At 38.8% G+C, this 129,595-nt stretch overlaps 1 protein-coding gene across 4 annotated transcripts; it reads right to left on the bottom strand.

The window, feature by feature from the left end:
- Positions 1-22,421: 22,421 nt before the first annotated feature.
- Positions 22,422-115,640, bottom strand: SLC22A15 (solute carrier family 22 member 15). Of its 4 annotated transcripts, none has more exons than XR_010152673.1 (12): positions 115,438-115,632; positions 99,915-100,127; positions 72,500-72,632; positions 71,331-71,495; positions 64,925-65,054; positions 60,323-60,538; positions 56,575-56,715; positions 54,532-54,617; positions 29,039-29,159; positions 27,409-27,485; positions 25,214-25,402; positions 22,422-24,903 (listed from the first exon to the last, which is right to left on the bottom strand). XR_010152673.1 is itself a non-coding variant. In XM_001148217.6 (12 exons), exons 1-12 carry the CDS (start codon positions 115,522-115,524, stop codon positions 24,814-24,816), a joined length of 1,644 nt encoding a protein of 547 aa, XP_001148217.1. In that variant the 5' UTR covers positions 115,525-115,640; the 3' UTR covers positions 22,422-24,813. The 4 variants fall into 4 exon arrangements, 2 of the variants coding, with proteins under 2 accessions (XP_001148217.1, XP_009426874.1); XM_001148217.6 differs by having other exon boundaries at positions 27,413-27,485; positions 115,438-115,640; XR_010152677.1 differs by lacking the exon at positions 27,409-27,485 and having other exon boundaries at positions 115,438-115,633.
- Between the last annotated feature and the right edge of the window lie 13,955 nt (positions 115,641-129,595).

Genomic DNA, 129,595 nt, shown 5'->3' with positions numbered 1-129,595 from the left:
ACAAAATAACCTGGATGGCAGGACTTAAGTCCCAGATCTTTCTGCTTCTGGGAAGTTTCTTTCAGTAGAAGCACAGTTGCAGTGCTGGGTTTAACAGGGAAAGCCTGAAAGTCTACCCCAAACACTTAGGCAGCCCTGGTGCTCATTAAGGATCTTGGAGAAGGAAACTTCTTTTCCCCCTCATCCACCACTGCAGACACAGCTGGGGCTTTTCCCAGAGAAGACTGGTGTGTGCACCTAGAGGCAGCCTTTCTGGAATACTTCAGAGTAACTGCATCCCCACAGGAGGAGTATCCTCCAAGTACAGGTTTACATGAGAGGTAGAGTCACAATTCTTCTCTACTTGAAACATCAACATTCCTGCATATGCAAAAAGGTGTCTGTCTGATCTGAATAGTTGAAACACTGGGTCAGGTGTGTGTCTGGGTGTGGGATGGTGTTCCTGCTGGCCTAGTAGGGGAGCTGAGGTAGATCCAGTCCTTCCTTATGATAAGACTTCAGTTTGTTTCACTGAGAGCTCCCCCAGCTATCTCTGTCAAGGCTGGGACCTCTGCCCACCATTGAATTTACCCACCTGCTTTAACTACAGCTAGCTTTTATCCATGGACACCTCCCCTATTGGCATAAACTGAACCGTTCAACCCAGTAAGTAAAACACTGGGAAAAAAATAAATAAATAAGAAAGTACACACCACAGGGGAATGAGATAAGCTTCAAGTGACCTCTGCCATTCCAGTGTGATAGGAGATAGTGAACTTGCTCACACACTGATCACATCGCTACTACAATCAGCATCTGAGGAAGACTCTACATAACCAAGGAACAAAGACTCTCTGTAGCCAAGGAACTCATACAGAGTCTTCACCCCAAAAGCACCAAGAGCTGATTTAGGCTATAATAAACTATAAGCATTAAAGTTACATCCTTAAGGGGAAAAAAGAAATTTTAAAAAAGTCAAATCAAAATTAAACTCAAAAATAATTATTAGAAATAGCCTACCTAAATGAGAAGGAACCAGAAAAATAATTCTAGTAATATGACATAACACGGTACTATAACACCCCCAAAAGATCACACTAGCCCTCTAGCAATGGATCTAAACCAAGATGAAATCTTTGAAATATCAGATAAATAATTCAAAAAATTGATTATTAAGCTACTCAAGGAGATACCAGAGAAATGTGAAAACCAACATAAAGAAATTTAAAAAACAATTCAGGATATGAATGAAAAATTTCTAAAGCGATAGATATCATAAAAAATAGTCAGAACTTCTGGAAATGAAAGATGCACTTAGGGAATTACAAAATGCAGTGGAACATTTCAACAATAGACTAGAACAAGTAGAAGAAAGAATTTCAGAGCTCGAAGATAAGGCTTTCAAATTAATCCAACTAGACAAAAAAAAAAAAAAAAGAAAGAAAAGAAAAAAGAATCAACATAAATGAACAGTCTCCAAAAAATATGGGATTATGTAAAAACACTTAAACCTAAGAATAATTGGTGTTCCTGAGGGAGAAGAGAAAGCAAAAAAGTTTGGAAAACTTATTTGAGGGAGTAACTGAGGAAAACTTCCCTGGCCTTGCTAGAGATTTAGATATCCAAATACAAGTAGTTCAAGGAACTTCTAGGAGATTCACTGTAAAAGATCATTACAAAGACATATAGTCATCAGGCTATCTAAACTCAACATGAAGGAAAGAATTCTAAGATCAATGAGACAAAAGCATTAGGTAACCTATAAAGGGAAACCCATCAGGCTAACAGCATACTTCTCGGCAGAAACCTTTCAAGGCAGAAGAGATTGAGGTCCTATCTTTGACCACCTTAAATAGAATAACTCAGCCAACAATTTTGCATCCAGCAAAACTAAGTTTCATAAACGAAGGCAAAATGAAGTCATTTTCAGATAAACAAATGCTAAGGGAATTTGTTACTACCTGACCAGCCCTATAAAGAAATGATAAAAGGAGTTCTAAATCTTGGAGCAAAAGCTTGATATGCACAAAAGTAGAACCTCTTGAAAACATAACATTCACAGGGCCTATAAAACAATAACATAATGCAAAAAGAAAAAAAACCAAAGTAGGTAACAACTAACATGATGAATTGAATAGTACCTTATGTCTCAATATTAATATTGAACATAAATGGCCTAAATACTTCACTTAAAAGATACAGATTGACAGAATGGATAAAGAATCACAAACCAAATATCTGCTGTCTTCAAGAGACTTATCTAACATGTAAGGATGCCTATGAACTCAAGGTAAAGGTGTGGAAAATGATATCCCATGCAAATGGAAACTAAAAGTGAGGAAGAGTAGCTATTCTTATATCAAATAAAATAGACTTTAAAGCAACAACAGTAAAAAGAAAAGAAGGTCATTATATAATGATAAAAGGATCAATCCAGCAAGAAGATAGTACAATCCTAAATATATATGCACCCAACCCTTGAGCTCCCAGATTCATAAACCAATTACTAATAGACCTAATAAATGAGTTAGATAGCAACAAAATAATAGAGGGGGACTTCTATACTCCACTGGCAAGCATTAGACAGATCATTGAGACAGAAAGTCAACAAAGAAACGATGGGCTTAGACTACATGCTAGGACAAATAGACCTAAGATATTTCCAGAACATTCTGCCCAAGAACTACAGAATATACACTCTTCTCACCAGCACATGAGACATTCTCCAAGATAGGCCACAAGTCTCAATAAATTTTTAAAAATTGAAATCATATCAAGTGTCTTCTCAGAACACAGTGGAATAAAACTAGAAGTGAACTCTAAAAGGAAACCCCAAAACTATACAAATACATGAAAATTAAATGATTTGCTCCTGAATGATGTTTAGATTAACAATGAAATCAAGATGGAAATGAAAACATTCTTTGAAATGAATGATAATAGTGACACAAGTTATCAAAACCTCTGGACTACAGCAAAAGTAGTGCTAACAGGAAAGTTTATAGTGCTAAATGCCAACATAAAAAAGTCTGAAAGATCAAAAATTGACAATCTAATGTCACACCTCAAGGAACTAGAGAAATAAGAACAAACTGAACCCAAAGCTAGCAGAAGAAAAGAAATAGCAAAGAGCAGAGCAGAACTAAATGAAATTGAAACACAAAATACAAGAGATCAATGAAACAAAAAGTGGTTCTTCGAAAAGATGAACAAAATTGATAGAACATTAGCTAGATTAACCAAGAAGAGTGAAGGTTCAAATAAGCTCAATTAGAAATGAAACTGGATTACAACTGACACCACAGAAACACAAAAGATCATCTGAGAGCACTATGAACCCCTCTATGCACACAAACTAGAAAACCCAGAGGAAATGGATTCATTCCTGAAAACATACAATTCTCTTAGATTAAATCAGGAAAAAATAGAAACCCCAAACAGACAACAAGCAGTGAGATTAAATTAGTAATAATAAAAAAATTTTCCAACTAAAAAAAAAAAGAAAAAAAAAGTCCAGACTAAATAGATTTATAGCTGAATTCTACTAGACATTCAAAGAAGAATTGGTACCAATCCTATTTAAATTACCCCTAAAGACTAAGAAAGAGGGAACCCTCCCTAAATCATTCTATGAAGCCAGTATCATGCTGATACCAAAACCAGGAAGTTACGTAACAACAACAACAACAGCCAAAAAAACTACAGACCAATTCCTGATGAACATAGATGCAAAAATTCTCAACCAAATACTAGCTAACCAAATCCAACAACACGTTAAAAAAGATAATACACCATGATTAAGTGGGTTTCATACCAAGGATGCAGGAATGGTTTCATCCCAGGGATGGTTTAACATACACAAGTCAATAAATGTGATACATCACATAAACAGAAATAAAAACAAAAACCATATGATCATCTCAAAGGATGCAGAAAAAGCATTCAATAAAATCCAGCATCCCTTTATTATAAAAAGTCTCAACACACTAGGCATAGAAGGGACTCAAATTAATAAAAGCCATGTATGACAAACCCACAGCCCACATCATACTGAGTGGGGAAAAGTTGAAAGCATTCCCTGTGAGAACTGGAACAAGATGAGGATGCCCACTTTCACCCCTTCTATCCAACATAGTACTGGAAGTCCTAGCCAGAATAATCAGGCAAGAGAAAGAAAGGGCATCCATAATGGAAAAGAGGAAGTCAAATTTTTACTGTTCACTGATGATATGATTATATGCCTGGAAACCCCTAAAGACTCCACCAAAGACTTCTAGATTTGATAAATGAATTCAGTAAAGTTTTAGGTTACAAAATCAAGGTACACAAATCAGTAACACTGCTATACACCAACAAAAACCAAGCTGAGAATCAAATAAAAAACTTAATCCCTTTTACAACAGCTGCAAAATAAAATAAAATGTCTAGGAATATATTTAACCAAAGAGGTGGAAGACCGCAACAAGGAGAACTACAAAACACCACTGAAAGAAATCATAGATGACACAAACAAATGAAAACACATCCCATACTCATGGATTGGAAGAATCAATATTGTGAAAATGACCATACTGCCGAAAGCAATCTACAGATTCAATGCAATTCCCATCAAAATACTCACATTGTTTTCACAGAACTAGAAAAAAAATCCTAAAATTCATATGGAGCCAAAAAAGAGCTCAAGTAGCCAAAAAGAATCCTAAGCAAAACAAACAAAAAAAAACACACACAAAACAAAACAAAACAAATAAACATCTGGAGGCATCACATTGCTGGACTTCAAGTTATACCACAAGGCTATAGTTACCAAAACAGCATAGCACTGGTATAAAAGTAGGCACACAGACCACTGGAACAGAATAGAGAACGCACAAAGAAAGCCAAATACTTACAACCAACTAATCTTCAGCAAAGCATACAAAAACATAAATTGGGGAAGGAACACACTACTTAATACATGGTGCTGGGAAAACTGGCTAGCTGCCTGCTGAAGAATGAAACTAGATTTCTATCTCACCCTATACAAAAATCGACTTAAGATGGATCAAAAATTTTAAGACCTGAAATCATGAAAAGTCTAGAAGATAACCTTGGAAAAAGTCTTCTGGCCAATGGCCTAGGCAAAGATTCATGACTAACACCCCAAAAGAAAATGGAACAAAAATAAAAATAAATAAATGGTACCTGATTAAACTAAAAAGTTTCTGCATAGCAAAAGAAATAATCATCAGAGTAAACAGACAACCCACAAAATGGGAGAAAATATTTACAAACTATGCATCCAACAAAGGACTATTATCCAGAATCTATAAAAAACTCAAATCATCAAGAAAAAAAAAATAACCCATTTGCAAGTGTGCAAATGACATGAATAGACATTTATCAAGAGAAGATACACAAATGGGGAAGAAAAATGTGAAAAAAAAAAAGCTCAACATCACTAATCACCAGAGAAATGCAAAATAAAACTGCAATGAGATACCACCTTACTCCTGCAAGAATAGCCATTATTAAAAAGTCAAAAAACAACAGATGTTGGTGTGGATGTGGGTGAAAGGAGAATGCTTACACACTGCTGGTAGGAATGTAAATTTGTATAACCTCTATGAAAAGCAGTATGAAGATTCCATAAAGAACTAAAAGTAGATCTACCATTCAATCCAGCAATTGCACTAGATCCACTCAAAGGAAAAGAAGTCACATGCACATGTATGTTTATTGCAGCACAATTCACAATTGCAAAGATAGGGAACCAACTTAAGTGCACCAACACCAATGAGGGGATGAAGAAAATGTAGTATAGGCCAGGCGCGGTGGCTCACACCTTTAAACAGAGCACTTTGGAAGGCTGAGGTGGGCAGATCACGAGGTCAGGAGATCGAGATCATCCTGGCTAACATGGTGAAACCCCATCTCTACTAAAAATACAAAAAATTAGCTGGGCATGGTGGCACACACTGTAGTCCCAGCTACTTGAGAGGCTGAGGCAGGAGAATGGTGTGAACCCAGGAGGTGGAGGTTGCAGTAAGCCAAGAACACACCACTGCACTCCAGCCTGGGTGACAGAGCAAGGCTCCATCTAAAAAAAAAAAAAAAAGCAAACAAACAAAAAAACCCGAAAATGTATTACATATACACCACGGAATACTACTCTGCCATAAAAAGGGGCAAATAATGTCTTTTGCAGCAATTTGGATGGAGCTGGAGGCCATTATTCTAAGTGAAGTAACTCAGGAATGGAAAACCAAATACCATATGTTCTCACTTACAAGTGGGAGCTAAGCTATGAATACACAAAGACATACAGTCAGGAGTCTGTATGTCTGAAATAATGGACTTTGGAGACTCAGAAGGGGGACAGTGGGATAGGGGTGTGGGATTTAAAAACTCCATACCAGAGTACAATGTACACTACTCTGGTGACAGGTGTACTAAAATTTCATAATTCATCACTATATAATTCATCCATGTAACCAAAAACCACTTGTACCCCAAAAGCTATTGGAGTGAAAAAAAAAAACAACTAAGAAAAGAACAAAACCAGCCAGGTGCAACGGCTCATGCCTGTAATCCCTGCACTTTGGGAGGCCAAGGTGGTAGGATTGCTTGAGGCCAGGAGATCAAGACAGGACTGCACAAGCAAGAGACCATGTCTACAAAAAAATTTAAAAAAAATAGCTGGGTATGGTGGTACATGCTTATAGTCTCAGCTACTCAGGAGGCTGAGGCAGAGAGATCATTTAAGCCCAGGAGTTCGAGGCTGCAGTGAGCTATGATTGCACCACTGCATCCCAGCCTAGATGACAAAAATTCATATGATCCACTCAGTAGATGTTTCTGTTTTCTATTCACATTGGACCAAAGGTGCCATACTATCCTTATGTCACAAATGGCAAGTGAATACAAATTGGAAGACTGAGAGCCAGTTATCTATAATCATAAAGTGAAGATGGGATATGTTTTACAGTAAGTAGATATGGGTTCTGCCAAAACCCATTAATATTCCCTAATTTGGAAAGAGAGGGTAGGATCCAGCCAGAGGAGAGGCATTTCACCTCTCTCAATTCACAGTTCATAGTTGGTGGCCACTAGCCTCAGAAGTTGTTGCACTGGAAATTCCTAGATGAGAGAAAGCCCAGACAGACAGTGATCCTTCTAGAACTGGGGAGAATAAATTAGTAAGAACCTAAATGTAGTCACATCAACCATTGGTATGGCAGCCAGGCCAAATAGAAAATTATGTTCTGCAAACCAGAGCCTGGTTCAGAAGCTTCTTCAAGCCTGAAGGAGATGAAGTTCCTCTGCTGACACAGCCTGCAGCCTCAGCCCTGCACCCACTCCCTTCAAGTCCTGGGACATTGAATTAGTCAGGTAAACTTTTATCAACAATCTACCAAAGTTAAAATCCAGGGAATAAGATTCTAGTATTCCAGGTGAGGGGTTTCAACAAGAATCCAACAAATTTTCTTGGAAGCATTAGGGTTGGATTTGTCATTTTGGTTCACAAATCAGTTAACAATTAACATGAAATTATGAAAATATTATATACCCTAAAAACATGGTGGAAAAAACCTCATTCAAAAGGTGGAGCATGAGGGTACTTATGAAAGATTCACTCTAAGATTTAGGCAGCTTCCACTTCATGGTGTATATCAAAGTCAAGAAAACATGGAACTGATTAAATAAAAGGTGAATGATAACGTTCTATCTAAGGCAACAAAGAGAAACTTGGCTGAACTGAACTAAAGGAGTGTAAGGAAAGTAAAAATAATCAAAATGAATTTAAAGCAGAATTAAAAACAGAAGAAGAATCTATATTACTAAAATCATGTGGAAGACACACTTGAGAAATCTCTGCTAATGTAAAAGAAAAGAACAAAAATATTACATTTATGAGATGATGAATATGAAGAACATCAGATGGAGACCTAGCAGAGAAAATTGTTGCAACAAACAGAGCAGAATCAATACTTATTTAAATAAGTAACAGAAGAAAGCTTTTTTCAGTGAAAAAAGACCTGAATCCACTGAATGATGACTTACATGTTCCATACAACATAAATGAAGAGACAATATTAGTTAGACATGTCCAAGCAATTCTTTAACATTCAAATGATAAGCAAAGAATTTTACAAATATGTAGGGTGGAGAAAAATAAATAACCTAAAAAAGAACAAAAATTGGGCTGGCCTCAGTCTTCTCTATGGCAATAAATGATAGCCTACAATTAAGCAAGTTGACAACATTTTAGGAAAAAATGGTCTTTTGCATTTGTGAAGACAGCAAAAATATTATCAGCTATAAGAATTCAGAAAGCATATAACTACATACCCATCCTCCAAATTTTACTCAAATTCATGATGGGACAACTGGATTTCCACATGTAAAAGAATGAAGTTGGACCCCTACACCATCTACAAAAATTAATTCAAAATGAAAGAATGACTTAAATATATGTTCTAACACCACAGAACTCTTAGCAGAAAACATAGGGGCAAAGCTTCATGACACTGGATTTGGCAATGATTTCTTGGATATGACATCAAAAGCACAGGCAACAAAAGTCAAAATAGATAAACCAGACTACATCAAAATTAAAAACTTGTGCATCAAAAGACGTTATCAAGAAAGTAAAAAGACAATCTACAGAATGGGAGAAAACATTTGCAAATCATATAACTGATAGGGCATTAAAATACAAAATATATAAAGAACTCTACAACTCGCCAATTAAAAAATGGGGAAAGGACTTGAATAGACATGTTTCTAAAGAAGATCTATAAATAGGCAATAAGCATATGAAAAGATGCTCAACATCACTAATCATTAGGGAAATGCAAATCAAAACCACAATGAGATATCACTTCACACCTGTTAGGATGGCTATAATTAAAAAATTGGAAACTAACAACTGTTGGGGAAGATGTGGGAAAATTTGAACACTTGTGCACTACTAGGAGGAATGTAAAATGGTGGTGCCACTGTGGAAACTGGTATGGCAATTCCTCAAAAATATTTAAACATAATTATCATATGATCCAGCAATTCCACCTAGATATCTGTACACCCATGTTTATAGCAGCATTATTCACAATATCCAAAAGGTGGGAGTGACCATGTCTGTTGAAGATGATTGAAGAAATAAAATGTGATATATACATATAATGAAACATTATGTAGCCTTAAAAAGGAAGGAAATTCTAACATATGCTATAATATGAGTGAAACTTGAAAGACATTATACAAGTGAAATCAGCCAGTCACAAAAGGACAAATATTGTATGATTTCACTTACATTAGGTATTTAGAGTAGTCAAATTCAGAGTCAGAACATAGAATGGTGGTTCCCAAGAGCTGTGGGGAGGGAGAGTGGGGATTTAGTGTTAAACAGGCATAGAGGCCAGGCGCAGTGGCTCATGCCTGTCATCCCAGCACTTTAGGAGGCCGAGGTGGGCAGATCACGAGGTCATGAGATCAAGACCATCCTGGCCAACATGGTGAAACCCTGTCTCTACTAAAAATACAAAGAATTAGCTGGGCCTGGTGGCGCACACCTGTAGTTCCAGCTACTCGGGAGGCTGAAGCAGGAGAATCACTTGAACCCAGGAGGTGGAGGTTGCAGTGAGCTGAGATCATGCCACTGCACTCCAGCCTGGTGACAGAGCGAGACTCCATCTAAAAAAAATAAAATAAAAATAAATAAATAGGCATAGAATTTCAGTTTTGGAGAATGAAAAAAGTTCTGAAGATGGATGGTGGTGATGGTTGCACGACAGTGTGAATGTATCTAATGCCACAGAATTGTATACTTGAAAATGGTTAAAATGATCAATTTTGTTATGTGTATTTTATCACAATAAAAAATCCCACAATCCATACAGAAACAGAAAGCACATAATATGGCAAGGAACATACAAGCCAGAAAACATAAGAGGACAGAGGCCCAAAATATCAATCATAACAATAAAGGCCAATGGGTTAAACCCCATTATAGACTTTAAGATGGAACAAGATTATTACAATTTTCTGCTATCTATAATAAAGATTATGAGGTATATTAGTCAAGCCAAAATTGTTATATACCATTACTAACATTAAGAATAATCATATTAAGCATAAATTACTAGAAGTACTAAAAGAAGTTGGCAAGAATACAATGGTCAGAGGAAGTTTTAATACATCCCTTTCAGTCCTTGACAGATCAAGTAGGCAAAAAATTATTAAACTAGAGACATGGACAATGGTATCAAGTGCTAATAAGTAATGTGGAAAAACCACAGCAAAGAGAATCTTATTCTTTAAAAAAAAAATGTACTTGCCACATCCTTTGGCCAGAGAGCAAAACAATTTTTAAAAATGATGATTATATATAAAATAATACCAACTACTTGAAAAATTTTAAAGTTAATTGAAAAACAACAACAAAGACACTCAAAGACATTTTGGCTGATCTAATCAGGTAAAAAGAAAATAACAAAATACAAAATAGGAATCAAAAAGATATAGTCACAGATAGAGAGCTATTACTCTGCTAAACCTTATGTCAATCTATTTAAAATCAGAATAAAGTGAATGATATCACAGAAGAAAGTTAATTAGGAAAATTGACTCAAAAGAAATAAGAATATTTTAAGGGAAACCACTATAGAAGAAATTATAAAATTGTTAAAGCATTGCCTCTTTAGAAGATTCTGGGCTCATTTGACTGGTGATTCTTTTAAGCTCCCAGGGAATACAGTTCCCATGTATGTATATATATATTTTTTAGAGCACCAGAGAAACACAGAAAATACTCCTGGGTGGCTCACGCCTGGAATCCCAGCACTTCGGAAGGCCAGGGCAGGCGGGTTGCTTGAGCCCAGCAGTTCAAGACCAGCCTGGGCAACATGAGGAAACCTCATCTCTATAAGATATACAAAAATTAGCTGGGTGTGGTGGTGTGTGCCTGTGTACCTAGCTGCTTGGCAGGCTGAGGTAGAAGGATCACCTGAGTTCAGAGAGTTTGAGGTTGCAGTAAGCTATCAGAGGGAAACCCTGAGAAAGAAAGAGAGAAAGAGAGAGCGAAAGAAAGAAGGAAGGAAAGAAGGAAGGAAAGACAGAGAGAGAGAAAAAAAAAAGAAAGAAGAAAGAAAGAAAGAAAGAAAAAGAAAGAAAGGAAAGAAAGAAAGAAAGGGAAAGAGAAAGAAAGGAAGGACGGAAGGAAAACAAAAGGGAAGAGAAGAGAAGAAAAGAAAAAGTAAAAGGAAAGGAAGGAGGAAAGGAAGGAAGGAAAGAAGAAAGGAAGGAAGGAAGGAAGGAAAAGAAAATACTCCTGGGCTCATATGGCCAGATTTCACAATGAAAACATTTGTCATTTTTGCTGTTGATCTTTTTTTTAAGTAAAACATAAAATGCTACTCATAAAGTTGAAGTCTCCTTATTGCCTCATTTCCTTCCAACCACTCCCCTTCTCCTGCCTAAACAATCATGGCCATCCCTGGATCCTTAAGGTTCTGAGATAAAGATGGCATTTTTAATTGGTGGGGACAAGATAAATGATGAAGCAAATGGTGGAAAGGAAAATGCTCTGCTGGTAGGAAAAAAGTAAAGCCAGGCCCCTATGTCATTCCACACACCAAAATAAATTCCATGTAAATTAAGAAGTTAAATATAAAAACAAATCATAAAAGAAACCAGAAGTAAGTGAACGTTTATCTCCACTTGTGTACATGAGGAACTTATGTTGAAGGTACTGAAAACGTTAGCTAAGTAAAAACTTTACACTTCAAGATTAGAAAACATAATTTTGTAACAGGATGAGGCAGAGAATCTGAAAAGGCAATTCACAAAAGAAGAAATACAAATGGCTAACAAGCATAAAACTATTACATCTCTAGTTACCAAAAACATGCAAATGAAGCCCTAATAATGAGATATTCCTTTCATTCAACCCTCTCACCCCCCATATTTTGATGATTTGGCAAAGATAAGGAAAAGGACACTGTGGGGAACCTGGTCCTATATATTAGCAATGACAGTCTAAACTGATATGAATATTTTCATTAAAATTGTCAAAATCATGCTCATTGACCCCATGAATCTGTATCTTAAAATTTAACTGAAGGAAACATGGGAAGTACGCTAACTCCCTGTATGCCTGATTTACAAGAGGGATAATTGGACACAAACTAAATATCCAATAAGTAAACATTGGGTAAATACATTATTATACAGCCATATAATACAAGGCTTTGCAGCCTTTAAAATAATAAGGAAAAATAATAATATCAGGAAAATATTTGTGACATATCAACAAATGGGAAAAAAGCAGGTCACAAAACATTACCCACAGATGGTGAAAAGGTTAGGCGTGGTTATCGCGGGGTGGCAGAATTGCATTTAAGTTTTCTTTTCCAAGTTAGTCTTTCTTGTATTGTCTTTTTTTTTTTTTTACAACTGATGCAGTATTATTTTTATAATAAGAAATAAATAATATACAAAATAAAGCTCAATATTCAGAGTAGATAGCGTTAAATTTGCTCAGGGAGAATATATAAAGTAGAAAGGAAAGAGGGCAAAGGATAGAATCTTTATGTGAACAACTAGGTAGAACTGAGTCTGGTAAAATTTATTTGTCCTTAAAACAATGAGACTCTCCCATCCACCTAAAGGGTGGTGTATATAATGTGCAATTCAATTTGCTTTCTGTTCATTCACCTAAGTCTTCCTTAGGTTTCCATAATTTAAACACAAATGTCACTCTGGACAGATCGCACTCTTTCCCTGAAGGCACCCTTAGCCAGAATCCTCAGGATCCTTCTCTCCCTAGATAATGGTGCAGCCAGCGCTCCTGGTTTCTCTCCTAGGTTCCCTTGTAGAGCTCTAGATGGAATACACAGACAGACAGACAGACAGACAGACACACACACACACACACACACACACACAAACACACACGAGTTACCTTTCTCCCATACTCACCCCTCCAAAACGATTCCAAAAACAGAAGAGAGAAGGTCTTTCGTTTAGGGTCAGAAAGTTGTTTTTTCATGTAGTCCCTCCAATTCCTCCCACAAGGAGGCTATGGCCTCCTCCCCAATTTTGCTCGAGGTATTCTTCAGAAAAGTGGGAGGAGAAGGCAGATTACAGGCATTCCTCTATAGGAAGTGAAAGATTGAAAGATCTTCAAGGACAATAACAAGAGAAATAATCTTACAAAAGTCACATTTCTTCAGTTATATTATTAGTTGGCAAATGAAGTGGATCAAGTGAAAATGTTTTCTTGAAACATTTCATGTCGATTTCATTTTTTGGAAAAAGTATAGCAATATGAGATGTCCCTTAAAAAAACAACACTTCAAAAATGTTTTTTTAAAAATAAAAGGGACCTCTCTCATTGCTATTTACAAATACATAAATGCTACGCTTCTTCCAAATACATAAATGTGCATTAAATTCTTATTTTAAAATCTTTGACAGTTCCTAAGGGGTATAATTTATTGAAGCCCTATTACATAGCAGTTGGCATTTTACATACATGTCACTTAGTAATCATCACAGCAGTTATAATAAAGATGGTATTATTAACATTTCATGTTACATATGAGGAAAATGAGAATGTTTCTGATTCTAAAATTAATTTACATGATATTATGAAAACTTCAGAGAGTACTTACAATATATTTGGGGAATATTTTGAACTATTTCAAAGCTAAAAGTTATTAAGCATCAAATAAATTTAATGAGGAAAATGCAGAAGAAAAATTGATGGTGATTGGGAAGCCCTGTTTGTTTACTCTGGGCTTTGAAACGTGGCTGATCTGATAATGGGCCTACTGTGCGTCAGGTAAGAGGATATGTATATGCATCCCTTTCCTGACAGCAGCAAGCCTACTCTCAGGTAACAGGTTTTAGCTAGTGACATAATTAAAGCATGGGGTGAAGAATAATTTAGAAGTTGTGACTTGGATTTCCATGAAACTCTAGCAGAAATCCCAGCCTGAGATATCATTTCTTAAGAAATTCTTCCTTAAAAGAAATTATTTTCTGTTACTAGCTAGTTTCCAAAACTTGGATATCTGAGGTTCCCTCTAATTTCACTAAGGCTTTTACCTTTGAGATACTTCAAACCCCTCCCCCAATCCCTCCTACTTCCTATTCCCTATATCCTATTCAGGTCAGACTCTGGAAAGGCTCAGGCTTGAGGAACCCAGCTCACTGATCTTCGACAGCACCAAGCCTACTATGGTGCCTGAGACACAGGAGGCCCTCAGTGAATATTTCTTGAATGTACTTGGCAGAATGTCAGGGTAATAGTTTCCCCAAAGCAAATAAAGTGATCTCAAATGGCACCCTAGAGATACGGAGAAGAATTTTGCCATCTTCTCTATGAGATCTTAACTGGATTCAGCCCATTAATGAATCTTGACAAACTTCTCAATTCATATTATTGACTGGCAAATATATTCCTCCACTAATTCTGGAGAAAAAAATCTCAAATGTTTATAAAATACAGGGAGAATCCTTAACTAATTAGAATCCTTCTTTAAAAGGCCTTCGTCCAGAAGGAGCCTAATCAAAATGTCTAAGCCTTGGCTTCATACGGATTCCACCAGTGTCTGTTCTCAACTTGCATTCTTGTCCTGAAAACTAGGGAGGGGTTGGAACAATTTCTAATTATCTTTGAAAAATAAGTGACACTATTTCTCTTGAATTAACTCTTTCACAGGAAGCAGGGCAGAAGGGGCAGATAAGTGCTAGGCTTTAACACATGAAAGATAGGGTCTAGACCTAGCACTGCCACTTACTGTGACCTTGAGAAAGTTATGTAATGTCTCTTAGCTTCATTGTTCTCATCAATAAAGTAGGGATTATAAAACCACCTAATAGAGTTGTGAGAATTAAATGACATAATAACCATGGAATGCATTTAACATGATGACTTGGTGCATGTACTCAATGGATGGTAGTGATGACCATCATGTCATCATCACCACCATTAAACAGAGCCTGAGGAAAAATAAGACATGTTATTTATTTTATTTTTTTAACTTTTTTTTTAAGAAAGAGTCTCACTCTGTCGCCCAAGCTAGAGTGCAGTGACACAATCTCGGCTCACAGCAACCTCCACCTCCCGGGTTCAGGTGACGTCCGGCTAATTTTTGTATTTTTAGTAGAGAGAGGGTTTCAACACATTGGCCAGGCTGGTCTCAAACTTCTGATCTCAAGTGATCTGCCCATCTCGGCCTCTCAAAGTGCTAGGATTACAGGCATGAGCCATTTCTCTCTTTTAATCCAGCACCTAGAATACTTACCAAAATATCTAATGAATAAATGTGATTTTTCCCTGAAATAATATCTTGAATACTAGAAAGTAGTTGAAGAAATCTTTTGTACACATCTACCTAAGGATAAACTTGAAGCTATTTGGGGAGGTTTGAAATGCTTGAAAGGAAACTGAAGATATACAAAGTCTAGGTTAGCACTCTGTTTCTCATTGGTGTGATTTTATGACGCCTTTGCTAACCAATTTTATTAGTGATTTTATTCCTCTACTTAATTCACTCTAATATTCCACATAACCAAAATAACACTAACTTTACTCTTTGGTGAAATTTCTTTTCCAAAATTCTTTGCTGCTGCTCTGGGTCTTCAATCTTGGCAATTCTTCTCCTTATCATCTAAATCCTTATCAAGGCCTTCCCTCTCCTGGTGGACTGGATTGGGAAAATCATAAATTCTTTCATGATGACATTAGTGAATCAATAACTAAGGAATTCAACAGCCCAGTGGCGTCCGAAGGCATTTTCTGGTCTTGAAGATGTTTTTGAACCTACTTAACAATAAATACCTTTTTCGAGGATGTGGCAGGATGAATACATAAATACAACCAGCCTGTCAAACTTTCCCCTTAGGCTTTACTCTCTGTTGTTTTCAGCTATTTATTCGTTCCTCTAGCAAAGCATTCCTCTGACAAAGATGACCTATATTTAGTCAACATATGAGAGCCATCTTCTGAGTTATCTAGCAAACAGAAAAACCTAAACATTGATCAAACACCTAATGATTTTTTTCTTAATGTGTTTGATGATCCTCAAATGCCCAGAACCAAATAGATATCATTTCTCAACCTTTTATATGGTGTTTCCATTAGATGAATTATTTTAAAAGACCTGACTATTACAATATTGATGACTATGTCAAAAATTCATCCAAAGAATACCATCATAGACTGCCTCTCTGTTGAGACAGGGAGATATCTCAATTTTTAAAAATCACCAAATTCATTCATTCTACAAATCAGTAGGCTGAATGGAACTATGGTAATAAGTCTATAGGTACATGGACAAGATTATTATTTAATAATTAATCTTTCTTTGCCTACCTCCTTTCTCAAGGTAGACATCATTAACCCTATAAAAAAGGGATCAGTTCTCTCTTGAATGTATTCTCATCCTAACTACAACTTTAAACAAAATTGTGAGATTAGATAATGAGAAGGTTAAGGTGAAATGAAGGTTTTTCTAGTATCTATAAGCAGCTTTCTCAGACATAAATCATCAAAAGTCCTTTTCTCAAATTGATTTTGGGGAAGAGTATCCCTTTTGAGTACATTACTGAATAGACTAGTTAAACTAATCGTGATTGCCTTGTGTCTGGGCACCCACTCATTCAGAAATGTAGTGACTACTGTGTCCCAGATACCATGCTAGTTTTTAGGGTTACTAAGATGAATAAGATAAGGTCCTTGCTTGCCTTTGAGTTCAAACTAACAATAGAGCTCATATGAAAGAGTGGTGAATATCTGAATGCCCATGATACATTGGGCCCAGAGCTATGGGTTGGAAAAAAGAAAGACATGTACCCTGTTTTTGTAGAGCTTGTGGCCTAGTAGGGAAGACATCATCATTTATTAAATGACACAATAAGACTTTAATGGAAGGCTGAGGGCAATGGCTCATATCGGTAATCTCAGTACTTTGGGAGGCTGAGGCTGTCACATCACTTGAGCTCAGGAGTTCAAGACCAGCCTGGGCAACATGGCAAAACCTCATCTCTACAAAAAAATTAGCCCTGCATGGTGGCGCATGCCTTTAGTCCCAGCTGCTTGGGAGGTTGAGGCAGGAGGATCACTGGAGCCTGGGAGGCAGAGGTTGCAGTGAGCCAGGATTGTGCCACTGTACTCCAGCCTGGGCAACAGAGCGAGACCCTGTCTCAAAACAAACCAAACAAAGAGTTTAATGGAAAAGTATAGGTTGATTACAGAGAACATAACAAAAGTATAAGTAATAACAGAACTGATTAACTGATTTTGATAACTGCTAAAACACTGTTAAGATACAGCAACAAATGAAACTCAAAAACACTTATGAGTTTTAAATTATTTTGTAAGCAGTGTATTCTTTCAAACAACAAGTGACAAAATGCCTCAGTGGGAGACCTCAGGCTTAAATAGTTAGAAAAGATCAACAATAAATGCAGATTTGGGGCTGTTACCCATGATTTCCGTCTAGCTTCTCCAGGTGATGACTGAATTATTCATTAAATTAATAACATACACTGATGACTCCACTAGGTCTTGTCTACCTAGGATCTTTTGACACACACTTTAAGACACCTGTGACAGGCTGAATAATGTTCCTCCCCAAAGCTATCCATATTTAAATCCCCAGAACCTGTGGATGTTACCTTTTATTGCAAAAAAAGAATCCAGAAACCAGCTCTGCTGACATCTTCATTCAAGCCCCTTAGGACTCATTTCGTAGTCTGACTTTCAGAGCTGTCATAAAATAAATTCATCTTGTCCAAAGCCACTAAGTTTGTGGTAATTTGTTATAGCATCAATAGAAAACCAATGCAAGACCCCATTACTTACGAAAACTGAGAAGGCCTTTGGGAGTATTCTTTAAAGAAAAGTTGGTTTGATTGGCATTTCCTAACCACTGGTCTTTTTGGCTGTCATTCTTCCTCTAAAAGCAAAATACTCTTCATCTTCTTGCTCTTCCTTTGTTATAGTACCCACTCAGAGGAAACTATCATGGAAAAATTAATTACAACAAATAATTTGGAAAGAATATTATTTGAAAGTAAATTGCTGCTCTTTGCCAATATTCTTCCCTGTCAACTTCGGAATTAAGTTTTCCAATCTAACTATGTTGCATCAGAGACAGGCATATTATAGCTATTACAATTTATTTCAGGTCACTGTTTTGCTATTTTATATTATCAAGGAAATGGGGGGGGGGTTGTGTGTAAGTGTGAGGCCTTAAGGCATCTGCTGATCATAGTTGATCTTTGTTTTCCTCAAAAAGAATCACGAGTGTGGTGAGATGTAGTATTTGATGTAGTCCTCAGGTCATTCAGTACCCACTGAAAGCATCAGAGGGCAAAGGGAGTTGTTTGGCAAATCACACCCTAGTTGTAGACAGTGTAAGGCATGTTGTAGTCCTTCTTCTTTTACACTGATATGGTGACATGCATCTATAAAAGTGACTCCAGGAAGCAAATTAATCTGTTGTATTATCATCACCAAGAACTGCTTAGCTTGAACACTTCTAAAGCTGTAATCATCTGATGTGACAGATATTCAACAATTTTTAAGGGTTTCCCAGTGGTGAGTGAATATCTTCTGTTTGCCTCTGCCTCTCTGGATCCACTCCTCCTGTGGTGCCGTGCTCCACAAGGCTGACCTTTACAGACTCTATTAATGGCTTCCTTTTGCATAATGCTTTATCTTCCATGGTTTCTAGAAACTCTGCACACATACTGGTAAATCACTCATTAATTAAAGTCCTCCAAGTTGACTGTGTGCTTTTACATTCATGCACAATCATTTTATTCCATTTCTTAAAGTTATATTTTGAAGCAAAGCAACTCTATCAATCAATTCTGTTCAAAATCAATTGTTCTGCAGGGTCTAGATTGAAGTTCTTTTAATACTAATTTAGCTACATCTGCCCTTCATATTTTTCAATAAATATGTAATCTTTTCTAAGCTTTATAAGACAGCTCTAGAGTCTTGGCTGAAAAGTTGTCTAAATGTTTCCACAAATGCAAAGCTCTTTTTCAAGAGAAATTGAGACTTGCAGGTGGGCAAGTTTATAGACTTTCTCCACAGGGAAGAGGGATAATTCTTCATCTGGGAGGAATAAGAGTGAGATTTCTATATTTTTGTAACAGAATATCAATAGTCTTGACTTTAAAGTATGACATGAAAGCATTTAAATCCCTTTAATTAGCAAGTACTCCAATCATTCACTGGAAAATTTAAACATGAAAGGACTTTGATCCAATAAAAATTTGCCAACATTTTGTTCAACATTATTGAGATCCAACTACCTAAATCATAGAACTATGTTTTTACTTCATCCTATGCATATGAAATTATATACACACATTTCCCTACTGAAGGTATTTACCTCCTTTGTTTTATTACAACTAACAATGCTGCAATGAACATTCTGTAAAAATCTCTTGTAGACATGTATATCAGGCAAGTACCAAGGCAAATATTAAGGGTAGTATGTTTCACTTTTTCCAACTGCATGTTTTGATCCATTCAAAACTGTGAAATCATTTTTGTGTGTCTTCACTAGTATTCCTTATGAAATGAAATAAAACAGAAAATATAATGCAGTACATATATTAAGGGAAGGTATTGTTTTATAACACCATTTCAATTATATATAGGCACACACACACATGTGGGTATGTATGTAGGTGTGTACTGTGTGTCACAGTATAAAACATTTTCTTTACAGTGGGTTATAGTAAAATTTTCTGAAAACACTCTTCCATGATACATACATAGAAGCAGAATTTCTGAATCCTAGACTATGTACATTTTCAGCCTTACTTGCTAATGACAACCTAGTTGATGAATAAATTTATGCTTCTATCAGGATGTCACTAAATTCCTTTTTCTTCATAGCTTTAACATTTGATATTCTCTTATTTTCCCAATCTAATGGATTTTTAAAGATATCTTCATGTGGTTTCAGTTTGCATTTCCCTGATCCTGTAGTGAGGTTGAGCATCTTTTCATCTGTGAATCGTGAATTGCCTAATCACAGTTTTTGTAAACTTTATTACTTTTATCTCTGATTTGCAGTAACTCTTTATATAGTCTGGATATTAATCCTTATTGCTTATAAATGTTGCCCTAATCTATTGCTTTCTTTTTTTTTTTTTAAGTTGGAGTCTTGCTTTGTTGCCCAGGCTATAGTGCAGCAGTGGGATCTTGGCTCACTGCAACCTCCGCCTCCCGGGTTGAAGCGATTCTCTGGTCACAGCCTCTTGAGTAGCTGGGATTACAGGTACATGCCACCACACCTGGCTAACTTTTTTTTTGTATTTTTAGTAGAGATGGGGTTTCACCATGTTGGCCAGGCTGGTCTCAAACTCCTGACCTCAGGTGATTTGCCCACGTTGGTCTCCCAAAGTGCTGGGATTACAGGCATGAGCCACTGTACCCAGGCTGCTTTCCTTTTAACTTTGTAGCATGTTCAGTCATACAGAAACAAGTTTTAAATTTAGATCAAGTCAAATATATCAATTAAAAAATAATTTATGATTTTCAGTTCTTGTCTGATAAATCTATCCATCCTCCAAGGTCATAAGAATATTCTATAATTTTCAAATAGTTTTAAAGTTTTGCTGTTTTTCATTGAGGCCTTCAATCTATTTGGAATTTATTTTTATTATGGGGAGAAGATTTAGTATCAATAATTGTTCACTTTTTCCTCTAATGTGTCATGCTATCTTTAACAAATCTGTTATGTTCTATTGATCTATTTGTCTACTGCTGACCAATAATACAGCTTCATAAGTTTTTATATCTAGAAAGTCAAGTCCCTTCTGTTTGTTCTTCTTTATCAGAATTGTCTTGAATATTTTTGGATCTTTGCTTTTCCATTTGAATACCAGAAGTATTATTCCAGGTTTATTAAAAAATCTTGTTAAGATTTTAATCAGTATTGCCCAACTGACAACATCTCTGGCTGATACTGCCTCAGAGAAACCAAATGGCTCCAGCACTGCGAATCTGAGCAGAAAAAAGCACACTCATCAAAAGTATGGCCTCCACCTTGCTTCTACCTTCCAAGCTCCATTTGTATCTGATTGAAGGAAACCAAACTGCACCTGGCTGCAAGGGGTAAACTTATCTGCAAGAAATTCAGAAAATATACATTTTAGCTTTAAAGCTTCTGTAGTATAAGAAGATAGAGTAGAGCAGTGGATTTCAAACTATGGGTTGCAACCTATTAGCGAGTCACGATATCCATTTATTGAGTTATAAATGGCATTTTAAAAAGTGAAATAGAACATAAGTTATCAGTATGCCTAGCAAGATTAAGTATTATTGCATAAAATATATACATTTTTATGATTCATAGATATTTTATATATACATATATATTTGTAGGTGGGGAAGTATGACACGATGAATATGTAAAATGCATTTCTTACTGTGGGTTATGATAAAAAAAAAAAAAAGGCTGAAGGCCAAGGTACCAGGAAGGTGAAGAGATGCTGTGTGCCAGTTTACCATATCTACTATAGTATCTCTTATTTTATTAAGGAAGCATCCTTTTATTCCTACTCTGCTAATAGCTTTTATTTTGAATGGATGTTGAATTTCGTCAAATAATGTTTATTTTTCTATTGAGGTAATCATAAGCTCTTTCTCCTTTGATGTACTACATTGATGGATTTTCCACAATGCATTGTCTTTGCATATTCCTCATTCTAAAAGTATTTTGATAGTTAGCTTTTGTGTCCATCAGTCTACAACTTTCCTACAACCCCTGTCCCACATATTACTTAACTTTACTAGCAGGTTCTGCATTTGCCCAACTTGTCAAAGCTACTACTGTAGATTTTGAGACATTCTGGGAGAACAAAAAAAAGGCCTATGTTTTATGATTCTTTATTACATTCACAAGAAGCCAATATATCTGCATTTTATTTAGTTTAAAAATGTAATCATTTATAGATATTTTTCCAATTTAAGAACCAATGATAAAGAATTTGTATGGAGAAGTCCTAATGTGAAGCTGGTTTTTAATTCTGATACAGTAGTGACAATTATTTCCATATGTATTTGTTATGAATATAAATCACCTACTAAAAGTATCTTCATCAATTTGCCCACCATAAAAATATCTGTCTGATTTATGGTTACCTAAACAGTGTCTCAGAAACTCATTTTCTTCATTTATTTGCTTCATTTTGTTTATTTGCTCATTTTTAAATACTAAAGAATATCTGCATTGCTTGAAAGTTGCCAAATAACAAGTATTGGTTTTACTGGGCTGTGGTTGTAACTCACAAAATCAGAAAATTTCAGCATGGTTTCTTTCAAAATATTTGTGAGGTGTAAGTATTTTGGACAAGCTGCTAATGAGAACTTTCACCCTGGAAACTCTGGGGTTTCTTATATATATTACATTTATTTTTCTTGCTTTATTTTAGGAAAAAAAAATTTTAATTTTGAATAGAATTAAAAAAACAGGATATTTACAAACCATCCGCACAACCAAAATACATTACCTGTCAATGAAAAGTTTTCCAATAATTTAATCAATGCAAATATACACATATACACATTCTCTACATCAATAGTATTCAACAGTTTTTATCAAAAGGAGGAAATTTTGATTTTATAAAGGCAGTGGAAATAAAAAACAGTAATTATTAAGTTTTGCTCAAGGACCATCTAGAAAGAAAATTTAGTGACACATCTGAAATAAGCAACTGATGGCCAGCCTAGCCTTATTAAGTAACACGTATTCAAATTGTAGATCTCCCCCTCCTATCTTCCACCCCATAGCTAAGAAAGGAAACACAGGGATAGAACGAATTGAACTCTATTAGCCAGAGGCAATCAAACCCAGTGTAAATAGAGAGATGGACTCCCAATTGGTCTTCAAATGGAACAAAGTCATAACACTGGTTTTCTTTCGATGTTGGACGTATGGGTGATATGTTTCTAAATTTATAGTTTCCAAATTTTCTGTAATGAGATATATTACTCTTATAATACAAAGAAAACTCCAACTAATCAAAAATTATATATATGTTAGTTCACTGTTTTAAATGCCCAACCACCATTTAAGAATAACTTTTAAGTGTCTTTGTAAGTTCTTCCTCTCTTCCTATTCTGATGTTGAGAAGGGGTCTATTTTCCAGAGAAAGTTAAGCAGGATTTGACAATTTGGGAGTTTGGGTCAGATTTGCTTGGAGTTTGTAAAAATTATACTGGGAGGAGTTCCACAATCTCCCTGATGGCTAGAAACAGTAATATTTACTAGGTTCTTACTGTGTCTAGGCCAATGTTCTGGGCACAGCAGGGAAAAATAAACAGTAGTAGAGATGGCCTCTGTTTATGAAGAGCCCAACTAATAATCAAGGGCATAAAAGACATAAAAATAACAATTACAAAGGTACATACTGATACAGTGGAAACCAGAAGTCAGTGTGCAAGAAAACATGACAGTATTTGGAGCCAATTGGGGTGATGCTTCCAGCACTTCCAGAAGCAGCCACAGTGACGTCTTCTATTTACCTCTAATTCAATTTCTTTTTCTCCAAGAGGTTAGTAGAAATGGAAATTCTGAAAACACAGAAATTTTCCTCACTGGGAAAGTGACCTAAATCAATGCTGCCTAAGCTTGTTGACTCCAGGTTTATATTCCTATTTGAGATAGTATTCAAGTTTCATGAGAAAACATGTTTTCAAGACATGATTTTAGGAAATCAAATATAAGATTCACTTGAAAGTTGGTAGCACTTAATGAAAAACCAAGGTTTCCCATGAAATTACTGAACCTTCCATTTTGATTAAACAGGTTGGGGCTGATCTAGGACAAGAAGTTCTTAAATATTGTCCAAATCCCTCATGGCACAATGCTGAAAGCAAAACAAACAAAAATTTATCAAAGATAATTTTATTTTCTCTCTTATTAAAAACTGCACCTTTTTTTTCCTCCAGGTGCTCAACATGTCACTGTTTAACTGCCCTCTACTTAAAGCTTTCTCATTTACTATGCATGATTTTGGAGTACTAGAATCTCAGATGGAAATTTTTCTGGACGTGCATATTAGTGGGAAAGGAAGAAATCACACAATATAGTATCCAAGGGAGCTGACAGGCAGCCAGAGCTACACCCCTGACTCTGAGTAAACCGCTTTGGTACATCTGGCTTTTCCTAATGAATCATCTGTGGGACTCAAGGCACCAGCAGCCCAAGTCAATCAGCAGGCTGGGAACCAAGCTGAGGACTCATATTTCATCAGCTAAGAAAAAGCTGGAGGGTCTCGGGACACACAGATGACCTCTGGGTGCTTTTCCCTGGACACAAAATGAAAATGCTGATGTTAACCTGTACCAGAAGATTCCTGAGGAGCAATTGATAGGGGCAAATGTCCAACATGGTATAAGGATTAAATCTTAATAATAGCTTATCTTACCCCACCAAAATGGTGAGAAATTTTACATATCTGCCTTTATTTAGATCATGATGAAGGAAAAGCGACATGATGAAATCTCTAGAAACAAATGAGCCTACCACTTTGGAATGTGGGTTTGGGCTGTTCTGCCAGATGTTATGATTCTGAGTAGAACTTAAATTCTAAACAAATTAACAACTATTCTCTCAATGCAGTGATGTTGTCTTTCATGAAATCTCTTCTCCAACTTCTGTGCCTAAAAACATCAGTCCATGCCAGGTACCATCTATGTACGTTCAAGCCAAGCCTCTATTTTTACAACTCTCTTAGGAGTCATGGAAGAACCTGCCTTAGCCAGAGGCATAAAAGACGATCCTTTGCTTCTTAGGGGGAATCTGGGGCTCTTCACTTGATCATCTGAGTCTCTTCATCTGCATCATAAAATTCTTCCTCTTCCTCACTCTCACTCCCTAAAGAGCTCTCCTTGTCCACACACTGAAACAGGAAAGAAGAAAAGGGCAGTGAAATGATGTTATGACATTTCTGAAATGGAAACTACCATCTAGCTATTCAACTGACAAATGTATTTATATGACATTCATTCCCCCAAGAAATAGCCCCTAAAATATTCTAGGAAAGCTAATGAATCATCGATCATCCTTATTTCTCTGAAAATCAGCTGCTGTTAGATCCCACTTTTGTTTTCCAGCAGTTTTACTCAGTTCTATTTAATTTAACGCAAACCTTCTTTTTTTCATTAACTGCCACTATCCAAGCGGTATAATAATTAAGAAAAATATCACACCTGTGGGGGGTCCAAAGCCTGTAAAGATAATGCTTCTTCTCCCAGCCTGCGATACGAATACACCTGAAGGTCGGAGAATGTTTCTAGCAGCGGACTGTTAAGGGTCTCCGGCAATAACAAACTCAGGAGGCCGGAGGTCAGACCGGTGGCTCCGAAGACAATGAATGGTAAAGACCATTGCACATATTTCTGCAGAGGTGGGGAGTGGAATGAAAATAAACCAGAGAATTAGTTTCCTTAGCATGTAATACAAGCAGTCTCATGACTGAAAAACTGTCATGTTTACCACCCAGTTCATGACCTCGCACTAGACAACACTATAAGCCACTTCTTTCCACATAAAGAATTATCCTGGGAAATCAGAGAATGATTCCTCAGGCATGTAGAGATGGGAGTGAGTAAATAAAAGGACAGCACTAGTCTGTAGATTAGAAGCAGCAATTTCATGTCCGGGGTGGGTACTGTAGGAGAAGAGGCCAGGCTGCCTCTGAGCAGGCAGGCCTATATGGCCAGAGTTGATAGGACATCTCATAGTTCAGCTTCCATTCCAGGTGAGCACACTTTGCACAGAGGCATCCCAAAATACTTGCTGATGATGAACTTTAAAGTTCTTAATCCTGGAATTGGCCAAACCATCCTATATACCTTAAGACCATAACTGAGAGTTCCAGGGATTAAAGGTGTAAAAACTCTTTTAAAAAACCAACCCTACGACATACATATGGCTTATAAACTTCTAAACTGAACATGGTTAAGGGCTGGTGATACAAGCAATTGTTTCAGAGATCCAAAACATATTCTCAGGAAAACGGAAACATTTCGTCACAAAGAGGTTCAAAAAAAACATGAAAAACAGTTGCTTCCAGGGTGTTTCTCTGGGGCTTTTCTGAGCTGATCAACATTCTAGAATTCCTGCTAAGCTTTATGATCTTCTGGTTTAGGCTTCCAAATTTCGTGGGTAGGTCCACTACTAATTAGGATTTCCCCTCAGGCAATTTTTTCCTGATTTTTCAAAGTGAAGAGATGATGGAGAAGGAGGTGGAAAAGGGAGAAGGGGGAGGAGAAGGGAGAGATGGAGAGAACCGAGCAGAAGACAGGGATGAGGAGGAAGAGGGAGGAGGAGAATCTCTCATCTCTAGCCATCTACACGCAAACATATGTCCAGCACTGTGGGCCTGTTGTTGAAACAAGGGGAACACACACTTTCCCTTCTTCTAACCTTGTAGGAAGCAACAGAGACACAGTGTTGGGTATTATAATGTTGTAGGATAGCTATCCAAAGTCAGATATCTCTAACAGTACCTATATTTTGCAGAATAAAACACAAACCTACATGACTCCTTCAGGAGAAGGGTCTTGTGACCTAAAATTAATCATGAGACATGGAGAGAGATACTCTGAGAAGGGAAATGTACTGCACCTCAGAAAATGAAAAGGTTATAATGGCATTTCAGAGACCTGCCTAAGTAATGAACAGTTGTCTATAGAACAGGTCCACAAGTCCCACATCAAATCTAGTTGCTTTCAAAAAGTCCTGGCTGGGGAAAGTCACAAATCAAACCAAGGAGAGACTTGCATAGGGGTCCCCTGGGTTCTTTCACAGAATCTGAGCATTTTAAGATGAAGGATTTTAGGGCTGTCATTTAATCTGGTTCCCTTTCTTTGACTATAAAAGTTAGAAAGTTTCAAAAAAAAAATATTAAGAGACACAGTGAGAGACGTATTTCTCCTCTGTTATTTTCCAGGAGGTGTGTTCTTGGGGGAACGTATTTAACCTCTTTCTGTAGCATGTCTCATATTTAATACAGGGGTAACAACAATGCCTTCCTTTTATGGTTACTATGAGGACTGCATGTGATGATATGTAGAAAGTGCTTGGCATAGAGCCCAGCACACAGCAGAAGTGTCATACATACTTATTAGTTGACTAACTTTTTCATGGGGACAGGAATGGGGCACACTGGCATTAGCAGACCCTCCAACAAATCCAGATGAACAAAAAATCAGACCCACTGGAGGCAAATGAATCCTCGATAAGAGTCCATCTGCCCTGATGGAGTACTATCTAAAAGGGACAAGGTTCACATTTGTGTCAGCTGATCTTAAATGACATCTGTTCATCACCTCTTTCTACTCAAAAGCATAAGCATTTCCAAAGCAGAGAATCAAGAAAAACAAAACTAGAAGGTACAAACCAACCAGTGAGGGGATGAAGGGAGCAATAATCCCACCAACTCGGGAGAACATGGAACAAGTTCCAAGCCCAACATTCCTGAAAAGCATAAGTAAAAATACATCAGTAAGTTCTAGCGGAGGAATTAAGAGACCCTTGGGGGGCAGCAGTGGGCCTTGAATAACATGTCCTGAAGTGGAAGCACAGGATCCTAGAGAACAGTGGGTTCTAGAGCTGCCTACTAGACGTTCCTGAGATGCTAGGAATGTTCTATAATTACCCAGTCCAATGTGGAAGCCACTAGACACACGCACTACTGAGTGCTTGAAATGCAGCCAGGAAGGATGAAGAACTGAATGTTTAATTTATTTAATTTTAATTAATTTACACTTAAATAGCTACATGAAGCCAGTAACTACCATATTGGACAGTGGATCCACAAAGGATGATATAGAAATGAGCATTTGAATATTTTTAAGTTAAAAGTTCTCATGGATTTTCATGCCTTAGATCTCCTACAGACTGCCAGGGTTTTATGATCTGAAAAGGCTGCTCATTTATTTAAACTCAACTAACTAATTAACAATTAACGGGTCAATCATATAAATAGAAATTGACTAAGTGTGTACTGTCAGGAAACCAAGAACACCTTTATGGGGAGTGCAGGCATAAAAAAGATAGGAAGGAGAGAGGGAGGGAGGGAGAGAGAATGATAATTAATGGTTTTGGGTAGAGGGATACAGCACTCTGTAATCCCAGCTGAAAAGTTCATACCCACATTTGCTCTCAAAATTGTCCCAGAGTGGACAAAATCATCATCCTAGTTTTATAGCCAGTAGCCAGGTAAAGTAGGTTATAGGACCAACTAGGAAATTACTAGCCAATTGCAGACACTCTGCTCTCTTACTAGGAAAAATAATTTTAAATTAACAGGCAGAAAGAACCATGAAGCTTCTTGCATGGATAAGGGAAGGAGAAGGATTGTTTGGAATGATCCTCTAAAAGACTGAGAAAGAGCTGGCTGAGGGAATACCTGCCCAGGCCACAGAAGCAGTTCTGCAAAGCCTCAGCTGCACCCCCATCCTTCAAATTTGGGTGTGTTTCTTGCTTTCAGACTTATTTTATGAAGGGAAATTTAGGCTGGATATTTATTCTTTTCAATATAAACACATCCTATTCATTAAGAACCCAGCTTTAACAATTGCTGTTTAACTCTGATATTCACTTATTACTATATGAAATTATCTTCTAAAAATGTGTGTATTTTGTGTTAAAATGTAGGCTCTGTGAGAATAGGGAGCTTGTCCCCTTGTCTTTGATGTGTGATGCAGTATGGGTGACTGAATAAATAAAATTCACCAAAATAATAATAGCATCTGTGCACTGTTTGGGTGACAGAATATGCCTAGCATAGAGTACTTCTCTTACAACTTACACTAAGGAATTCAGTCCACCATAAAGTGACATTTTCCTAGCAGAGCAGGCAGAGAGCAGTCTGCCAAGGCAAGCTCTCAGCCTAAACTGCTTGCTGAATTATTGCTGCCCCAAACTAACTCCAGAAGCAGATGAAATGAGTACCACACCTCTGTTGGTGCAAGAATGGATGACAAAGTGTAGAATGTGTGAAGAATGAGGCTGTGTGAGACACGTACCTGATGACTGTAGGGTAAAGCTCAGAGGTGTAGATATAAACAATGTTAAAGGCAGCACTGATGGTCAGCTTCCCCAGCAAGGACAAGGAATGGCTGTTCACCACTGCAAACACACCTGTGTCTGAGGAGGACAAGGGCAATGCCTGTGAGACCCACAGTTGAAACAATTCCTCTAAATGGCACATTTCATTTTGATGGAGCAGGTGGCATTCATGTTGATCTCAAAGACCAAAGAGATAGTGTAACCAAATACACATTCAGAAGGTTTAGTAATCACACAACACATGCATCTATTTTCTCAGTGTTTTGGCTCTACCCTTGAAAACTTACATAGTGGTGTCATTAAGTGTGATAAATTTTCACTCACTCCTGAATGACAGAGTACCCTGAAAACTTCTGTACTGTCATAAAGTAAGCTTCATGGAAATTATAAGTTTCATCTTCCAAGGGTGTAACTTGACTCTCCTTTCTTCCCTCTTACTCACATAATCAATGACATAAAACAGTGGTCTGCACAACAAGCCCTGATAAGTACATGAGACAGAGGTAAGCTCCAGAAAAGCTCTTATATGCAGTTTGCATTCTCTGGTGTTTCATTGAGAAGGTAAGGAACAATGCCATTCAATTACTATCAGAAGATCAAAGACATTAATGTTCTTTCTTTCTTTTTTTTGAGACAGAGTCTTGCTCTTGTCTCCCAGGCTGGAGTGCCACGGCGTGATCTCAGCTCACTGCAACCTCTGCCTCCTGGGCTCAAGCGATTCTCCTGCCTCAGTCTCCCGAGTAGCTGGAATTACAGGCACCCACCATTACGCCCAGCTAATTTTTGTATTTTTGGTAGAGACAGTGTTTCCCCATGTTGGCCAGGCTGGTCTTGACCTCCTGACCTCAGGTGATCCACCTGCCTCAGCCTTCCAAAGTGCTGAGATTACAGGTGTGAGCCACCACGCCCAGCCGATGTTCTTTAAATAACAAGAATCTAAATATGAAATTACTTTTACTCCTCAACTTCTCACTTGAATTACTAATCAATAGTAATATTTTAGTTTCTTAATGTAATGCTTTTATTTAAAATGCAAAAAATATATTTTATGTCAGTTCATTTCTTTACCAAAAATGCTAACAATTATCTTATTTTTTTTTCCTTTATTAACATTATACTTTCTGGGATTCTACAATTTAATGATTTTTTTTTTAGAAAAGTTTAACCTCTCCCCTTCAATAATCATTTGCCTCTACCTTCAAAATAACAATTTACTTCTTATGAGGCAAAAAAGTTCTCACTGACTCTGTTGTACTTCTGCCATTCCCTATCAAACATCCCAGTGAATGACCACCACTCCATTTCCTCCAATGCACCTGTCCTGGCAACTTACTACAATCTGGCTTCCATACCATCCTCTCCTGAAATTCCTACTCTTGAAGGTCAGCAGCAATGTCCTCATCACCAAATGTAATTGCCTCTCATTCTCCTTGACATTTCTGCCAAAGAGAACACTCTCGTTCCTTCCTTTGGAATGTATGGCTCACAGAAACCACTCTTCCCCTAAGCAGCTCAAATGAAATATGCTCTCTTTCCTTCAACCTCCACTGCCCCTACTTTCCAATCCATTCAACTGGCGTGCCTCAGACACTGCCTTGTGGCTGCTTACTTTTCCATCTTGCCTGTCCAAATTGGGATTTCGAGTTCTCTCAGACCCAGGTTGGTAACTTCCTTGTATTCGTGTTCCTCAATGCACCTCCCATAGCACTATGTACACTGGTGCTCACTAAATATCTGCTGAACTAATAAGTGGAAGGACTACAAGAGGGATTAATTTAGTGAATAGAACCTGTGTTCATGCTCTCTCAACTTGAAAGGAGGGAGGCATAGACATGCCCCAGTCCAAAAAATAAGTTTCACCTTCCCTGCTTAACTATAAAATAAATCATCTTCTTTAAAGAGTGTGTCTTGAACAGAGTAGTCCAGACTCTGCCAGACTCCACCTTCTGGAGCTGCTTTCTCAAACTCTTCTGCCAGGCTATTTGGAAGACGATGTTAGCTCTTCTAAGTCCTGGATATATATTTTTAAGCCACAAGGTGCTTCTGATAAAGAATCATGTCTTTCAGCATTTACCCTGAGATATGTTTCTCAACTTTTGAGATCTAACAACATTTTCACTTAAACCAATAATGAGGGCAAATTAAATTCATCCATTATTTTCCAGGAAACAGAATGAGTTGGGAAAAGGTATTGGGAGGCATTGAACCAAACAGAAATACGCACATTTGCTTGATTGCAAATGATCTCTGGGACTGTTTTCAACCCATACAGAATGGTATCTTTCAGAACTGTATGGAGGCACTATACATCTTTAACAACAGGCTAAAGAACTGCCATCCTTGAAATCTGGATTCCAAGGGTGTGTCACAGAAAGTATATCTTCTTAATACCCACAAGATCCAAAGCTAGATGAAGTTTTCCATGATAGGGTCAGGATAGCTCCAGCTGTAGCCCATTTGGGAAGCCTGGCTCCAGCTACATGTCCACAGAATGTGTGCATTAGTCCAATACCCCATCTGATGCTTAAAACTTCTCTCGTATGTGCCTGACAATGGGGTCTGCAGTTGCCACTTAAACCAGGGTAATTCACTTTTTCCTCAAGAAAGCCCATGTCCATTTCAGACAGTTTTGGTTATGAGAAAATTATTTCTTTTTCTTTCTGGGACTCCTGCCTGTGGGGCTGCTGGGCTGTTTGTCCTGGCAAATACTCAGGAAGGCTTTGCAGCCATTAGACTGGTTCCCTGGATTCTTTATCTGAAAATCAGATATTATTGGCTGTTACCAATGAATGTCCAAAGTGATGGTCTAGAAAAAAGAGCGATTTAAAAGACATACGGAAAACTAAACTATCTTTTTAAAAAAGGAAATCTCAAAAAACACTTGTATACTTCAAATACTAACTCAAGGAGGTTATACATTTATTCCAATGATGCAACTACTACAGACATCATTTTCAGAACTATTTTTCTGGAAGGTTTTCCAGATACCATTTGGGATCACCAGCAAAAAACGTCTTAGTATGATATAGTCACATTTCACTGACCCAAAATGGCAAAAAATTCAACTTTCACATCCACTTCATTCACTGTGTGATTACAAGAAAATTGTTCATTTTGATTGTTCACATGTTAAAAATCTTTAAGACAGGTACAGGTCCTCTGCTCTGATACATAAATGGGGTAAGAATCACAATGCATTTTGCTTCCCTCTGGCTTTTTATAAAAAGCATATACACACAAACTTCTGTCACAATAGTTTCACCTTTTCTAGGATTTCACAATAATATAATACTGTTTGTAGACTTTTGTGTATGGTTTCTTTCACTCAGCACAGTAGGACATAGTTCATTCCTTTTTTGTTGTTGACTAATATTCCATTATATTGATATACCACAATTTGTTTATCCATTCATCAGTTGAAGGGCATTTGAGTTCCATCCAGTTTGGGGCTATTATTAATAAATCCACTATGAACATTTGCATCAAAGTCTTTGTGTGGATCTAGGTTTCCACTTCTCATGAGTAAAGCTGGGTCATATAGTAAGTGTATATTTCACTTTAAAATAAGCTGCTAAACATTTTCCAGAGTGTCTATACCATTTTATATTTTTACTAGCAATGTATATGAGTTACAGTTCCTCTTTATCACCAACACTTGCGGTCTCTGTAATTTTTGTCATTTTAATCAGTGTCCTGTGGCATCCCACTGTGGTTTCATTTTTATTTTTATTTTAGTTTCCATAATTTATTGAGGTACAGGTGGTATTTGGTTACGAGTAAATTCTTTAGTGGTGATTTATGAGATTTTGCTGCACCCATCACCCGAGCAGTATACAGTGCACCCTATTTGTAGTCTTTTATTCCTTGCCCTGCTTCCCTCCAAGTCCCCGAAGTCCACTGTATCATTCTTATGCTTTTGTGTCCTCATAGCTTAGCTCCCACATATCAGTGAGAACATACGATGTTTGGTTTTCCATTCCAAGTTACTTCACTTAGAATAATAGTCTCCAATCTCATCCAGGTCGCTGCAAATGCCATTAATTAATTCCTTTTTATGGCTGAGTAGTATTCCATCGTATATATACCACGGTGTCTTTATCCACTCGTTGACTGATAAGCATTTGAGTTGGTTCCACGATTTTGCAATTGGGATTTCTGCTGCTATAAACATGCATGTGCAAGTATCTTTTTTGAATAATGACTTCTTTTCCTCTGGGTAGATACCCAGTAGTGGGATTGCTGGATCAAATGGTAGTTTTACTTTTAATTCTTTAAGGAATCTTCACATGGTTTTCCATAGTGGCTGTACTAGTTTACACTCCCACCAGCAGTGTGGAAGTGTTCCCTGATCACCCACATCCATGCCAACATCTACTGTTTTTTGATTTTTTGATTATGGCCAGTCTTGCAGGAGTAAGATGGTATCGCATTGTGGCTTTGATTTGCATTTCCCTGATCATTAGTGATGTTGAGCATTTTTTCATGTTTTTTGGACATCTGTATATCTTCTTTTGAGAATTGTCTATTCATGTTCTTCACCCACTTTTTGATGGGATTGTTTGTTTTTCCTTACTGATTTGTTTGAGTTTGTTGTAGATTCTGAATATTAGTTCTTTGTCAGATGTACAGATTGTGAAGATTTTCTCCCACTCTGTGGGTTGTCTGTTTACTCTGCTGACTGTGCCTTTTGCTATGTAGAAGCTCTTTAGTTTAATTAAGTCCCAACTATTTTTTTTTATGTATTAGTCTGTTTTCTTTTTTTTCAGTATTATGATTATTATTATTATTATTATACTTTCAGATTTAGGGTACATGTGCACAATGTGCAGGTTAGTTACATATGTATACATGTGCCATGTTGGTGTGCTGCACCCATTAACTCATCATTTAGCATTGGGTATATCTCCTAATGCTATCCTTCTCCCCTCCCGCCACCCCACAACAGTCCCCAGAGTGTGATGTTCCCCTTCCTGTGTCCATGTGTTCTCATTGTTCAATTCCCACCTATGAGTGAGGACATGCGATGTTTGGTTTTTTGTCCTTGCGATAGTTTACTGAGAATGATGATTTCCAATTTCATCCACGTCCCTACAAAGGACATGAACTCATCATTTTTTATGGCTGCATAGTATTCCATGGTGTATATGTGCCACATTTTCTTAATCCAGTCTATCGTTGTTGGACATTTGGGTTGGTTCCAAGTCTTTGCTATTGTGAATAGTGCCGCAGTAAACATATGTGTGCATGTGTCTTTATAGCAGCATGATTTATAGTCCTTTGGGTATATACCCAGTAATGGGATGGCTGGGTCAAATGGTATTTCTAGTTCTAGATCCCTGAGGAATCGCCACGCTGACTTCCACAATGGTTGAACTAGTTTACAGTCCCACCAACAGTGTAAAAGTGTTCCTATTTCTCCACATCCTCTCCAGCACCTGTTGTTTCCTGACCTTTTAATGATTGCCATTCTAACTGGTATGAGATGGTATCTCATTGTGGTTTTGATTTGCATTTCTCTGATGGCCAGTGATGATGAGCATTTTTTCATGTGTCTTTTGGCTGCATAAATGTCTTCTTTTGAGAAGTGTCTGTTCATATCCTTTGCCCACTTTTTGATGGGGTTTTTTTTTTCTTGTAAATTTGTTTTGAGTTCATTGTAGATTCTGGATATTAGCCCTTTGTCAGATGAGTAGGTTGTGAAAATTTTCTCCCATTTTGTAGGTTGCCTGTTCACTCTGATGGTAGTTTCTTTTGCTGTGCAGAAACTCTTTAGTTTAATTACATCCCATTTGTCAATTTTGGCTTTTGTTGCCATTGCTTTTGGTGTTTTAGACATGAAGTCCTTGCCCATGCCTATGTCCTGAATGGTAATACCTAGGTTTTCTTCTAGGGTTTTTATGGTTTTAGGTCTAATGTTTAAGTCTTTAATCCACCTTGAATTGATTTTTGCATAAGGTGTAAGGAAGGGATCCAGTTTCAGCTTTCTACATATGGCTAGCCAGTTTTCCCAGCACTATTTATTAAATAGGGAATCCTTTCCCCATTGCCTGTTTTTCTCAGATAGTTGTAGAAATGCAGCGTTATTTCTGAGGGCTGTGTTCTGTTCCATTGATCTATATCTCTGTTTTGGTACCAGTACCATGCTGTTTTGGTTATTGTAGCCTTGTAGTATAGTTTGAAGTCAGGTAGTGTGATGCCTCCAGCTTTGTTCTTTTGGCCTAGGATTGACTTGGTGATCCGGGCTCTTTTTTGGTTCCATGTGAACTTTAAAGTAGTTTTTTTCCAATTCTGTGAAGAAAGTCATTGGTAGCTTGATGGGGATGGCATTGAATCTATAAATTACCTTGGGCAGTATGGCCATTTTCACGATATTGATTCTTCCTACCCATGAGCATGGAAGGTTCTTCCATTTGTTTGTATCCTTTTTTATTTCCTTGAGCAGTGGTTTGTAGTTCTCCTTGAAGAGGTCCTTCACGTCCCTTGAAAGTTGGATTCCTAAGTATTTTATTCTCTTTGAAGCAATTGTGAATGGCAGTTCACTCATGATTTGGCTCTCTGATTGTGTGTTATTGGTGTATAAGAATGCTTGTGATTTTTGTACTTTGATTTTGTATCCTGAGACTTTGCTGAAGTTGTTTATCAGCTTAAGGAGATTTTGGGCTGAGACAGTGGGGTTTTCTAGATATACAATCATGTCATCTGCAAACAGGGACAATTTGACTGCCTCTTTTCCTAATTGAATACTCTTTATTTCCTTCTCCTGCCTAATTGCCCTGGCCAGAACTTCCAACACTATGTTGAATAGGAGTGGTGAGAGAGGGCATCCCTGTCTTGTGCCAGTTTTCAAAGGGAATGCTTCCAGTTTTTGCCCATTCAGTATGATATTGCCTGTGGGTTTGTCATAGATAGCTCTTATTATTTTGAGATATGTCTCATCAATACCTAATTTATTGAGAGTTTTTAGCATGACAGGTTGTTGAATTTTGTCAAAGGCCTTTTCTGCATCTATTGAGATAATCATGTGGTTTTTGTCTTTGGTTCTGTTTATATGCTGGATTACATTTATTGATTTGCATATATTGAACCAGCCTTGCATCCCAGGGATGAAGCCCACTTGATCATGGTGGATAAGCTTTTTGCTGTGCTGCTGGATTTGGTTTGCCAGTATTTTATTGAGGATTTTTGCATCAATGTTCATCAAGGATATTGGTCTAAAATTCTCTTTTTTGGTTGTGTCTCTGCCCGGCTTTGGTATCAGGATCATGCTGGCCTCATAAAATGAGTTAAGGAGGATTCCCTCTTTTTCTATTGATTGGAATAGTTTCAGAAGGAATGGTACCAGTTCCTCCTTGTACCTCTGGTAGAATTCGGCTGTGAATCCATCTGGTCCGGGACTCTTTTTGGTTGGTAAGCTATTGATTATTGCCACAGTTTCAGAGCCTGTTACTGGTCTATTCAGAGATTCAACTTCTTCCTGGTTTAGTCTTGGGAGGGTGTATGTGTAGAGGAATTTATCCATTTCTTCTAGATTTTCTAGTTTATTTGCGTAGAGGTGTTTGTAGTATTCTCTGATGGTAGTTTGTATTTCTGTGGGATCGGTGGTGATATCCCTTTTATCATTTTTTATTGCGTCTATTTGATTCTTCTCTCTTTTTTTCTTTATTAGTCTTGCTAGCGGTCTATCAATTTTGTTGATCCTTTCAAAAAACCAGCTCCTGGATTCATTAATTTTTTGAAGGGTTTTTTGTGTCTCTATTTCCTTCAGTTCTGCTCTGATTTTAGTTATTTCTTGCCTTCTGCTAGCTTTTGAATGTGTTTGCTCTTGCTTTTCTAGTTCTTTTAATTGTGATGTTAGGGTGTCAATTTTGGATCTTTCCTGCTTTCTCTCTTGGGCATTTAGTGCTATAAATTTCCCTCTACACACTACTTTGAATGTGTCCCAGAGATTCTGGTATGTTGTGTCTTTGTTCTCGTTGGTTTCAAAGAACATCTTTATTTCTGCCTTCATTTCATTATGTACCCAGTAGTCATTCGGGAGCAGGTTGCTCAGTTTCCATGTAGTTGAGTGGTTTTGAGTGAGTTTCTTAATCCTGAGTTCTAGTTTGATTGCACTGTGGTCTGAGACACAGTTTGTTATAATTTCTGTTCTTTTACATTTGCTGAGGAGAGCTTTATTTCCAACTATGTGGTCAATTTTGGAATAGGTGTGGTGTGGTGCTGAAAAAAATGTATATTCTGTTGATTTGGGGTGGAGAGTTCTGTAGATGTCTATTAGGTCTGCTTGGTGCAGAGCTGAGTTCAATTCCTGGGTATCCTTGTTAACTTTCTGTCTCGTTGATCTGTCTAATGTTGACAGTGGGGTGTTAAAGTCTCCCATTATTATTGTGTGGGAGTCTAAGTCTCTTTGTAGGTCACTCAGGACTTGCTTTATGAATCTGGGTGCTCCTGTATTGGATGCATATATACTTAGGATAGTTAGCTCTTCTTGTTGAATTGATCCCTTTACCATTATGTAATGGCCTTGTCTCTTTTGACCTTGTTGGTTTAAAGTCTGTTTTATCAGAGACTAGGATTGCAACCCCTGCCTTTTTTTGTTTTCCATTGGCTTGGTAGACCTTCCTCCATCCTTTTATTTTGAGCCTATGTGTGTCTCTGCATGTGAGATGGGCTTCCTGAATACAGCACACTGATGGGTCTTGACTCTTTATCCAATTTGCCAGTCTGTGTCTTTTAATTGGAGCATTTAGTCCATTTACATTTAAAGTTAATATTGTTATGTGTGAATTTGATCCTGTCATTATGATGTTAGCTGGTTATTTTGCTCATTAGTTGATGCAGTTTCTTCCTAGTCTCGATGGTCTTTACATTTTGGCATGATTTTGCAGTGGCTGGTACCGGTTGTTTCTTTCCATGTTTAGTGCTTCCTTCAGGAGCTCTTTTAGGGCAGGCCTGGTGGTGACAAAATCTCTCAGCATTTGCTTGTCTGTAAAGGATTTTATTTCTCCTTCACTTATGAAGCTTAGTTTGGCTGGATATGAAATTCTGGGTTGAAAATTCTTTTCTTTAAGAATGTTGAATATTCACCCCCACTCTCTTCTGGCTTGTAGAGTTTCTGCCAAGAGATCCGCTGTTAGTCTGATGGGCTTCCCTTTGTGGGTAACCCAACCTTTCTCTCTGGCTGCCCTTAACATTTTTTCCTTCATTTCAACTTTGGTGAATCTGACAATTACATGTCTTGGAGTTGCTCTTCTCGAGGAGTATTTTAGTGGCGTTCTCTGTATTTCCTGAATCTGAATGTTGGCCTGCCTTGCTAGATTGGGGAAGTTCTCCTGGATAATATCCTGCAGAGTGTTTTCCAACTTGGTTCCATTCTCCCTGTCACTTTTAGGTACACCAATTGGACATAGATTTGGTCTTTTCACATAGTCCCATATTTCTTGGAAGCTTTGTTCGTTTCTTTTTATTCTTTTTTCTCTAAACTTCCCTTCTCGCTTCATTTCATTCATTTCATCTTCCATCACTGATACCCTTTCTTCCAGTTGATCACATTGGCTCCTGAGGCTTCTGCATTCTTCACGTAGTTCTCGAGCCTTGGCTTTCAGCTCCATCAGCTCCTTTAAGCACTTCTCTGTATTGGTTATTCTAGTTATACATTCGTCTAAATCTTTTTCAAAGTTTTCAACTTCTTTGCCTTTGGTTTGAATTTCCTCCTGTAGCTCAGAGTAGTTTGATCGTCTGAAGCCTTCTCTCAACTCTTCAAAGTCATTCTCCGTCCAGCTTTGTTCTGTTGCTGGTGAGGAACTGCGTTCCTTTGGAGGAGGAAAGGTGCTCTGCTTTTTAGAGTTTCCAGTTTTTCTGCTCTGTTTTTTCCCCATCTTTGTGGTTTTATCTACTTTTGGTCTTTGATGATGGTGATGTACAGATGGGTTTTTGGTGTGGATGTCCTTTCTGTTTGTTAGTTTTCCTTCTAACAGACAGGACCCTCAGCTGCAGGTCTGTTGGAGTTTGCTAGAGGTCCACTCCAGACCCTGTTTGCCTGGGTATCAGCAGTGGTGTCTGCAGAACAGTGGATTATCGTGAACCGCGAATGCTGCTGTCTGATCATTCCTCTGGAAGTTTTGTCTCAGAGGAGTAGCCTGCCGGGTGAGGTGTCAGTCTGCCCCCACTGGGGGGTGCCGCCCAATTAGGCTGCTCGGGGGTCAGGGGTCAGGGACCCACTTGAGGAGGTAGTCTGCTTGTTCTCAGATCTCCAGCTGTGTGCTGAGAGAACCACTGCTCTCTTCAAAGCTCTCTTCAAAATGACAGGGACATTTAAGTTTGCAGAGGTTGCTGCTGTCTTTTCGTTTGTCTGTGCCCTGCCCCCTAGAGGTGGAGCCTACAGAGGCAGGCAGGCCTCCTTGAGCTGTGGTGGGCTCCACCCAGTTCAAGCTTCCCGGCTGCTTTGTTTACCTAAGCAAGCCTGGGCAATGGCGGGCGCCTCTCCCGCAGCCTTGCTGCTGCCTTGCAGTTGAATCTCAGACTGCTGTGCTAGCAATCAGTGAGACTCCGTGGGCGTAGGACCCTCCGAGCCAGGTGCAGGATATAATCTCCTGGTTTCCTAAGCCCGTCAGAAAAGCGCAGTATTCGGGTGGGAGTGACCCGATTTTCCAGGTACCATCTGTCACCCCTTTCCTTGACCAGGAAAGGGAACTCCCTGACCCCTTGCACTTCCCAAGTGAGGCAATGCCTAGCCCTGCTTTGGCTTGCGCACGGTGCACTGCACCCACTGTCCTGCGCCCACTGTCTGGCACTCCCTAGTGAGATAAACCCGGTACCTCAGATGGAAATGCAGAAATCACCCGTCTTCTGCTTCGCTCACGCTGGGAGCTGTAGACCAGAGCTGTTCCTATTCGGCCATCTTGGCTCCTCCTTCTTAGTCTGTTTTCATGCTGCTGATAAAGACATACCCAGGACTGTAAACAAAGCTACTGTTTGATCCCAGAAAACTCCGAGTTAAATCACAAATCTGCTGTTTTTCTGCAGTCTGCGAAGAGGATGTATCACCACGGCGTGGACCTCGAGCAGCTGCTGGACATGTCCTACGAGCAGCTGATACAGCTGTACAGTCAGTCCCAACTATTTATCTTTGTTTTTATTGCATTTGTTTTTGAGTTCTTGGTCATGAAATCCTTGCCTAAGCCAATATCTAGAAGGGTTTTTCCAAGGTTATCTTCTAGTATTTTTATAGTTTCCAGTCTTAGATTTAAGTCCTTAATCCATCTTGAGTTGATTTTTGTATAGGTGAGAAATGAGTATCCAATTTCATTCTCCTACATGTGGCTAGCCAATTATCCCAGCACCATATGTTGAAAAGGGTGTCCTTTCCCCACTTTATGTTTTTGTTTGCTTTCTTGAAAATCAGTTGGCTGTAAGTATTTGGATTTATTTCTGAGTTCTCTATTCTGTTCCATTGGTCTATATGCCTATTTTTATACCACTATCATGCTGTTTTGTGACTATGGCCCTATAGTATAGTTTGAAATCAGGTAGTGAGATGCCTCCAGATTTGTTCTTTTTGCTTAGTCTTGCTTTGGCTATGTGGGCTCTTTTTTGGTTCCATATGAATTTTAGAATTGTTTTTTCTAATTCTGTGAGGAATGGTGGTGGTATTTTAATGAGGATTGCATTGAATTTGTAGATTGTTTTTGGCAATTTTCACAATATTGATTCTACCCATCCATGAACATGGAATGTTTTTCTATTTATTTGTGTAATCTATGATTTCTTTCAGCAGTGTTTTGTAGTTTTCCTTGTAGAGGTTTTTCAACTCCTTGGTTAGGTATATTTCTAAGTATTTTATTTTTTGGCAGCTACCATAAAGGGGTTGAGTTCTTGATTTGATTTTCTGCTTGGCTGCCATTGGTGTATAGAAAAGCTACTGATTTCTGTACATTAATCTTGTATCCAGAAACTTTGCTGAATTCTTTTATCAGTTCTAGGAGCTTTCTGGAGGAGTCTTTAGGATTTCTGAGGTAAACAATCATATCATCAGCAAACGGTGACAGTTTGACTTCCTCTTTACTGATTTGGATGCCCTTTATTTCTTTCTCTTGTCTGATTGCTCTGGTTAGGACCTCCAGTACTATGTCGAAGAGGAGTGGTGAGAGTGGTCATTCTTGTCTTGTTCCAGTTCTCAGAGGGAATGCTTTCAAGTTTTCAGTATTATGTTGGCTGTGGATTTGTCATAGATGGCTTTTGTTACATTGAGGTATGTCCCTCGTATGCCAAGTTATAATCATAAAGGGATGCTGGGTTTTGTCTAATGCTTTTTCTGCATCTATTGAGATGATCACGTGATTTTTGTTTTTAATTCTGTTTATATGGTGTATCACATTGACTTGCATGTGTTAAATCATCCCTGCTTCCCTGGTATGAAACCCACTTGATCATGGTGGATTATCTTTTTGATATGTTGTTGGATTTGGTTAGCTGGTATTTTGTTAAGGATTTTAGCAACTATGTTCATCAAGGATATCAGTCTGTAGTTTTCTTTTTTGGTTATGTCCTTTCCTGGTTTTGGTATTAGGGTGATGCTGGCTTCACAGAATGAGTTAGGGAAGGTTCCTTCTTTCTCTGTCTCGTGGAATAGTGTCAAAAGGATTGGTACCAGTTCGTTAAATGTCTGGTAGAATTCTGCTGTAAATCTGTCTGGTCCTGGACTTTTTTTTGTTGGTAATTTTTAAATTACCATTTCAATCTCGTTGCTTGTTATTGGTCTGTTCAGGGTATCTAATTATTCCTTATTTAAACTAGGAGGGTTTTATTTTTCCATGAACTTATCCATCTCTTCCTAGGTTTTCTAGTTTATGTGTGTGAAGCTGTTCACAGTCGCCTTGAATGATCTTTTGTATTTCAGTGGTGTCAGTTGTAATGTCTCCTGTATCATTTCTTAATGAGGTTATTTGGATTTTCTCTCTTTTCTTGGTTAATCTTGCTAATGATCTATCAATTATACTTATCTTTTCAAATAACTGGCTTTTTGTTTCATTTATCTTTCATATTTGTTTGTTTGTTTGTTTCATTTAGTTCTGCTCTGATCTTGGTTATTTCCTTTCTTCTGCTGGGTTTGGGTTTGGTTTGTTCTTGTTTCTCTAGTTCCTTGAGGTGTGACCGTAGAATGTCACTTTGTACTCTTTCAGTCTTTTTGATGTAGGTGTTTAGGGGTATGAACTTTCCTCTTAGCACTGCCTTTGCTGTATCACAGAGGTTTTGATAGGTTGTGTCATTACTGTCGTTCAGTTCGAAGAATTTTTTAATTTCCATCTTGATTTTGTTTTTGACCTGATGCTCATTCAGGAGCAGGTTATTTAATTTCCATGTATTTGTGTGGGTTTGAAGGTTCCTTTTGGAGTTGATTTCCAGTTTTATTCTACTGTGGTCTAAGAGAGTGCTTGATATAATTTCAAATTTCTTAAATTTATTGAGGCTCGTTTTAGGGCTTATCATATGGTCTATCTTGGAGAAAGTTCCATGTGCTGTTGAATAGAATGTGTATTCTGTGGTTGTTGCATGAAATGTTCTGTATATATCTGTTAAGTCCATTTGTTCCAAGGTATAGTTTAAATCCATTATTTCTTTGTTGATTTTGTCTTGATGACCTGTCTAGTGCTGTCAGTGGAGTACTGAAAGTCCTCCATTATTATTATGTTGCTGTCTATCTCATTTCCTAGATCTATTAGTAATTGTTTTATAAATTTGAGAGCTCTAGTGTTAGGTGCATATATGTTTAGGATTGTGATATTTTCCTGTTGGACAAGGGCTTTTGCCGTTATATAATGTCCCTCTTTGTCTCTTTTAACCACTGTTGCTTTAGTTTGTTTTGTCTGATATAAGAATAGCTACCCTGCTCACTTTTTGTGTCCATTTGCATGAAATGCCTTTTTCCACCCCTTTACCTTAAGTTTATGTGAGTCCTTAATGTGTTAGGTGAGTCTCCTAAGGCAGCAGATAGTTGCTTGGTGAGTTCTTATCCATTTTGCAGTTCTGTATCTTTTAAGTGGAGCAGTTAGGCCATTTACATTCAATGTTAGTATTGAGACATGAGGTACCCTTGCGTTCATTGTGCTATTTTTTGCCTGTCTACCTTGGGTTTTTGGTTGTTTTGGCTTTTTAACTTGTATTTTGTTTTATAGGTCCTGAGTGATTTATGCTTTAAAGAGTTTCTGTTTTGATGTGTTTCCAGGATTTGTTTCAAGATTTAGAGCTCCTTTTAGCAGTTCTTGTAGTGGTAGTTTGGTAGTGGCGAATTCTCTCAGCATTTATTTGTCTAAAAAAGACTATCTTTCCTTCATATTTGATGCTTAATTTCACTGGACACAAAATTCTTGGCTGATAATTGTTCTGTTTGAGGAGGCTGAAGACAGGGCCCCAACCCCTTCTAGCTTGTAGCGTTTCTGCTGAGAAATCTGCCGTTAATCTGAGAAGTTTTCCTTTATGGGTTACCTGCTGCTTCTGTCTCACAGTTTCTTAAGATTGTTTCCTTTGTCTTAACTTTAGATAACCTGATGACAATGGGCCTAGGTGATGATCTTTTTGTGATGAACTTCCCAGGTATTCTTTGTACTTCTTGTATTTGGATGTCTAGGTCTCTAGCAAGGCCAGGGAAGTTTTCCTTGATTAATCCCCCAAATATGTTTTCCAAACTTTCAGATTTCTCTTCTTCCTCAGGAACACCAATTATTCTTTGGTTTGGTCATTTAACATAACCCCAGACTTCTTGGAGGCTTTGTTCATATTTTCTTATTCTTTTTTCTTTGTCTTTGTTGGATTGGGTTAATTCAAAAACCTTGTCTTAGAGCTTGGAATTTCTTTCTTCTGCTTGTTCAATTCTATAGCTGAGACTTTCCCGAGCATTTTGCATTTCTATAAGTGTGTCCAATGTTTCCTGAAGTTTTCACTGTTTTTTATTTAAGCTATCTATTTCCTTGAATATTTCTCCCTTCACTTCTTGTATCATTTTTTGGAGCTCCTTGCACTGGGCTTTGCCTTTTCCTGGTGCCTCAATTTAATAACTAACCTTTTATCTGTCAGAGGGAAGGTCTAGGCTGAAGGCTGCTGTTCAGATTCTTTTGTCTCATGGGGTATTCCTTTGATGTAGTACTCTCCCCCTTTTCCTATGGATGTGGCTTCCTGTGAACCAAACTGCAGTGATTGTTGTCTCTCTTCTGGGTCTAGCCACCCAGCGAGTCTACCTGGCTCCGGGCTGGAACTGGGGGTTGTCTGTATAGAGTCCAGTGATGTGAACTGTCTATGGGTCTCTCAGCCGTGGATAACAGTGCCTGTTCTGGTGGAGGTGCCAGGAGGGTGCAATGGACTCCGTGAGGGTTCTTAGCTTTTGTGGGGATTTTTGTTTGTTTGTTTTTTGAGACGGAGTCTCGCTCTGTCGCCCAGGCTGGAGTGCAGTGGCACGATCTTGGTTCATGGCAATCTCCGCCTCCTGGGTTCAAGCAATTCTTCTGCCTCAGTCTCCCGAGTAGCTGGGACTACAGCTGCGTGCCACTATGCCTGGCTAATTTTTATATTTTTAGGAGAGACGGTGTTTCACCATCTTGGCCAGGCTGGTCTCGAACTCCTGACCTTGTGATCTGCCCGCCTCAGCCTCCCATAGTGCTGGGATTACAGGTGTAAGCCACTGTGCGCGGCCAGTTTTTTGTGATTTAATGCTCTATTTTTGTGCTAGTTGGCTTCCTGCTGGGAGGTGGCACCTATCCAGAGAGCACCAGCTATGGTAGTATGGAGAGGAACCAGCAGTGGGTGGGGCCCTAGAACTCCCAAGATTTTATGTCTTTTGCCTTCAGCTACCAGGGTGGGGAGGGAAGGCTGTCAGGTGGGGGCAGGGCTAGGCCACCCTCCCAAGGGATCCCTGTGGTGCCAGGCAGGAATGGCCTCCTTAGGGAACCAGCGAGCTCCCAGGGCCTTCCCTGCTGCTTCCTCCACCCCTGTATTTTGCTGGCTGTCTTAATTGACTCAGCTCCAGGTAAGGTGGGAAACTTCTCCTGCAGTTTCTCCAGTGGGGGTATGTGTTCAGGAGAGGAGGATCTCCCTTTCCCACTTCCGAAATTGGGGCACTCAGTATTTGGAATGTCTCCGGGTCCTGCAGGAGCAGTCAGCTTCCTTCAGAGGGACTGTGGGTCCTCTCGGGATTGCTGGTTTGTTCTTGCTGTCAATCTGGAGCTAAAGTTCATGATGCGAGCCTCCACACAGTGCTCTGTTCATCTGAGTCAGAGCAGCAATCTACTCCTGCTTTCTGTCCGCCATGATGATCCTGATATTGTGGTTTCAATTTCCATTTCCCTAATGTCTGATGATGTTGAACAACTTTCCCCATATTTATTTGCCATTTTTATATCTGTTTGGAAAAGCATCCATTCAAATCTTTTGCCTATTTTTTCTTTATTATTAGAGTCCTTTCTATATTCTGGATACAAGTCTTTTATCAGATACATGTTTTACAGATATTTTCTCCCAGTTTGTGTCTTACTTTTCATTTCTGTAATAGAGTCTTTTAAAAAGCAAAAGTTTTTAACTTTATGAAGTCTAGGTCATGAATTTTTTTTCTTTTTGTGCTTTTGGTGTCCTAGTTAAGAAATATTTGCCTAACTCAAAGTCACTAAGATTTTTCTCCTATGTTCTCTTCTAGTAGTTGTACAACACAGTTTTAGCATTTACATTTCAGTTAAACAACCATTTCAAGTTTATTACTGCATATAATGTGATTTACAGGTTGAAGTTATATTTTTTGTATATGGAGATCCAATTATTTCAGCACTGTTTTTTAAAAAGGTTATGTTTTCCTCATTGAATTAACATGTCATTTTCATCAAAAATTAATTGACCATGAGCACTTTTCTGTATGTATATTATGACTGAGTAAAATATTTTTAAAAGGTGAATGAAACCTCAGCTCTGTCAAAAAAAATCAATTGACCATATATGTGGTTCTATTTCATACTCAATTCTGTTCCATTATCTATAGAGACATTCCTATGCCAATATTGTACTGTCTTGATTAATGTAACTTCATTATAAGTCTTTTTTTTTTTTTTTTTTTTGAGATGGAGTCTCACTCTGTAGCCCAGGCTGGAGTGCAGTAGCATGATCTTGGCTCACTGCAACCTCTACCCCCCGAGTTCAAGCAATTCTCCTGCCTCAGCCTCCGGAGTAGCTGGGATTACAGAGGTGCACCACCACGCCCAGCTAATTTTTGTGTTTTTAGTAGAGACGGGGTTTCACCATGTTGGCCAAGCTGGTCTCGAACTCCTGACCTCAGGAGACCCACCCACCTCAGCCTCCCAAAGTGCTGGGATTACATGCATGAGCCACCATGCCCAGCCTATTGTAAGTCTTATAATCAGGTAAGTTAAGTTCTTCAACTTTGTTTTTCCTTGATAAAATTATTTTGGATAGTCCAGATCCTTTGAATTTCCATAAAAATTTTAGTATTGGCCAGGAGCGGTGGCTCACACCTGTAATCCCAGCACTTTGGGAGGCCGAGGTGGGCAGATCACCTGAGATCAGGAGTTCGAGACCAGCCTGACCAACATGGTGAAACTCCGTCTCTACTAAAACAATACAAAAAATTAGCTGGGCGTGATGGCGGGTGCCTGTAATCCCAGCTACTTGGGAGGCTGAGGCAGGAGAATCCCTTGAACCCTGGAGACAGAAGTTGCAGTGAGCCGAGATCGCGCTACTGCACTCCAGCCTGGGTGTGACAGAGCAAGATTCCGTCTCAAAAAAAAAAAAAGTTTTAGTATTAACTTGTTAATTTCTATCACCAAAAGAAGACTGATGGAAATTTTACTGATATCACACTGAATGAAGATAAATCAGTTTGGGGAGTGCTGATATCTTAATATCTTCTGGTCCATAAGCATGGTAATCTATTTATTTATTATTATTACTATTACCAATTTACTTAGTTCATCTTCTTTAATTTTTCTCATCAGCATTTTAAAGTTTTTTGTAGTCATATACATATTTCATAAAATTTATCCCTAAATTTTTCATATTTTTTATTTTATTATAAATGGCATGGGTTTATTTCAGTTTTAACTGTTTGTTGCTAATATGTAGAAAGAAAATTGTTTATCACATGACTCTGCTAAGCTCATCTACTAATTCTTATAGATTTCTTTTTTGTATATTCCTTAGGACTTTCTATGAAGGTGATCATGATGTAGTCTGGTGAATAAAGACAGTTTTACTTCTGTTCCAATTTAAATCCCTTTAATTTCTTTTTATTGCTTTATTATATTCACTAGTACTTTTTGTACAATGTTCCATAGAAATGGTAAGAATGGACATCCTGGCCTTTTTCCTGACCTTAGAATATAAGTATTCAGTCTTTCACCAGTAAATGTGATGTTTACTATAGGTTTTCCCTTAATACTCTTTATCAAGTTAAGAAAATTCCTGACCTCGTGATCCGCCTGCCTCGGCCTCCCAAAGTGCTAGGATTACAGGCGTAAGCCAAAGCACCTGGCCACTAATTGGCTTTTAAATGTTAAACCAACCTTGCATTTGTGGGATAAAACTTGCTTAGTCATTATGTATTGCCTTTTTTATGCAGTGCTGGACTCAATTTGCTAATATTTTGTTTAAGATTTTTACATCTATATTAGTAAGAGAGATTGATCTGTAGTTTTCTCTTCTTATAATGCCTTTATTTTGTTTGGTTTAGGTACCAAAGTAATTGCTGGCCCTTAGAGGCTAAGCTGGGAGAATTATTCTCTCCTCTTTATTTTCTGGAAAAGTGTGTACAATTGATGCTATTTCTTTTGCATTTCACAGAATTTACCAGTAAAGCCATCTGGGCCTAGAATTCTCTTTGTGGGAATGTTTTTAACTACAAATTCAATTTTTTTAGTAGATATGGTGCTATTCAGGTTATCTATATGTTTTTAAGTAAGCTTTGGTAGTTTATAATCTTTCAAGAAATTTGCCCATTTTACCTAAGTTGAATTTATTGACATAAAAATGTTCATAATATTCCCTTATTAATGCCTATAGGTTCTATAGTGATGTCCCCTCTTTCATTCCACATATTGGTAATGTGTGTCTTCTTTCTTTTCTCTTTATTATCTTGGTTAGAGGTTTAATAATTGTATTGGTCTTAAGGATTTTTCTCCATTGTTTGTTTTCATTCCATTGATTTTTTTGCTTTTATATTTATTATTTTCTTCCTGTGCTTGCATTGTGCTTAATTAGCTCCTTTTTTAAAATTTGTTATCTACTTTCTTAAGTTGGAAGCTTAGATCATTAATTTGAAAACTTTCTTTTTTTCTGATACTTAAAAGAATTATATAAATTTCCCTCTAAGCATTACTTTATTTGCTTCCCATAAACTATGATACAGTATACTTTATATTTTTTTGAGACACAGTCTCACTCTGTCACCCAGGGTAGAGTGCAGTGGTGCAATCTCGGCTCACTGCAACCTCCACCTCCCGGGTTCAAGGGATTCTCCTGCCTCAGCCTCCCAAATAGCTGGGATTACAGGTGCACACCACCATGACTGGCTAATATTTTTGTATTTTTATTAGAGACAGGGTTTCACCATGTTGGCCAGGCTGATCTTGAACTCCTGACCTCAAGTGATCCACCCACCTCGGCCTCCCAAAGTGCTGGGATTACAGGCATGAGCCACTGTGCCGGGCTGATACGGTACATTTTACTGTTCAATTGAAAATATTTTCCAGTTTTCCTTGTGATTTTTTTCTTCAATCCACATGTTTTTAGAAGGATGTTGTTCCACATCCATATATTTGAGGATCTTCCAGATATCTTTCTGTTGGTGATTTTTAGTTTAATTCTACTCTGGTCAACTAACTTGTTTTTGTAAATTTTCAATTCTTCTAAACTTATTGAAACTTGTTTTATGGCCTAGAATATGGTCTCTCTTGGCAAATGTTCTGTGTGCACTTCAAATGGAATACATATTCTATTGGTTTAGGGTAGAGTGACCTATAAATCAGGTCCTATTGGTTGTTCAAGTCTATATTTTCTGTTTACCTTTTTATCAATCATTGAGAAAGTGATACTGAAGTATTGTGTTTCTTGGATTTGTCTATTTCGCCTTTCAATTCTATATGTTTTTGCTTTGTGTACTATAAATTTATTACAAGTATACACAAACACAGTTAGGACTGCTCTATCCTCTTGATGAACTGACCACTTTCTTATTATGTGTTTATAGTTTTTATCAAATTTGCAAAGTATTTGAGCATTTCTGCAAATACTTTTTCTTTATCCCCTCCTTCTAAGACTAATATTACACTTATGTAGGTCACTTGATATTGTCCCACAACTCACTGATGTTTTGTTAGTTTTTTATTCAATTTTTTTGTTTCATGTTGTATAGTTTTTCTATGTCTTTAACTGATCTTTTCTTCTGTTTAGTGTTTAACCTGTTGCTAATCTCATCTACTGTATTTTTTTCGTATATTATATGTTTCATCTCTAGATGAAAGTGTCTTTTTCTTTCCTTTGGCCTCTCTGCTTGTATTCTGCTTGTATTCTTAAGCACATGGAGTACATTTATAATAGCTGTTTTAATATTCTTGTCTCTTAATTCTATCATCTGTGCATTTTTGGTTTTGTTTCTATTGATTTTTCTTCTACTTGTGGGAGGTATTTTCCTGCTTATTTGAATGCCTGGTGATTTTGAGTGGAGGCTACACACTCAATGTGTTTTTTTTTTGTTGTTGATGTTATTTTTTGGGGTGCTGGACTTTATTGTTCCTTTAAGTCTTGTTGGTCTTTGTTCCGTGATGCAGTTAAGTTACTTGGAATCAACTGATCTTTCTGAGTTTTGTTTTTAAGCACTTTTATGGCAAAACAAACAAACAAACAAACAAAAAACCAGGGTTTTCCTAAAATGACTTTGACCTAGGATGTCTCTATCCAATGCTCTGCAACTGGCTGAAGAGAACACAAACCATTCATGGATTCAACAATCCAAGGATTGTTCTGCCTGCCACTTTCTGGTGGTCTCCCCCTGGCCTCAGTAGTTTCTTCAAATGCATGCTCAAATCAAAGACTAGGAGGTTTCTTCTGCAGACCTCTGGAGTTCTCCCTCTGTGTATCTTACTACTCTCCAGTATTTTGCTCAACAAATTCCAGACATCTTGGCTTCCCCAAGCTTCAATTTCTGTTTCTTCAATTTAGTAAGAATGCTATGATTTGTTGGGCTTCCCTTCCCTGCACTGTGGTTTGGCAACCATGTGCTAGGGCATTTTCAGAGCCTACTTTGTTTATTTTCTCCTCTCAGGGATCATTGCCTGTCCTATGCAGTCTGTTGTCCAATGTCTGAAAATCAATATTTCTTATATGTATATATTTTGTCTGGTTCTATTGTTGTTTAAAGCAAGTCAGCTGGTCTTCATCACTATCATGGCCTGAGCTTAAAGTTCCCATAGCATTTTGTTGTCAATTCTCATATAGTACTGATTTTTATTATTATTTTTGAATCCCTAATTACTCTCATTAGATTGTAAATTCTTTGAGACCAGGAACTAGATTTTGTTTATGAATAGTACCTTTTGTATCATAGACACTAGAGAAGTCAAATAAAGAAATGTGCAGACCAACATTAGGAAAAGAAATGAGATACGAAGGTTCCACTAGGGCTGAATCTAAGGACACTCCCTCACTAAGAACCGTGTTTATCATGCCATGATCTCCTACTGTTCAGATTCTCTGGCAGGACCACAACTGCCATAATCCTCATCAATGAGAGCCCAATGCCACTCTGATAACCCAGGTTCTTCAACACTGGCCAATTCCTATCAGGCCTGCACACTAAAGAGTTAAGAACTGGCTTTAATCAGGCAGCATTAATCCTCTGACTTCAGCTTCATTATTTACAACGAATACTTTGGTTCTAAAACTCTTATCTGGCCAGGCATGATGGTCATGCCTATAATCCCAGCACTTTGGAGGCCAAGGCAGGAGAATCACTTGAGACCAGGAGTTCCAGACCACCCTACAAAAATAATTTTCTTTTTAATTTAAAAATTAGCCTGGCATGGCTGGCACATGCCTGTAGTCCCAGCTACTCAGGAGACTGAGGTGGTAAGACTGCTTGAGCCCAAGAGGTCAAGGCTGCAGTGAGCTATGACCACACCATTGCAGTCCAGCCTGGGAAACAGAGTGAGACCCTGTCTCAAAACAAACCATACAAAAAAATCTCTCTAAGAGTTTGAGAAAACAGCATTCCCAAAAGAGGACTGACTTTAGAGTTGGAAAGAATCTGAATCCCGGATGTGCTACTTACTTGCTATGCAACCTTGGACGTGTTGCTTGACCAATCTGAGCTTTTGCTTCCTTATAAAATGGGGATAATATATAATACCTTCTGCATATAAAGAGAATCCAGCACTTGATTAACACTTAATAAATGGTAGCAAGTGTTCTAAGGTTAATTAGAATCCTCCACGCAAGCACAGAGTTCAGGTAAAATGTCTGATTACTAATCTGGGAAAAACATTAGTGGCCACCTGCTAATATTACTCCCAGAGGAGAACATTTACTTCAATGCCAACCAGCATGCAAATATATACTGGGCAGGACACTTCTGTCTAACAATTATAAACCAAAGGCTGAGGAATGCCAAACAATCTATTTTCTGGCTTACTGGCTATCTCTTCTAGAGATACATTGTCACAGTCTCCACGAATGCTTCTGACACAGAGAACCACAATCAAATACAGGTGCTAAAAAATAATGGTGGGTAGAGGGTCACCTGAGTTGGCAGAAAGGCAAGACTGAAGGCATGTTTGGTAAGGAAAAGTGAGGGCAAAGGAACACAAAATGCAAACAGAAAATGAGTAATCTCCAAACTAACACAAGATGCTACAGAATTTTTCAAACAGCTAGGTCATTTTCTTTATATGTACTTATTAGAACTTTTATAAATGTAGCCTAAAGCTTTGAAAAACTTGAGATTAAAAAAAGTCAACAAAATATTTTAAAGAGTAAATACAAAAGGTTTAAAGAAAGTTTAAAGAACAATTACTATTTATCTGAAAGAAGAGAAAATTCAGGCATAGCTGGAAGACTTTGCAAGCATAGAAAGGATTATACAAAAAAGGTGACCATATATTCTCTCTCTAGTGATGAATTAAATGAAAGACAATGGCTCAATGGTAGTGGAAGAGGATAATTTTAATAGTAATGGTTATTAATTATAGAAATTATTTATTAAAGTTAAATAGTAGAAATATTAAAAATAGAAATAATTTCCCTGGAAATCTTTTTTTTTTAATTGAGACAGAATTTTGCTCTTGTCACCCAGGCTGGAATACAATGGCACCATCTAGGCTCACTGCAACCTCCAGCTCCTGGGTTCAAGCAATTCTCCTGCCTCAGCCTCCCTAGTAGCTAGGATTACAGGCACCCGCCACCATGCCCAACTAATTTTTGTATTTTTAGTAGAGATGGGGTTTCACCATGTTGGCCAGGCTGGTCTCGAACTCCTGACCTCAGGTGATCCGCCCGCCTCAGCCTCCAAAGTGCTGGGATTACAGGTGTGAGCCACCATGCCCAGCTAAGAAATCGTTAAAAATAGACAATACATCCACATTTTCTAAGTATAACAGAGGTAACATGCTCCTGAGGCACATTCGTGGAGTGCCAAAGATACTCTGCTATGCTGTTTCTTATTCAGTGTCCATAAAGGGGCACAATCAACAAAGGTCCAAGCTGCTCTCTTAAAACAGATTGTAATTAAATAGAGTGGTACTTGCTGGTCTGGAGGGGAGACCATACATCTGCCTTCACCATGGATTTTTGTCTTGTTATTTATAAGAAGAGATCATTTCAAGAAAGGGCCACATGTAGAGTCCTAGGGGATAGGTTACCTGGAGTGTGCAAATAAGTGGGAGGGAAGGAAAGATATTAATTGGCCTGGCTTATGAAGGTGTGATAGGTTACAGGTGTGTTTATAGGACTAGTGACAAGTTTTTCTCTATGAGGCAATAAACAGAAAGCTGGACTATTATTGCAGCTTAAAAAAAAAACGAAACTGAATTCTCAAGGTACCTGTGCAAAACAAAATCTGCTGAATATAAAACTACAACGATTTGAAGTCCGTCACAGTCTTACCAGAAGACAAACAAAACTGAGCACCTAGTTCTACAAGTCTATGGCAGGGCAATAGCTGGGGAGTTCCTCCTCTACTTAGCATTAGCAGGGGCACCCATTTGCTTAGAGAATAGAAAATGGGCAAATTTATTCAGTTCTCTAGTTTCCATGATTCTATGAAAATCACTTTAAAGCTGTTCTAAGTATTGGGTAAACTCTAAGTAGTGAGCAAATTACACTCGAGGCTCAAGGTATAGAACTCAGGGGGCAATCAACAGCAAAGTAGATATACTGGAGGGTTATAAAACAGGGAGAATACACGGCCTTGGGGTCTTTAATGAGACACGCAGAAATGAACCACAAGAAGCAATTTACCAAAGGAGTATTTAATACCTGATATACTCTGACAAAAAATGAATTCTTCATGCATTTCCAGTAGTTATCAAAACTTTACGTCAAATCGTCTCACAATGATTGCCTACTGGAGTGCAAGCTCCATAACAGAACCCTATCAAAATCCAAAAGCCCCTAAGACAGGGCTCTTGTTATATCACATGCTCCAGCATCAGAGAGTTGTTGTGACTCACTCCTCCTTCTAGAAAATCACGGCCAAAAACACAGTTCCCAAGGCAATCACTGGCATACCTCAGGTGTGCTAGTGAAAAAAGAGATTGAAAACCAGCAATAGCTACAGAATGTCTACACAGGGGCAGTAATCAGGTTATATTAGAATGCTAAAGGGATCCTTCTTGAAGCTGTGTTTGCATAGAAAAGCTACACATATATAAAAATATCAGTTTCCTAACTAGGTGTTTTCACATTTATATAAGACTAAGAGACTATCCATTGTCACCAACAGTGAATACCATCCCCATTATTCTTGTTGTTGGAGTTCCTTGAGAGTCATGGTGGAGATGTTGAGGGGTACCAAAGCCACCTTTGAGAACCAGTGGCTCTGCTCTGCAATCTTGTGGTTGGCTGTAATGACGAGTGCAATTTGCAACCTTGGATGAAGTTTCTTTCTGTGAAGAACTAATCAGTCCTCCTCATCATCAAATAAACAACTCTAACATCACCAATACTACATCTCAGTCACCCCAGATGGTAGCTTAATAGCCTGAAAGAATTAATAGTGCACCTCTACACACATTATTCACCCAGAGAATAGCTGAAGCAAAGGAAAGAATCTGGCCCATTATATCCCACACAATTGCTAAACAATATGCAATCACAGAAATGAAGCATGCCATATGGTCATCTCTCCACTATATTATGATTCATTGTAATAAAAGTACTGTTCAAAACCCTTGTAGAAATTTGAAAGGCATACCTTTCTTTTCTGGAAGAAACATTACAATAAGACAAGCCAGTCCTCCTAGGCACAGAAATGCTGATAATGTTCGCTTCCGACCAAACCTAAACAATAGAAAGAAATTACACAGTTCTCTTAAGAACCTTATAAATTCATCTGTTTCTTCCCAACCTTCTTATTTAAAAATCTTCAGTTTCACTATATATGTTCATCTCCTCTTAAGGCTAAGTGGCAAATGTGACTGATAGGAAACTGACTAGGACTCAAAATAAATAACCACTATAAAACAAAGGGAAAGTTGCTGGATGGCAGGATTAAGTGATTTGTGTGAGAAAAGGGCATAGTATCATTCTATCTATTTCCATAAGTCCTAAGTTTCAGACACTGTTTTAAATGTTTACCATCTATTATCTTATTTAATCCTAATAAAAGTCCTGTAGGCATGTACTATTATATTCTCCATCTTTTAGAGAATGAAACTGAAACAAGGAGAATATTCTAACAGCTCCCTTTATTTTCTGGTTACCTTTTCTGGTTTCATGCAGTTTAAAGTTTTGGCATTTTTTTTAAGTCTCTCTCTCTTAAAAATACACACAGAAAAAAATTTATCAGTGGGTTAGAAATAAGTGAAATGCTATTTCATACTTTGTTGAGAGAAGCAATTTTCAAATAAAAGCCTTAGACTTGGAAGAAAGATATTAACATTAGAAAGTCTCCCTTACAACATGCTAGGTACTTTTACTAGGAACCTCAATAATTTCGATAATTTTGCCAGTGAATTTTACAATCCCTGGTTTGGGGATAAGTACGAAGGGAGGCTTAGTGAAGAAACTTGTCAAAGTCATAAAACGAACACATGGCAAAGACTAGATCTGAATTCAGGGCTGCCTGGTCACAAAGGTAGCATTCCTTCCCTCTGCTTCAGACTTCAATCCTAACTCTGGGTGGCGCTAAGAAGGTCTTGAGTGTTCTTTTCCAGGTCATTTTGCTTAATTTAACAGTCAATATGGAAGGCCTTTCAAGTAACACACACCATGCTAGGCAAGCACCAGGGATACAAAGACACATAAGATACCCCCATGGACGGCTTCCTTATAACACTTTTAAGTGGCCCCAGAGGTATGCACAGGGTGCTAGAGCAGCACAGAGGAGAGGCATCTGGCACAACTGGGGGTGCTGGGAAAGATTTCTGAATACAATACCTGATCCAGCTCTTGGATCATGATGAGAGTAAGCTGTAGCCTCTACCACAGGGATCAGCAGAGGCAACTGGGAACACTCCCTGGGAGACAAGCCTTCAATTTAACAGAATCCAAACCTGCCCTTCAAAACACTCTAGACTAAAACCTCATGACAAGGGCATTAAGCACAACACCAAAGGAATTCTGAGTTTGGCTGGAATGATGATTTCTGGAGAAAAAGAAATGGCATAATCCAACTGATTCCCAGCTCATACAGAATGGGATTTTTAGGTGGCCTGGTCAGGCACTAAGTAACAGAAGCAATCTCAAAAACTGAGGAAAGGGTGCTCTATAAAATAATGTTTAAAATCTATCTCAAAACTGTGCCCACTGAGTAGCAAAAGAAGGTTTTATCTTCTGCCTCCTCAACAAAGTAAGATGGGCCACAGAAGACAAGAAAAGTCTTTCTAGTTCCTTCAATTATTTGTCTTCTTGTAAGAACTTCTAAATATTTATTGCTAATTGGGTTTATAGAGTTTCATCTACACAGAACTAATAATCTCATCTCTGGCGACTAACAAATTACATACAGACTACTCACAAACCCTCTGATGGTAATATTCAATACTATCTTGGATTTCGATATTCAATATTGAATTTAAATCTATATAAAAACTCGTAAACATGAAACTCAAGAAATCCTGCACTAAGAAATGAATTCTAACTGTTTTTAGATGGAAAGAAACTCTAATCACCACAGAGCAATCAGCTGATACTGCATACAAAGACAACACCATATAGATACGCATGTGTATCAGAGGGCATATGTGTGTGTGTGCATTCTCTATGGTGCACTTCATATTCATCCACACTTACTCACCATTTTTGGTTAATCAAGTAGATACAGAGAGGGTAAGATGGAATCTCTATGAGGCCAGACAGGGCCAGGTTGGCATAAATACTTCCACCTAGATCACCCGCACTCAGAGTTAGGCCATAATACACCAAGCTGCACACAAACCTGCAATTGGGAGTCAAAGGATCAGGAGGTAAAAGACAAGAAGGACAACAGAAAAGTACATAAGAATTTGCCAGAGGAGATTCAAATATTCGTTCAATATAATTGCTTGATCTGCTGCAAGCAATAAGCTTGTCTCTCCTACTAATTTTTCTATTTTAATCTAAATTTCAACACTAGGAAAAAACAAAAAAATTATGGGGGTTTGGAAATAATTTGAGCTATGTCTATATGTTTTATAAATCAAATGGATGGCCAGCCCCTTAAAGAGGAAAGACATTGCATGTGCTTTCAGCAAGCATTTCTGCAATTAATAGAACACAATGACCCTATTCTTTATTTAAGGCAACAATTTATGGAACACTTGTTATAGATAGTTGTAATATTATTGAAATGATTCTAGAAAAGAACTCCCATGGAGAAAGCCAACAGAAGATGGCCTTAAGAACATGAGCTGAGAAGTGACTGGATCTTCAGTGGGTCACCTGCAGGCCCAAAATGACTGGCACTCCAATCCCCAATGATCCAGACACTTCCCATTGCAGGTTTTAACCCCATCCTGCATTCAGCAGGTGCACATGATACAGACTCCCAGAACAGGAAAGAAAAATTAAAGGTCACAGCAAAGGCAGGATCTTCTAGGAGGAACAACCGAGGAAGGGTCACTTAAAAAGCCATTAATTTATTTATGTACACCGTTCCTGAAACAAACAGGGAGCTCCTCTTGGGTGGCAGGCATAGTGCTAGGCACCAAGCCTCTCTCCTACAATCCAGGAACTAAAGAGCTGAGGAAGCCAAGTGCCAACCTAAAGATCCAAATCAGGGCTTCCTCAAACACAGTAATGGTGGTAGTAGGAACTTCTATGCCTAGGAAACTGCATTATTAAAATAAAACAAAACAAAATAGAATAGAATGAACAAAAATAAAACCCTGAAACTGGGCTTTACAAAAATATGAATATGTTTGGTAAACCACAAATTTCTATACAAGCAGTAAAACACCGAAGCTTTGTTAAGTTCATCAGGTTTTATGCTTTTGCAACGCAGTTTGATCAGTGTTTATTAAGGGGACATTCTCATTTGCTTCCCTTTAGTTTTCCTTACAGAAAGTCTAATGAGCTGTGGCTATAATGAGATCAGTCAGGAAAGGGAAAGTTTTATTTCCATCTCTGCTTAATCTCAGAAGTGGGCCAAGTACCCCAGGCCGTAGTAATGTAAGAAGAGAGAGATGTAAAGAGGAGGGACCCTCAAGCTGGAGTGGTTAGTAGTCCAGCCCTCCCTAGCAAATGAGCCAGAAGTATTATGCATGATTTCTTACTGAGATGAAGTGTTATTCATATACCAAGGACAACGGGCAGGATTGTAGCCAGGACATCACATGTAAGGATGCAAGGTGACACTGCATTGTCTGTTCTCACTGTCTCCCAGGTATCTTGCATGAAAGCAGAAGGCAAAATAAATTTAAATGCATGCAGTTTTCTAAAACGTTTTTAAAACCCCTTACACCTGCAGAAACAGCATTTACATAATGCTGTTTCCCAGTTGGTTTTCTGTGTCTGTTCTGCATTTACAATAGAAATTCCAGCCACACACACACACATACACACACACACACACACACACACACACACACAGAGAGACACCCCTATTTAAATCAAGCTGTGACAGTATCAAGTCAGGGCAAGAATAGACAAGCCAGTTCAGGACAATAGTGGAATTTAGTTCCCAGCTGGTGGTGAGAGAGAACGGTGAGAGCATGAAGCATGGAAGGCCCATTGTCCCCAGGGCTGGGCCTCTGCTCTGCAAGTTGCCTTCATCATAGAGTTGGTCATTGGGATCCATAATTACAGCTATTAAAATCATTTCAATCCTCTTTATGTCCCCCAAACAAAATCTAAAATGCTTGCATAATATTTAACAGTATATTTAGAGCATCAAATAACTATTTAAAAAGGCACTATTGTGGAAAATAACCAAAGGAACAGATGTTTAACACAGAGGTATAATTTGAATCCCCAGTTAAGGCTTTCTTGAATGACAGATCCACAGAGAAGATTTTAGAATTTTATAGCATCTTCAAAAAGAACGGCAATATGTGGAGTGACTGTCTCTATTATCACATGTTTTAACATTCTCAGCCTCAGGGAAGAAGTTTATTTGGCTGTGTAAGAAATAAAATGAACAGGGACAGTCTCCCTGGCCCTAAGTCTAGGGTTTGTTTGTTTGTTTATCCATTGAAGGCCAGAACCCAGAAGTTAATATACATGGGGAAAAAAATAAAAATAGTGAATAATCTGCAACAAGTAGGTGGTTCCTCCAAGGCAGAGGTTGACTGACTGTCTATGTGATACGCAAATGTAAAGTTTTATGGAGCCCTAAGTACCTGAACATACTTTGTAAGTATTTGCTTTTGAATAGGTAGAACCTCAAATTAGCAGCTCCTATGTTGTGTTGTCAGGTTTGGCTTTCAACGGTTTTCTTAATCTCCATGCCTCCAAGCCTCAACATTTATTATGCATCTGTGATATTCCTAGTGCTGTGATGGTTCTGTGGGGGAAAGCAGCAGTTGGTTAACATGGCCCCCAACCACACAGGTGGCAGCCACTGCTTGGGTAGAAAAAGAGTAGATGATATAGAAAAATATCTTTGCAGCTTCTTATTCTAAAGCTACTATTCTTTGTAGCTTTATACATAAGATCACTTTCATATAAAATCACTTTCCTTTATCCCTGCATGAAATGTAGGGCTCCATGCAGGCTTCATGGCAAATACATATAAGCCACGGCACAACTGTCCTTTAGGCTAGTAGGTATGATTTTGCCCAGATAACACTTATGGCACATTAGCAGTATGTACAATATCAAAACACATGTGCAATCCAAAATTGTATGCACCCATCCATTTCTCCTCTTTCTACAACTTCATTCTTTAAATGAAACCATCTTGAACCGCTGAATGCAACTTACACTCACGCTGAGAGCATTTTGAAAGGCAGGTGGGAATAAGCTAAATAACCAGAAAAATCAGGTTCAGCAAGTGCTCATCAGTTCAATCACTGATTTACATATGTGGCTTAGGGTTCATCACTTCAAACTCCTGGGGTCCATCTGTACAAGGGATCATATTTAGCCCACCTCAGTGAGTTAGTGAGTGGGAGTGCCACAGAAAATGCAGCATGGAGCACCGCAATCAGAATGTGCTAGCAAACTGCTTGATGCCAGTGCCAAAGGTAAGTATTTTTAAAGTCCTATTTAAAAACTCATCTATTTCTACCATGCTTATTTGCTTTCTTTCCTTTTTTGCAGGGGAAGGGGCAGGAAGGCTTAAATATTTATGATAAATACCTCAAAAGCAAAGATGTGCTTCTGATGTCTACTTACTCAAGCTCAGTGGACCTGCCCATCAGGCACTATCATCTGCTACTTGAGAAAGACGGGGCTGCGCAAGCAGAAAACCAGGCGCTAAGGATCAGGAGACTTGCTGTTGAGAAAACAACCTCAAGCTAACAAAAGAGGTAAAATTCCCTGTACCCTGAAGAAGGAGCAGGATATCAAGAGAACCTCGAGCAACCTTGGTTAAAGAGCAACAGAACACGCCTTAGTATAATTACCAGATGAACATCAGGATCAAAGTGTGTCCTAACAGGACCCGGTAACGAAACAGATCCAGGAAACTTCCAGTCTCCCTGCAGCTCCTGTTGGCTGGGTGTGTTAGTGAGAACGTGCACTTGAGTTTGCGGTTCCTCTTGGCAATGAGGTACAGCGCCTCTTCAGCCTCACTCAGTCGACCCTGGGAGTATAACCAACGAGGTGATTCAGGAATGAATCTGAAAGAGATGTCATTAAAGCCTGTATATTCATATAGGTACACGTGCACAGGAAGGAGACAAATCACCTACTCAGTACGTGGATTCCTGCACCACAAATGGGATTCCATGTTAGACTTAAAGTTTGACTCTCCCAATAACATATGAAAGGGTTACTTTCAACAGCATGCTAACATTAAATGGTAGTCTACTTTATCACTGAAAACCAAGAACATGCTTTACAATTGCAGTTTAAAAAGCAAACAGTATGCATTTATTTTTAAATAAATTTCAATATTTGAATTTTAATATGTTAAATATTAACATATTATTCAGTCTATAGGACTGAATAATGAAAATTCTTCATAAAGCACAGGTCAAAGATATGGCTCTAAATCCTAGCCAAGTGTTGTTTGAAAATACTGTAGAGACAATGGGTTTTTTTAAGTTCTAAAAAAGCCTCACAAAGAAGATAGAAATCTTTATTATCTCATCAGGAAAAAAAAATTTAAACTGAAATATTTTTAACATAGTGACATGTAGGAGGTAGAGATTATCTTAAGACTACACATAAAGATGAAACCAAGTTTACCAAAGCTACTTTTGAGTGTTTACTGCTTCAAAATACTCAAATCACCTGACACACTGGCTTTAATATGTCCTGAGGATATTTCCTGATCCCCCAAGACCTTAAAGAATAGAAGTTATTTCCTGACCAACTTCTAGTTACAAAACAACAGTTATTTTCTAATGTAACTACAAAGTGTTGGACAATTATATTGCCATTGATATATTCAAAGAGTTTCAAAACTTAAATATTATGTATCTTTTTGCCTCTTCCCCATTTTGCCTACACTTTCAGAGGACTTTCCAAAGACAAAACCAAGGCAGGAATATGGAAGCCTTGTTTACAAGACACAAATCAAGGCTGTTTTTTTTTTTAATCTAATTTGACATTATCTGCCTAAAATGAAACTTAGATGAATAAAACTGGCTATTTACGGTGCTTTACAGAATTCACTGTGCCTTCTAATAAGGATAGTGAATTAGGAACAAACACTACAGGATTTGGAAACTTAATGGACAGCCAGTCTGTCAACAGCCATTTATTGAGCATTTCAATTTTGTACAGAGTAATGTAATGGTGTTGAAAGGAAAGATGCTGGAAACCAAAAGGCAGGAGTTTTCCCAGGAGCTTTGCTACTGAGGAAAGGAATATTCACGCACAATATTTGACTATCAGCAAAAGCAGGAACAAAGGCCATCTATAACATCCTGAAAAATCCTTCCATTTACTTCTTCATTGCCATTTGATTATTATTACGGACAAACAAATAAATAATCAAGTAAAACATTGTTCTGTTGAAGTTAGGTCTGCAGGTTATGAGTAGGATTTATTGGCCCTATCCATAGGGGCATATAGGAGCTATTATGTAAAACCACTTGATTATGTCTAAATGAAAGAGGACTACTGTGATAAATATTGAGAGAAAATATATGATAATAAAAATTAATTATTTTGGGGAGGATTGGGAGGAATAAAAAAGAAACAACAGAAAATACGTCAAAATATTCACAGTCATTATCTTTGGGTTATATGTCATTTTCTCCTACCCTTAGCCTCTCTGTGTTTTCAAAATTGTTTATAAGCAATAAAAATTACTTTTAAAACTTTATAAATCATTTTAAAGCTGGTATTTGAGAGACACGAAGGCTTTAGAAATTCGGCTCTGAGTTAATAAAACTATTTCTACCTGGCAAAGGGTTTATCTTGATCATGAAAACTTACGGTCTTATATTTCTTTGCATTTTGAGAGGCCAATAAGCTTGCTTCTAAAGAGGGTCACCTAGTTGCCAGTGGACAGATTTGGAAACAGAGTTCCAACACACGCAGATTATACGTACAAAACAGTAAGACACGTTTTTAAAAGAAAGAGCAGGCCTTTGAACATGCCGTCCTCTACATAGCAGCAGGGTCATCTGTGCCGTGGGCTCCTTTGAAAGCTAAAATGCTAATTTAACAATGTTGCCCAACTCAAAACCGCTCCATGAATATCATTAAAGGTGGCAAATCTTTGTAAATTAAGGGGACCCTGGTTTTCAGAAAAAAAGTAAATCTACTGAAATTGAAGTATTGTGAAAATAAGGAATTTTTAAGCTAGGTAAAAATGTTTCTGGTAAACAAATAAGGTATATAATGTGGCTTCTTATGTTGCTGATTACAAATTCTGAAGGTGATTCCAAATGTTTTTGTGCCAACATTTGTGCAATGTCCAAGGATCTACTGTGTGGAAACCCCTGGCTTTGGTACTGGGGAAAATGTTATCATGGAGCAAAGAGCCTGCTACTGTTGGAGAGCTCTCAGTTTAGAAAGAGAGAACATGGCTCCATTATGAGGCAGAAACATAAGGGCCACTCAAAGGGTATGGGTGAATGCCGTGGAATTCAAAAAAGAAAGACAATGACTTGTAGCTGAAGCTATGATCAGGAAAAGATGGGGTGGACGGCATTTGAGAAAATCAGGACAGTGGTGTACTTATCAAATAAGAAGATCTGGGCAGAAGATTGTTGAAAAAGCAGACACAGCACTGAGTAGCAGCATGGAGCAGAAAAGCATAAGGAACAAGTAGTGCAGTGTGCCTGAACATAGGATGGGAAATTAGGAAAGATAAATGGAGGCTGACTGTGGGAAGCCTTACATTCCAGGCTTAGTGGAGTAAGTAAATATTTAAATCTCATGAGTTCTTTTCTCTCTGCTTTCTATTTTTCACGACCTGAACTCACTTCCCAGTGAGGAGATGTTTCCACCTAGCACTAAACAGTAACTAGTTCAGACTATATATTAAAAAAAAAAAAAAAAAAAAAAAAAAAAAAAAAAAAAGCAGAACAGCTCAGATCATCCAGTGAAGTGGTGCTACTATTAAAGGGGAGATGAGAGCCAGATAAGATGGAGAAGTAGGAAATTTACGAAACGTTTTAAAAGAAAATTTATTTATTCATCAATATTTACACAAATGTTTGTTAATTCTAAGTACTATAGTAGGCACCCATTTATTACTTTCAAAAATTGACAATATACAAGTTAATAAAATCATATTAGTTTCCTCTTCTAATAAAATTATCTCACTCAAATTCATATAACTAAAAATACATTTAATAAATTTTATTTTTAAAATATAGGCTACTTCTACTCTATTCATTTTTGCACTTAACATTCTCTTGCTTTCAAAAATGTATGAAAAATTTCAGTTTAGTCCCCACCAAATCTCAATTTAGACCCCGGATAAAGAGTAAATAAATTAAAGAGCTGTCAGAATTAAAACACTACTACAGGTCTCCTTCACTTTATGGCATAGATGAAGGCAGGAAATACTGGCTGAAAATTTTGTTTATGTCAAAGATTTTGATGACTACCATCAGAGATCTGATATCTCAGGGAAGAAAAGCCTTTCATATACCACTTAAAAAATTCTGCCAGGCGCGGTGGCTCACGCCTGTAATCCCAGCACTTTGGGAGGCTGAGGTGGGCAGATCACCTGAGGTCAGAAGTTCGAGACCAGCCTGACCAACATGGAGAAACCCCGTCTCTACTAAAAATACAAAATCAGCCGGGCGTGGTGGCGCATGCCTGTAATCCCACCTACTTGGGAGGCTGAGGCAGGAGAATCACTTGAACCCAGGAGGCAGAGGTTGCAGAGAGCCGAGATCACACCATTGCACTCCAGCCTGGGCAACAAGGGCGAAACTCTGTCTCAAAAAAAAAAACAAACAAAAAAACAAAAAAAACTTCTGGGGAAATGGGCTTACTAAGTTGGTGGCCTGCCTTGTAACATCTGTGTGTCTTAGAGGGCCATGGTATGACACCCTTGGGCAGTCATTTATAGAGTCTTTCCCTGACCAGGGAATCATCCTGCCACTGCTATGAGGCCCTGCACTCTAAGGATTTCTCCTATATCTAAGACTCTTCCAGAGTCAATGTTTAGAGGCCCTGAAATGACACTAATCTGTAGGATGAACAGTTGTCACTACATATCCAATATGAATACACTGTTCTACAAAATCATACCTCAGTCACACACCTAGCACATAATGTGATCCAGTCTGAAGACCTTTAAGGTTGAGGTATTAGGTTAAAAAAGCAATTGGTTGCCTATGCCAACAACGTGAAGGTTACAATGCAGTGTATTGAGAGGTTACTTTAAACAAGGGATACCTGCATTCTGAATTAATTAAGCATCTCTCTTCCCAGGAGCTGCCAAGAATTGGAGCACTTGCAGAATTTAGTTCTTCACCAAAGTCAGTGCAGGCAAGCTCCTGAAAGGGAATAATGCTGCTCATTGACCCACATCCTCTTAAGACATTGCTTTGGCTTTTTAAATTAAAACTCTAAGAGGAAAAACTACTTACAAAGATAAGAGAAAGACCACCGTTCCCTGCAGGTTAACCAGAATGGCTAGGGTCCTCCAGGAGCGGATGAAGTATCCTAACAGGGCATATTGGGCAATGCCAACTGCAAAGAAGAGGCCGCCAATCGATCCTAATTCAGGGAAAAGAGAACTGTCACTGGAGAAAGCACCATCTGCAGCACCATTTCCAACCCCAAGTTACAGAGCCAATTTCTTCCTGGTGAGATGTCAGCCCTATGCTGGCAACTATAAGAGGCACACCAGAAAAGAAAAAAAATCTACACTAAGTTGAACATCAGAGAATGAAAGTATCATAGAGGCCAGAAAATTAGTGGAAATAAAGGGAAGATAGACAAAAAATACAAACTATATGGGGATATATAAATTTTAAGAATTTGTCTAAATGCTTTCTGCATTGCCTGTTGTACTGACATTTGCCTGAACCTCTGGCTGAGGCTTGGAAATATTTTTGCCATATGGGTAATACGCTTTTTAGGTCATGAGGTTATTGCAATACCAGAAACTTAATCTTTATCACACAGGCTGCCCTTGAAGTTTCTTTCTTTTCTTTTCTTTCCTTCCTTCCCTTTTTTTTTTTGAGACAGAATCTCGCTCTGTCGCCCAGGCTGGAGTGCAGTGGCAAGATCTTGGCTCACTACAACCTCCACCTCCCAGGCTCCCGGGTTCAAGCAATTCTCTGCCTCAGCCTCCCAAGTAGCTGGGATTACAGGCGCCCGCCACCATGCCTGGCTAATTTTTTTTTTGTATTTTTATTAGAGATGGGGTTTTGCCATCTTGGCCAGGCTAGCCTTTAACTCCTGACCTTGTGATCCACCTGCCTCAGCCTCCCGAAGTGCTGGGATTACAGGCGTGAGCCACCTTGCCCGGCCGAAGTTTCTTAAATCACAACTCACTCTCCCAATTCTCCCTACTGCCTTCTCTACTTAATGTATTACTATATGGTACATGACATTTTGTATTTATTTGTTTCCTGTCTTTCCCAAGTAGAAAATAAGCTCCCTTAAGCATGGATTTTTGTCAGCACGATGATGGAAAAATATCAACCATGGAATTGTAAAGAACCTTACGCTTTTTGAAATAAATATTGAGATGGGTATTAAACCCACAGGCTTGCCCAATATTCTTGCAAATTCTATACCTCTGACACACTTTCTATAACTGCCACTACTGCTATTAGTGGTAGTAATAGCTATTATTTATTAAGCATAATGGTTTCACATACATTGTCCTATGAAGTAAGTACCATTATCAACCATATACTGAAGTGGAAAATAGCTCAGAGCGGTTAAATGAAGCTGCCTAAGGACACAGAACTGTAAGTAGCAGGGCCAGGACTTGTGCCCAGGTTCTGTACCATTCCTCTCTTCTATCTCCCCTCTATGGAAAGGCAATTTCTGTGGGCATTCCACAGTGACAAAACTTTGTTGATCTTGTTACAAAAATAATAATCTTGTAACACATGTGTTTTCTTTGATTCCTATCCATTGCTTATTACTTTATAACAAATAAGTGATGGCTTGTATACTGTTTGACCTAGTGAGGAAAGGGAGAGCTAGAAAGGAAAGCTGATGTGACAGCATGTTCAGAATATGTGGTCCAATGAGTAGTGGGATGAGGACAGTGTGAGTTTCCTGGAAATTTAAGACAGTCAATAGCTACTACAGGTTCACTGCTGTAGATCAAACAGCACCTGGCTTCCAAGAATAAGACTTCTTGTCTATCATTGCTCAGAATAGTCCTGAGCACTCAGTATCCCTTGACAACAATGTAGGCAAAACCAAGAAAGCCCAGAGGAGGGATGGTTTCAGAGGAACCAAGTTCAGATCCTAGTTCTGCTACATACTACTCTGACCTTGGGCAAATCACTAAATGTCCCCGAGCCTCAGTTTTCTTATTGGTGAAACAGAAATAACAGTGCCTACCTCAAAGGGCAGTTTTCATTAGTTTCAGATGAAATAATGCATGTTATACAAATGTTGGATATTGTCCTAATGTAATCTGGATTTAGCCCTTCTATTTATTAACCTCAAAAAAAAAAAAAGCCATCTGAAAGCCTCCTGTTGAATCTATCACAGAATATTTGCTACCTGGTTCTCCTTCCTAATTCCAAGAATGTCCCACCCACTGTTGGAGAACTGACTTCCCTGACTTCATCTCTGTGGTTCAAATGGGGCCTGCCAAGTATAGTTCCTCTAACTGCAGGGTGACCCCAATCAGCTGAGCCAATCAGAGGCCTTACCCAAGACTTTAAATACTGGACTTGGAGCTGCTGGGCCCTGTCTGTGACTATGCAGAGGAAGCTTCTCAGAGAGGATGGGGAGCTGAAATGAGAAGCATCTGACTTCTGGTTCTGGGCATCTTCAACGCCTGGTTCTTCATGGTCTAGTTATCCTAACCAAATGATTTCCCCTTATATATGAGCTCATTAGAGTTGAGTCTCTGTCACAATCAGTAAGATCTGGCATCAACTGGACATGATGGACAAGAAGAAATGATTCAAAGTTACCTAGTTCGGTGACCTTAAATACTGTGACAACATAGGCAGAAGTCCCAAAAAATAATGTAGCTTTTAGGTGGAAAGAAAGTAATAATTTTTATTTAAGGAGTCAATAAATATTCATTCTAATATCCAGCAAGAAGCTGCACATATATGCCTGTAAATGACAACAGGGAGAAGGCGTAGAGATGAATATAATAAGGCTCTATGTTACTTGGTTTAAAAAATTAATAAAAAATAAACATTTCAAGTCATCTTTTCTGGAGTATCATAGGTGGCTTTATAACCATGTATATGCCTTTAAGTACTATGCCTATTTTAAAATTTATTCTCTGCTTATTTTTAATTAATTTCAACTTCGCTATTCCTGCTCAGTTTGCACTAGTAAAAGCTAAACTTCAGCAGGTTAGAAAAGAGTATATAGTTATGACTTCATTTTTGTAAATGGTACCAGTAATCCATCTTCAAATACAGACCATGAAGTCTCCTTGAGTTATTTTGCTCTCCCCATCTCTACTGGTCCTTTAGCAAGTCACTTTCCCACCAAAATCCAGCTCAGACACATCCTCTTTCTTCTCCACTGCTTCCATCTTGTCTAACCCACCACTGGTTTCATGTGGCCAACTATAGCAGCCTACTAAATGATCCCTCAATTTCTGTACCTACGAGAGTAATCCTTCTGTATATGAGACCCTATCACTCCTGTATTTAATATGCCCCACTGGCTTCCCACTGTACTTCAAGTAAAAAACAAATTCCTCATTTGGCCCATCACAGGCCCTGTATCATCTGGTCCCTCTCAGTTACTTCACTCTTTCCTTAACTCTCTACCCTGTAGACATGAGAACATTTTCAAAACTTTTCAAAGAAGTTCCTTCCTGCTTCAAGGCCTGGGTCTTTGCCATTCCATCTAGCTAGAATATACTTCTCCCAGAATTTCACAGGCCTGGGTCTTCCTAATCATTCATGTCTTAGATCAAACACCCACATCGAGGTTTTCTCTAACTATCCTATTTAATATAGTTACTCCCCGCAATTACTATCTAGCCCATTACCCTGCTTCATTTTCTTCATTGTACTTCTAATTTTCAGAAATTATCAATTTGTTCCACTTTTCCTAAGTAAAGCATAAGTTCCATGAGAGCAAGAACCTCCCCCAAATCATCCCTGTCTTTTCCACCTTTTTATCTAAAAAAAGCAGTGTCTGGTACATGGCAGAATCCGTTTAATAAATGAATGCTGTGGAACAGACATGCAAAGGAAAAGCTCTGGAAGCATACATAGCAATATGTTAACCATGGTCGTCTCTAGGGGAATAGGACTACATGTATTCTTTAGTTTGATGACGTGTGCATATATTTCTTAATTATTTTCTACAATGAACATGAATTGTTATATGAAGACATTAATATAAGAAAACAAATAATAAATATATTAATATGGAATTTTTCACAGCTTCAGTATTTTTTGTTTTTCACTTATTAATAATTTTCAGCCAATTAGCCAGAAATCCTTTTTGTTAAGTACTACACTGCAAACTGGTCAAAAATGGATGCTTGCAGTTTGTACTTGTGTTTTTTTGGTATATGTTTACATATTGTTTTTTACATATTGCAAATATTATTTTGTAATAAGCATAATTTTTCAAACTAATTTTCATTGCCAAATAATCAGGCTATTTCCAGCAAATCCCCTATTGCTGAACATTTAGGGTTTTCTCTGACTTCTTGCAATTCATAAGCATATTTGAAGCCACAGGTGTAGATAAAATCATTCTGGAAAGAAATCAGCTTGAAAAGAAAGACCAAGGACAAAACCCTGGGGAAGACCTCGGTTCATGAGAGAGGGAAGGAAGCTACTCAAAAAAAGTTCCAGGTGCTATCAGAGCCTTACTTTGTCCTGGGTGCAGGGCTGTGTACTGGTCTTCAGGGAACTCTCATACATGCTCTCAATTTCACATTGAATTTGGCAACCATGTGGTTTCACTGTTACAGTTTTTCTTCCTCTCTCCCTTTTCACTTTGCTACAGAAATTTTGATAGTCTCATCTTAACCCAGCATCAAGGATAAGAATGAGAGGTCAAAACACTCCAAGGGGACTCTTTTCACTGGCTTTAGGCAACTAGCAAGAGAGCAAGAGACCAGGGTTGGTCCTTTCCCCTAACACATGCAATATGACAGGAAAAATACTTAGATAATCTGGCAGGGTGGGAGTGGTATACGTTTTTTATAAAAGAGCATCTTCATGCAACAACTAAAATCAAATATAAATACTATAATGGAGAAATGCTAAGAGGTACAAGAAAAATATGTATTCATGATGCTCTACACGAGCACAATTTTGGACCTCAGGAAAACTGAAATCAAAGGAGAGAGTGCCTTTATCCCTTCCCTGGATACAGGGAGCAGGCATGATCACCATCATTACCAACTTCTTGGAAAGTCCCAGGAAATTGGCCATACTATTCAGAAAAATGACCCTAAAGTCTCAATGCAAATTGAAGACTCAGAGGAAGCTTTTTCACTCATCCCAGCTTAGGACCAGTTCCAAAAAGGCTTTCGAAGTTGCTACAGACAAGGTGAATCCTAAGGCAACACTGTGTGAGACCAGCAGGAAGCCTGTCTGGAGAGGATGGAGCTGGTGTCTCTTCCTCTCCAGCCTAGTTCTAACTGGTCCAACCCTATGGATCCTTCCGCTCAACAGCTGTTTAGTGGAGATGCAAATAGACCACAAGTCTACTTTATTTAGCCTTGTGTCTTCCAGCTCGATACAATAGCCCATACACTTCAAAAACAACACCAGTTAGAAATAACAGGTTGACCAGGCCAGCACTCACATGAGGTGACATGCTGAAGTTCCAAGAGGAGAGTCTTTGGGGAACAGTGGAAGATGACCTGGGTGTCATCAAGACCCAGGTTGCAGTTCTGGCCCTGTCAGTTATCAGCTGCTGAAAACAGGCATGTCACCTCATCTCTCAAAGGCTCAATTTCATCATCCATAAAATGAAGGCAGGAATCCTTAACTTGTAAGCTCCGGGAATATTACAGATGGATGTCAAATGCCTAGCATGGTAGCTGGTACATAAGAGATGGCTGGCACTGTGTATCAGGTTCTAAGAAATGGCCTTCTCATATAGATCCTCCCAAAGACACATTTCCATCAGTCACACGGTCAACCTGTTTCCCATATCCATATAAGAACATCCATGGGAAACATTCAACCATTGTCAAGTGAATGAAAGTAAAAGAAACAAAAAGTTGTCATTGCAAACCTAAGTCTATAAAGTCTTAGACACAGTTACTTCTCTTATGACAATATTTGAAATTAAATAACCTTTTAAAATCATTTATTTTACTATCTATGTAGTTCTTGAGAAAATAATGGGATAGTCAAAAATAATTCAGAATATAGTCTCAATTTTGGAAATTAAATATCAATAAAGAAATGCTACAATAGTACTATGTTGACTTGAGAGCAGTAAAAACAAAAAAGGGCTGTGAAACAAAAATTTAATAAACTAGAATAAAAAGGCTGTAAGAAAGGAGTTTCTAGTATTTCCTATGTCTGCACTATTTTTCAGTTTAAGTTGTAAAAATTTGCTAGTGTCCTTCCGAGGAAATCAATACTCTCCACAGTAATCTGTAGGCAGTCCATGAGGCGGATGGCAAGCTCACATGTGAGGCAGGCCCCCAGGAAGACTGTCTACAGAGGAATATTAATAAAATGACTTGTTCAGGGTCACACAGAACCAAATCAGAAAAGCAAATCTAATAGTTGGATAAAGTACCTCAAGTCCAAATGCATTTCCAGACTCTAGGATTAAACTGGGTCCCTATAAGATTTTCTGGAGCTGCTCACCCAGTCCAGAGCTGCATGATTTAAGTAGTACCTGCAAGTGCCCAGTAGGCGGTGCCCACACATTCATTAAGCAAGACAAAGGCCACCAGCGACATCCCTCCATTCATCATGCCCACCAGGAAGCGAGTTACTGCAAAGAACTCATATGAGGGGGAAAATCCATTTGCAATTGCAAATAAGATGTCAAGAGCAAAACCTAGAAAGAGAGAACAATATTCAATAATCCAGAGGCAAAATAGCATTTCATGAAAGTAATAAATTATATTCATTAACTTATAAAATAAATGTTTGTAAACTTAAATTTTCTGAGCTGTTTTTGTGGTTTTTTTTTTGTTGTTGTTGTTGTTGTTGTTGTTTTTTTTGAGACGGAGTCTCGCTCTGTCACCCAGGCTGGAGTGCAGTGGCACAATCTCGGCTCACTGCAAGCTCCGCCTCCCGGGTTCACACCAATCTCCTGCCTCAGCCTCCCGGGTAGCTGGGACTACAGGCGCCCGCCACCACGCCTGGTTAATTTTTTTTTGTATTTTTTAGTAGAGACGGGGTTTCACCGTGTTAGCCAGGATGGTCTCAATCTCCTGACCTCGTGATCCACCCACCTCGGCCTCCCAAAGTGCTGGGATTACAGGCGTGAGCCACCGCGTCCAGCCAGCTGTGTGTGTGTTTTTTTTAACAGCTTCTCTTGGAAACTATTTTTTAAAAAAACCATAAGGTTTACTTTATTACATGATTTCTGTCAATCACAGACAGTTTTCAATTATTCACAATAATGCTGGAAAATGAATAATCCTTGCTCATACTCAGCTTGTCAAGAGCACTATGCCAAGTCCTGTAGAGCTCATTTGAAATGAATCAACACAGAGAGATATAAGGAAATGGGCCTAGTACACTGTCACAGTCTTTTACTTCTCTCCTTAGCAACATGGCATAAACTAAAATTTGGGGGTTGCAGAAAGCACCATCACCTATGAACGGTTTAGAACACAAATATCTGACTTTAACTAGGTGGGCTAGTAACTTAAAAGTGCCTGGCCAGAAGCACTCGAGCTGCAGTTTGGCCTCTTGCCAGGATAATAAAGATCAGTTCTGTGTCCATATGCCAATTCCCAGAGAACCTTAAGGAAATAGTCCCCTTATTATTTCCCTAAGAATCTTAGAGAAATAAGCCCTCTCATCCAGTTTATGAATACTCTAATAGATTACCTGTGAGATAGACTTTTTTCCTTCCAAAGCGATCTGAAAGCTGACCAAAAGAGATAACTCCAACGAATACACCACTGAAGAAAAAAGAGCTTGCTGCACTGACTTTGTAGGATCTGTTGGCAATTAAAAACCACTAGAGGAAGATAAAACAAAAGAGAGACATGTAGGATTCAGTTAGCTATTAAAAAACCAAATGTGCAACAAAAACTTGTACACCAGAACTTCTATACTGCATGATCCACTATTAACCAGAATTCAGTAGAATTTGTCTATCTCAGACAATGTCCAATCAGATTTTATCTTCAGAAACACTAGAAATCACTATTATCATGATGCACTCCCACAGTACTCTATACATATCTTATTACAGAATTGAACACAATGTATAATAGCTAATTACTTATGCATCTATTGACTATGTCCCACATCCTAAGGCTCTGTGTTTCTTGAGAGGAGCCTTGTCCGATTTATTTCCATTCTCTGATACCTAATACACTATATGACATATATGAAGCAATAAATACATGAACTTTTTGTCCAATTGGCTTGTGGGTTTAAAATCTCTTGAGTATTTTCCTCGAAAAGATTAAACACAGAATTACCATATGATCTGGCAATTCCATTTCCAGGCATATACCCAGAAGAACTAAAAGCAGGGACACGAAAAGATATTTGTACATCCATGTTCATAGCACCTGTATTTGCAATAGCTAAAGGTGGAAACAACCTGTGTCTATCGATGGATGAAGGAATAAACACAATGTGGTATACACATACAGTGGAATATTACTCAGCTTTAAGAAGGAATGAGAGAATAGCCAGAGATTTGTTAAAGGATACAAAATTACAGCTAGATAGGAGGAATAAGTTCTAGTATCCATATCACTGTAGGATGACTATAGCTAACAATAATATACAGCTTCAAATAGCTAGAAGGAGGATATCAAATGTTCCCAATACAAATGATAAATATTTGAGATGATAGAAACGCTAATTACCCTGATTTGATCACTATACATTGTATGTATTAAAACATCACCATGTAGTCCATAAATATAATTATGTCAATAAAATTAAAAAAATAAAAAGGAAGAGGCCGAGACGGGCAGATCACAAGGTTAGAAGATCGAGACCATCCTGGCTAACATGGTGAAACCCTGTCTCTACTGAAAAATACAAAAAATTAGCCGGGCGTGGTGGTGGACGCCTGTAGTCCCAGCTACTTGGGAGGCTGAGGCAGGAGAATGGTGTGAACCCGGGAGGCGGAGCTTGCACTGAGCTGAGATTGCGCCACTGCACTCCAGCCTGGGCGACAGAGCGAGACTCCATCTCAAAAATAAAAAATAAAATAAAATAAAATAAAAAGGAAAAAAATTCTGATTCATGCTACAACCTAAACTCTGAAGACATTATACTGTATGAAATAAGCCAGACACAGAAACACAAATATAGCATGATTCTATTTACATGAGGTACCTGGAATAGTCAACTTCATAGAGGCAGAAAATAGAATGGGTGGTTACCAGGCGCCAGAAGGAGAGGGGAACAGGGAATTATTGCATAATGGAACAGAGTTTCAGTTTGGAATGTTGAAAACGTCCTGGAGATGAATAGTGGCAATGGTTACACAACAATTTGAATGTATGCAATGCATCTGAAACTACACACTTAAATGTGAATAAAATGGTAAATTTTATATCATGTATATTTATGACAAAAGAAACTCCTTTAGTATCTTCTACTTTAGGGAAACTTAGGAACTTAAAGAGAAAGCAACCATTCTCTGCTTAAAACACCACTATCTCAAGTCTTGTCTAGTGATGTGTTAAAGATGATATTTGGTTATAAGAATAAAAGTGAACCCATGTCACAGAATAACCTCAGAGAACCAAGAGACCACTCATCCTTCCTCTTCCCGGTCCCCTTCGCTAGAATCAGTGCTGACAAGTGTGTGAAGGGCTCCTCCTCCTCGAGAACTTGCAATAAAGAATCTTCAGTTGCTCTCTCCACTTTTCAGATCACTCCCTTCTGATGCTTCCACAACCAGTCATCATGGCTCAAAGTACATCTGACTTCTCTCCTTCCCTCCTAGTCTTGTAAGACTGGATTGATAAAGGTCTTGACAAGACAGCTTCTGGACATCTCTATGCAAAACCACCCACCAAAAAGACTCAGGAATTGGGAAAAACAGATGAGAATAATGTCCCCTTACTAATGTATGCTTTACTTCTGAATTCCATTCTTCACATGCAATTCTTAACAAGGTAAATTAGCTGGTTTTCCTAGCCCTTCTTGGATTTACTATTTCTTTCTGTCTTTTTTTTTCTTTTCTTTTTTTTTTTTTTTGGCAGGGTTTCACTCTGTTGCTCAGGCTGGAGTGCTGTGGTGCCATCACAGCTCATTGCAGCCTTGACCCCCCAGCCTCAAACAATCTTCTTGCCTCAGTCTCCCAAGTAGCTGGGACTGGAGGGAGCCACTTTAAATACGTGGTTCAGGGGAGGATTCTGGGCGGAGGTGACATTTGTGACCTGGATGATGACAAGTAACCAACCACAAAAAAACTCTTCGGGGAAAATAATTGCAATGGCCCCAGGTGAAAACACACCAGTGTATCTCTAGTGGAGGTGGTATGAAATTAGGCCAGTGAAGCAGGTGGGCATCAGATCATGCAGGGTTAGGCCACAGTAAGGAGCTGAGAGATTTTATTCTAGTGCAAAGAATGAATATTGAATTACTAGGTTTATGTTTCTAAAGATCACTCTGGCCACTTTATGAGAATGCAATATGATAGGAAAGAGTGGAAGCAGGGGAGTTACAGTAATCATTTAGGAGATAATGATGGCTTGGATGAAGGTGGAAACAGTGGTGATGGAGAGAACTGAACGGACTTGGGATGTATTTTGAAGGCAGGACTGTCAGATGTTGTGATGGAGATGCAGTAGGAGTAGAAACGAATGGAAGAGTCACCTAAATTGTTCATTTTAGCCACTCTCTGGGTGGTTGTGACATTTATCGAGACAGAGAAGGCTGCAAAGGGGTGTTAGGTACATGGTGGGAATTCAAGAGTTCTGTGTGAAGAAGCTCAGACAGAGCACGCATATAAAACATCTAAGTAGAGAAGTCAAGCAGGCATTTGGCTGGGAGTCAAGCTCATGGGAGAGGTTATGAAGGTTTATGAAACTACAGATACAGGCTGGGTGCAGTGGCTACGCCTGTATCCCAGCACTTTGGGAAGCTGAGGCCGGTGGATTGCTTGAGCCCAGGAGTTCAAGAGCAGCCTGGGCAACATGGCGAAAACATGTCTATACAAAACACACAAAAATTAGCTGGGTGTGGTGGTGCACACCTGTAGTCCCAGCTACTCTGGAGGCTGAGGTGGCAGAACTGATTGAGCCTGGGAGGTTGGGGCTACAGTGAGCCATTACAGTGAGCCTGGGAGGTTGGGGCTACAGAGTGCCATTGCACTCCAGCCTGGACAAAAGAGTGAGACCCTGTCAAAAGAGAGGTGAGAAGAGGGGAGGGGAGGGGAAAGGAGGGGAGGGGAAGGGAGGGAAGAGAGGGATAGAAGAGAAGAGGAGAGAAGAAAAGGAGAGGAGAAAAGAGAGAAAGAAGGAGAGAAAGAGAGAAAGAAAAGAAAAGAAAGAGAAAGAAAGTTTCATATAAAAGACTAAAAGAGCTGCAGCATTTGAAGAAAAAATTTTGTTTTGTAAAAAATTAATTTATTTTGAAACATGGATAGTTCTGTGGTAGAATTTTTGACTCATGAGGAATGCTTACAGTAACATTTTACCAGGTCTAAAAATAAATCAATATGAGACATCAGGTTGTCCTAGAAAAGACAGGACTGTATCTGTCACAGGGAGATCCCTTCTTTTACAATGGCCAATATACACAGCTTAATTGTACTTGTTCTTAATACCTTGAAATTCAAACACTTGCTTTTTTTAAAATTTACGTTCTTGTGTTTGTTTTGGTCTCTTCATGCTTTTAAAATCTGGCCTGCAACTTTAGTCTTCATTAACCTGCACCTCAAGTTTTGCTAGTCTGTTTACATGGCCAAGATATTGATCTTGGCCTGTTTTATTGATTAAACACGAAACTGATCTGTTTCGTGTTTAATCACTAAAAAATGGCTAATTTGAAAACTCCATAATCAACTGTTCTGTTGCCTCATTTGCTGAACTTCTCAAATCCATGGAAAAGGCTACAATACTATCCTTTTAAGTGGATAGCTGTCAACTTTTGTGGCAGTTTTAGGAAGAAGTAGCCCAAGGGATGTTTGAGCAGCAAATTCCAAATTCTGATTCTCAGGTTGCCATTTCCAAGTGTCAAAGTAACTGCTAGTAATTTTTCTTCATGTCAATGCTAGCTGGGCTCATGCATGTCTCTATTACTCTTGGAATACATGCAGGAACTGACAGAAAAATGGAAAGACAGATTTTTCAAAAGCAAATCAGAGAATGTGAAGCTGGAACCCAGATCTCCCTGACAGATCCTAGTGAACTGGGGATGGTTGACACAGGGATGCCAACTCACAGATTCAGAACAATGGGTTGACAACCAGCCCTCCGCATCCTTCATCTCCCAACATGTGAGATATTGGTTTAAATGTTTTGTTTTGCCCAATTTTAAAACTTTTCAAGTATTGTTGATATACGTATCGCATACCTACTATGTGATCTAAGGAGTTTTACTTTGTCAAAGCCCAGAGAAGATACACTAGGATATTGATCCCTATAGTATTTGAGAAAATGTATTGGCGTAATCTATACTTAAAGTTTTGGAAGGAGCTCACTCAGCAGACTAGACTCAATTGCTAGCTCATTTTCTTCCCCCTTTGGTCAATACTTAGTACTAGGATAAAACCCAAACCAGGATATTACCAGGTCATTTTAAGTTAAACTATAATAAACCTAAATATGATAAGTGTGGCTCTCAAGAAATGTGTTTTTATGAGTCTTTAGATTTTAAAAATCACTAATTTATAAGTCATTCAAACGCTGTTGAGTAGAGATTATTAAGGTGATGAATTTCGTATTATCTTTTGTTAATAATAGGCCAAATTCTAAAGCCACAGAATGAATGTTCTTTTTATGTTAAGGTACTTCAAATTGAAAAATCATTTGCAAATTGAAAAAGCAGGAAATCTACGTTTCTTTTCCCATATATTAATAGAAAAGGAAGACTATAAAGACAAAATATTTTCAGTCTCTCAGGCTGACTTACATCTGTTTTATAACCAGCATCTGTATTTTTGTTCTTATACACTAAATTGAGTTGAGCATTCAATATACTCTATTTTCAAAAAGGATTTGAGGGGCACAGCACTAAAAGCACTCGTATAATCATTCACTGATCTAAAGAAAGTGGACCTGAGAGAAAATCAGGCACAACTGGGGGCAGAACCAATAGCAGGTGCCTCTAACATAAAAGATGAAAGGAACATAAATATGGCAAATACAGGTGTGAGCACAGAGCCAGGGCTATGCAGTGCCTTCCAGTTCCTAAAGAGGAAAAAAGCTAGGTGAACAGAAGTGAAGGGGGTTGAGACAGAGACACTCTTGGCTGGGTACTAATGAAACATTGGTGGTTTCTTTTATTGATATTTATATTCTTACTGCTTAGATGCTGAGAATAAATGGCATGTCCTGATAAGGGATAAAGTACTGGCGTACATCAAGAAAAGTTGCTTTAGCTGCAATACAGAGAACAGAATGGAGGTAGCAAGCATGGGAGCGGGAAGATCCATCAAAGGCCATTACAACCATGCAGGCCAGAACTGGAGACTTCCAGAAGAGAAAGGATTGATGCTGGATATAGATGCCTGGAGTTCAGAGGTGAGATCTGGGGTGAGTCATCCATGAACAGGTATTATTTGAAGCCACCAGGATGGATTAGGCCAACCACAGACTGAGTGGAGCTTGAAGATAAGTTTTAAAGGAAGCAACCAAATGTATCTTTAGCATCTCTCTTAAAATCATAAAACCTTAAGCTTTATGGACATGTCACAAATCAAATAAATCATTTTCCTGAAATACAAATATAATCTGAAAAAACAAAATATTGCTTTAAAATGGACCACATGCTTATGTAATCCCCAAAACAAAATTAACATCTGAGTAATGAAACAATGTATATCAAAGATATGTCAAAGAGGAACGCTGCCATATCTTATAACCAGATCATAACCAACGAACTTTCACGTAATACTCTCCCCTCATCCCCAAGAGCCAGCCTTTGGTATGTAAATTACAATATATTGGCTAAGACTTTCTATTTTTTCACCCTCAGCATGTGTTCCATTCAGGAAGCTATGGAAAAAGTCAACTGAGTACTAGAAGGAATACTAGAAATAAGGGGTCCTTTTGACTTAGACAGGGTAACAGAATCAGATGTCACTAAAAAGGAGCGGGAAGGAAGAAAAGGAAGGTTGCATGTCAAGCATGAAGTGAGGGTTATGGCCTGTGTGCTTGGGGAACAACAGGGAGAAGGCTGGGGATGAGGGAGAAGAGAATATAAAATATGGTAAGTTGAAAATGCATTTAATGCACCTAACCTACCGAACATCATACCTCATAGCCTACATTAAATGTGCTCCAAACACATTATCCTGCAGTTGGACCAAGTCATCTAACACAAAGCTGACTTTATAATAAAGTGTGGACTAACTCATGTAATTTACTGAATACAGGAGAGCACTGTAGAGAATAATATCACTTGTTTGCCCTCAAGGTCACATGGCTGACTGGGAGCTGCTGCTGATGGGGAGCTGCCCAGCATCATGAAAGAGGATCCTTCCACACTTACTACTAGCCCAGGAAATGATCAAAATTCAAAATTGGAAGTACGGTTTCCACTGAATACTTTTCACTTTTGCACCATCATAAAGTCAACAAATCATGTCGAGCCATCCTAAGTTGAGGACCACCTATAATGTGTTTTAAAATCAACTTCCAAAGTGGTTATTTTCATATTTGGCTGATCTTTTGTTTCAGGGTGTATCTTACTCCACAGTGTGTGTTTTAAATACAAATACCTAATAAATTTCCATTTTTTAATTGACTTGTATCATTTACACTTACTGTCTATCTGACATCCTGGTGTACCCATATGACACAAACAAGCCATCTTCAGGTTTCTTTCTTTTCCTTCCTCCACCGAATAGCCCTGTGCTGTTATTATTATCCTTCCCTACTGTATTAGAGCACAGAGATCAGGAGATATTTCTTTTTTTTTCTTTTTAAGAGACAGGGTCTTATTTTGTTGCCCAGGCTAATCCATGAACTAGGAGATATTTCTTAAGTTGATCATGAATATTAGGAAGACCAAAGAGCAAGAAGGACCTCTGTCATACTGACTCCAAGAACTGAGACACATATCCAGCCTCTACTCTGAGCAACTTCTCCTTGGCTCTGCAAATGTGATAAATTTGTCTGCTTCCATTTTTTCCTGTGACCTAAACAACCCATTGTAGGTTTTTTATTTCTTCTTCTAATTTATAGTGACATTTCATGGAATAATAGTTGAAAAACATGCTATGATCACAAACCACTCTAATGAAGGTAGAAGTGAATGGTAAAGAAAAAAATCATTTACACCAAGCTTTTACAAGCAGTGGGTCATTTCCCTCCCACAAGTGGGCTTTGCCCTTTCTTGCCCTCCCTGTTTTGGCTCAGGGCAGGTGACTGACTCTGCATCTCCCACAGATGAATAATGTCGGACCACTGTCCTGCAGAAGTCTAGGTAAGGGTATCGTTACCCAAAGAAAAGCAAACAGATTTTTCATTCCACTTTTGCCATGAAGCATGACACCTGCCAAAAAGGCCACTCTCAGTACGCACTGTGCCCTCCTCTCCCCACTCCCCACTTGCATCCCCACCTCCTCCCCCGTGAACTATTCATTCTCCACGACACACCTTAAGTCTCGTCTGACTTACCCCAGCGGAGCTTACCACTCTCTCCTTTCTGCCACATCACCCTATTTTTGCTTTACAATGATGCATGGTGAAGTGTGTCCATTTGTCTCTCCCCTATGATGCTGTGAGATTCTTAAGGGCATATTTGTATCCCCCATGCTAAACTTACAGTGTCTGTCAGTACTAATTAATTATTTGCTGAATTATTTATGTAGAAGAGCAAGTGCCATCGTCTTATAGGCATCTTCACACACAATATCTCCAGGTCATGACTTCAAGCATCAGGTTGTGGGTTTACGGGCATACAGGGAACTACCTAACTGGTCACCATTTCCTTGGAGCCACCGAATGCCATTCTCTTGAAAAGGAGTGTAGACAGATTTAGAATTTGAGGGGGTTTCCTTCTTCCTATAGCCAATCTGACAGCTAGAATACTTGGTTTTATCTTTAGCCCCTGAAAGCACTTTAGCTGGTCCACAAATATCCCCACTGAGAGAAGGATATACAATCACGCAGGGAAAAGAAATATGCAATGGATGATTCACAGTATATCAAGGAACCTGCAAGCCAGGCAGGGGCTGTGGCAGTTTAGACAGTAGTACCTAGCCCCTCAGCTGGCTGCTGTATCCCTTCTAAAAGGCAGACTTGTTCAGGGACCCACATAGTTCACTAGTCCCAACACAGCCTTCTCTGAAAGGAGGACGCACCACATGACTGTTCAGGGCATAGCCCACCTAATCATAAAGGAAAGGAAGACAAAGGGCAGGTCACCCTGGTTGTCCAAGCAGGTCAACCAAAATGGGCAAACAAGACTGGGCCCGTGCCTATTGATCGAGCCTCTTGTTGCTGGAGGTCATGCTTTGATGAAAACCAAGTCATATTATAACTGCCACAGCCCTACCCAGACTCTTAGCTTGTCAGTATTTCAAGGCTGTGGGGATGAAGCCAATAGCAGCTTCCTAGGATCCCTGCAGCACATCCATGAGGGCTCTACGCAATCAGAGAGCCGCTATGGTCTCCTGTGAAAAATTCTGAATGGCTCTGATAACAATTCCAACCAAACTTCAGCCCTCCCCTGGCCTGTATTTAAAATAAAAATAATTACAACTTTGTACATGAAAATCTAACTTCAGGAGAAAATCAGGTAATCAGAGGCCTCCTGTGACTAGGGAGTACTTGGACAGGGTATTTCAGGAACAGTTTCATGGTGATTAACTAACTTGCTTCATTTCAATGTAGTTGTCACTCTGAATTACCACTTAATGGGTGAAGTCTGCAGGCTATAACAGTCAGTAGTACAGGCGTAAGGAAGCAAGACATTAAAAAAAATTAGCCCCTAAAGCAATTAATTGCAGTGAATTTTTCAAATAGTTTTAATACTCTGTCTTTTGACCCCAGGGTATGGCTTGGGGAAAATATATTAATCTCAAGATAACAGTCAGTCAATTTCAGCTCTTCAATATCCACAGTGATATTAAGAATTCCAACCTTACACTTTTTGGTTGCAAACATTAATTAAGCATGATAATTGTGTGTCTCCGTGATATTTGGTGCTTTCTGAATGAGTCAGAGCTCAGGGAATAATCTGAATACAGCAGACAGCAATTTGCTACATAAATTCGCACCAATAGCTATTAGCTCATTTTAGAATAGTCAAGACTCCTAGATTAGAGTTTTGCATTAAATACCAAGTTAATCACATCTACCTAACCTTTTATTTGCCCTTCCCAAAAACTCTTCTAAAGAAACTTCTGCAAGGCCTGACCCAAGTGTAATAAGGTGCAGGGTAGACGTTAAAAATGTGTGTTTTTAACACAGTATCTTTAAACTATAGAGTTTCGTAGAATCTCTCTTAATATTTATCTTCCAAAATTTTATGTGACGGGTCAACAGGACATCATATTTGTTTTTTAACTTTGATTTCAAACAAGATTATTTCAATATGAACCAAACATTACCTATATACCACAGATTATATATTAAGGATATTCACCAACTTAGTGACATGTTTAGGTACCAATTTCAATACTCCTTTAGAGATTTGCAGGAGCAAGTGAGAGTCTAGTGAAGTCATTGAAATTGACTTAATGCTAAGAAATTAAGCGGAGGGTTTAGTTTGGCACTGCACTTCACTGTAATAAGGATGAACTCAACACAGTGCAGACTAGTGGTTCCTCAAGGACACCGGCTAAAGAGTAACTGATGCCAACATGCTGCCTGGTGCTGCTGGCCTTGGCTGCCCCTTGATCACCATTCACATTATTCTCCATTCTGCTGCTGTCTCTCCTTGATTCTTATCATTTTGTTAGCAGCAGCAGGAAACTTTCAAGCTACCTATACCACACCAGCACTTGGAACAGCACCCAGACAGGGCTCTAAAGCACAAAGCAGAAGTACAGTGCGTGAACTAACATATAATTCACACTCTGAACGGTGGGACGGGGGCACACAGCACAGACACTTCATTGGTACCTCAATATAAAGGACTTCAGGAAAAACAAGAGATTCTGTGTTAAACATGTGAAACAGAGGAGGCCTTTGTTAGGTCTCCCTGAATCTATTCAGAGAGGAGAGACATAGTGAATGTTGTCACTGGGGCAGGTGGTTGCGGGGCTCTGAGAATACAGTGAACTGCTGAGAGTATGAGACTTAACTATTGTTCATTCTATTTAATTCTCCTTTGTTATTTTTTGTTCTGTTAGGAAACATGTACATTTATTTGAGCTTGACCAGCAATAAAGCTTAATGTAATCATTACTACTTCCACCATACTTGAGTGGGTTTTGTGGGGGTGGAACACTGGCCAGGCTCCTCATGAGTCTGACACACATGCCCCAGGTCACATCACCTTGTAGAAGGCAGATGCTGACACCACTCGCAGATGGGCTGCCTGCCTGGCCTCCTTCTTTCTGCTGGCCCATGCCACAGTGGCCAGGCTTCTTTACTAACTGTGGGGCACTGAGGAGGTCACCCAGCTACTCTGAGCCCATGTCTTCTTCCCTTTTTAATTAGCAGACTAGTATTATTGCTTTCCCTTCTCCCCTAGAATTCACTCTGCCCAAAGCACTCTCAAGCAGGTGACTGCGAGCATCTTATTTAGCTTTCAGCCTAATGTGTTGGGGAAGAAATGAAACTTTTTATATGAGGAATGTGAGCTCTGCCTAAATTATTGGGCCCAGAGAGGCAATGGAATGAAGCAGCAGTCATGTCCCCATCTCCCCTTGAGCCAAGTATCATCTCTTGAAGCTGCTTGCTATGTGGACTCTAGATTGATGCCACTGGTAGCTATACATTAACCTAACAATGCTGCACACTGGACACCATAACCCCTACTCTATAGTTCAACAATATAAAGCCAATTACTGATCAATGTTATTTATGTAAACTAATGAAAACTCCTAACAAACAATCTTGTATCCACCCACTCCTTGTTCCTCTTTTTGCCTTTAAAAGATTACTTGCCACAAAGATTGAAAAGAGCGCTTCCTACAGTAACCGGGAAGTGTTTCCTGGGCAGCTGTCCTCACCCTGGCTCAAAGAAACTCTTTAAAATTATATTTTGTGCCTCAGTTTCTTCCTTTAAGTTGATATTTCATGCCCCATACACTATCTCCCCATGGTCACTGTGCTAACTGTTCTCAAATCCGCCAAGGCATACTCCCATTGGCTCTTCCTGTCCCTTCACTGCCAGTGAGCCAAGGGGCCCAGGCAGAGTCGATCTTCACCCTGTTCTCATGGACATGTTTCTGGGGCTGCCACAAATGGCTGGCGGTGGCAGAGGTGCTGAGGCCCTGGACCCTACTCCTCTGCAATGACAACAGCAAAGTATCTAGCTCTTCTAAATACTGAAATGCCAACTAAGATACCATTTAAAACTAAAGGCTTCTATTCTTTTTTGTGTTTTAAAAAAGCTTGAAAATCACTGGTGAAGTGGAAAGAATATGAGCTCATCGAATCCCAGACTAGCAGCTTATTAGGTGTATGATTTAGGGAAAATTCTTTAAATTCTCTTCATCTGTTATTTCACTAATAGAGTGGGGTTGTTGGTAGGACTAAATACATAGCATCTATGGAAGGCCTCTGGCAGAGAGACTCCCATCCCAGAGTGCATTTTTAAAAAGTGGTTAGCTGCCTCTTCCCTCTCTCCTATACCTACCAGACCTTGTATAAACTTATCTTCTTACCCACAAACCAAGTGCAAAGTATGGAATGATCTTGTCACAGCTGAGGATCCCATGGAGGTTGTGGAGTTCTGTCCTGTTGTGTGGGTCAGCGATACCACCTGTACTCCTCCAGCAAAAAGTAGGCAGGCCACAGCCACCCTTGCAAAGCATCATGAACCCACTCAGGCTGAAGCAGCCAGTTCAGCATCTGGAATGCTTAAAAGATAATTGATCCCAAATCATGACCCCAGAGTTCCCAAAGAGCCCTGAGGGAGGGTGGAGGTGCCACGGGGTGGCAGTATGGGGATCTCATCTAACTGTGCAGCAGGGACAGTCCATGCCCTGCTCCCCATGTTATTCTGGATACATCTTGGAGCACCTGCTGGAGACTGAGGGTCACTATTTGCACAGGTAATTTGTACCTTGAAATAAACCTCTGAGGGTGGATAATTTTTTGACACCCTGGTGGGATGAGGAATATAATGTCTACCTCTATATCATGGGAAGAAAGTACCAAGTATTTAGAAACGTATAATTATGAATAACTATAATCAAGGTGGATAATAACATATACATCCCAGTCTATGCATCTCAGTGGCTACACATGATGGGAATGAGAAAGAGGACAGATGAATAACACAGGAAGAGGGAGGGAGACAGGGTGAGGAAGCGAGGGTGAGAAACAGAAACAGAAAGGCACACAGAGGCAGAAATGATAAAGACAGACAGAGGGAAAGGCAAGACAGAGAGTGAATGCAATGGATACAGAAAGAGAAAGAGAAACAGAAACAGAGAGGTAAATACAGACAGACTGAGATGAAGAGACATGGGAACAAGCAGAAACAGACACAAACAAAATGACAGAGACAAGAAAGAGCAATAAGGACAGAAGGTGGGGAGAAGAGAAGGAAAGGAGGGAGGGAGGGGACACAGAGATACAGATTGACAAAGACAGATGGCAAGGGAGACAGCGATTCTTAGATGCACCCCAGTGGGCTAAGATACAGGTAACAGGAAGGAAAAGATGTAGCTACTATCACAGGTGGCAAGGTGAAGGCTGTCTCAGCCCTTAATTCTTTTCCTCTCAGAGCTGCTTTAAAGATCTTCAGCACTTGCCAAGGAAGCCATTTCATTCTATTTCTCCTGTTTCTAACACTCTTTATCTTGAGAGTAGTAGTTCCCTGGGTTCCCTTTAACTAATTCACCCTTCCTTCTGTCTTCCACCTTCAGTCGGGCACTGTTTATTGTGAGATCCTAGAAGTCAGCATAGGAGATACAGTGGGGACCAGGGTGCCTCATCCCTGTTGTCCTGGAGTGCAGGATCTAAGAGCTCTCTCTTTATAGCAAGCCTTCTCTAACATAAGGCAGGTAACAGTTGCTCAGTGAACACTTGTTAATAATGGTATCCCTCTGGAAATATCTAAAAGGGCTCCTAATTATAGATTAGGATACATACAGTGGGATATTCTGCATAAATGTTGCTTAGGTCAAGCTGTCACCCTGGTACCACAAGCATTCTAATCAAGATTGCATTGTCCAGTGGTGGTCAGCTGTCCTTCTCTTCAGAGAGCCCATTCGCCAGCAGGAGCTACTATAAGGTGTTGTCAGAAATGAGTGCTTTGCTTATTCTTGATTAAAATAGCAGCCTATTGACTAGTAATAATGAATACCAAAAGTGGGCTAACACTGTGAAATTGAAGGCATTCAAGATACATGGATTATGTCAATATATTAGGGGTACTCCCCACCCTTGCAGGAATTTGTGAGATAATCCAATGTGTAGGTACTCTACCTACAGGGTTATGCTCTCAGCTAAAACTCCTCCTTGGTCCTGAGCCAACATGAACTCTGGAAGCTTCTTTCTCCCTGATGCTGGCTGAGGAGTGGAGGTTGGGAGTAGGAGTGGTGGTATCAGTACCCTGCCTATGGAAAATTGGAGTTTACCTATAGTGACCTACCATGGAAGCAGTGTTCAAAACATCTAGGAGACTAAAGAGCTAGGACTTCTCAAGCCTGCAAGACAGTTTTTTATGTGCTACTTTGATTACAAGAATTTAGTTAATAAATGTATATATTGTATATGTGGCAGAATTTGGTCTGGGATTTGCTTTCATTATAATGTAGTAATAGATTTATTGGAGAGCAGACCTATAGTTCTCACCCATTTCAAAATCCTATGGAGATCGATCCTAAGTAAAACCAGGGCTTTTTGGAGAAATGATTAATTTCATGTTTCAGGGGTGGGAGGTACAAGATGAACTTGGAATATCCTGTTATGCCAAAAATTTCTGATAGGCATATCAGAAATGATAGGCATGTCAAAAGGACACAAGAGGGATCCCACTTCCAAGAAGACTAAGTAAGCATGCTTTTCCTTATTCCTTCCACTAAAGAACAGAAACCAATAAAATTCAAAACAGAAAAACGATAGAGAAAAATCAATCAAACAAAATGCTCGTTCTTTAAAAAGATCAGTAATATTGACAAATCTCTATAATGACTGAGAAGTAATTAAATAAGAAAAAAAGACACAAATGCCCAATACCAGGTAATAAAAGAAGGGATATCATTTCAGACCCTGAAAATATCAAAACAATGATAAGGTAATACTATGAACAATTCTACACACATAGATTTGACAACTTAGATAAAATGGACCAATTCCTGGAAAAGTACAAACTACCACAACTCATCCAATACAAAATAGATCATTTGACAAAATAGCCCCAGAAAATTGAATTCATAATTTTAAAACTCTCCAAAAGGAAATCTACAGGTACAGATAATTTCACTGGAGAATTCTACCAAAGCTTAAGGAATTAATACCAACTCTACACAATCTCTTCCATAAAATATAAAAGAAGGGAACACTTTCCAATTCATTTTATAAAGCTAGTACTACTCTGATACCAAAACCAAAGATAGTATCAAAAAAGAAAACTACAGAGCAATACTCCTCACAAGTATAGAAGCAATAATCCTTATCAAAATGTTAGCAAATAGAAATCAGTAATATATAAAAAGAAGCATGTACCCAAAGATGCAAGGCTGGTTCAATATTTGAAAAACAATCTCTGTAATCCATCATATTACAAGATAAAGAAGAAAAATTACACAGTCATTGCAATTGATGCAGAAAAAGTATTTGACAAAATTCAATATACATTCATAATGAAAATTCTCAAAAATATTAGAATGGGGAGGAGAAAGAGCAAGATGGCCAACTAGAACACTCCAGCAGTCATCCTCCCCACAGGAACACCAAATTGAACAACTATCCACAAAAGAAAGTATTACCAAAACACCAGGGGCTTGCTCTAGGTCCTGCTGCTTGCCACACAGAAAGCCAATCACTGAGACAACACGTATTGCCAGGGAAGAAGGCTTTATTGGGTGCTGCAGCCAAAGAGATGGGAGATCAGTCTCAAATCTGTCTCCCTGACAAACTAAAACTGAGGACTTATATAACAAGGAAGTAATAAGCTACATGCAGGAAAACAGGAATTAAGGAGAGGTAAGGAAGCAGTCATGATAAATGAGGGGTCTGGCCTTTCACTGTCTGGATGCAGTGATCTGCTGAGTTTCAGTTCCTTGATAATATCTGGGAGGCCTAAGTTTCAGTTTCCTGAGGAAGGAACTCCAATAAGACAAATATAACTTTCTCTAGTTTTAAGAATAGAAGGGTCAATTTCTATGTTTATTCAAAAGAAACCATAAACATCAGCTCTTTGGGACAATTGGGTGAGTTTCAAAAGGACCTTCTTAAGAACCACAAATCAGGACTGATCACAGTACCTAGTTTTAACATCACATCAAGGAAAGAGGCACCTAAGAGGGTAGGAAAGACAGTCTTGAATTGCTGACACTACCCTTCCCCCAACCCACAGAAATACCACATGGCACAGGAAGAGAAAATCTGTGTGCTTGGGAAGCAGAGAGCACAGTGATAATGGAACTTTGCATTGGAACTCAGTGAGTCCCTTCACACCACAAGCAACACAGGGCAGAATTCAGCTGGTGCCCACAGAAGGAGCATTTAGATGAGTCCTAGCCAGAGAGGAATCGCCCATCCCAGTGGTCAGAACCTGAGTTCTGGCTAGCCCCACCACTGCAAGCTAAAGAGCTCTAGGGTCTTCAATAAACTAGTTCTTGTGGCCTAGACTGCAATTACTGGTCAAGTCCTGGTGCTGGGCTGGGCTCAGAGTCAGTGGACTTGGGATGCACATGATCCAGTGGGACACCAGCTTGGGTAGCCAAGGGAGTGCTTGTACTGCCCCTTCTGCAATCCCAGGCAGCACAGCTCACAGCTCCAGGAAAAGAGGGAAGAGTGAATAAAGAGGGCTTTGTCTTGCAATTTGCATACCAGCTTAGCCACAGTAAAATAAAGCACCAAGCAGAGTCCTAATGCACCCATTCCAGGCCATAACTCCTGGATGACATTTCTAGACCAACCCTGGGCCAGAAGGGAACCTGCTGCCCTGAAAGGAAGGACCCAATCCTGGCAGAATTTACCACCTGCTGGTTAAACAGCCCTTAGACCTTGAATAGAATAAATACCAGTGGTAGCCAGGCAGCAGTCACCATAAGCCTTGGACAAGACCCAGTTTTATGTTGGCTTCAGGTGTGATCCAGCACATTCCCAGCTGTGGTTGCCATAGGGAGAGACTCCTTCGCTAGAAGAAAGGAGAGGGAAGAGTAAAAAGGACTTTATAACTTGGGTACCAGCTCAGCCACAGTAAAATAAAGAACCAAGCCAACTCTTAAAGTCCCTGATTACAGGCCTTGGCTCCTACATGGAATTTCTAAACCCATCCTGGGACAGAAGGGAACCCACTCCCCTGAAAGAAAAGACCCATGCCTGTTAGCTCACCACTTGCTAAGTAAAGAGCTCCTGGGCCTTGAATAAACATCAGTGGTAGCCAGGCAATAGTTACCACAGGCCTGGGGCAGTGTTGGCCATAGGCAAAGGCTCCTTCTGCTTGAGGAAAGGAGAGGGAAAAGTAAAGGGGACTTTGTCTTGCAATCTCGGTACCAGCTCAGCCCCAGTAAAATAAAGCATGAAGCAGATTTTTAAAACCCCTGATCTCAGGCCCTACTGCCTGGATGGCATTTCCAGACCCACCCTGGTCCAGAAGGGAACCTGCTGCTCTTAAGGGAAAAGATCAAGTCCTAGTAGGAGTAATCACCCACTGACTAAAGAGCCTTTGGGCCTTGAATAAACATCAGCAATAGCCAGGAAATAGTTGTCACAGGCCTTGGGCAGGACCTAGTACTATGCCAACTTCATGTGTGACCCAGTACAGTCCCAGTGGTAGTGACCAAAAGAGTGCTTATGTCATCCTTCCCCTAACTCCAGGGAGCTCAGCATGGAGAGAGATGCTGCTTGTTTGGAAAACAGTAAGGGAAGAGAACAAGAGGCTCTGCCTGGTAATCCAGGAAATTCTCCCAGATCTTAACCAAGACCACCATTGTATCTCTACGAGTTTGTAAGAGTCACAGTGCTACTAGGCTTGAGGTGCTATCTAATGCACTTATGGCTGCAGTGACCAAAAACTTAGATTACAACACTCAATTAGTTTTGAATATTTTGAAAGCCTTCTCAAGAAAGACAAGTACAAACAAGCCCAGACTGCGAAGATTAGAATAAGTACCTAACTCTTCAATGTTCGGGCATTGACGAACATCCACAGGCATCGAGACCATTCAGGAAGACATGACCTCATCAAACTAAATAAGGCACCAGTGACCAATTCTGGAGTGACAGAGATATGTGACCTTTCAGAGAGAATTCAAAATAGATGTTTTGAGAAAGCTCAGTGAAATCCAAGATAACTCAGAGAAGGAATTCAGAATCCTGTCAGATAAATTTAACAAGGAGATTGAAATAAAAGGAATCAAGCAGAAATTCTGGAGCTGAAAAATTTGACTGACAAAATGAAGAATGCACCAGAATCTCTCAAGAGCAGAACTGATCAAGCAGAAGAAAGAATTAATGAGCGCTTAAAGACAGGCTATTGAAAATACACAGAGGAATCAAAAGAAAAAAGAATAAAAAATAATAAAGCATGCCTACAGGATCTAGAAAACAGCTTCAAAAGAGCAAATACAGAGTTATTTCCCTTAAGGAGGAAGAAGAGAAAGACATCAGGACAGAAAGTTTATTCAAAGAGATAATAACAGAACTTTCCAAACCTAGAGAGAAAGATATCAATAGTAAAGTACAAGAAGGTTACAGAACACCACGCACATTTAACTCAAATAAGACTACTTCAAGACATTTAATAATCAAACTCTCAAAGGTCAAGGATAAAGAAATGATTCTAAAAGCAGCAAGAGAAAAGAAAAAAAAATTACATATAAAGGAGCTCCAATATGTCTGATAGCAAATTTCTCAGTGGAAACCTAACAGATCGGGAGAGAAAGATATGACATATTTAAACTACTGAAGGAAAAAGACTTTTATCCTAGACTAGTATATCCAGTAAAAGTATCCTTGAAACATAAAAGAGAAATAAAGACATTCTCAGACAAAAGCTGAGGGATTTTGTCAACACCAGACCTGTCCTACAAGAAATGCTAAAGAGAGTTCTTCAATCTGAAAAAAAAGGACATTAATGAGCAATAAGAAATTACATGAAGGTCGGCCGGGCACGGTGGCTCACGCCTGTAATCCCAGCACTTTGGGAGGCCAAGGCAGGCAGATCACGAGGTCAGGAGATCGAGACTATCCTGGCTAACACGGTGAAACCCCGTCTCTACTAAAAAAATACAAAAAATTAGCTGGGCATGGTGGTGGGTGCCTGTAGTCCCAGCTACTCGGGAGCCTGAGGCAGGAGAATCTTGGGAACCTGGAAGGCAGAGTTTGCAGTGAGCCGGGATCAAGCCACTGCACTCCAGCCTGGGCGACAGAGCGAGACTCCATCTCAAAAAAAAAAAAAAAAAAAAGGAAAAAAAAGAAATTACATGAAGATACAAAACTCACTAGTAATTACTTAACTAGTGTTAAGTACACAGACAAATACAGAATATTATAACATTGTAATTGTGGTGTATAAACTATGCATATCTTGAGTAGGAAGACTAAGAGATGAACCAATCAAAAATAATAACTAGAACAACTTTGTAAGAAATAGACAGTATAAGAAGTTATAAATAGAAACAACAAAAAGTTAAAAAGCAAGGGGATGAAGCTAAAGTGTAGACTTTTTATTAGTTTTCTCTTTGTTTGCTTGATTTTGCAGAGTTAAGTTGTCATCAGTTTAGAATAATGGGTTATAAGATGTCATTTGTAAGCTTCATGGTAACATAAAATAAAAAAACCTACAACAGATACACGAAAAATTTCAGCAAGAAATTAAAATATACCACCAGAGAAAATCATTTTCACAAAAAAGAAAAAAGAAAGAGAAAACCACAAAACACCCAGAAAACAAATAACAAAAGGGCAGTAGTAAGTCCTTAATTATCAACAATAACATTGAATGTAAATGGACTAAACTCCAATCAAAAGATACAGAATGGCTGAATGGATTAAAAAAACCAAGACCCAATGATCTGTTGCCTATAAGAAACACACTTCACCTATAAAGATACACATAGACTGAAAATAAAGGGATAGAAAAAGATATTCCATGCCAACGGAAACCAAAAAAGGGCAGGAATAGCTATATGTATATCAGACAAAATAGATTTCAAGACAAAAATTTTAAAAAGAGACAAGATAATTATATAATAATAAAGGGGTCAATTCAGCAAGTGGATATAAGAATTAAGAATATAGGCCAGATGCGATGGTACATGCCTGTAATCCTAGCACTTTGGGGGGTGGAGGCAGGCAGACTGCCTGAGCTCAAGAGTTCAAGACCAGCCTGGGCAACCCCATGAAACACCATCACTACTAAAATACAGAAAATTAGCTGGGCATGGTAGCACACACCTTTAGTCCCAGCTACTCAGGAGGCTGAGGCATGAGAATGAATTGAACCCAGGAGGTGGAGGTTGCAGTAAGCTGAGATCATGCCACTGCACTCCAGCCTGGGTGACAGAGCAAGACTCTGTCTCCAGAAAAAAAAAAAAAAAGAACAAAAATATATATGCACCCAACACTGGAGCACCCAAATATATAAAGTAAATATTATTAGGACTAAAAAGAGAGATAAACCCCAATACAATAGTTGCTGGAGACTTCAGCACATCACTTTCAGCACTAGATAGGTCATCCAGGGAGAAAAATCACAAACATTAGACTTAATCTTCACTATAGACCAAATGGACCCGCATTATAGATCAAACAAATATTTACAAAACATTTCCTCCAATAGCTGCAGAATACACATTCTTCCATTCTTCTCCTCAGCAAATGGATCATGCTGAAAGATAGACCCCATGTTAGCCACAAAACAAGTCTTAAAAATTTCAAAAATATTAAAATCATTTCAAATATCTTCTCCAATCACAATGGAACAAAACTAGAAATCAATAACTAGTGGAACTTTGAAAACGATACAAACACACGGAAATGAAACAATATGCTTCTGAATGACCAGTGGGTCAAAGAAGAAATTAAGAAGAAAATTTAAAAATTCCCTGAAACAAATGAAAATAGAAATACAATATACCAAAATCCATGGAATACAGCAGTAATAAGAGGAAAGTTTACTGCAATAAGCATCTACATCAAAACATAAGAAAAACTTCAAATAAATAACCTAATGATGCAGATTAAAGAATTAGAAAGCAAGAGCAAACCAAATCCAAAATTAGTAGAAGAAAAGAAATAATAAAGATGAGAGAAGAAATAAATGAAATTGAAATTTTAAAAAAGTACACAAGATCAACAAAATGAAAAGTTGTTTTTTTGAAAAGATAAAACCAATAAACCTTTAGCTAAACTAAGAAAAAAAGAGAGAAGACCCAAATAAATAAAATCAGAGATGAAAAAGGGGACATTAAAACTGACACAACAGAAATTCAAAGGATCATTACAGGCTACTATGAGCAACTATATGCCAATAAGTTGGAAAACCTAGAAGAAATGCATAAATTCCTAGACACATACAACTTTCCAAGATTGAGCCATGAAGAACTCCAAAGCCTAAATAGATCAATAACAAGTAACAAGATCAAAGACATAATAAAAAGTCTCCCAGAAAAGAAATGCCAGAGACCCATTGGCTTTACTGCTGAATTCTACCAAACATTTAAAGAAGAACTAATACCAATCCTACTCAAAGTACTCCAAAAAATAGAGGAAGAGAGCTGATTCCACTTCCAAAATGATCCTTCGAGGCCAGTATTACCCTGACACCAAAACCAGACAAAGACACACCAAAAAAAAGAAAACCTAGAGGCCAATACATCTGATGAATATTGATGCAAAAATTCTCAACAAAATCCTAGCAAACCAAATTCAACAATATATTAAAAGGTCATCCATCATGAGCAAGTGGGATTCATCCCAGGAATGCAAGGATGGTTCAACATATGCAAATTGATGTGATATGTCATATCAACAGAATGAAGAACAAAAACCATACAATCATTTCAATTCATGCTGAAAAAGCATTTGATAAAATTCAACATCCTTCATAAAAATCTGCAAAAAACTAGGTATAGAAGGAACATGCCTCAACATAATAAAAGCCATATATGACAGACTCACAGCTAGTATCATACTGGACACAGAAAAACAAAGTCTTTCCTCTAAGATCTAGAACAAGACAAGGATGTCTATTTTCACCCCATTATTCAACTTAGTACTGTTAGTCCTAGCTACAGCAATCAGACAAGAGAAAGAAATAAAGAGTATCCAAATTGGAAAGGAAGAAGTCAAATTGCCCTTGTTTGCAGATGATATGATCTGAAAAAAAACTAAAGACTCCATCAAAAAATTATTAGAATAGAAACAAATTCTGTAAACTTGCAGGATACAAAATGAACATATAAAATCAGGGGCATTTCTATATGCTAACAGTGAACAATCTGAAAGAGAAATCAAGAAAGTAATCCCATTTACAAAAGCTACAAATAAAATAAAATACTAAAAAATAAACCTCGCCAAAGCAGTGAAAGATCTCCACAGTGAAAGCTATAAAATATTGATGCAAGAAATTGAAAAGGACACAAAAAAATGGCAAGATATTTCATGTTAATGGATTGGAAGAATCAATATTGTTAAAATGTCCATTCTACCCAAAGCAATCTACAGATTCAATGCTATCTCTATCAAAATACTGATGACACCTTCACAGAAACAGAAAAAAATCATTCTAAAATTTATATGGAACCACCAAAGACCCAGAATAGCCAAAGCCATCCTGAGCAACAACAACAACAACAACAACAACAACAAAACTGGAGCAATCACATTATTTGACTTCAAATTATGCTACAGAGCTATAGTAACCAAAGCAGCATGGTATTGGCATAAAAAATGTTGGAATTATGGGAGGCTTCCTCGATTTGATAAAGAGTATCTATAAAAACCTATAGCTAAAACTGCACTTAATGGTGAAAGACTGAGTGTATCCCTTCTAAGATCAGAATCAAGGCAAGGATGTCCACTCTTACCATTTTATTCAACACAGTGCTAGACATTCTAGCCAGAGCAATAAGGTAAAACAAAAGGCATACAGATTGGAAATGGAAAAAAAAAACAACTGTCCTTACTTTTTATATGACTGTCAAGAAAATCCCAAAGAATCGTCAAAAAGGACCTAGAATTAATAAGCGACAACTTAGATGAAATGGACTAACTCCTTGAAAAGCACAAGCTACACAACTCATACAATACAAAATATATCATTTGAATCACGCTATAACTATTAAAGAAATTAAATTCATAATTTTAAAATTTCCCAAAAGAAATAATACAAGATTAAGATCAAAGGATACAAGATTAACATATAAAAATGAATTGTACAATATTTATCTATACTAGCAATAAACATGTAGAAACAGAAATTTAAAATACAGTACCATTTACAATCCCTCAAAAAAAAAAGAAAAATAAATATTTAAATGTGAATCTAATGAATGAATCTAAAACCTAATGAATCTAAAAACATGTTCAGGGTTTGCATAGTAAAGATATGAAACATTGATGAAAGAAATCAAAGACACTCAAAATAACACATAGTGTTGATGTATTGGAAGACTCAGCATAGTAAAGATGTTGATTCTCCCCAAATTGATATGCAGGTTTAACACAACTTCTATCAAAATCTCATAAATATTTTTCGGTAGATATATACAAAATTATTCTAAAATTTATATGGAAAGGCAAAGGAACTGAAATAGCTAAAATACTTTTGAAAAAGAATAAAGCGGCAATCTATCCCATTCCAAATCTGCTTATATAACTACAGTAATAAAACTAAGCCTAGATGAATCTGCAGATAATTATGCTGAATAAAAAAAGCCAATCTCAAAAGGCTTCTACAATATGATTCCATTTTTACAACATCCTTAAAATGAAAGACTCATAGTATAAGAAGGCAGATCAGTGGTTACTAGCGATTAAGAAAAGGGTAAGGGATGGGAAGAAAGTGGGTGTGGCTCTAAAAGGCCAACATGAAGGATCCTTGTGGTGATGGAAATGTTTTGTGTCTTAGCAGTGTCAGTGTTAATATCTCAGTTATGATATTATACTATGGTTTTCCCCATTGGAGGAAACTAGGTAAAGAGTACACAAAATTTCTCTGTATTATTTCTTGCAACTGCATGCAAATCCACAATTATTTCAAAATAAAAATTTTAATTAAAAATAAAAGGACACAAGAGGCATCTTGAAGAGGTTCCCACTGGTAAATTAGGAAAAATTTGAGTTCCAAAATAATTCAGAGCTGTAATAAATTACAAATCATTGAAAAGAATAGGAATCCAAGATTATGTACATATGGTTGATAAATATATAGGCAAATAGGCAGACAGAGACAGACAGACAGACAAGGGAGAGAAAGGGCTCTTGCTTACAGTAGAAAGTATGCAAGATAGTAAATGTGATGGAAGTGCTGGAGTTAAGAAATAACCATTTTGGGCTGGGCACAGTAGCTCACACCTATAATCCCAGCACTTTGGGAGGCTAAGGAGGGGAGATCACCTGAGGTCAGGAGTTCGAGACCAGCCTGGCCAACATGGTGAAACCCTGTCTCTATTAAAATACAAAAATTAGTGGGCATTGGTTGCAGGTGCCTGTAATCCCAGCTACTTGGGAGGGTGAGGCAGAAGAATTGCTTGAACATAGGAGGCAAAGGTTGCAGTGATAAGAAATAGCAAATTTATATAACCTGAAAGTGATTCCCCATAGTTTTCTATTCCTCGAAATGAAAGAAAGATAGTAACTGACAGGGACAGGGGAGAATAACAGACAATACCTGGAATGGCTAATCAAAATTAACATCACCACTAAGGGCAGATGGATATAGTGTGTCTTTTGATGTGATACCCTGAGAGGGATACATTATTTATGTACTATTCTGACTTGGGATGCAAAACCAACCCAAATGAGGAATCATCAGACAGATCCAAAATGAAGAACATTCTTATTTTGAAAAAGAGAAAAGGTATAGATGCTTAAAAAATATCAATGTTATAAAAGAAAAAAAAAGGCTGAAGGTCAAAAGATACTAAAGAACTATGACAACTAAATGTCATGTGTGATCCTGAATTGGATTCAATACATGAGAGGAAAATACAATGCTATCAAGGATGTTATTGGGTTAAGTGACAAAATTAGGTATGGATGGCATACAACTAGGTATAGTTTAAATAAAACTATAGTATCAATGTTGAATTTCTTGACATTGATAACTGTGGTGTGGTTATGAAGAGAACATCCTTGTTTTTAGGAAATACACGCTGAAGTATCTGGGCATAAAAGAGCACTAATATATGCAACTTTCAAATGGCTTAGGAAAAAACAAAGAGACAATAATAATGCTAATGAGGCAAACTAGTAACAATAGATGAAACTGAAAGAGATAAGGGGATTCTTTGTACTATTCTCGCAATTTCTTTCATTTGAAATTATTTCCAAATAAAAAAGGTTTTAAAAAGTATTTGGCTGTAATTACTCACCAAAAAGAACCTAAGAGATATATATGCCAATTTGGATTGGATATATTCCTAAAAAGCACAATAATTAAGAGCACAGGCTTCTGAGTTAAGACAAATTTAGCTTCAAATCTCAGCTCTGCCATTATTAGCTAACACTGACCTCAAAGGGTCTCCATTTTTTAAATCTGTAAAATGGGGGAAATGATTCCTACCTCATAGAATTACTTTGATAATTAAATTTTGCATATATCACAATCCCAGGCATATCATAATCATTAAACAAAGCTGTTTGTTATTTTAATAGGTTAGGAGTGGTAGCAATGGTGGTGGTAGTGGTGGTGGTGGTGGTGGTGGTGGTGGTGGGGCTGGTGGTTGCTATAGGCCACGGAAATACAAAGATGACCAAAACATGGTTTCTGACCTCAAAGAACTTTTAGAGCTGAACCACAAACAACAGTCTGTAACATAAGTGCAAATAAATTAGTACTGGAACAGGAACAAAAGCATATTTACTCCTGGGGAGTTGGCTGGGAAGACTCACAGGGAAGGTGACACTGAAAGTGAGCCTTAGAGGGTAGATAAGGATTTCACCAGGTGGAAGCCAGGGCAAGCGGTGAGGGCTTTCCTGACAGTAATAGGTTATGCTGAGAGCTTGGGTCATGTGTGGGAAATAGTAAATATTTCCATAGGGGTGAGAGCAGGGTAAAGTGCAGAGTGGGGCTGGAAAAGTACACCTGGACCAAGCTACGAAGTGTGAGAGGTCCTGAATGTAACTCATAGGGTCTCTACTGTGTTCCGTGTGCTGTGGGAGAATCATTGGAGGTTTCTAAGTGAAGAGTAATGTCAGGAATTGCAATCAGAAATGCTGCTTTGGTGGTCACTCAAAAAGTTAGTATAGTAACTTTTAGGAGTGGGGCACTCCACGGAGGACTCCTAAGAAAAGGCCAAGAAAACATCATCCTTGGCATGTCTCCCCTTTTTTTAGTATGCCTCATCCAAAGCAGGATTATCAAAATAGTCAGCAACAGGTAAGGCTGGCTAGGCCATGGTGCAGACATACATACAGACAGACAGACACACACACACACACACACATACTCTCACACACTCACACACACAGGAGAGTGGCTTCCAGGAAGGAGTGGTTAAGGAATTTTGGGAGAGCTAACTAGCATGGCAACCAGAACTGAGAGCTGGCAAGGGTCCCAGAGGCCCCCTGTTGTACCACTCATTTACCCCATTAACTGGATTACAGGGTCCAAGGATGGGGCCAGGGTGTCAACAGCGTCAACAGACACATGGGTAGCTTCAGAGGAGCAGGCTAAGGAAAGGAGAGTATTTCTACATTTTAACAACCAACACCAGTGCCTTCCAGCTGACCATGAGATCTGCCCCCATCCAGGATTTCTCTTCACCAGACCATCTACCCTCAGATTCTTTACCTCTGGCTGGCTCAGAAGGACCAGAAACTTCTCTCTGGCCAGCAAAGCCCCCTTGAAAGTAAGGCTTCCTGACCATACTAAGTGGTACTGTCGTTTACATTGTACAGTCAAGGTGCCCCATATGGTCTACACACAGGACTTGACTTAAAAATGAACTATAGGCCAGGCGCGGTGGCTCATGCCTGTAATCCCAGCACTTTGGGAGGCCGAGGTGGGTGGATCACCTGAGTCAGGAGTCCAAGAGCAGCCTGGTCAACATGGTGAAATCCCGTCTCTACTAAAACTACAAAAAAAAATTAGCCAGGCATGGTGGTGGGTGCCTGTAATCTCAGCTACTTGGGAGGCTGAGGCAGGAAAATTGCTTGAACCCGGGAGGCAGAGGTTGCAGTGAGCTGAGATTGCGCCACTGCACTCCAGCTTGGGCAACAAAGCAAGACTCCGTCTCGAAAAAAAAAAAAAAAAAAAAAAAAGAACTATGGGTGTTATATATGAATCGTTACATTTCCCTGTGTTAATTTCTGCATATTTAATAAAGAGAGATTAAAGTTTTAATTCACTTTTTAAAAGGACATCATAATCAACATACTGTTCTTTTGGAGTTTGTATCTTTTCATCTAACTAGTTTGGAAAGATTCAAGCTTCTCCCATGTGTAGTAAGAGGAAAAGGAATGTGTTCTCATAGAATGTTCTCCTTTGATACATTAAAACCTTTAACTTTTAAATTTACTAGAAAGTTATTTGAAAATGTGGCTGATATTTAAATCAGCAAGACAAAAAAAGTAGCTCTATCTGGACAAAGAGAGACATTTATTTAGTGATTGGAACAGCCTGTTGTTACCTCCGAGGCGATGGAGGTGAAGCTGCTGCTGAAATGCACGTGCTTATGGATCTCACTGCCGTTGGCTGTCAGGAGCCAGTCCCCAAAGGCCTGGTCTTCACCAGCTGACTGGTTACCGTGGCTCTGATTTGGCAGGAGCTCTGCCAGGTCCCAGTGGTAGGATGGCGTGGCCCCAACCAGTGCAATGAGGATGGCCTCCGTGGCCACGTAGAGCTGAAAGAGCAAACACACAGAACCAAACACTGCAGATATTTGCCATCAATGTTGAAGACACTTAGCAGGCTTGCAAACCTTGAAAGATCAGTGTCTTGCTTTTGTATTTTTATGAGCTACAGATATAAGCCACATCAGAAACAAAGGAAAAAAACATGAAAAAGAACCTTTGTGATCTACCACGAACAGAATCATTGGCAATCCCACTTGTAAAACACTTTATACTTTTTCAGAGGTTTTCTTTCTTTGAGATATTTCTGATGCTAAAGACACTGCTTATATGCTTATATGGTTCAAAAGTAGAAGGGCAGGGAAAACATTATTTGCTCTGATTTAAAAGAGTAACATTCCAGCTATTATCTCTTCAACACTATATCTTCAGGTCAGATAAGCATTCACTAGGGGGTTGGGGCATCTTGGCCTTGGATTCATGATCTAAACAAGAGACTTTCTGTAGTATAATTGTCTCAGAAAACAATATATATTGTATTGTTTTACTAAAGCAGGTAAGCATAATATGTACTAGAGTAGGCACTATTTTAAAATATGATATACAGTTCATAATAAGATTTTAAGAAATTCAAAGTCCCAGCTATAGATATTCATTTTGTAACGTTGAGTTGTACCTAGTCTTGGTTTGATCTAACCATAGTTGTCCCCCTGCAAAGAAAATATACTTCACGCATTCATTCAAGAAATATACTTCACACATTCATTCAAGAAATATTTATTAAACATATATGCCATTTGTCACTGATTGTTCTGGGCTTTACAGCTACTTGAAATTGGGTTTATAAGTCAAGCCCTATTGCAATCTTTTTGTGCTATGGATTTTTAGTATTAACTCCCATTGTTGGATGATTATTTCAAGTTTAACATTTATTAAGAAAACACATAATTAGTCTGCTCCAGAGTAAGACAATCTAAATAAACTATCCCTATTAACTTAGAACTTGATGTCTTAAAATACCTTTAATCATCGCTCCTGCAGTCCCAGCACTTTGGGAGGCCGAGGCAGGTGGATCACTTGAGGTCAGGAGTTTGAGACCAGCCTGGCCAACATGGTGAAACCCCATCTCTACCAAAAATACACAAATTTTCCGGGTGTGGTGGTGGGCACCTGTAATTCCAGCTAGTCGGGAGGCTCAGACAGGAGAATCGCTTGAACCCAGCAGGTGGAAGTTGCAGTGAGCTGAGATCACGCACGCCACTGCACTCCAGCCTGGGCGACACAGCGAGACTCTGTATCAAAAAACAAAAAACAAAAAAACAGATGTGATGTTTCCATTCTGCGTAAGGCTGAGAGGATCTAAGGCATTCTCAATCTACTTTGAGTCCATCGATGGTGGGCCTCTCTGGAGAGGTACAAAGCTGCCATGGGTCAGGATGCTGGGTGATTTATTATACACTGCAAGGGAAAGTAAGTTCCTAGACTTATATGTTTCCTGGCTCCTATTTGCATACTGTTACAGAAGTTTTCGAATAGGAGGTAATCAGCTTATAAAAATAAAAACCTTACTAATTATAAGAACAGATAGATTACACATTTAGCAGCAGCTATAATTACAAAGCCACTTACACCCATTTAGTAACTGCCCCTGATTATTATACTCTGCTGAAATTTAATTGATGGGTATAAAGCAATGAAAAACATGGGGCAAGGGAACTCGGGAGGAGAGGACTTGAAACACACGTTCTAGTGAATGCACAGCCTTCAATTAGGCAAAGCAAACTCGTCATGTTTTCTAAATGTACCCTTTCCTACCTTTATTCATACCATTCGCTTCGCCTGGAAGGCACTTTCTCCTGCTGCAAGTGTTTGAGCTTTCCCATCCTCCAAGACGCAACACAGATATCACCTCCTCCATGAAGACTTCCTTACTGTCTTGCTTGTGTCTCCAAGCCCTCCAGAAGTCCTCTCCTGTTTCTTGCTGCTCACTCCTAAAGCTCCATCTAGACTTTTGAGAGCATGAACCATTTCCTTCACTGTATTATATTTATGTATTTGCTTATCTTAATTTTGTTCTATTGAAATATACTCTCCTTAAAGGCAGGATCTAAGTCTGATTCACCTTTGAGCTTCCAAAGCAAATAACCCAGGGCCTACACACTCAACATGTGAATGAATAAATGACCAGGATGGAATACCAATAATAGCACATGCCTTTATAATGCTAACTATGTGCGAGGCACTATTCAAAGTTTCTTTTGAATATATGTTAACATATCTTTTTTTTTTTTTTTTTTGAGACTGAGTTTCGCTCTTGTCACACAGGCTGGAGTGCAATGGTGTGATCTTGGCTCACTGCAACCTCTGCCTCCCGGATTCAAGTGATTCTCATGCCTCGGCCTCCCGAGTAGCTGGGATTACAGGTACCTGCCAATGCATCCAGCTAATTTTTGTATTTTTAGTAGAGACGAGGTTTCATCATGTTGGCCAGGCTGGTCTTGAACTCCTAATCTCCAGTGATCCACCTGCCTCGGCCTCCCAAAATGCTGGGATTACAGGCACGAGCCACTGTGCCTGGCCAACATATCATATTTTATCTGGATTGTTCTAGGATAAGCAACCTTACAGATAAAAGAAGAAATGCTCCAAAGGGTCCTCTAATCTGAGGCATGGTCCATTATGAAGGACACCATTCTCAATAAAGCCAGTTTGGAGAAAACAACTCAAAAATAAAGTGATGTTGCTATATACCCTTATTCATAATGTAGGGAATAGTGAAATCTACCTAATCAGTATTATCTGTATTAATCAGTATTAACCAGTTTTCTTTCTAGCAACCTGCAGGCAGAATAAGCACTTTCCACTTTTCTCATCTTCTCTGTTCTCCTCCCACTCTTCACAATGTCTTCCTCACCCACCTCCTGCACATGCACACACACCCACACAAACACACACACACACACACACACACACACATCCAAGGCCCTCACAGAACACATAGGTCCACAGCTTTATGCCACCAGAAGAGTCAGAAACTTGCAACTCCTCTATGCAGTGCCAGCCTCAATAAAACAGTGTTAGCCTTTTTGTCTCCTCCAATACCCATAGTCATGCTTACTTTTGCTAACCATAAGGGAGACAGAAGAGGCAAGCAGTAATGATACTGTTTCATAAATGCTATGAAAGGGGTACTATGAGAAATTAGGTCAGAGAGGCAATGCTTAAACACTGCATTCAGATTAATACTAGGTCCTCGGCCCGGTGCAGTGGCTCACACCTGTAATCCCAGGACTTTGGGAGGCCAAGGTGGGTGAATCATTTGAGGTCAGGAGTTCGAGACCAGCCTGACCAACATGGTGAAACCCTGTCTCTACTAAAAATACAAAAAAAAAAAATTAGCTGGGCATGGTGGCACATGCCTGTAATCCCAGCTACTTGGGAGGCTGAGGCAGAAGAACTGCTTGAACCCAGGAGACGGAGGTTGCAACGAGCTGAGATTGCACCACTGCACTCCAGCCTGGGTGACAGAGAGATTCCCCCCTCAAAAAATAGATCCTCTATTCTGCAGTCACTTGCACAAGGGTCATATGGTCATAGAAAGTCAAAGATGGCTTAGCATTAACTAGCCATGGGGAAGAATCACCTACACATAGAATATGGGGGTGGTTCTCTTTGGTTTGCTATCTTTGGCTGTGACAAATTCACACAGCTCACATTGTATTCCTTTCCCCCCCAAAAACAAAAATATTCGCTCGTTCTTCTCTCCACTGTTATCTACAACTACCATGCACACATTCACCCACATATTTTTGCCTAATAAAATTGCACCCATCAGCAGATGGGCCTTAAAGCCACAAAGAGCAACCACTATCCATTGTCTACCAGAGTGGGAATAACAACATCTCAAATAAATCATTATCTTCTCTAGCTCTACCTCTAGGGAAGGAGAACAAGTGCCACAGATGGCTGGATTTTTTTCCCCCTTTCAATGTAATTATAATTAGAAAAATGACTAAAATGCACTAGGGGATTGAAATTTTTAAAGTTTCAAGAAGTGAAGGTTTTTAAAGTAATTTCATATTAACACCATTAAGAGCTCTTATAATACTTCTCAGGAAACCAAAAAAGTCTCCTATAAATTATCTCATCACAATATCTTGTGCTGTGAAGTCATGGTTCAGTACAATGTTTATTTTTTTAAGTAGGAAAAATGAGATACAGAACGATTAAGTAAATTGTTCAATGTTATATAAAACACTAATTGCAAAACCAGGATGAGAACGAGAACCACTTAACTTTGGGGCCAGAGCTTTTTTCGGAGAAAATAAAGGGAGGGGAGAAATCAAAGATTATTTTATTGTTGCCATTACCTTTAGTTTTTGTATGCATTTAGTACTCAGTTACCTAATTGACTCAATCAAAAGCATTACATAAGCAAGACCATAATCATGAAGACAGGATTATATGCCCAGTGTCCAGCAAAGTGGGTATTCAATAAATATTTGTTGGTTGACTTACTAATACTAGCTATTTTTTTGTGTAAAATTTGAGACACACTAACACACCCGGAGTAACTGGTGCCTCTAAATACTGTTTCTTCCTCATTTTAATCTATCTACATTGGCTGGACGCGGTGGCTCATGCCGGTAATCCCAGCACTTTGGGAGGCCGAGGCAGGCAGATCACAAGGTCAGGAGATCGAGACCATCCTGGCTAACACAGAGAAACCCCATCTCTAATAAAAATACAAAAATTAGCCGGGCGTGGTGGCAGGCGCCTGTAGTCCCAGCTGCTGGGGAGGCTGAGGCAGGAGAATGGCGTGAACCCGGGAGGCGGAGCTTGCAGTGAGCCGAGATTGCGCCACTGCACTCCAGCCTGGGCGACAGAGCAAAACTCCGTCTCAAAAAAAAAAAAAAAATCTATCTGCATTATGACACCAGATCAATCTCCCTGAAACTCCTCATGAAACTCTTCCAGTCAAAACGTATTAATGGATAAATGATAAGTTTTCTAGCATTCCAGATCCTCCACCACATGGTCCAGGTGCTAACTAATCTGCATTCAAGCTTCCTCTACCAGCCTATTCAATTCCCCTAACATGACTTATTCACTGTGTGGTGTGAAAGCAGTGGAATCTGTTATCCGAGTCTGAACCTCAGCTCTAATTAAACCTTGAGCAAATCCAAACCTCTCTGTTTCGTTTTCTTCCAGTTAAGACCAGACGCTAATGGTACATCTTTATCCAAGTCATTAATATTCGTATTAACCCATCTTCAGTGTCAAGTGGGATTCCTCCATAGTCAACAGTGAATTGCATAGCACTGTACAAATAGCATATATTAGTGCTTCCCAAATTTAATGTGACTCCCTAAGTCTGGGGTGGGGGGTAAGAGTCTGCATTTCCAATAAGCTGCAACAACCAACAACCATACTCTGTGTAGCAAGGTCATAAGTTATTCCCTCCTCCACACTTATTCCAGTTTTATGTTTTTCTACCTGAAATGACCTTCCCATTTCTCCCTAAATCCAAGCTTCAAAGTTCAGTTCAAGCTCAGATATCTCTCTGACGGCTTCAACAAATCACTCTAGACCACACCGTCTCCCTTCTTAATTTCCAAAGCATTAGTTGGCTGTATTATTTACTGGGGAAATATTGCTTTGTATCATTATATAATGTGTAGATAATAGTTCAACTCTAATTTTCAATGATTTGTCACCTCCTGAAGGAAAGAAACCCTAATTTATACTGCTATTTCCCTCTAAAGAACCCAACACATTGCTATATACATAAAAGTCTATCTCATATATATATCAAATATGTATAGTCTATCAAATACATTTTTTAACTAACTCCTTGCATAATGGTATAACCAAAAAAAAAGATGAAAAAAAAACTAGTAACTCTGTTACCTAATTTTTGCTCCAATCACTAATTAAGACTAGGCCAGGTGCGGTGGCTCATGCCTATAATCCCAGCATTTTAGGGAGCCAAGGCAGGAGGATCACTTGAGTCCAGGAGTTCAAGACCAGCCTGGGCAACATAGTGAGACTCCACCTCGATTTAAAAATAAATTTAAAAAAAATTCTGGACAAAGTATTTAATCGCATCTGTTTCTCTCTCTCTTTTTTTTTTTTTTTTTTTTTTGAGATGGAGTCTCGCTCTGTCACGCAGGCTGGAGTACAGTGGCGCGATCTCGGCTCACTGTAACCTCTGCCTCCTGGGTTCAAGCAATTCTCTGCCTCAGCCTCCCGAGTAGCTGGGATTACAGGCACCCGCCACCACACCCAGCTAATTTTTGTATTTTTAGTAGAGACAGGGTTTCACCATGTTGGCCAGGCTGGTCTTGAACTCCTGACCTTGTGATCCACCTGTCTTGGCCTGCCAAAGTGCTGGGATTACAGGCATGAGCCACCGCACCCGGCCTTCTCTCTCTTTTTCAAGTAAAATGGTAACACCACCAGCTGACCATCCCTTCTTCTTCAACGGTTTAATTTAAAAAAAAAAAAAACAAAATTGTAACAAGCACCAAAACTTTGCAACACATTATATTATGCACCTCAGACGATAAAATGGATAAAAAGTAGTCTTTTCCTTCAAGGCACATACATTCAAATGAGGACAACAAACAGTCATATGTCATACATCACTCAACAACTGGGATACATTCTGAGAAATGTGTCCTTAGGCGAGTCCATCATTGTGCAAACGTCAGAGTGCACTTACACAAACCTAGATCTATAACCTCCCACACACCTAGGTTATATGGCATAGCCTATTCCTCCTAGGCTACAAATCTGTAAGGCATGTTACTATACTGAATATTGTTGGTAACTACAACACAATGGTGAATATCTGTATTTCTAAACATACCTAACATAGAAAATATACAATAAAAGATTTTTTAAATGGTACACCTGTAAAGGACACTTACCATGAACAGAGCCTGCGGGACTGGAAGTTGCCCTGCGTGAGTCACTGAATGAGGAGTGAATGGATGTGAAGGCCTAGGACACTACAGTAGATTTTGTAAACAATGTACAGTTAGGCTAAATTTATTTTTTTAATTATTTCTCCAATAATAATTAAACTTACTGTAGCTTTTCTACATTTTAAACTTAAAATGTTTTAACTCTTTGACTCTTTTGTAGTAACACAGCTAAAAACACAAACACATTATATAGCTGTACAAAAATATTTTCTTTCTTTATATCCTTATTCTATAAGCTTTTTTCTATTTTTAAAAATTTTTTGAACTTATTTGTTAAAACCTAAGACACACACACATTAGCCTAGACCTACACAGAGTCAGGATCAATACCACTGTCTCTGCCTCCACATCTTGTCCCAATGGAAGGTCTTCAGGAAAACAACATCCTGAAGACATGGAACCCTCATCTCCTATCACACCATGCCTTCTTCTGGACTGTCTCCCGAAGAATCTGCCTGAGGCTGGTTTACAGTTAACTTTTTTTTGCAAGTAGAAGGAGTACACTCTAAAATAACAATTAAAAATATAGCACAGGAAATACTAGGCAATAGGAATTTTTCAGTTCCATTATGATCTTATGGGCCCAGTGTCGCATATGTGATTATTGACAGAAACATCGTTATGTGGGGCATGACTGTATATCCAAAGCTGTAAATACAAGGTGGATTGTGATGAATGCTATATTAGCCATACTGGGAATGAAGTTCATGAGAACACAAAGAATGGAGATGTGAATTCCACCTAGGAGAATCAGGAGAAGGTTGTTAATATGATACTTGAGCAGGTAGTAAAGGCTGCTAAGGAGTTAATGAAAACAAAACTCAGGAAAAGAAATTATTTGGTAAAGCAATAGCCCAATCAGAGTCAGGAAAGTAAAGAATATATCTTTACATAACTGGGAAGAATTATATGGCTAGCTCAGCTTTTCCCTAACTTCAGTCATCTGAGTACCCCTTGCTAGTTTTCACATGCCCATTTTCTGTCTGCTAGTATTTACTCAATAGTCTTCTTTAAAATCAATTCAAATGTTTTAATTTTAGTAAATTAACATAAAATAGAATTTTATATCAATTCAGACATCACTTGGCAGGTGGAACTACAAAAATATGCACAATGTTAGAATGCCAAGTGTTAGCTAGTATGTTTTTATTTAAAGTGGGCCACAGGAGACATTTTCAGGCTAGATTTGGGAGAGGGGTGAAAGTGAAAGAGCAGCTGTTTTTGCATTTTATGCCCAGGTTGGGGCAGGTGCCTTAGTGCCTCACATAGCTTACCACTTATGTGCTGGTCCACCTCGTTGGCGTGGCACAGTCATGAGGCTGCAACCACTCCACCTTCCCATGGATCCTCCTTCAGCTGCTCTGACTCCTTGCCCAGGTACACGTTTAATTCTATGATGAAAGGCAGCCACTTCATCAAGGTTGGAGGCAGGGAGAATGATACAGATTCCAGTCACTTCTGATGGGCTCCAGATCATATCTTCCCTTCTCGACTGCCTGTCCTGCAGACTTCAAGCTCCAGCATCACACACAAAGACAACAGCCTTACAGGGCCTGCTGAACGAGCTCCCGCAACAGTATACAGTCAAATCTCCATAATGAATGATGCATCGATTATACATATATAATCTTACATAAACACACATACACACACATGCACGCGTGCACACACACACACACATCTCCATCCTAGGGGTCCTGCTTCTCCAGTAGAACTATGACTGACACAACATTAAACAAATAAGGCAAAATATCTGCATTTATTAAATCTGGAAGTAAGTACATGTGGGTTTGTGATATTACTCTCTGTATTTTTCCATCAGAAATGTCTCATAATTTTAAAAGAAGTTTTAAAAGAAAATGAATAAATACAATAAAACAGAATAATATTAAGTTCCAACTAGATAATGTTTTCTACTGAAGCTCCTCTAATTCTTTCATGCTAGCTCATTCCCTTTGTTAAAACAGAAATATTTGGAAATGTTTTTAGAAGTGCTAACACCAAATGAGACTTTCTCCTTAGATAAACACGACTAAAGAAGGCTCCAGAAGGGCATAACTCTATCACTTATTAAGAGTTAATGCTATTTAATACAATTTCCATATATCTACCATGCAGGCTATTCTGCAGAGAATGCAGAAAGAGATAGGATTAGAAATAACTGATGGATTACATAGAATCAAAAACAAAAGTGAAAAGATATCCTTAGAAAGAGGGCAGAAACATGTCTTCCTCTTGGACATGTTCCCTAACAGAGAAGGTATTTAAGATAGATGAGGATGAAAAAAACTTTTGAAGTGAAAGGAAACGATGTTTAGAAAATTTACACCAGGTAACCTCTATTTTATCCACGAAGTTGGGACAAAAAGCATCTAAGTAGAACTATATGAATGGAATCAGGAGAAGTCTGGGCTTGAGAAGACTGATAAACAATCAACTGGCAAGAAGTAAAGGTCAGAACAGAAGAAAGAACCAATACCATGGGCTGCGTGGGTTTGTGAACTTGAAAAAGAGGAAGCATAACATATGCAACACAAAAGAACTGAATAGCAAATTATACTATGGCCATATATTGAAATACCATGCTACAGCCACTAAAAAATATGTAGTTGTTCCTTTACGTGCATAGCAACGCATTCACAACATTGCTGAGAGACAAAATGCAGTTATGATACATATTTCTGCAAAAAAGATGGATATACAATATTTATATAATAAAGAGTCTGGAAGGCTATACACCAAAATGTGAGCATGCTTTACTTTAGGGTGGTAGAATCACTAGTGATTTGTATTAATTTCTATATTTTCTCTTTTTTCTACAATCACCATATGCCATTTGTTGAGTACTATATGATGTCCCATGAAGGCAGATATCAATTTGCATGAGTGTTCGGTCAAAGAAGTCAGAGAGGAGAGTCCCGAGCTGTGTGCATCTTTGGATTTGAGAGTCTTTTTCTTCTAAGGCAACCTCTAATTGTGGTTATGAACCAAGCTGGTATTCTGAAACCTAGGGTCAACACTGCTCCAAGGCCAATTAATTGTTGGGCATTGGGAAACTCTGAGAAATCCTAAACTTGCAAAACAAATTAAACTTTCGTGATCCAGCCATTTCCAAGCGCACAGTAGAGACTGATGGGTCATTTGCCTAATAACAATTGCCTAATAATGCCATCTTGCAGCAGAGTAGCACAGCATTCAAGCCTAGTGTTCTTTCTGCCATATTCACATTGCCTGTCCTCGTGACTTTAATGACTATTTTTGTGCTATCTTGGAAGATAATACCTTCACTGTCAAGGCACAAGTCAAACAGCCAGGGATGGCCTTGGAAGGCATTCGGCTGGGGGTTTGGGGGCTGCAGAGGTATCAGTCTAGTTGCTTTCCATGGAATGTCCTAATTCTTGAGACATCCAGGCTCAAAGGAGCTCCTTAACCCTTCTGGAGGCCTCCTGTATCTCTACAGCCTCCCTAGAGGAAAATCTGTCTAATAGATCAACAACTTTATCTGCTTTACACTAGGGGGCAGTGTCTGTCTATGGACAACAACAGTTTTCCTGAGGGTGTGGGGGCCAGTGTGGGTTTGGTTTCTTTGACCAAACCACTGTGTTTGTCTCTTTGCCCCACCCACCTAAACTGGTGAAAGGCAAAAGTTCCCAGATCACCATAAACCCTCAGGAGACCCAACCTCCAGGCCACTGTGTGAGGGCTAATTGAAATAAAATTTGACAGTAGGAGCTGCATAAAACTTGCTCAAACTGACAGAGAGCCCTGGTAAATGGCCACATGTTTTGGACTCATGAGAGGGTCTTAGTAAGACCATAGGTTCTCATCATGGCTGAAGCCTCAGTGATGGTGAGAACATCCTGGGGATGACAGTTAGTCTTTTATAACTGAACAAGGGCTTCACTAATGCTTATGGTGTGAACTTCATCACTTGCTTATGCCAGGGAGGTTAGAAGAACCAGCTATGATCTCAGCCATATCTCATCAAACCTAAGAATTTCCTGTGGAGGGACATGGTGCCACGTATAAGCAGATAGGGAAGGTAAGCTGTGATAGCATTCTACATGAAGTTTAACAAAACAGGCTGAATAAAACTCACTCTACCCCACCCTCCTGTGTTTAAAGGACCACAATTCACAGCCATAATTGATCAAAGGAATATTGATTTTTAAAAAAGAATGAACCATTATTCTCATACAGCAAACTATAGTATTCTCTCTTAGATATGCATATCTTCTTCCCTTTACCATCTTTTCACTTAAAAATATTTAATATGGAAAAGCAAAAAATAAGATTCATGAAACTACTATCACAATTAACTAATGATAACAGATGCAATCTCCTTTGTACCCTCCCCTAAGCCCACCCCTTCCCTTCCTTCCCAAGAGGCAACCAATCTCATGAATTGGGTGTGGATCTTTCTACTCCATGTTCTTATATTTCTATACTGTTTATATATATTTATGAAACAAATATAGCATTGGTTTGTGTGTTTTTAAAATTTGTATTAAGAATATGTGTCACATAGTATACACTGTTCTGCTTTTTTTTCACTTAACATTGTGTTTTAGAAATTCCTCCATATAGTCAATATAGATCTAGTTCATTTATTTCAGACATTGTATTCTATTAAATTTATACCACATCTTATCCAGTCTTGTTTTGAAAGTCAGGTGGTTCTAACTTTTGTTATAATAGACAGTGTTGCAGTAAACATCTTACACATATCTCCCTATGCACGTGCTCAAGGGACAATGTGGGATGTGTACCTAGGAGTTCAATGCTAGGTTTTAATTCTACTAGATGGTGCCAAATTGTTCTCTAAATGGGTTATAGTTTCTATTTATCATTTCATCACACTTGTACTGTTAGATTGTTTAATGTTTGCTAATATAGCAAGTGTGAAATGGTATTTCATAGCCATTTTAATATGCCTGTCCCAGATGACCACTGAAGTTAAAACATCTTTTCGTGTGTTGACTATTACAGTTTCCTCTTCTGCAATCATTCTACTTTCTAAAATGCCGAGAAAAGCTATTTATTGCATGGATAATATTAATGCACTGGTCATTCCAGGATCTAAAAAATAAGGTTATTAAGAGTTTATATAAAAATAATGCATTCCTGAACACCAGAATCTAAGATGAGATTCATAGCACAGCATCACAATTTTGCTGGTGAATGCTTGTTATAGATTACATGTTCCTGATAGTAAATGGGGGTTTTAAATTCTGTGCAAATTATAATATAATGTATGATTCATGATTTTGAGGAAAATGACAAAGCAGGAGCCTCTGGCTTAGAACAAAGAAGTAACGTCCATTTTCATTTCATGTCTAAAGAAATCAAGAAACAATGAATTGTATTCCAACCCTCCTCCTCCAGAGAGCCTAGACAACAAGCAAACACATACACAAACACAAAATAGTGACGATGGCAGCAACTCGGAATCACCATCAGAAGAGAAACAGTAATATGCTAAATAGAATTATTCCTATTTAAATATCACAGATAGCTCTGATCCTAAGGAGAGCAAGTACATTTTGATGGTAAGAATGTTTCTAACTGTAAAGCTTATTGCTTATTCATAAGTCAACCATTTTTACATAGGCAATCTTTTTCCCTTCACTTTTTGTTTATGTACATTAATACCACATATCACCATTTTCAGGGCATTTGCATCTTATGCTGAGGAAAAATCTGCAAAATCTGCATCTGTTCTTTAGCTATCTCAAAGTTGAATGCTATTGAGATTCCAAAAATTGTGTTTGCAAGGAGTATGAGGGCAAGTCTCCTAGCCAAAGGAAACTGGATAGTGAAGTAACTTTTGATGATCTACATGATGGTACCAATAATTCAAGAAAACAGTTAACCAAAAACCCTTTAGAAGTGGCTTTGCTCTGTGGTTTTGTCCTCTTAGTTTGAACATGGATGTTTTGGGGTAAAGGGAAAATCATTTTTAAAAATAATAATAATGGTCCCAGAAGAAGGAGAATGTTAAAAGGCCTGTAAAGTTTCCACCTCTGTCCTTCTGGTTTTGTGCCTCTCAGCTGGGGTTAATCATTATCAAATTGCAGATGGGGAGAAGGCTCCCACTGAAGCAGAGGCTCCCTCTCTCTGGCCTTGTTGCTGTGTTGTTGGTCTGCCCCTTCCTTGGGCAATGGTACGAAAACTCCTTTGATTTTAAAAGCAGACAAACCCCCTTTCATTTAAGGCAACTGTGTAAAAAGGGCTTCTTACTCTGCTGGGGGAAGCAAAACCTCATCCCCAAGAATGATGAAATCACCTGTGATACAACTGAGCAATGGGACTCCACAGTACTCCCACTCCACAGACCAGCTGCCCTAATCCAAAACATCTCCAACAACAGACTTGGTAGAGAGGTCTTTGGAGATATCCACTCTCATACCCAGGGTAGCTCTGGGTGGCTCTACAACCCCCTGGATCATGTATCTCAATGGGGTAACTGAGTCCTTAAAAACACGTAGCATGTGAAGGATTCACTTTTGCCTAGGCTGGCATCTCCTCCACTGGTATAAGCACAGCTACAGGGCATCTTCCCACCCACATCTATAAGATAAACAATCAGTCACTCATCCCCAACACTCTAAGACCTGGTCCTTGTACCGCAAATACTGACCATAAATCAGCCAAGGTTTAGTGAACGGTCATAGGCATGGGCTTGGAACTTTTTGATAGCAAACTCTAACTAACTGGGTCAACCATAAATAAAAGTAAGTTAGAGAAACTTAACAGGTCCTAAACTGAGAACATTGGCCTTTTTAGAACCTCACTCTACTGAAGACAAACTTACTCCAAGTTAGTGGATACTTGGCTAGGCAAATAAGAAAATGATAACAGGAAGTGAAGGGTAGGGATAGAGGGATGGGGAGCTAGGATTGTTCAAGAAAGGATGTATGTTCCTGGAATTCATGGCTGGAACAGAAAAAAAGGGTTTTCTCAAAGAAACTGTTATAAATAAAGATCAGGCAACATGGTTGCAATTCTTCTTTCTCGGTATTAAATACTCTTATCATTTAGCTTGAACGTTTTTTCTCCCTGGGGAAAGCTTGTTTAAAGCTAAAACAACGAGCTTAAAAGAACTTCAGAATACCACATATTCGTGAGCTGAGAACTGTTCGGCTAGAAAAAGAACTGACTCCATCATTTGAACCGTTTCTGGCTGATGATGAAATCAGCTGAACTTCCAAACATTTTAATCAATAAGTCAACCCCTACCTTCCCCCATCTTCCTGTTGAGTCACTGTCTTATGCAAGCTTTAAGCAACTTGTGGACTGGCGGCTATATCCATGACCACTCTGTACTTCCTGCAGAATAACTATCATCACATGCTAACTAAATTACTTAACTGTCTGCCTGCCCCACCCGCAGCCACTGGAATGCAAGCTCCTGAGGGCAGTGAATGATTTGTCCACCATGGCATCCCTATGTTCAGCACATCCTAGCCCGTATTAAACGTGTTGACTGAAGGAAAGAGTAAAATGGCTGGCTCACAGCAAATACTAAGAAAGGATTTGTGAATGAAATGCCTCTGGCATATTGAGAGAAGCGACTAATGTCAAATGAGCCATTTAAGTTGGTGAAGGACTAATCCTTGCCTGGCGCAGTTAATCTGTAGTGACCTTTCGCATATGGAATCGATATTTTGAGGCTGGGGTGTACAAGTAGGTTCTGAGAATTCTTTATAATGAAGAAGTGATTCCATTTGATAACCACACATGGTAGATGGCACTATTCGGCTTACGGGAGTCTCAGCCCAAGGCTGGCGCAGGGCCGAATGAGCCAGCAGAACTTAAACCAGAGGGAAATAAATCCTATGCTTTGAAAGCCCCTAGAAGAGTAAGCCCCCTCAAGCCCAGGAAAAGGGGCAGAGGACACCCGGCGCAGAGGGAGGCGATCCTAGACACAACCTTTTGTCTGCAGATTATCAAGACTGTGTCCTAGATTCCAAGGTGACAGTGCCACAGGTAGGGTAACAATTCCCTTCATATTTGCAGCGTGTTATAGGCAACAGCGTAGGGCAGGTAACACAATTTTGCATCCCTCCTTAACCAGCATAGCGGCTGAGAAACCTCCCCCAACACGCTCCTTCCACCACTCAAGGTGGCGGGGTGGAGGGCCCGGCAGAACCCAAGAGGCTCTGAGGCCGGCCGGCGACCTTGACGCTGCCGGCCGGGCCCAGGCCACCGCGCGGCGCCTCGCCCCTGCCCCACCCCGACGCTCGCCACACCTCTGTGTTTGCAGAGCCTCGGCCTCGGCCCCGGCCCCGGCGGTCTGGGAGCGGACGCCTAGCCCTGCGCCGGGCGGCCCTGAAGAGGGAAATGCGGCTGCGGGGCCGCGGGGACTTACCTGCAGCAGCACGGCCAGCAGGAAGCACAAGTACATCTGGTAGATGCCCATCTCCCCCACCGCCTGGAACGCCTCCTCCACCTCCATGGCGGGCCGCGCGCAGGAACCCCGCCACCCCACCGCCCTCTCAGGCGCTGCCCTCCCGCCCAGCGCGGCAACCCCTGGGCGCCCGGCACCGGCTTGGACCCGCCGGGGCGGGGATGGAAGCGCTGGCGGCGGGGCCGGGGCGGGCCGGGCCGGGGCGGGGCGCCTGCGCGGGCGGCGGGGCTGTCAGGCTCGAGAGGTGGACGCCGGGCGGGGAGCGGGGAGCGGAGCCGGGCTACGCGGGGCGAGGGGCGAGGAGGGCGTTCGAGATCCGGGGCTGGATGCCCTGGACCCGGGCCTCTGGACTTCCTGTTTAAAAAAAAAAAATGGTGTTTTGGTGTACGTTTTGTTTTGAGAGGGACGGCTGTCTGCGCCTTAAAGTGAGGAAAGAGGAAGTGGGCCGGGCTGAGGGCCTGAGAAGAAACATCGGGACCGCGTCCGCGTGTGACCCAGGGCTCTGCCTACAGGGGACCCGCAGCTGGCGGGCGGCCTGGCGGCTCTCAGCAATGCCTGTCGTTTTGCCCAAACCAGTTTAATGCGGGGGCTTGGGGAGCCCTAGAGCCTTCAGAGAAAAGTGCTGTCTGTGCAGTATTTCTTTCCAGTCCTATTCTGTGCTAGCCATGGGTTAAGTACACTGGTAGGCAAGCAAATTCTTGTAAAACCGTCGGATACATTTGCTTATAGAAGTATGCACGAGGTACAAAGGAAGTGCAAAAGACGAAGGGGCAGGATGTGATGGCTGCCAAGGTATTTAAAGGATAAATGGCAGTTTGTCAGGTGGAAATTAAAAAAAAAAAAAAAGCGTGGCAGGGCCAAGGGACGCTGGACACCTGCGTTAGTCCCCTCATGCCTCCACCTCCTAACCTCATTTGCCTTTTTGTTTATTATGTGTTGTCTTTTTAACAGCTGCATAGTATTCCATTGTCTAGACCATGACTCCTAGTTTAACATTGAATAGAAATGGCGACCAGCTAGTGTCCTTGACCTGCCAGTATCCTTCTTATGCTTCCAAAATTTTCCATTAATTGTGATGTCTGTTGCAGCGTATTGGTAGCTAGGCTTTACTGGTCAGCTGCTTTCTTTTTTTTAGCAATTAAATGAATGCTCACTGTAATTGAATTTATCAGTGGGTTGGAAACTGTAAACTCTATAAACTCTTAAGATTTTTTTCTCTCTCTCTTAAGGAAACGTTTTCTGTATAAGTACTATTAATAGTTTTAAAAGTTTCCTTCTTTGGCTGTTTCCTACGAATCCTCATTATTAATAAATGCTGAAGTTTAATAAGTGCTTTTTGCATTTATTGACATGATCCTATTGTTTTTCTTCTTGAATCTGATAATCGGGTACATTATGGTAATAGTTTTTTTGATATTGAACTTTACTGGAATAAATCCTATTAATACTTGCTCACGATATTGCTATTTATTGCCAAATTTAATTTGCTAGTGTTTTGTCTAGGGACTTTACATCTGTGACTAGCGAACTAGGCCTATAATTTTCTTTTCTTCCTGATGCTTATGTCTAGATTTGGCAGTAAGATTTTATAGTGCTTTCATAACATGAGTGTGAGTGTTTGGTAAAACTCTCCTGCAACCATCTAGACTTAGCTTGTTTTGCAGGGGGAGCCTCTTTATTACAGATTTATAGATAATGGGTAAAGATAAATAGGTGTGTATAACTAGATATATTCGTATGTCTTTGCATTTCTTCTTGAACCACTTTTTTTCTAGAAGTGTTTCTATTTTATCTAGTTTAGAAATTGTTTTTGGAATAAACTAGTTCACATTGTTTTCTTGGGATTTTTAAAAATAAGGGTCTAACTGTTTATGTCCCATTTTTCATTCTGAATAGTGTTCATCTTTATTGTTCCAATCTTATCAGTCTTGCCAGAGGTTTGTCTACTTTATTATTTTTTAAAAAGTTTTGTGAATTTTTTTTATTTCATAGATTATATGAATTCTTTCTTTTTTTTTTTTACTTTTGTTACTTTGTAATTCTTTTACTAGCCACATGACTTGAAGTTTAGCTTCTTTGCTTTTAATATTTCTTTTTGAAGAATAATTATGTGTGGCTGGGCTCAGTGGCTCACGCTTGTAATCCCAGCACTTTGGGAGGCCAAAGCTGGTGGATCACCTGAGGTTAGGAGTTCAAGTCCAGCCTGGCAAACATGGTGAAACTCCATCTCTACTAAAAATACAAAAATTAGCCGGACGTGGTGGCACAGGCCTATAGTCCCAGCTACTCAGGAGGCTGAGGCAGGAGAATCACTTGAACCTGGGAGAAGGAGGTTGCAGTGAGCTGAGATTGTGCCATTACACTCCAACCTGGGCAACAGAGCAAGACTCCGTCTCAGAAATAAATAAATAAATAAAATAATTATATTTAAGGTTGTACTTACCTTTCTATAGGACTTTGCTCCATCCGACAAGTTTTGTCATGTGGTACTTTTGTTGTCTTTACTTTTAAATATTTCATGACATTGTCATTTCTTCTTTAACCAATGAGCTATTTTTAGTGCATTTTTTGTTTCCAATTAAAGGTTGCTATTTTTTTTACCATCTTTTTAGTGTTGTTTATAATTTATATGCTTTGTAGACAAAGATTATATTAAATCTTGGAAATTGTTTTAATTTTTTGTGACCTAATATGTGATTTTTCTTTTTTTTTTCTTTTTTTTTTTTTTTTTGACAGTGTCTTTCTCTGTCACCCAGGCTGCAGTGCAGTGGCTTGATCACATCTCACTGCAGCCTTAATCTCCCCAGCTCAGGTGATCCTTCCACCTCAGCCTCCCAGGTAGGTAGAACTATAGGCAGACACCACCATGGCTCATTTTTATTTTTTGTAGAAATGGGGTTTTGCCATGTTGCACAAGTTGATCTCAAACTCCTGACCTCAAGTGATCCACCCACCTCAGCCTCTCAGAGTGCTGGGATTACAGGTGTAAGTCACCATGCCCAGCCCGTAGCCTTTTTTTTTTTTTTAATGTTCCACGTATATTGAAATAACATATATTCTCCACTTGTTGTGTGCAAGATTCTCTAACTATTAATCAAACTTGTTGATCTAATTTTATTTAAGTAGTCTATATTATTACTTAATTTTTCTGTGCTGAATGTATCAGTTTTTAATATATCAAAATTTTCCAAAATTAATATCATTTTTGAGTGTATCAAGTTCTCTTTTTGTCTCTGTGTGCTCATAAAGGTACTAATTGAATCTTTTTTATCATGATGAAATAGCTCTTTTTAGTGCTTTTGGTCTTTTTTACTTTGTCTCATATCAATATTCTGGCATCGCCTTTTCTGTTGTTTGTATTTTCCTTGTAATCTTTTTATTCTTATATCGTCTTTTTATGTTCATTCTGTAAGTTTCTTTCTGCTTAAGGCATATGTCTTAGTCTATTTTGGCTCCTATAACAAAATACCTTAGACTGGGTAATTCATAAACAACAGAAATTTATTACTCACAGTTCTGGAGGCTGGGCAGTCTAAAATCAAGGCACCGGTAGATTTGGTGTCTGATGAAGGACTGCTTTCTGCTTCAAAGATGTCACCTTCTTGTCGCATCCTTACAGTAGGAGGACAAGAGAGCTCTCCAGAGTCTTTTATGGGAGCATTAATCCCATTCATGAGGATGGAGCCCTCATGATTTAATCACTTCTCAAGGGCCCTACTTTTTAATACTATCACATTTGGTATTAGGTTCCAACACTAATTTAGGGGGACACTGCTGTCATTTGAATGTTTCCCCTCCAAAATTCAGATGTTCTCAATGCAAGAGTATTGGGAGGTGTGTAGTGACCCTAGCCAGTGAGAAGTGAAGTGGGGACTGCTGCTAGCGAGCAACCAGGCAGGGTTTCCCTGTTGGGTTTTAGACTTACTTAGGACCTGTTACCCCTTTCTTCTTTCCTATTTCTCCCTTTTGGAATAGCAGTGTCTATCCTATGCCTGTACACTATTGTTTTGATGGCACATAACTTGTTTGATTTCACAAGTTTACAGCTGGGGAGGAATTTGCCTCAGGATGAACCATGCATTTGTTCCCATATCTCTGGACTTTAGACTTTATAAAGTTGATGCTGGAATGAGCTAAGATTTTAGGGGCTATTGACATGAAATAAATGTATTTTTGCGTGAGAAGGACATGAATTTGGGTGAGGGGGCAGGGGCAGAATGCTATGGTTTGAATATGTTTCCCTCCAGAATTCAGACGTTTCCAATGCAACAGTATTGGGAAGTGTGGCCTTTGGGAAGTAAATTACTCATGAGGGTTCTGCCCTCATAAATGGGATTAGGTGCCCTTATAAAATGGCATGACAAGGGAATTTGTCCCATTTGCCCTTCCACCTTCTGCCATATGAGGATATAATGTTCCTCCTCTTTGGACAGTGCAGCCCTCACCAGACAACAAACCTGCTAGCACCTTAATCTTAGGCTTCCCGGCCTCTAGAACTGTAATAAACAAATTCATTTTCTTTATAAATGACCAAGTCAGTGATATTCGGTCAGAGTAGCACAGACAGACTAAGACAGACACTAACATTCAGACCATAGCAGCATGTTTATGAAAGGAGGACTTCTTTTTTCCATCCAGGTTGATAGTGTCTGTCTTTTATTTTATTTATTTATTTATTTATTTATTTATTTATTGAGACTGATTCTCACTCTGTCACCAGGCTGGAGTGCAGTGGCACGATCTCGGCTTACTGCAACCTCCGACTCCCTGGTTCAAGTGATTCTCCTGCCTCAGCCTCCTGAGTAGCTGGAATTACTGGCACACGCCACCACGCTCAGCTAACGTTTGTACTTTTAATAGAGACGGGGTTTCACCATGTTGGCCAGGATGGTCTCCATCTCCTGACCTCATGATCCACCTGCCTTGGCCTCCCAAAGTGCTAGGATTAGAGGCGTGAGCCACCACGCCCGGCCATCTTTGTCTTGTAATAGATGAGTTAAATCCGTTTATATTTATTGGGAGCGGTATATCAGAAAGTATTTCTACCAACTTATTTTGTTTTCTGTTTATCATCTTCTTTTTCCTTTATGGCCAACTGTTAGATTGTTAAAGCTATTTTTATACTGTCTTTCTCTCTTTTGCTTTTTTGAAGAGCTACAGATTATTATTATTTTGATAGCTATTCCTACATTTTTAACATCCACAGAACTATGCACTTTTCCACAGTGTTTATATTATATAGGATATATATCTCCTTTTCAAAGTGGATAAAAACATACACAAGATTCCAAGGGTACTGTATCTGAGAAAACTTAGAAGGACCTAAAGATGTTGTGTTCTGGAAAACTTTGTTAGTTGACCCAAGAAGAGACGATCATGATGCCAAAAACACTGATGTAGAAGATTCATGTGAAGTTTTACTTTCATTGTTAAGCAAAATTATCCTAAACTTGGAAATAATAAGACAGCAAGAAGAGGTGGGTGTGGTTTTTTGTTTGTTTGTTTGTTTGTTTTCTTGAGATGGAGTCTCGGTCTGTCACCCAGGCTGGAGTGCAGTGGTGCCATCTTGGCTCACTGCAACCTCCGCCTCCCAGGTTCAAGCGATTCTCATGCCTCAACCTCCCAAGTAGCTGGGATTACAGGCACATGCCACCATGCCTGGCTAATTTTTTATTTTTAGTAGAGACCATGTTGACCAGGCTGGTCTCAAACTCCTGACCTCAGGTGATGCGCCTGCCTCAGCCTCCCAAAGTGCTGGGATTACAGGCGTCAGCCACTGTGCCCAGCCGTGGGTGTGTTTTTTAATGCAGTAATGGAGCATTGTTTAACAGATCTGCCCCCAGGATTATTTAATGCTGTAGGAGAATGCTCCTGCATTTGACTTTACTATTTACTCTATTAAGAGCTCAGGCACTGTGCAGTGAGTTGTCAACTTACAGATTTTTTTAGTATGTGGTAGAGATGTAAGTGATTATCTTCAGTAAGAAGGATAATCTATGATTTCATTACCCTGTGGGACGTTAACAGGTTTTGTATCTAATCTAACAATCCTGTTCTAGCATTCTTTTTTGTGTGTAAATAATAATTTCTTCAAATGCTCTTAGAACCAGTTTATCATCCTGCTGGTTCCCTCATCAATTATTGAAGGCAATAAAAGCTTTGACATAGATTAATTCTATATTGGTAAGAGAGTCATGTTTTTAACTTTTGAGGATTTTTCTTTGACATCATGATGTGTTTGAGTGAAAAAATATATAAATTAATATTTTATATGACATACAATTAACAAATTAAGTGTTAATTAGATATTAGATTAGTTCATCTTACTCCCTAAAAATATATGTTTTTAAGTGGGTCAAAAACTCTTCTACATATTCAGTGTTTATTTACCTTGTATTGGGATCTATATGCCAGAAGTAATTGATGATTGTGAGAACAGAAAGTGCAATCTGAAATGACGTCTGATGAATTGACAGAGACCAGGAAGGGGCTGGAACTTTTTCCTACAGGTGATGGGAACCACTGAAGTGTTTTAAGTTGGAGTGATGTGAGTTTTAAAAGATGATTTGGCAGCAGCGGAAAATGCATATAACACCAGTTAAGACATTATTGTAATGGCCCAAACAGGACCCAATGAGGGTTTAAAACAGAACAATGATAACAGGAATGGAAAAATGAAGTCAAATTTAAGGTAAAAATCAGCAAAATTGACATTTTGCAGGTGCAAAAAAGAGAGAAATCATGAACAACTCCCATGTTTAGTCATTGTAGCCAGACTTGGGGAGTGGAGGTGCTATTAACTGAGACAGGGAACACAGAAGTTGGATTAGGTTTGTGGTGGCAGGTTGAGGAGCCTACAACAAGAACGGTGGGGCTGACAGGCATTGCTCCTTTAAATGGTCATTGCCCCTTTAAGATTCTGCCCTTCCCCCTTAACCCACCCAGGCCCCTGCTGGATTTCCTTGCCCTAATTTACAGTCAGCACCAAAGCTTCTGAGCATGCGCTCAAGGAAGAGCTGGACTAATTAAAGCTCTCCTGAGGTTCAAGGTATTGCATCTGTGGCTCTTAGCAAAGAGTTCCATTTTTGAGAGCGTATTTTCTCCAGCTAACCATTTTTTCTCATTTTTCTTTTTAAATCTTTTTCCTCCATAACTTTATATTATCTGTATCTTTTTAATCACTGAAGAATAATTAACATCTAGGTTTTTTCTTTTAATAATAAAAATTAAAATAATGTTTTCAATACAGCGTCTATCAAAGATACCGTTTGATCCATGAAAGAAAAAAAAATTAACTTTATTTGGTCAGTTACATAAATCTTGGGAGCAAATATAATCAATCATGATCATGTTCTTTTTTTTTAATTACAAAACCTGTGCACCTTACTACTGTGTCGTGTCTTTCGTTTCATTGGTAATTTGGTGTCCCAGATGGCTACTGAAATTTGGTGTGTAAGATAATAGACTTTCTGGATGTCACATATTGTTAGAAATCCTTGGAAATCAGTGTTCTATCCCAACCTAAATGCACTGCCTTTTAAAGAAAAATCTGAAGAACATTTCTCCCTCTTCATAAGCCTTCATTCATGCTGAGATAACACTTTATAGTTAGAATGTCACAGCACCATACCTTAATAAAGATAGCTAAAGTACATATACCTCTGTCAACATTAAGTTGATATAAACATAGCAAATATGACAGGAAGAAACAAATAACAAGGGAGTCAGGAGATTTTGTGGGTAGATGCCTGGGAAGAAGGAGCAAAAGACAAAGGGAAGAGAAGTAAAAAGAAAATGGAGTTAGCAGTGAGGTGGACATCATCTGGTCTTCCAAACCAACAATGGTCATTCAAAAAGATTGTTAAGTGGGTGAAAAACATATTTAAAAAGATCTACATTTAATATGGAGAAATTGGCCATTTCCATGTCTCAAACCTTAGCAATAAAACAAAAGAGTATAAATAGAGTTAGGTATAAAATTCAGGAAGTTAAGGTAGAGAGATATGAAATATGAGGAAAACTAACCGTTAATTGTATTTGAATTTAGATAGTAGAGTGTATTGCTTGCTAAGAGTCCAATTTTACATGTTGTCCAAGAGGCACTAAGCTTAGATAATAGTGCATTCATTTAATTCAACAGATTCATTCCTGAGTGCTCATATTTAATGAAAATGTCAGTGTTGTTACTGTTTTTGTTGCTGTTGCTGATGCTATTTCTTACATGGAAGAGTTATATAACTAGGGAATACTGAATGACATGATGAATTTGCTGTATTCATGGAGTCAATAAATAGAGTGATTCAGTAGAATGGATGAAAAACTTGGCCTATGCAGGCACAAATGCCTCACAGTTTCTCAGGATTAAAATATAGATGCTTATTGGAACTTCCAGAACCACTTCTATTGGTTGAGTATTGTGTAAGGATGACAATGACATATATCAAGAGTCTCAAAGCCAACTGGGCTTTTAAAATTAAAACCAGCAATTTGCCTTGCTTTTATTTTTTTCCATTTTTATTTATTTTTATTTCTGTTTTTTATTTTTCCATAAGGTATTGGGGTACAAGTGATATTTGGTTACATGAGTAAGTTCTTCAGCGGTGATTTGTGAGATTTTGGTGCACCCATCACCCAGGCAGTATACACTGCACCCCATTTGTAGTCGTCTATCCCTCGACCCCCTCCCACTCTTTCACCCCAAGTCCCCAAAGTCCATTGTATCATTCTTATGCCTTTGCATCCTCATAGCTTAGCTCCCACATATCAGTGAGAACATATGATGTTTGGTTTTCCATTTCTGAGTTGCTTCACTTAGAATAGTAGTCTCCAATCTCATCCAGGTCACTGCAAATGCCGTTAATTCATTTCTTTTTATGGCTGAGTAGTATTACATCAAATATATACACCACAATTTCTTTATTCACTCACTGATTGATGGGCATTTGCATTGGTTCCACGATTTTCAATTGTGAATGGTGCTGCTATAAACCTGCCTGTGCAAGTATCTTTTTCGTATAATGACTCCTTTTCCACTGGGTAGATACCCAGTAGTGGGATTGCTGGATCAAATGGTAGTTCTACTTTTAGTTCTTTAAGGAATCTCCACACTGTTTTCCACATGTAGGTGGGGATGTACTAGTTTACATCCCCACTAGCAGTGTAGAAGTGTTCCCTGATCACTGCACCCACGCCAACATCTACTGTTTTTTGATTTTTTTATTATGGCCATTCTTGCAGGAGTAAGGTGGTATCACATTGCGGTTTTGATTTGCATTTCCCTGATCATTAGTGATATTGAGCATTTATTTTTTTATTTTTTTATTTTTTTTGAGATGGGGTCTTGGTCTGTTGCTCTGTTGCCCAGGCTGGAGTGCGGTGGCGCGATCTCCGCTCACTGCAAGCTCCGCCTCCCAGGTTCACGCCATTCTCCTGCCTCAGCCTCCCGAGTAGCTGGAACTACAGGTGCCCACCACGATGCCCAGCTAATTTTTTTGTATTTTTAGTAGAGACGGGGTTTCACCATGTTAGCCAGGATGGTCTCGATCTCCTGACCTCATGATCCGCCCATCTCGGCCTCCCAAAGTGCTGGGGAGCATTTTTTCTTGTTTGTTGGGCCATTTGTTTGTCCTTATTTTGAGAATTGTCTATTCATGTACTTAGCCCACTTTTTGATGCGATTGTGTTTTCTTACTGATTTGTTTGAGTTCATTGTAGATTCTGGATATTAGTCCTTTGTCAGATGTACAGATTGTGAAGATTTTCTCCCACTCTGTGGATTGTCTGTCTACTCTGCTGACTGTTCCTTTTGCTGTGCAAAAGCTCTTTAGTTTAATTAAGTCTCAACTATTTATCTTTGTTTTTATTGCATTTGCTTTTGGATTCTTGGTCATGAAATCCTTGCCTAAGAATGTCTAGAATGGTTTTTCCAATGTTGTCTTCTAGAATTTTTATAGTTTCGGGCATTAGATTTAAGTCCTTAATCCATCTTGAGTTGATTTTTATGTAAGGTGAGAGATGAGGATCCAGTTTCATTCCCCTACATGTGGCTAGCCAATTATCCCAGCACCATTTGTTGAAAAGGGTGTACTTTCCCCACTTTATGGTTTTGTTTGCTTTCTTGAAGATCAGTTTGCTGTAAGTATTTGGGTTTATTTCTGGGTTCTCTATCCTGTTCCATTGATCTATGTACCTATTTTTATACCAGTACCTTGCTGGCTTGTTGACTATGGCCCTACAGTATAGTTTGTAATCAGGTGGTGTGATGCCTCCAGATTTGTTCTTTTTGCTTAGACTTGCTTTGGGTATGTGGGCTCTTGTTTGGTTCCATATGAATTTTAGAATTGTTTTTTCTAACTTTGTGAAGAATGATGGTGGTATTTTGATGGGGATTGCATTGAATTTGTAGATTGCTTTTGGCAGTGTGGTCATTTTCACAATATTGATTCTACCTATCCATGAGCATGGGATGTGTTTTCATTTGTTTGTATCATACATGATCTCTTTCAGCAGTGTTTTGTAGTTTTCCTTGTAAAGGTTTTTTGACTCCTTGGTTAGGTATATTCCTAAATATTTTATTTTTTTGGCAGCCCTTGAAAAAGGGGCTGAGTTCTTGATTTGATTCTCTGCTTGGTCGCTGTTGTATAGAAGAGCTAATGATTTGTGTACATTAATCTTGTATCCGGAAACATTGCTGAGTTATTTTACTAGTTCTAGGAGCTTTCTGGAGGAATCTTTAGGGTTTTCAAGGTAAATGAGCATATGGTCAGCAAACAGTGACAGTCTGACTTCCTCTTTACTGATTTGGATGCCCCTTATTTCTTTCTCTTGTCTGACTGCTCTGGCTAGGACTTCCAGTACTATGTTGTAGAGGAGTGGTGAGAGTGGGCATTGTTACCTTGTTCCAGTTCTCAGAGAAAATGCTTTCAACTTTTCCTCATTTGGTATTATGTTGGCTGTGGGCTTGTCGTAGATGGCTTTTATTACATTGAGGTATGTACCTCATATGCCAGTTTTGCCAAGAGTTTTAATCATAAAGGGATGCTGGATTTTGTCAAATGCTTTTTCTGCATCTATTGAGATGATAGTGTGATTTTTGTTTTTAATTCTGTTTATGTGGTGTACCACATTTACTGACTTGCATATGTTAAACCATCGCTGCATCCCTGGTATGAAACCCACTCAATCGTGGTGGATTATCTTTTTGATATGTTGCTGGATTTGGTTAGCTAGTATTTTGTTAAGGATTTTAGCATCTATGTTCATCAAGGATATTGGTCTGTAGTTTTCTTTTTTGGTTTTGTCCTTTCTGGTTTTGGTATTAGGGTAACGCTAGCTTCATAGAATGAATTAGGGAGGGTTCCTTCTTTCTCTATCTTGTGGAATAGTGTCAAAAGGATTGGTACCGATTCTTCCTTGAATCTTGAATGTCTGGTAGAATTCTGCTGTGAATCCATCTGGTCCCAGGCACTTTTTGTTGGTAAATTTTTTTTTTTTTTTTTTTGAGACAGAGTTTCACTCTTGTTGCCCAGGCTAGAGTGCAATGGTGCAAACTCAGCTCACTGCAACCTCTATCTCCTGGGTTCAAGCGATTCTCCTGCCTCAGCCTCCCAAGTAGCTGGGATTACAGGCATGCACCACCACACCCAGCTAAATCTGTATTTTTAGTAGAGATGGGGTTTCACCATGTTGGTCAGGGTAGTCACGAACAGTAATTTTTTAATTACCATATCAGTCTCACTGCTTGTTATTGGTCTGTTCAGAGTATCTAATTTTTCCTGATTTAAGCTAGGAGGGTTGTATTTTTCCAGGAGTTTATCCATCTCTTCTAGGTTTTTTAGTTTATGTACGTAAAGGTGTTCATAGTAGCCTTGAATGATCTTTTGTATTTCAGTGGTATCAGTTATAATATCTCCTGTATCATTTCTTAATGAGGTTGTTTGGATTTTCTTTCTTCTTTTCTTGGTTAATCTTGCTAATGGTCTATTAATTTTATTTATCTTTTCAAAGAACCAGCTTTTTGTTTCATTTACCTTTTGTATTTTTTTGTGTGTTTCAGTTTCATTTAGTTCTGCTCTGATCTTGGTTATTTTTGTTTTCTTCTGCTGGGTTTGGTTATGGTTTGTTCTTGTTTCTTTAGTTCCTTGAGGTGTGACCTTAGAATGTCAGTTAGTGCTCTTTCAGTCTTTTTGATATAGGCATTTGGTGTTATGATCTTTCCTCTTAGCACCACCTTTGCTGTATCCCAGAGGTTTTGATAGGTTGTGTCATTACTGTCGTTCAGTTTGAATAATTTTTTAATTTCCATCTTGATTTTGTTTTTGACCCAATGCTCATTCAGAAACAGGTTATTTAATTTCCATGTATTTGTATGGTTTTGAAGGTTCCTTTTGGAGTTGATTTCCAGTTTTATTCCACTGTGGTCTGAGAGAGTGTTTGATATAATTTCAATTTTCTTAAATGTATTGAGACTCTTATGGCCTATCATATGGTCTATCTTGGAGAAAGTTCCATGAGTTATTGAATAGAATGTGTATTCTGTGGTTGTTGGATGAAATGTTCTGTATATATCTATTAAGTCCATTTGTTCCAAGGTATCGTTTAAATCTATTGTTTCTTTGTTGACTGTCTTTCTTGATGACCTGTCAAGTGCTGTCAGTGGAGTATTGAAGTCCCCCACTATTATTTTGTTGCTGTCTATCTCATTTCTTAGGTCTATTAGTAATTGTTTTATAAATTTGGGAGCTCCAGTGATAGGCACATATATGTTTAGGATTGTGATACTTTCCTCTTGCACAAGGCCTTTTACTGTTATATAATGTCCCTCTTTGTCTCTTTTAACTGCTGTTGCTTTAAAGTTTGTTTTGTCAGATGTAAGAATAGCTAACCTGCTCACTTTTGGTGTCTATTTGCATGAAATGCCTTTCCCCCTGCTCTTTACTTTAAGCTAATATGAGTCCTTATGTGTTAGGTTAGTCTCCTGAAGGCAGCAGGTAGTTGGCTGGTGAGTTCTTATCCGTTCTGAGGTTCTGTATCTTTTACGTGGAGCATTTAGGCCATTTACATTCAATGTTAGTATTGAGATGTGAGGTACTGTTGCATTCATTGTGCTATTTTTTTGCCTGTGTACCTTGGATTTTTTGTTTTATGTTTTTGCCTTTTAACTTGTTTTTTTTGTTTTATAGGTCCTGTGTGATTTATGCTTTAAAGAGTTTCTGTTTTGATGTGTTTCCAGGATTTGTTTCAAGATTTAGAGCTTCTTTTAGCAGTTCTTGTAGTGGTGGCTTGGTATATCGACGTCTCTCACCAATTGTTTGTCTGAGAAAGACTGTATCTTTCCTTCATATATGATGCTTAGTTTCGCTGGATACAAAATTCTTGGCTGATAATTGTTTTGTTTGAGGAGGCTGAAGATAGGGCCCCAGTCCCTTCTAGCTTATAGGGTTTCTGCTGAGAAATCTGCTGTTAATCTGATAGATTTTCCTTTGTAAGTTACCTGGTGCTTCTCTTTCACCGCTCTTAAGATTCTTTTCTTTGTCTTAACTTTAGATAACCTGATGACAATGTGCGTAGGCAATGAGCTGTTTGTGATGAATTTCCCAGGTGTTCTTTGTGCTTCTTGTATTTGGATGTCTAGGTCTCTAGCAAGGTGAGGGAAGTTTTCCTCGATTATTCCCCCAAAATGTTTTCCAAGCTTCTAGAATTCTCTTCTTCCTCAGGAACACCAATTATTCTTAGGTTTGGTTATTTAACATAATCCCAGACTTCTTGGAAGCTTTGTTCATATTCTCTTAGTCTTTTTTATTTCTCTTTGTTGGATTAGGTTAATTCGAAGACCTTGTCTTCGAGTTCTGAATTTCCTTCTTCTACTTGTTAATTCTATTGCTGAGACTTTCCAGAGCATTTTGCATTTCTATAAGTGTCTCCAATGTTTCCTGAATTTTTTATTGTTTTTTCTTTAAGCTATTTCTTTCCTTGAATATTTTTCCCTTCACTTCTTGTATCATTTTTTGGATTTCCTTGCATTGGGCTTTGTCTTTCCCTGGTGCCTCCCTAATTAGCTTAATAACTAACCTCCTGAATTCTTTTTCAGGTAAATCAAGGATTTCTTCTTGGTTTCGAT

Source organism: Pan troglodytes, chromosome 1 (genome assembly GCF_028858775.2).
Source record: "Pan troglodytes isolate AG18354 chromosome 1, NHGRI_mPanTro3-v2.0_pri, whole genome shotgun sequence".
NCBI classification, from domain to species: domain Eukaryota; kingdom Metazoa; phylum Chordata; class Mammalia; order Primates; family Hominidae; genus Pan; species Pan troglodytes.
This window is presented reverse-complemented; position numbering and strand designations above follow the sequence as displayed.

Coding starts and splice junctions, on each gene's coding strand:
- SLC22A15 (XM_001148217.6), bottom strand. CDS start 115,524: ATGGAGGTGGAGGAGGCGTTCCAGGCGGTGGGGGAGATGGGCATCTAC. Junction 72,633..99,914: donor TCACCTCCATCGCCTCGGAG/GTAACAACAGGC, acceptor ATCTTCCTCTAG/TGGTTTTTAATTGCCAACAG. Junction 29,160..54,531: donor GTTTCTTCCAGAAAAGAAAG/GTATGCCTTTCA, acceptor TGTCCTCCTCAG/ACACAGGTGTGTTTGCAGTG.